This window comes from Fusarium mangiferae, assembly GCF_900044065.1.
Source record: "Fusarium mangiferae strain MRC7560 genome assembly, contig: FMAN_scaffold019, whole genome shotgun sequence".
NCBI classification, from domain to species: domain Eukaryota; kingdom Fungi; phylum Ascomycota; class Sordariomycetes; order Hypocreales; family Nectriaceae; genus Fusarium; species Fusarium mangiferae.
In genome coordinates, this window is record NW_024573939.1 from 556,852 (window position 1) to 694,415 (window position 137,564).

The following is a 137,564-nucleotide window of genomic DNA, read 5'->3' on the forward strand; positions in this document are numbered from 1 at the left end:
AATATATAAGCAGAACTTTAATAAATAATTTAGGATATTACTTTAATAGAAAAAGAATTTAATTAATAATATATAAATAATAGCAATAAATAGTCTATTAATAACACTAACTTAAAGGAATTAAAGGAAATATTAAAATAATTAGAAATATATAATAAAATACTAAAAGAATTAAAGGAGTTCTTTAATATACCTTATAATAATAGAAATAAATTTACCTAAAAACAGAAAGAAGCCTAAAGAGAATATAATAAATATAAAATAGAACTTATAAAGGAATGCATTAAACTTAATAAAGTAGAATACATTAAAGGATATATAAACCTAAAAGTATACTATAATATATACCTAAAGAGTATAAGTTATCTATATAAAAAACAGATAATAAAGTTATAATAATATAAGTTATAATTAAAGATAGTTAAAAAATAGTATAAGGAACTAAAAGACTGTTATTAATAATAGATATTTAACGATAAATTCCTTAATAACTATATTAATAGTAAGGGTTACTATAATAGTAATTATAAATAAACCTATTAAGATGCCTTAAAAAAAGAGATATGCCTTTTATAATAATAAAGCTATAAAAAAGTAAAAGCTAAAGATAAGAATAACTTAAACCTATAAGAGCTCTAGAAGCTATATAAGATAATAGACCTAACTGCCTAATACTATAAATTTAAATTAAGAGAAGATAGCTAAATGCTTAAATTAACAGTAAAGTAAAAAAGAACTTTATTAACTTAAAAATAGTTATAAAGCTAAAACTACTATAAAGAAAGAAAAAATAAACCTACTGCCTTATAAATATAAAAAGATAGTTCTTTAATTATAATAATAGTATTATTAACTAAAAAATTAATTACTTTAAGGTCTTTATTAAAAGAAAAAATTAAGAAATTAATTTTAATATTATACCTTTAGGAGAGGAAATAGATATTATTTTAAATATAAACTAGCTAAAATGATAAAACCTATATATTAACTAAAAGACTAGCTAAATTATATTCCTAAGTAACTCTAATAGCAATAATAGAATAATTATAAAGAGTAATAAGAGATCTTAAATATTAACTAAAAAAGAAAGCAGTAATAAAAGTAAAATTAATTAATTACTACCTCTAAAAGAAGTATAATATAAGTATAAAAAAGGTATAAAATATAAAATAGAAATCCTAGGTTTTCTATAAAAAAAGGATCCTTAAAAGGAAAAAGAAACTAAAAAAAAGTTAAAATAAAATTAACTTAAGAATATCTTAAAAAAATATTAAATATATAATAAATTATTTAGTAAAAAGTTAGAGATAGGAATCCCTAAATATAGCTAATAAGATTATAAAATTAACTTAATAAATAATAAGCTATTACTATAGAAGCTATATTTATTAAACTAAAAAGAACTATAAATCTAAAAGGAATATATTAATAAAATACTAAAGAAAGGCTATATTAGGATATTTAATTTATTATTAGCCTTAATAATATTCTTTATATTAAAAAAAAATAAAAAGGACTGGCCAGTAATTAACTACTAACTGCTAAATATATATACTATTAAGGACTAAACCTTACTTCTGCTTATTATAAAACTTAAGGATTAGTTATAAGGTAAATAGATCTTTATAGCTTTAGACCTAAAAGAAGTATATAACCTTATTTATATTAAAAAAGGAAATAAATAGAAAACGGCATTTAAAACTAAATTAAAACTCTATAAGTATATAATTATACCTTTTAGTCTTACTAATATACTTATAATATTTCAGCAGATAATTAATAATATACTTTAATAATACCTTAATATTTTTATTATATACTACCTAAATAATATCTTAATCTTCTTAAATAATAAAAAAAAGTATAAAAAATATATCTATAAAGTCTTAAAAGCATTATAGAATATTAAGTTATTAATTAAACTAAAAAAAAGCTTCTTTTATATTAAGAAAGTAGACTTTCTAGAATATATTATTATACTTAAAAAGATTTAAATAGAATAAAAGAAAATCTTAGTAGTAGTAAACTAAAAGATCCTAAAAAACATTAAGGAAATATAAGCCTTTTTAGGATTTACTAACTACTATTAAAAATTTATTAAGAATTTTAGTAAGATTGCTAACCTACTAATAGAATTAATAAAAAAGGACTAAATATTTATATAAAACGATAAAGTGCAGGAAGCCTTTAAATAGCTTAAGAAAGCTATTTTTAGTAAATCAGTCTTAATTATATTTAACCTAAAAAAAGAAATCAAACTAAAGATAGACTTATCTAACTATACTTTAGGAAGATAAATTAGTTAATAAAATAACATAAGAAAATTATATCTTATTACATTCTACTTATATAAGTTATATAATATAAAACTTTACTACCTAATTTATAATAAAGAGTTTTTAGTAATTATTAATTATTTTAAAGAATTTAGGTATTATCTTATAGAAAGCAAATATTAAGTTAAGGTATATATAGATTACTAAAATATCTTATATTTTATAACTACCTATAAACTTAATTAATAATAATTATACTATATAGAATATTTATATAAATTTAACTTTATAATTATCTATAGAAAGGGATTAAAAAATAGAAAAGTAAATACAATTAATTAATAATTAGATTATAATACTAGTACTATAAAAGCAAATAAATAAGTACTAGAAAAGAATAAGAAAAGAGAATATATCTTTACCTAATAAATATAAACCTTAAGGTAGATAAAAGCCAAAGCAACTAAAGAAATCCTAAAGGAACTAAAAGAGTTTATATAAAAATTCTATAAATATCCTATATATAGATATTAAAAAGTAATAAAAACGCTTAAGTAACTCTTATAATATAGATATAGAATATAATAAATAATAGTAAAAAAGGTTATTAAATAATATAACCTTTATATTAAAATAAAAGTATAATAATATAAGCCTTATAGAGAACTTTAATTACTGCTAGTAGTATAATAACTATAAGACTTAATTATAATAGACTTTATTATAAAGCTACTGCTATCTAAAGAACCCTTAATTAAAATCTTCTATAATAGTATTATAATTATTATAAACTGACTTACTAAATTTTTATATTACCTATCTTACAGAAAAGATATAAATGTAAAAGAACTTATATATATTATCTATAGATATATTATTAGTATCTATAAATTGCTAACTAAGATTCTCTCAGACAGAAAACTAACGCTTACATTAAGATTTTAAAATACACTTTTAGTGCTATTAGGCTTAAATTATAAGCTTATAATAGCATTTAAAGCCTAAATAGATAGATAAATAAAATAAATAAATTAAGTATTAAAATAGTACCTATAATATTATATTAACTATAAATAAGATAATTAAGTTAAAAAGCTACTATATATTTAGCTAGTATATAATACTGCCTATAATAAAAGTATAAAGCTTATACCAGTATATACCAATTTTAGATTTACACTAAAAGTCTATAAAGACCTATATAAGCCTAAAACAATTAACCTAATAGCAATAATTAAAAGTAATAATATAAAAAACCTATATAATAAACTTTAGATAGAACTTAAGTTTATTAGAAAATAAATATAAAAGTACTATAATCCTAAAAAGGTAAAGAGACCTACCTTTATAAAGAGAGATATAGTTTACCTATCTATAAAAAATATTACTACTAAATAACTAAATTACAAACTTAACTTTAAATATATTAAACTATATAAGATTATTAAAAAGGTCTTAAAAAATAACTATAAATTAGATCTATTACTAAAGGTTAGGATCTATCCTATCTTTTATATTTTACTACTTAAGTTAGCAGTAAATACAATTTATATTAAAATATATAATAAACCTATAGAAGTAGAAAGACTAAAAAGCTATAAAGTAAAAGTAATAAGAGAAATAAAGATAGTTAATAAAAAAATAGAATACCTTATTAAATAAAAGAACTACCTAGAAAGCAAAAATATATAAAAACCACTAAAATATCTTATTAATACCTAATAACTCCTAAAGAATTTTTATTAATAACACTAAAAGAAGCAAAAGGATTAAATAATAGAAAAGGATTAAAAATAGAAGACTAATCTACTATATTAACCGCACCACTAATATAAACATCTATAATAGCCTTAGCCTCCTAATACTTACTTTTATCTAATTTATTAATTAACTAAAAACTATACTTTAATATCTTTTAACTATAAATCTAAATCTCTTACTTTTAATAATAAAGTTATATTAAATGCAATAAACGCTTATTTAATTAACGCTATAAGTTAATTAACTTCTCCTTAATAGCCTCTTTAGCTATCTTAATTTTTTACTTAGCCTTTACTAAATAATTAGCTATAATAAACTATTAAGAAATAACACTTATATAAATATATAAGAAAACTTACCTTATAAAAGGGATACCTTATTACTATTATAGAAATACCTATAATAAATATACTTACTATAAATATTAAGATTAGACTTTATAAAGCACTAAAGTTTCTTTTAAGAATAATATATATAAAGTATAACTTTATAACCTTTAAAGTTAATTAGATTAGCCCTAGCAGTATAGTAATAGGCAGGCACTAAAGATATAATTAGATAATTACAGGACTAAATTATGTAAACTTATAAAAAAAGCTTAAATATTAAATTATATAGGTCTTAAGGATAAGACCTAATAGAAAAGGGAGATTATATTATAACCCTTACGGTTATATTATATATACCCTACTAATTTTATTTAATTATTAAAGTAATTACTAAAAACTAAAGATAAGGCATAATAATTAATTTATAATTACTCTATAATTATTTCTAATTACTAGTAATTACTAAAAGAACTAACCTAATTACTATAAGTATATATATATATTTACTTAACATTAAATAGAATTTAGCTTACTAGCTATTAATAAAGTATCTTTATATTAATAAGCCTAATATATATTACTTAATTATTAAGAGATATAATACTTTATAAGCTTAGCATTATGCCTTATATTATCTGCAAATATAAACCTAATATAGACTAATTTCCCTATTTAAAAACCCACCTATCACATATTAATACTACTTAAATAAGGCAGTAATTATATTATTAAGGTAAATAAACTTTATATAATTTTAACCTTTAAAATATAGGCCTATTATAAGGGCCTTATTATTTAAGCCTTTAAATAGAAAATTAAAAGCTTAATAACCTTATTTAACTAATAGTAAAAAAAAAAAAAAGAAACTATTAAATATATTTATAATATATAATATATTTTTAACCTTTTTCTTTAATTTTTAATAATATATTTCTATTAAGGCTTTTTTATTTTATTTAGTTTTAAATACTAATACCTAAAATATAAAAAAAAAAAAAATTTATAATTTCTATTACTTAAATATTAATAGTTTAATTACTGCTTATACTTTTTATTTATTAATTACTTTAAAGTTATTTTTAAGGATTTATTTAAATTTATTTAAATTTAAATTTACTTTTAAATATTTTATTTTTATAATTATTTATTATTATAAAAGATATATTTAAAATAGGTTTTTATTAATCTTTAATATATTTTTAAATTAAAGATAAACTATATAATACTCTTTTAATAGTAATATATAATTAATTTAAAAATAAGTAAAAGTATATTTTTATTTAAGTAAAAAATAAAAAAATATTTACTATTTTTTTAATAAAAGGTTTTAATAAAGTAGTTTTAATACTTTTTTAATATTTTATATTTAGGGTTCTTTATAATAATAATAATAAATATAATATTTTAATACTTAATAGCTTATAAAGAAAAAGAAAAAATTAATTAAATATTAAATAATATAAAATTTATAAAATTTATAAATATAATATAAAAATCTATTTAATAATAATTAAAATATTTAATAAAAAGTATAATAAGTAATTTTAATTAATTAAATAATTTTAAAACCTTAAAACCTTTAAAATAAAGTAAAATAGATTTCTTATAGTAAAATATAAATTAAATATAATTCTAACCTTAACGCCTTAATAAAAAGAATATAATTAAAATTATATTATAATAAAATAAAATACTAGTTTTATTTATATTTTAAAAACTAATTAAAAAAATAATAATAAAAGAATTATAAAAAAAAATAATAATAAAAAGAGGTAAAAAGACTAAAGTAATTAACTAATTAATATTATAATATATACAGTAAATATAATTATAATATAAAAGCTTATTAAGTAGTTTTTAAGTTATTTAAAGAGAACTTTAATAAGTAAAAAATAAGTTTTTATATATAAAATATCTAATTTTATTAATATAGTCTTTAATTAGAAATTAAAGTTATTTATATAAAATATACTATACTTTAATAAGTATTTTATTTTATTTTATATTATATCTTTCTTTTTATATTTTATTAGGAATTTAGTTATATAGTATTACTTAAAATTACTATTAATATATTCTTTATAAATAGTCTTTTTATAACTTATAGATCTCTTTTTTTCTTTAGTCTTTTATAATTACTTTAAAATATAACTTAAGCGTTTTATATTAAAGATAATATTAATAAAGTAATATTAAACATTACTAATAATAGCCTCTCTTAAAATCAAGCTGGCCAGAAGTATAGCACCTCTTAGCTAACTCTTTTAGGCTAACTAAAAGGTATACCGCTAAAGTCTAAGGTTACCTATCTTGCCCAACTGACATTTAAGTATTAGAGGTCTAAATTAGTTAAATAGATATTTTAGCAAGACGTTTTAGGCTATATACCTTCTTACAGTCAAGTTCGCGCTACTATTAATGCCCTTTTACAATAGTATAACAGGAAAACGCTTATAGTATATACTAGCTAGCCAGGATTGTAAAACAGTATCTATCTATTAAGATAAATATAGAAAGACGCCAGGAGGCATTAAGCTTTAATTATTATGCCCTAACTGCTATTAGTTAGTATTTTAATATTCAGGCTAGTAAGTATAGCTAGATTAAACCTGATAACCTAATTAGCGTTAATAAGGGCGGTATTATAGGAGGACTTGGTGACCCTCTGTTGTTTGGCTGGGCAGAAAACCATATTGTATTTAAGTGGCTTAAACAGGTCTATCTTCCTTAAATCTAACCAGAAGGTAAGTCTGACCCAAGACCCACTATATTAAATAGATATTAAAGCTATGTATTTATGCGTATCTGCCCGTTATGGTTCTTGCAAATTGAAAATATTGCTGACTCTAAATCCTGGATGAGTGAATGGATACGTGCTTCTTAAATAATGTATATTGTTATTACCTACTAGCTCATTATACTTATAACCTATAACCACTTAATAGCAGCGTATTTAATATGTCTAAAGTTTTATATTGTAAGGAACTCTAGAAATTAACAAGCTTAGCGGGTTCTATACTAGTAGATACGGTTAATATTATTTAGGTCTATATTAAAGCCAGGGAAGTGATAATAACAAAGATAAACATTTTCTTAGGCTGGAGAGTGAGCGGAAACTGCCTGGATTCTTGACGTAAAGCACTTACACATTTTGAGATCTAGCCAGACAAGATGGAAGTAACACACGCATCAGACGGACCCAGAGATGGGCAATCGACTCTGATAACATGTCAAAGACTAGCCGTCATAGCAGGGATGGCTGGTGGTACTATTCTCGAGCCAGACCAAGCAAGCGACTACAGAGACAGAAACTGTTGAGGATGCGATCGAGGTTGGAGGAGTGGAAGAGGATAATTAAGAGCACAAATTCGGAACCGGAAGAATTACTTATCGCACGCACTCGCGCAGGCTGCGCAGTTACAAGATCAAAATAATATCCAAGCACGCTCAACACTTACTGTTAATGTAGGAATTAATTCCTTTTTCGTATATTTAGTTACTCTTTGCAATATAGATAGAAGAAATGCAGTTTGTATGGGGAGTTTTATTCTTATTTCTTTTTTGCTTATCGGTAGAGGGATCTTGTGAGCAGAGGGGTATCGCATGGTATGCTCATCCTTGATGGATTTCCTTTGGTGGCAGCGCTAATGGCAACTGGCAGTCGTCCTGCATAGATTTCTCTGTGGGATTAAACGGATGAACGTTTGGTGGAGGATGAATTCATCAAGCCCAGGGCAGAGCACACAGTCAGCCAATAGCATGAAGCAATTTCTAGTTTACCAACTACTGTACTCTCATGGGGGCTCTAAATCCAACATTTGAGGTCTAGCATTTTACAACATCCCCGTGTTATTTATTTGAGGGGGACAAAACAAGCTATATAAACTGTCGTCATGTTAGACACGATTATTATGGCAAGAAGCTGGTTATACGATAATAATATTATCCTTGATTGCATAATTAACACGATACGCTATGAGATCCAGGTTTGCAAAAGGAACAAAGGAAAGGGACCCCAGCCTACACGTTCATACAAAGAAGACAACCCCAACATACCATCCTCGACTCTCCTAACTCCGCAGATAACAATCACTCAAAACTAGAAGTCTCGGCAATCCACAGAGATATCCGTTGCACCGTTGCTTCTCCCAGAAGACACCAGTAAATCGCCGCTACATCAGCCCTCTCTTTCTCGGTTAAGGTGCGCTTCAGCTGTGACATAAGCGAGGTCGGCACTCTCCCTGTTTCGTAGCTCTTGGAAGTCCTGAATCCTAGAGGGATACCAGACGTAAAAGATGGCCATAGTAATAGCCATGAGCAAAGAGTCGAAGATATACAAGGTCCACTCATTCTTTAATGGGTAAGCGTCGGAACCCAAGACGTACTCGATAATTCGGAAGAAGCATCGGATCAGGATGAGGGCTGAAGTGGCATACAACATCATCAACATCCTTTCCCATTCAAAGACATTTTCAGTGTTTGAGGTAACAACGGCCCTCCAACCTTTGCCATTCCTTCGATAACGGAGATGAAAAATGACTGCTGCAAAAACGAAGAGACCAAAGAAGAGGATTTGAATGACCAGACCACCGATAACAATATTTTCTCCCATCTTGGGGTCATCGCCAGCGGCCATCATTCCAGCTCCAGAACTTTGAACCAAGAAGGAGAAAACATCTCCCATAACAAATAGAGTCGTAAGCCACTTAACTCGGATGATAGAGTAGCTTTCCGCCTTGGGACCAAGACCGCGCATAATTCGTCCGAGCGTCATATAAATCGAGGCGGCAAAAAGAGAGGGGGGGATAAGTAGGAAGACAGACTGGATGATGTAAGGTCCGAGTTGATCAGTCGCCTTGTTAGCCATGGCTCTACCAATAAATCCAATAACTTCGACTATTGTAGAGTTTATTAGGATTTGCAGATTTAAAACGGTGTGTACTAGGAACTTACGGTAACCCCCAACCACAAAGGGAATGCAGAACCATAATCGGTTCTGAACCATCTTCCAGGTATGGACCATAGAGAGTACAAGGAACACGATGATGAAGATAACGGCAGCCGGTATCGAGGGTACATAGCTCCAAAGATAGAAGTCGCCTTTGTAAGGGAGAAGCTCTCTTCGTAGGATGAGGTTGTCGTTCATGGTGGATGATAGCGTGCCGAGTGAGTGGATTCAATTAAAGAGCCGAGACAAGGAGAAGGATTGGTTGTTTCTTAAAGAGTGGCTGATTTGACGTTGTAGTTACACAAGGGAATGTCGAGAAGATATAGATTGATTGAGTTGAAGTAAGTCGATGCAGCTACAATACCAGAATTGAGATAATATTTATAAATCTCTATGGGGGATAAGTGATTTACACCGCATTGGTGATAATCTAGACTTTTACCGTTTTGGTCAACGTTACGCGGGACCCCTAACTCAACAACAAGGTCATCATCTTAAGGCGAATGCCCCGCAGTGCACGGTTTCTTACAGTGGACACAGGAAGCCTGAGATCAGAACTCGCGTCCTGTTGAATTTTTTCTTGGGTGTACTCGTATTTGAAGAGGACCACCCATGGAAGCCAATCGTGCTCTGATCATTGACGCAATTTTATGGCGCATTGTTAGTGAAACACGGTTCGGAAACCGCGATTTGCATATTCGAGATTTGAATCTGAGCAGACAGAACTTTCTTACCGAGAATTTGCGTCACAACTTCTCTATAAACAATTGCTCTAATATCATGACGGGTGAAAGCTGTCTATTTGCAAAATATTGAATAGGAGCACTCAAAGATTGGTTGAAAATATCTGGCGACTTATGGAATTTGCCTGCACAACGGGATGCTAGTAAAGGATCTCACTATCGGGAATGAAACATGACGATCAGCACAGAATATTTCTAGATTAACCGCATGAAATTTTAATGAATAGCTGGCATTATTCTGGCCGAGAAAATCCCCACAGGGTGATTTCTAGGTCAAGACGAGCGGGTATCCAGTTTAGACCGGTCGCAAGCTTCAGTTCCAATTATTAACCCGTCGACTTCTTTAAGGCGAGGAAATTAATTGCCACTGTCGTGAAGACAAAGACCCAATTTTGATGACTTTAAGATTAGATGCAGCGGTCAACTTGACTTGCTAGCGAGGTCAAAACCAAGTGCTGCATTCAATCTAGCTGAACCTAGGGGATATGCTAGACACGAAAATGTGTCCCATTTAGATGATTGCTGAAAAGGTTTTCATCATTAGCGTATGCTTTGACGTCCAATAAGCAAAACCAGATTAATGTGGAAGGAAAGGAATGGTAAAAGGAAATAACGTACCCCGTGGTTTCGACCATCTGGTCTATGCATATCTTTCAGAGTTCAGGTGGAGAAATATTTAATTCGTCTTGTAATAGCGTCCACGGGAATATGACGAATGCGCGTGAATACTCGTAAGGTTTCTCAAAAAGGCTCTAGTGCTCATATTGTCTGACTCGTGCTGAACTACGCGTAAATACACCCAATTAGGAGCTACAAATGTGGATTTTGCCCCATGCTCCATACTTTCGTATCCCCCGTATTCTTGATTTTCTATACTCGCAATCTTTCTTTCCTTTTTCTCTTCTGTTAACTTACTTCCTCGTATTAACATTCTATTAAGACAATAATGCAGGTTAAAGGCATAAGAAAATCCAGGCAAGGCCATCGCAAGTCCCGTAATGGGTGCACAACATATAAGAAGCGCCACATCAAATGCGATAAAAAGGTCAGTATCCTCTTCATTATGAACTATCTTTGTATTTCTGACACTTTTACATATTAATGACCAGAATGCGCTAATTGCTCTATCTCTAAAAGAGAATGCCACTATATAGTGCCCAAAAAGCAAAAATTGGTATATCTCCATATAAAGCCGAACTTACACTTCTCTCCTCCTTTTAACTAGCTAGGATCTTTACAGATTTACTAACTTTATTAACCCCTAACTTATATAAAATTCAATCTAATAATCTCTTTACCTTTAGCTACTTAAACTTACTCTACTATATTTAAGAGTATCTAAAAGAGTAAATAATAGTAATAGATAAGCTTCTTCTGCTAGCTAATAGCTATTTAACTGCTTGATTCGTTGAACTCAAGAGGAACGAAACACACCACATCCCAGAAATACAAGATGTATAATAGTGTGATAGAGCTTACGAATGAAAATGTAGAGAGTGAGTGATGAGATTTCAGTGTTGATCTAGCTGAGATATAGCCAGCAATGAAGCTGCAAATGAATCTCCTTGTTACGAGGCAAGTGTCTATTGCAGGAGGCGAATGTATGTAGATTCCGCTGATTTCCACTTTTCGGCAATTAAGGCCGTCAACACAATGATCTTAGACGATCCCCACATCCTGAGGTGTTGGCATATTCCCAGGCATTTCAACTCTTCAGAAGTTTCAGGACCATTTGGCTCCGACGAAGTGTCCAACACCTCTCGATCAGAGAGCATCTCTTACCTCAAGACTATGTTCTCAAGCTGCGGCAGAAACGGCCTAGCGGGCATGACACAGTTCTTATATCTGATTTCTCCTTTGATTTCAACACGACTTTTGCGTAACCTCGGCTGCCAAAGTAACCTGTATGTGTGATATTGCTTTAAAATTCGATGAGAAGGTTATCGTGATATCTGGCGTCATGGTTGACGCCTCTTTTTGTTCGGGAAAGAAAAAAGAGAAAGTGAGAAATACTGTGTTATCCTCACCCTGCTTCGTTGGTCTTGGCTCATAGGGTATTTCACAACTAGCAGGTTTGTCCTGTAAGAATTGTGCTCCATTGGAATGACACAGTGGTTTCCCTCATTTCAGCACACGTACTATGCCCAATATCAGGCCTCCACTAGGGAAGACTCTAAGCATGATGTATAACCCCATTAAGCAGTTTAACGCCATTTATATACCTCGGCTAAGCTCGTCCGGAGTGGCAGAGAATTCATTTCTCTTCTTAGTGCATTCTAGTGGGATTATCGTCAATAAATTGGCTTATCGGAAAGGAAGGAAGTATGCAAACTCTATACATTTATATTTTTCGTTCTATTGCCATCCGCCCTTGGCTCGAATTGTGTTATAGTACTGCTGCTCTGTTGAACAAAATACTATCCTGTCATTGTGTGACATTCTATATCTGTATTTACTCTGCAATATGGCAAGCACTCAGCGAGCTGCTCCACGTCTTGAATGAGTCCTTGACAAACCGAATGCTGGAGAAATGAAAGAGAACATTAATAGAGTTTGATTTGCTAGGATATGTATTAGTAAGAATTGCATATAGAAAGATAACTTATAAACTGACTTATTTATTCTTAATAGCCTCACTTTACTAAAAGGATTAATATTAATAATAGCCTTTATATATTTATTATTAATATAAAATAATATATATAATAGATAAGTACTGTAAATTAATAAGTACTATACTTTTTTTATTTCTATATAACTTTTTATTTAATTAATTAACTCTTAACTATTAAAAATATTATAATATTTAAATAAGGTTAAAACTATTTTTATCTTTTAAACTCTTTAAAATAACTTAAAATTAAATACTTAATATATTACTAAAGTATATAATTTAATAAGTTTTATCTATAATATATATAATAAGTAAGTAAGATAAATAAATAAGTAAAATAAAAATCTTAACTTTTTTAAAATAAACTATAATAAAAATATAATAGACTATTTAATTAATTAGAATTAATAATTATATTTATTACTAAAAGCCTTAATTCCCTTTTAATAAGTTTTTATATTATATTTAGTTTTATTATATATATTATATTATTAAATATTTAGCCTTACTAACCTTTTTTAATTATTACTTCTTAATAATTAAGCTAATATCTATATACTTATATCTATTTAATTAATTAAATTTTAACCTTTTTATATAGTTAAGCTCTTTGTATTCTATAAGTATATCCTTTTTATTTTATATTATTAATTAATATAGTTAATAAGTAAGTAGGTTATTTAAGTAAGTAAGTTAAAAATTCCTTACCTTATAATATTTCTATTTAATTAAATAATTATTAATAACTTAATATATTACAGCCTTTAAATAAAGCTAAAATACTTCTTGGCCTTTAGGCCCTTTAAAATAACCTAAAATTAAGTTTATAATAGGCTATAACTAACTTTAAGGTGCCCTTTAGGACTTTATATTACTGCTATTATAGCATTTAGTTATAATATAATTCTATTCTAAAATTATAAAGACTATTTAATTTAAAGAAATAAATAATAGTTTAATTTATTCTTAATTTAAATTTATAAAGATTTTCTTTATAATTATATTTTATAAAAAAAATAGTTAATTCTTTACTTACTAACTATAATATATTACCTATTAATAAATACTAGGCTTATAAATTTATAAAGTAATAACTCAAGTTAATAATATACTTATTTTAAAGATATAACTATTAAAAAGCTAAATATAAAGATTTAAATATTATTTATAGTTAATTTTAATTTATATAAAATATAATTATAAAGTATAATATTTAATTAAATAATATTTAAATTTTTATAGTAATCTTTTTAATAGTTATATTTATAATAGTTATATTTATAAAAAGAATATATTTTAAGCTATAATTATTATTTAATAAAATTAATAATTTAGTACTTATTAATTAGTAATATATTATAATTAATAAGTAATTAATTTACTATCTCTTTAATATTATAATACTAAAAGGGAAATTCTTATAAATTTAAATTTAAAGTATATTTATTTATAAGCTATTTCTTTTAATTATATAATTTCTAACTATTAAAAATATAATTAATATAAGCCTAATAACCTTAAGATTAATGGTAAAGGGTCTAAAAGGAGATATTATTAAGAAATATAGCTTATTATATATCTAATTTTAAATCTACCTAATAGGCCTAAAGTATAAAAATAATATATACCTTATTAGTAGATTCTAATATATTATTTAACTAAGTATTAATTAGTTAAATAGTATTAATATAAGGTAAGGGATTTTTATCCTACTTACTTATCTGTCTTGCTTGCTTATTGTGTATATTATTATATTAAGAACCTTTATTATTATAGTTTAATCTACTTACTTATTAAGTATATTAGTTAAGCAGGTAATAATAAATAACGTTTCGTATAACTGCTATTAACGTAACCTGTATCTAACAAGAGGGAACTTGTTGGAATGAACCAAGAAGAGATATAACTATAATCTTATATTGTAGGAAGCATAAGTACTATTTTACTAACACTAAAAAGTAGCTGATTTACATCTAGGTTCAATGGAAAGTTCCTAGGGCCGACGCCATAGGATATACAAACTTTAAAACGATTAAGATCTATAATTAATTCTTGACCCAATCTCGCAGTACGCCCCGAGCATCTCGTATGCGACAGAACCGCACTACAAACTTCCTTCGCCCTCAGGGAACACACCGTCGTTGCCACCACTCTATCTAGATTAACTTCCCAAGTCCTCCAATATCCGAAAGCAGGACCGAGGAAGGCGAGCCTCTGCTCCGTATCATCTGGAACTCCCACGACGTCGATTAAGCAGCCTAGAGCGACGGATTAAATCGTTTGCGGAGCCGCTCGCCAAAGACGTAAAAGACGACGGGAATAGGAATCATAGCCACGCAGAGGAATCCCAGTAGGCTGTTTCCCCAACCCAGCCCCAGCGCGTTGTACATGTCCAATCCACCCAAGGGGAGGAGGGCCGCAGCAAGAGATCGAAGGACTGCGAGGGCCGCAGTGACAGATGCCGCATAGCGAGGGTACGTGTCTAGAAGGTAGTTTTGGACGCACATCTGGATTCATCGTTAGCACACTGCCAAGAATTGCCTAAAGAGGGGAACAGTTTCCTTACCATCACTCCCATCAGTCCGCAGCTGAAGATTGCGACGCCTAGCATAGGAACGATGAAGTGAATGGCATACTGCGTGGTCCACCCGTAGAGAAACAGGCCAATAGGTAAAACGACACCGCAGGGCAAAGCCAGCTTTGGGCTCAGTCTGACCTCGGGTTTATGCTCCAGCCCCTGTTTTGTGCGGTTCGTGACAAGCACATCCGACAGGGCACCGAAGACGACGACGCCAATCATCATGCCGATACCGGCCGGGAGAAAGGTGAGACCTGACTCGCCTTCATCGAAGCCATAGTTATCTTTGTAGACAAACGAGAATGTCGCGATCAGGAGATACAGAATGCCGTAGGCGACGGCCATGTACAGAGCCATGAGCCCGACAATGGGAGTAACAAATAGCAGCTTCAGGGGGCGCACAATGGCCAGCTTAAACTTGACACCAAGCCGCTCTCCTTTATCTTCTTTGGTTCGCAGCTTCGTGTTTCCGGTCTCTTTTCGAAGTCGGTCGGCTTTTCGTTCGAGGAGTACGGGGACGTAGGTCTCTTTGATGAAGAGGAACGAGCTAGGTATGAAGATGCCGCCCTGATTCGCTCAGTACTGGTAGGGTACGAAGAACGCTGAGTATGTACTCACCATGATGGTGACCAACCAGTAGACCCATCTCCACCCAGCGGCCTGGATAAGGTATCCTCCTGCCAAAGGGCCAATGCAGGGTCCAAGTAGAGGTCCTAGAGCCCACACTGACATAGCCTTACCTCGGCTCTCAATCGGCATAATGTCGGCGATGCTACCACTGCCAATTGTGATGGGAACTGAGCCAGCAAACCCCATCAGGAACCGAAACGCCATCATCATCGGCATGTTCTGGGACAGAGCTGTCCCAACAGTGAAGAGGACGAATAACACATTACCCCAGTTATAGAGTGGTGCGCGACCGTAGACCTCGCTAAGAGGTGCAACAATAAGTGGCCCAAAGGCGAAACCGAGAACGTAGACAGACACGACAAATGTTGCAACAAGAGGGGATGTTTCGTTGAACTCGACCATGATTCTAGGAATTCCGGGTGCAAACATTGATGAGCCCTAGAACGTCAGTATTGCGCCTGGGAGTACCCGGTACTGCCACGCTTACAAGAGGTCTGTGCCTTGTTCAGTACTTTGTCAGAAACATCACAGGCGTGGACTTACGTTACGAGTGTTAATATTGAGATCAGGATGATATTGAGCCACTTCTTGCTGTCCGGCCAGCCCATGGGGTTCTCTGGATCATCCGGGCCGTCCCAATCGACAATATCGCCATCTTGGGCAACGTTGCTGTTATCCTTCCGGGATAATTCGATGTCTTCAGTCGCTGGTGGCGTCGTCGCTTGAGGCATTGACGCTACAGTACCGTTTTCCAAATCCATACCTCGTAGCAGTGTATTTTGTGACGGACTTTGCGATGAAGCCCTCTCCATTGTTGAGATCCGGGGATGGTTCGGCCGTTAGAACAAAGACTGGGGAAGTTGAAACCGGCTTCCTGAGGGTGAGTTTTTGTTCTCAATGCGAACTGATCCCAAGAATACACCAGGAGTCGCACCGATTATCTAGTCCTCCCATTCCTTTCATCGTGACCTTCGTGGTCGGGTTGACGGCTAATATCCTGCCCGCCATACCACTGAATAGGTCAAGTTGTCATTACAAGAACCCTGGTCCGTGATGCGGCGTAGATCATAATGGATGCCCAGCGGGCTCTTTCTTAAGCCCGACTCCTAACTCCGGAAACGGCGAGCCAATCATTTTATCTAGCGGAGAGACACCTCGATCAGCACAAGCCACGTTTTCGGTTTCGTATTTGCACCTCGCATCATTGCCCAAAGGAGTTGGTGTTTTTTTGAGGGCATTGCTCTAGAGCTGCTGCACTTGGGACTATTTTCAGAAGCATACGATACCTACTCTGTACATTGAGAAATGAATCCAGATATCATTGACACAGACCCCCCTCCTGCTTTGCTTAGTTTTTGCCTGCTGCTTAGGGTTCTCTTCTCACTCCAGTCTCAGCCATAACCAGCTTCTAGAACTAGTGGATTGTGATTTTTAGACTCAAGCCAAAGTTTAAGCTTAACACATACGTAATCGCCGTACATCGAATCCTTAGCAAACGAACTCGAGTCAGGCATCGGCCACTAATAAAGGCCCGTTTTCGACGTGGGAGGCTTGTATTTAACTTGGTCTGCGCCCATCCCCACCCGTATTCTCATACGAACCCGAAGTCGCATTCTACTCAGGCGTCAGTCAGTCTCATCCCCTCCTCCCACCAAGAAAACAATGGTTGCCAAGCGAGTCGGCCATCGGAAGTCTCGAAAGGGATGTCTCCACTGCAAGGCCCGACGCGTCAAGGTAGCTGATCCCAAGCAGACAGCAACTGGTCAGATTGTGCTGATATCGTGAAATAGTGCGACGAGCTTAGCCCATGCAGTGCATGCGTTCGTCACAAGGTTCCCTGCAGCCTGACGCAAGGCAAGCTCGAGGCCGATACGGCGACAGGCCCAAGCAAGATTGAAGCTGTTCCCCCCAGGAGGAGCGTCAGGTCCGACTCACCAGCAACGCATTCCGGAATTCATCTCGCTATCCCCAAGAATTCAGCTCTCGTAAAGGGGAGCTACTACTCCCCAGAGTGGATGCAGAGCTTGAAGCTTCTTCACCACTATTCTACAACCGTGTATGCAACACTCGTCCGCGACCCATCCACTACCGAGCTATGGAAGTTGACGGTGCCACAAATTGCTTGTACCCATGTAAGCCACCAGATTAGAGTGCCGTGGTTGCCCCTGACATGATGGCAGGAGTTCTTCATGCATGGATTGCTTGCTGTTTCGGCATTACACTACGCTCATACTCACCCTGAACATCATCGAGAATTCGCCATTATATCTTCAGCCTACCAGAACCTTGCCCTACAGCATTTCTCATCTAACCTGGGAGATATCAACGAAGAAAACTGCGAGGCTTTCTTCCTTCTGGCCTCCTTCATCGTGATCGTGTCCATCTGCTCCGTTGCGAACCCGTACGATCCCGAGATAAATGTCACCTCACGCGACGTGGCTCAGGCCTTTTACCTGTCGCAGGGTGTCAGAAATATCCTAGCTTTCAAGCCGATTGAGAAGTGGAGGAAGGATGGTCCTCTGGCGCCTTTATTAGTACCACTGGAATCCTCTGCACCACGAAAGTCTCTCAACTTCCAACGGCGGATGGAGAAGATCGCAGAGCTCGCACGGACCCTGCCTCTCGGGATGGCGGTCATCAACGAACGCTCAGCAAGCCTTCTCGCCATAGAGGCTCTTCGAAGCGCTTACTTGGAAACTGCAGATGAGTGCTCGCCGTCGAGTGCGCGTCGAGTATGGCTGTGGGCGTTTTCTTTGCCGCCTCTATTTCTCGAGATGATTTGCAACGATCATCCCATTGCTTTGATTATTCTGGCGCATTTTGCTGCGCTGGCTAAGCCGTTTGAGCATCAGGACTGGATAACCCGGGGTTGGAGTTTGAGTGTTCTTGCATTAGTTGACCGTTTACTTGTCGATCCTTGGATAGAATGGATTCAGTGGGCACGACAATGTGTGGCTGGTGGAAAGAATGTGGATGACTTGGACCCTTAGAAGGAGAGGTTCTTTTACTTAGTAAAGAGTATAAATCAAGTCATTTGTTGTTCACCCTTCGGCTTCTCCACCCATCTAGAAGACGATTTCCCTTGAAGTAGCGAAAGCCGAGTGAGTATTCATGATTTACAATTCCAGCGCAGCCGCTTTAGCCGGACTGGCTACCGGAAATAGCTCTACTCGGATTGAGTCTAGAAAGCTTTGCAAGGCAAGCTAACCGTCGGACCCTGGGTACACGGCCGGCTCGAAGGCAATAGTCTCGTTTATCATGCTATGAGATGTTAGAGTGTTCGCCCGAATGAATTTTCTGTATTTGTCTAATGGTCTAGAACCTATGGCAACGTCGCCGCCTAGATGATCCCTTATACCGTGCTGCACTGATCTCCGGGATTGCCTATCAAGCATCAGTATGAAGCTCCTCCGGTCAATAGCATTCTCGTGAACCGACGAATTGAGGGCCTCCCACGCGAGCTCATAGCAACTTCACAAGGGTGCTTCTGACCTGCCCAAGTCTCTTATAGGCCGCCAGCGCCTCAGCAGCCTTGGGTTCCTTATAAGCATTCTCAACCTCCTTTACAAAACCGCTGGTTAGCATACTCCTTTTTGAAATGACTCACATCTGTCATAAATACCTCAAGGCTATCCCAACCTATAAGAGCGAGTCCATTGAATACATCATCCCGTAGAAGCACGCCACCGCGAGTTTCCTTGCCGAGGATAGTAACCAGCTCGGCCCATGCTTTGCGGGCCTCCTCCCTCTGGCTCTCGCTGGGCAGCGTGATGCTGGTCAGCTGCAGGAAAGGCTTAGGGGACGGATCGGCAGAGAATTCGGAGAACTTAAATCTCCCAAATGTTGGTTCGGGGGCGCCTGAGCTCTCAAGGCGAGCTTTGTGCGCCTGTGCCCAGGGGGACTTGGTGAACGTCTCTTCGTCCTCGACGTTGGCAAAAGCTAATGCGTTTGCGTTAGTACTCAAACATATCCAGGACACTCCTTGAGAAAAGCAGAAAGTACCGAGAAACTGGATGATTTTGAATTCGTCGACTCTTTGGCCATCCTCGGCGACAACCTGACCAGCGGTGGCATGAAGAAGACCGGACTGGGCTTGGAGTTCCCCGAGAAGCGTAGGCCAAGCAGCAAGGAAGTGGTCCTTGCGGTTGGCGGGAATCTCAGGCCGGATGGTGGAAAGAATAGGCATTTTGGAAATTTGAATTGGTGCAAACTTTGATGAGACGATCAAGTTGTAGTGAGTCGGTGCGGGCTGTGGTGATTTGAGTCTCCAATATTCCAACATTGATAGTCTTATATATGATGAGATCTTGGCGAGAAGCGGCCACCTTCAGGCCGGCTCCAGTGCTTCTGTATCATGTTCGGGCTCCCTGGAGAATCCGAGGCCGAATTAACCATACACGGGTATTGCAAGACCACGCGGTATCACGGCTAAGTTCCAATGAACCAGCTGCATGGTGGATATCCAACAGCCTCGCCAAGGCTTCTGCCCTGGATCTTGCATGAGGGGGCCCGATGCAGGGTAAGGCATGTGTGGTAGTATCACCGGTACAGAGTTAAGAGCATTTATATCACAGGTCATGAAGGCTTTTAGTTCTAGAGTTGGCAAAGTATAAATACTTTTTACATAATTTATATTGAGACAAGGGCTGGCTACAACGGAGTCAACGAGCCATCGTCATTTCAACTGACTATCAGTTACCAACAAAATGCGTGTCGTCGGAGGGCTAAAATCCCGACATGACCTTCATTAGTGCCCTTTGCACAGCAATACTGAGCCATCGTTTCATTGCGTCGATTGTTGGGCGGAAGACCAACTAACCAAACTTCGGTTTCGTATTTCGGCTTCGTATACCGAGAACCGGTTGTGGCTATGCTTAGCGGATTGAGACACCTAGCTTTCCGGCGAGGGACTAAACATCATCGAGTTTCTGTGTGTACTGGGTAGTGAACATGCTTCCTCAGCACATTACTAATGGCAACGGACTGCCGGGAGCTTTTATCGCTGGCTTCGATTGCTGTGCAATTAACGTCCCAATTGCTTCGTCATCTGAATCAAGACTCGCCGATCATGTTTCACAACGTGGCAGGTATGCGGGACATGACGTGGCAGATCAACCTTCTCATCAGTTGGGAATCGTTCTTCACACGTTAAGGGAATTCCGTCGCATTCAGCATTCCCTGCCACGTAATGATTGCGGCAGGTTACGATATATGGAAGTTTTGGACCGCCTCTGTGGACCCCATCGAAAGACTATTCAACACATCATTAGCAAAGAAAACCACCACAATGGCTGTCATGTCTCTAATTACCGATTTCCTGGACTCAAAAGCCTCACGTATTCCCGCCACAATTGCATTTCTCGTAAGTTCAGCTCAGTTTCCACAGAGGGAAAGCCGCTAGTTCCAAATGTCGCTCTAGCCAGGTCGGAAAACTAACCAATGGGTCAGTTGATTCTTTACAGAACATGGATCCTTGTCTACCGAATCCTCTTTCACCCCCTTCGCCAGTATCCCGGCCCATGGATTTATGCAACCTCTAGACTTTCGCACTTATTCCATGCTAATACAGGAAGTGTCCATCACATGCAAATGCGTCTTCGGGAGCGGTATGCCTTAAATAAGAGAGAGGTTCTTTAGCCTTTCTTGTATAGGCCAAGAAGTTGCCTAGACAGGAAGTACGTATCGTTATGCCGTCTAACCCTTATTATGAACGCTAAGTCATCTGTGCTAATTACCTATTAGCCTTATATACTATAAACTGCATCTTATTCTTTCCTCTTTTCTATTAATTAAGTTATTTAGGCTAGCTAAGAAATTAAAATCAAAAATACTCTTATTAAGGTAATGTAGTTAATAAGTGAGTGGGTTATTTAAGTAAGCGGTTCAGTTTAACCTATACCTTAGAATCTAGTTTTTAAAAGCTTATAAAAAGCTATACTTAAGCTTAAAATAGCTATAATCTTAATAGCTTATATATAAGTTTAAAAATAGGCTATATTAATTTTTTTAGATTTTTTAAAGAAATGTATATAGCTATAAGCTTTAAAACCTATTTATACTGTATTTTATACTATATAATTAAGCTTTACTATTTAAAGAAGGTTTTTTGAAAATCTAAAAGAATTATATTATATAGTTTATTTTATACTATTTTTAAGAAAAATATTATTAAATATTTAGCTATTTTATTTTAGGTAGTTAGGTCTTATAGGGTAGGCTATTTTTAGGTATACCGTGCGCTAACCTACTTACTTAAATAACCCACTTGCTTATTAACTATATTAAGTTATATTTAAGTAACTAAAAGCTTTAATAGCTAAGAGAATATAAGCTAATTAAGTTTATAAAATTAATATATAATAATTTTAAATATAATAATTATTTATATATAAATATAATCTCTTATAGAATATTTCTCCTTTTATCCTTTATTCTTACTTTAACTGCCTTATACTTATAATATTTAACAATAAGAGTTTTAAATAAGTATTTTAAAATTTAAGTTTAGGACTTTAATCCTTAACTTTAATCTTAAAATTAAAGGAGAATCCTTAATTCTTTTAATAAAAGGTCCTGGAGATATTTAGCCTTATTAGTTTTATTCTATATATAAGGGTTATTAAAGAAGTAACCCTTATAACCTTTACAATCATCCAAGACAGGAACCTTAAAGAAGTGGTCATTCTAGAGTTGCAGGTGAGATGATTACAGATGATCTTACTATCAACAGTAAGGTTCCAGTAGAAAGTACTAAAAGGGAATTTCCTCTAGTTATAGGCAGCTGTACTGGCGACCTTAGCGACAGCTTAAAACTCATTAATTAAGGAGATTCTGTATCTCTTTTGTGAGGTTAAGTAACAGGAGAAACAAGATTCTCCGATTCTCGTAAAAGCTCTTAACAAACGCAGTAGTCAATTCTGTTTGGCAGCTGGTGGCTAAAACCTAAGATACCATTGCCCTTCCTGGAGGAACAAGCACTCCTTGGACTGTAAAGAATGATTGGGCCTTCACTCTAGGCATCAGAACGACTAGATTTGATAGCTGTCAAACGTCGCCCAAGCCACTCTTCATATGTGGTGGCCTTTCTTCCCAACAACCACTCCAAAACGTTAGGCGACGAGTTTAAACCGTATCTATCGTACCATAGAACGAGTCTCTCGGCAACGTCCAGGTTCTTCCCGTTATAGTTCTTACCAAGCGCGGCTGTGATGAAGTTCTTGGTAGCCTCCGCGTGGGACAACTTTATGATATTGATGCGTTTCCCAAGGGCCATTTCGGTCGGTGGTATGAGGTCTTTATAGGGGATTGGGTATGTTGAGCTGAGAGGATACTCGGAGTGATAGTGTTTCTCGCGTTCCTGGAAAACCTTGAGTGTGGCTTCTGCCAGATCCTCGAGGAAGATATTCGAGTTGGGAATATTAATATTGTATGGAAGACTGAGAACAGGCTCGTCCTCATCTATCCACTTGCTGATAGGGAATAAGTTCTCCGCCAGAAAATTGCAAGGTTGTAAGACCGTATAGTTCAGCGGACTCTCAAATAAATACTCCTCGATGTATCGCTTATTATCATGATTTATAGCTTTGCGCAGCCCTGGCTTCAGAACTGACGATAATCTACAATTTCTCAGCGATTTTATACAGATGAATCTGGATCAATGAAGACTTACATAAAGTGTTTGAAATTACCTTCTTCTTGTTCGGCGATAGCGGCATCGATAGCAATATATCCATTTTGGATTTCTTGGTTATGCAGGCTAGGACCTACGTAGTAGACGGCAGTAACACCCCGAAAAGCCTCGCGCACGGCTTTAGGATCATTCTGATCTGCGCGAATGACATCCGTTTCTGGGAGTAGCGAGCGTAGTGTCTGCTGGGAAGCTTCGCTACGGACGATGAGGCGCAGATTCTTGTAGTGTTTCGCCAACAGAGGTAGGAGCGGACGAGTCTGCTTGCCGCCGGCAGCAAACACCAAAATGAGGTCCTCATTTATGGAGGGCATGATTTGTGCGTTCGATTGGAGCAAATCAAGGATGAGCCTCTGCTAGCATCGTTGTGGTCAGTCTTAGGGATGGAACAACAATCGCGTACAAGTCGTATTTATAGAAGATTTTGGACTTCGAGATGACAAATCGGCATATTGTGCTTATACACCTGGCTTTTGCGACATTTTTCAACTCACGCCAATCACGCCCATCAGGCCTCAAGGTCTTTCACCATTACCGTCAATATTGTCGTGCTCTCGGAAAACGATGGCACTATCGCAAAATTAAGCTTAGAACGGTAAGGTGGTGGGCCCACATTGGGTAGTCCATGTTCTGTTTTATATGGAATTATCCCTACTCAAATGTAAAAGTCGCAAACGGTTAGTAAACTTTAAGATAGTAATAATAAGACTGGTAATTATAAAGATATCAAAAAGGGCTAGATATATACTTATATTGCTATATATAATAGTAACTTGACTATTATATATATTTAATATTAGCCTAAGGACTAGCCTGCTAATAGTAATCTTATTAGTAATTATTACTACAATTAAAAGAATATTATTATCTTTATTAACGTTTACTAATCTATTAAGATTAGCCTCTATATTATTACTGCCTTAAGTTATAGTAACTATAAGAAGATAAAAAGCTTCTAATAAGATAGTAATAATATTATAAATAAATACTTTACTAGCTTTAGTAAGAACTATAAGCTGCAGTTTTAAACTAGGCCTAGCTGTATTTACTAGATCTACGACTAGGCTGCTATAGCTCTTGCTGCCTGCACTGGTCTAACTAATGGCCTTAATAGAAATCCCGCTAAGGAGTCTTAGGGCAGTGCTAACCTTCCCTTCATCGATGCCGACTTTGGCGACAGCCTCCATAAGGTCTGGTCCTAGAAAGGCGTCAGAATAAGAGTGGAAATCGCTCACATTGTTGTCTTCTTACTGGGTCCACTGTCTTCTGGTGCTGTATCAATTCCAAGATAGATTAGACGTCTTATTATTGCAACGTGTCTGAGCGGCTCGCTCATCATGCACGTCAACATAGTGTTAAGCTTGCTTATATGGACTATGTGACGTTTTATGGACAGCAAGATGATATCGTTCATATTCTTCTTTCCACTATCAATGCAGTCTTATTTTCATATTTCACAATGATGCCCACATCTTGCTTGCCATCAACTCCAGAATAAAAATGTTTCTCACAAGAACGGAAAAGAACAATGAAACATGGATTGGAAGTCGAAATATTCGAACTGCCAAATGATTCATTGTAGACCAACAACCTACGACACAGAGCATTACAGCTCGAACTCGAAAGCGTATGCCTGAGTGACCTCATCGGGAGTGATCCAAAAGTTAATCTTGATGAAAGACGTTAGTGAATTATTGAGAAGGAAGGGAATGATAACTAGAAAGAGCAAAGTCGCAAGATTCGAATCTCTAATGGTTAGGGCATGTTTTGTTTCGGTACTGACCTGATCATTTCTGATAGTATGCTTAAATGTACCCAAGTCAACCGGGCCCTGGATGCTGGTCTCTCTGTTAGGACCATCAAATCGCTTGGTCCTGACCCTCACTGTCTTGCCTGTAATCTTGACGCTATGAAGACCCTTAATGACTAGATTGTACGTCTTTTTGCCGGCGACAGGTCGAACAGAAGCGAGGACTCTGACTGTTCCAGCGGTACCGCCCCTGGTGGCGTAGACCTCGAAGAACTCGTCATCTGATGGGGACGTCGCAACGCGTTGTCCTCTCATCTCTTTGTAATAGTAAGAATAAACATGCCATTCGCCTGTCGGCGAGTAATCGTCATCGTTCTTGATGAGAAGGTTGGCCATGAGGTCCTGAAGCTTAGGACCGGAGCCCCAGTTGGCACGTAGTCCCTGGGCGTTATGACGCTCAAGCTGAGAGATGTAAAAGACAGCGCCCGCTGGGCTCTGCTCATCGTTGCCTACCCAGGCGTACTCGTTGATATTCAGAGGCTTCTCGGGAAGTCCATATCTCTTGCGGAGAACCTCAAACTGCTCCTTCGACTCACGGAGATTACGCTCAGGGTTGAGAAGGTGCCACGAGTAGACATCAGGAACTGTCTTGGTTCGTGCAATGTACTTGAGATAATTGTTCCACCAGGTGTTGTCGAGAGAAGGAGGAGTCGTCGTGGATGGTCCGGTAATTGGAACGTCGGGCAATTCCTTTCTTTATGTCACATGCGCTTAGCAACAGCCTCGAGACTTGCGTCATGATTGAAAGTATCTCACCTAATCGTTTCGTATGCGCGCTTCCACATGGCTAGATACTGCGGCTGTGGGGCTTTCCAGAAGAGGTCTAGATCCGGCTCGTTCCATATGTCAATATCTAGTCCCGGTGTCATACCATTGAGCTTGATATCGGCAATAACCTGGCCGAGGAACTTGTCGAAGTCCTTCCATTTCCCATCATCTCCGGGATACCTAAATCCATTTGATTGCAGGCTATCTGCGCCCCAAAGATCGTGGACCAAGAGCGTGAATCTGGCCTTGTAACGTCGGGTGGTTCGATAGTTGGATAAAGTGGATTTCCAACGACCCTTTTTAGATTGTTCATCAGCTTGCGTTGTAGTGATTCAACCAATCAGTGAAACAAACCTCGTACTGGTTGGCAACCCAGCCAAGAGAATTACTCATTTGAGCGCCGCCAGCACGGCAATAGTTAAATCCAATGTCTTTTATAAATCTTTGTGGAATGTCCGAGTTGGCAGATCCATCTGGGTTGGATGGGAAACCGTAGATGAAGCCCGAGGCCAAATTTTGAGGCTTTCCAGAGGGCTCGCTCAGGCTGACAGTGGCAGTACCAGCAGCATCCCGCTTATCGAGATCTACAGCGATGGCTCTGGTAGGAGGCACCAAAGCACCTAGGACAAATCCCAGGTTTATGTATTGAACAAACTTCATATCGGGTAGCTCTGGGCTGAAGTACTGCGGGTGAGTTGGAAAGATGAGTTGTTATTTGTTGTTGGCGGCTCATCCCCACGACTTATATGCTACTCGACGTGTCAATGAGCCCCTATTGCTTCCCCACACGAGGGAAGTTTTACCCCGGACTTAGAACCCCAGATTCCTGAATCGCTGAATCGAATGTTCGCGCGCTACCTGCAACTCTATTCCGTGAATCGAACCGTTCGGAGGGTGGGGTATACCGGTTTAGCCGGCTTGGCTAGCCCACCATTGACGAGGCTTGCTGAGGATAACCCCACCGGAGGGGCTGTCAGTTGATGTTCCCCCGGCGGGGTGACCCCCGGGCTGTTAGCTGATATTTCCCCGGTGGGGAGACAAGTGACCCCCGAGCCGCTGTCGGCTGACACCTCGACTGAGGAGAACATGGAGTCGTCTCTTGTTTGCACAGTTAGCACGACATATACGATGGTAGATTGGCATGGAAACAAACGTGACTAGACGCAATACTAATATCGATAGCCTAAACTTGAAGACAAACTTGGCTTACCTCGTTGAAGCCTGAGTCTGCTCTGTTTTCTTGGACTCCAATTGGGCATTGTCCTTACGAGAAGGTTAGTCGTACCCGAGCACTACCATTGTTGTTTTTTGTACGGAAAGGTTTGTTCACTGAGCCAGGGCGCCTGCTCGGTGGAAAATTCCCATCGGAGCACTAGATGTTTTTGGTGCTCGTATTAGTAAACTCTGGTTATTCGCACCTTGCATGATTTGGGTTAGCTGGATTTATTCCGCTCAAGGCGGAAGAACCAAGAATTGTCCCGAGACAGATATTCCGACCCTCTCCACTTCCTGATCCCATCTTTATTCCACCAATTCATCGTGAATTGAATATCGTTTCTGGTGACACTCAAAACAAATGTATTATGGTGACTGCTGCCGACCAACCGCAGCTTAACTGCCATTTTTGCCTTAGGACTGGGTTCTGGGGATGAATGTGAGACTTTGGGCGACCAAGCTCGCCGCCTTGTTGTGTTTCGGGAAGTAGCAGCGGGATATGGGCCGCCTGTGAAGGTGACGGCATAGGATGGTAGTCTCCGTGGTGATCTTGAACCTGTGGGGGGGCAGGTTGATGTTGTAGGGATGGGAGGCGGGCGGGTTGCGGAGGCGGCGGCATAATATGGTCCTTGCCTCTTTGTTCCTCCTGAGCTTCTGGCAGAAACAAGGCCGCAGGCTGGTGGTGTGGAGGCGGTAGATACAGTGACTTCTGCTACAGGCGTCTCTCAGGCTGGAAGTAACCAGCCATCCCTTCTTCAATCGAGGGTTCCCGTTTCGAATCAACACGAAAGATTTGCCCTTCGTAATTTTTAGGCAAATCACCATGATACTTCTTCATAGAGACGCGCCATTTCTCCCGAATATTAAGCATGCCTTGGTAGTCGCTGATCCAAATTGGATCTCTGTGATGCTCATGCAGCCGGGCTTCTGATAACGGGCAGAATTTGATCACGTAATACAGGTCCCCCGTGTTATAGCTCGAAGGGTTTGATCCGCCGTAGCGGACGTGTACGACAAATAATCGTCGGAGCTCACGGCCCCGCCGATGCAGCTTCTCCATTCGCTTAGCTCGTTCGGTTCTGTTGGTCATGATGAATGAATATGATGGAGAATCGACGTGTTCAATTGATGGATGAGTTGATTAAGTGCAAACTTCGTGGTAGGATGTCAATAATGAGTGGGAATTTTGATAAGTGAGAAGGGGATGGTGCGTGACGCGATGAAGATGTAGAAAGTTGTTCATTATAAGAGATAAGCTAAGGGAATGGTGAAATACCAACTCTGTAGTAAAACGCCAATACAGATGGGAGCTCTGGTGAGTGATGGAAGAAAAAAGGTAGGCGATACGATGAAGATGCAGAAAGCTATATTTAAGTGGTTGAAGCCTGGTGACTCACCCAGCAGCCTGGTTGTTTTGAATGCTCTTTGTTCTGATGGCGGCTTGACCAGGATACTACAGATCAGCCGCAACGTGAATGACATCTGATAAGTTAATTGAGGGAAATGACAATCGTTTCTCTTTTCAGTAGTGTCTGAGAATCTTAATTCCCACGGTTTTATCATGATGCAGCTTGTCACCTCGTCGGCGTTCTTGCTTTGAGAGCGTGAAATTGAATGGGGTTGAATTGCTGTATTTCTTTGAGGTCGTGTAAAGTCACCACATCTCTCCGACTGGTGATGTTGCTCTTGACGGGGACCTGCATATTGGATCAATCCAGCGGGAATTCACCGCCCGTAACCGATTGAAATGCGCGGCATATAAATTCTTCTTCATCAGATGCATTCTCTCTCTTCGCACTTTTCCCAACTCCCCTCTAGCAACGCAACAAGCGCATATTCCATAACAACACTCAACTCATATTCTACTGCGATTCATCTTATCTACGTGCAAACATGCTAGCACTTGTTTCGCTCGGTAAGATATTCCAGAACACTCGGTTAGCATCACTAATTCTTTTCAGTTGCTTGGCTTTGGCCCGAGCCAATCTTTCAGCTAGAGCCAGGAACCCCTCCTATCAACCCTTGCCTCTGGAATCTTGCTGCCATGCTTACCGGAGGCCACATCGGCCTCACGCACATGCTTCTTCTTGTCCCTGCTGTATTCTTCTATTCCGTCATAATGCCGACCCGTATCCTCAGCCTCCTTCCCTCTCCCGCAGGACAACCTAAAGTCGAGATTTGCTGGCCAGGTGTCCTTGCGGGCCTTGGCGCCAACCTCGCAGTGTCATGGGCCTACACAGACCAGGGCCTCGCCTTGCGAATTTGGTTTCCGGTCTACTGCTTCACTTTCGGCGTCGTCCCTTATGTCTTGCAGCTTGTCGCTGTCAAGTTTCCCTCTTGTGCCATGCGTATCGCTACCGTACTAGCATGAATCTTGGCCGTTGAAACCCGTTCGGCAATCGAACAATATGGATGGAGCGAGAGCCTTTTCCTGCGACACCGTTCAACTGTATGGCTCGTGCTCGCTGAGACTTTTGGATATGCTATGCAATGGGTTGAGTGGCCGCCTGAGGTTTCATCGGCCATTTAGGTTCTTCCTTGGAGAGCCCTGGGGATTTATCTCTAATCTGGATTCGATTTTTGGGTGAGTTAGGCGTTGATGATCTCATGTATGAGCGGAGACTCTGACGGAAAGACGAGCGGTCTGACTGAGACAAGGAAATGTTGATCAATTGATTCTTGATCCCTAGGAACACAAGAATGTACTCTAGTTAGGTGGTGGAAGTGGAATATGAGTTTGTATTCGCCTGCAAATGAGAGCAAAGTGTCTCGTGGTTGTGAGGCACATATTCTGCTGCCAAGCATTGAGGTTCATACTAGATTTACGTAGTTTTACACTGCATAAGTGTAGTCCAAACTCAGACTGCACATATACTAAAGCTGTAGAGGGCCTTGATCTTATGTGTCGTGAATAAACTGGACAAATGGCATCTGTTAAAAATTGTACTGCGCCACTCGGACATATGAAGAACTTTTTGTCTATCATTGGTTGGTGATTTACTGATATGGTTCATCTGTTGGCTTGTATAATTGCAAATGCTCACTTTAAACTACATACATGCAGTCTATACTAGAGCACCAGGAGTTTAGACTTCAATAAATGTCAGCAAAAGGAGAAGAGATGCGCAAAAGAGCCATATAGTACACTTATCGACAACTTCCACATTTAATTTCGTTAATACAGTATCAGCTGGTGTCATTAAGTGTTGCTGGGTTCGCAGACGCTAAACATGAAGTTGGTTCCACCTTGACACCGCCTGGCAGCATCTTCACCATCATGAGCGGAGGTCGTAACAGAGACTTTGCTTGAATGCAAGCAAAACTACATGGATATATGTTCTACTTGTCATTCACCTTTCGTGACTTGGAACAAAGGTCTATGCGACAAGCATTACATGTGCCAAATGCAGGCTTTCAAGACCTTTAAATTGCCTTCATCAATCATTGACCTCATGTTTCCTTGTCTTCTCATGGCCCGTAGGCATGCTTTGAAAATCTCAGAAAAAACAAAATTCAACGCAAGCCCATTCTTTATACTGCAGTGAGACAAACGATATCTACACAGATGTGCATTAAAAGCTCAAAGGAATTTGAATTCACCGCAATTTCAGTCTTTATCCTGCAGTGATGCAAATCCAGACTTGCAGCAAACAGAGCTCACTGCATGCAGCAAGTTCATCAAAGAGCTTTGTTGTCCGATATACTTAAAACGCTTCATCGCGCCGGCATTCCCAACTATGATCTTTCCAACTCAATCTCAGCTTCTGATCATTTTGCAGACCATAACAAATTCTGAACAGAGTCAACATGTCTGACCTGCTCAATGACCCCGTCTTCTTCAACCTGACTCCAGATGACTATCGTCGAGCAGGTAAGTAACCTCATTAATGCCATTCCATAATATTACAAACAATCTGAGCTTAGACTTGAGCACGCCTGAGTCCCCGATCTCTCCGCTTTCTGAGCAATCCCATGAATTCCCTACCTTCGATAGCTTTGGCTATCGGGCAAGGGCTGCGGTAAAGGCTTACTTGGAGGATCATGAGGGACATCATGACTCCGCCAAGCGTCGGCGGTCAGCTCTTGGTCCCGAAGGTTTATCTCTTGGCGCCAAACGCCCTCTATCTGCATACCTGGAATGTCGCCAACCCTCCGTTATCAACGGTTGGCCAATGCCTAGCGCCCCTGGCTATTGGCCGAGTTACGATGCACTTTGTGACGGCAAAGATCCACGAGATCCTTCGTTCATTCAAGAACAAGACAAGTTTCCAGGATCTCCCTCGTCAGACATAACCTTCGACAACTCAGTCATTCGACAAGTCCTTGGTACTCGAAAGATTTACCGCACTGGAAAATGCGAATATCTTGTCCATTGGGCAGGATATCCTAGAGGTCAACTCTCCTGGGTCTTGCAGGACATCATTCGCCCTGTTGCCGAGCACCAGTTCATGTTCTTTGAGTACGAGCGTCACCTGTCGTGCTACAAGGGACCGGGTGGTGGAATCTTTACCCGAAAAGATGCACCTCAGTGTGAGGAGGGTGATGAGATGGGTTGTGTCGGCTGTGCGCGATGCGGTCGAGGATGTAATTGAGGTGTTGTGTTGGTGCCGACGGATGTTGTCGCTTTTCATGTATTGATGAATTTTGGGGTTTTCTCTAGAGATAGACTTGGTGTTGTGCTTCGGGTAACATTTAGGTAATTGCATCGTCACTTTTTTTGGACTCTCATGATTTCCAGGTTCATCTCACATTCCGTGACCTGCAACTATCACGATTCATGTGAGCTTATCGATATGCACAGGCCACGCCCAGTTGGCTATGCTAGTGATCCGTGCCTTCAAGGTAGAGAGGCAACTTAAAGGCAACTAATCCTCGCTGATTTTGATCATCGGGCTTGAAAACAAGCTCGAATGCCTTTTCGACAGATGCAGAGAGAGGCTCAGTTAGATACATGATCTCGTTCTCTGATTCCTACTCGAGAGTAACATGGATCTCGACCTCCAGTTCCTATTCAAGAGTGACGGCCTCGACCTCAAGCTAGGAATCTGTGAAGATGACATATCTCCAAAAGGTAAAACTTCAGCACAGCTTAGGGTAGAAAATGTACTTGCCGGCTTAAAAGAATTCATTGTCGGAGACATCAGTCTTTGTTGACGTGGAGGATGTTCAGGCACCCAGTAAGTTGGCATACGCTGAACACCCAAACTCGAGCCAACGAAAGAGCCGAAAGCACGGAAAACATCCTGCCATATGGACAACAGGCGACTGACAAGCCCTGCTCCTCTCAGCAAATCGGCGAGGAAGCGAGGGAGTCTCTTCTGCACTGCCCGATCTTTCATCGATAGGAGGCGGACGCGCTCGTCCTGAGGATGAGTTTCGGAATTCTGTTCCGGTTGCAGTGTGGCCTATACCTTATCTTTCTGACGTTGTGTTGATGGGACGAAGAGAAGGACACGAGAAGATGGAAGATGTGTGCCTGGGCAAATACTGTGTTACCTGACTTTAGGTATTGTCATTGTCACTGTGAATGTGAGCGCGGACATCACTCATTGGTTCTCAATAGCTGCCGCCCCATACTGAAGTCTACTAGACTCGGGAGAAGCATTCACAGAATCGAAAAGAACCTCTCACTAGATATTTTATTTTCGCGCAACAAGACAGAAATGCTCCACAACCAGTATCAACACGGTTTTAATAAATGACTTGATATAAGGCGCTTACTGCAGGTGGAACGCAAAGAAATGAGTCCTAACTTGGCCTCGGTCTTCGGTGCAGGTAACAGCCTGTGGAGGAATGAGTCTTTATTTCTAGGTACTCAGTATAACCAAGACTCTCAAGCTAAGCCTTCTTGAGCTATCGTTCCCCAACGTCAACGAGGCAAAGCGTTCAAGACATTATTTGGCAAGGCTGCTCTTCCTGTAGAATCTCTCACTGGGAGCATCATCAACTAATCCTTCGATGGCCGGAGCCCGTTCCCAGGATTCTCAGCATAGCATACATACCTTTGTTATATCGAAACAGAAACGTGAGGTTATTTACAGCAACGATAAGAAGTATGGTTTGTCCTTGATTGAAGGGTTGGCTCCTTTTGACGCAAACCCTCTTGGCGTTGGAAATGGGTGTTATGCTTTCTTGTCAGTGGAATTAGGGGGTATTCATCGCAGGAGCCGTGTTTTTCGCTGGAAGAGCAATCAGATTATAGTGACGGGGTCGTGCTAGGGAATGCGTGGCAACACGTCGTGACCGCCAACCAGTTTCTGAGCACCAACCAATGAACCAAGCCTACACGATGAAATAGAACGTCATTCTTTCGCTTAGAACATAAAACACGGCGAAACTTGAATCAATTCAAAAGGTAGATGTTTTGTTGGCGCATTTCACGTATAGAGTCTGGCCGGCCAGTCTTGCTTTTATTGTGCGCATCACTCTCGGTAGGATGGGTAAGGTAGTGTGTAAGACAAACCTCCAATAGATGTAGATAGCTACAGCAGGTGAAATCAACGGCCGGCGTTATGACTCGAGCAGAGAAGACGCTATTGATAAATAGGGTATTTTAAGATTTCTATACCAGTTTCTTCGATCCTCATATAAACCACATTTCCGTCTTCCACTTCTCCTAATCGTTGGATGAGTCCGAACCTGGCTTCTTGCCCCCAAGACTTAGAAACCAAGCTTTATATCCTGTTGGCACATGTGTTGTTGAGACTTGTGTGATTGATCTTGACGATGACTTCTTCTGTTGATGAGACAATGTTGCCCTCTATGACGTCTGCTCTTTTTAACGGAGTCGTAGGATACATAAAAAGCTACCCAAGGACCTGACCAACATGCCCAACTATCCAGTTTCTCTTTCAAGATGTACCATCAATAGTCATCACCCGATATCCTTCTCCCGATAGCTTGTCTAAAGTCCTCTCCAAAATCTTTCAAATTCTCCCGAGTGACCATGTTGTCGTTGATACCTGAACACTTTTCATCGAGCTCTTTTACCTCCTCTTGTACCTCCAAAAGCTTTGCGTCATAGTCTTCGAGGTTGACTTTGTCGTTTTGTCGTTGGAGGGCTTCAATCTCCTGCTCTGCTGTTTTGATTCTCCTTCGTAGATCCTTTATCTCCTTTTGTGCTGTTTCAAATGCCTCCTCAACCGTCTTACCTTCGGATGTAGTCATGCCTACGCGTGGCCCTGGTCCTCGTTTTTGGTCATCGAGGGCTTTTTCCAGTCGTATCTTTTCCTTTTCTAAAGTAACTACCCTCTCTTTGAGCTTCTCCTCCTCTTAGGAAGTCTTCCATAACTCGAAGGTGGCCATCTTTTGGCTCAGGGATTCAAGAGTCTCAGCGCCCGCCGTGCTTGTCTCACTCTCTTGGTCATTTAGCTCTCGCCGTGGCCTCTTTCTCTTCTGTGTTGCTGTGTCCAAAGAAGATGATGGCACATCATCGTAGGCTGGTATTCTGTCCGACGGGGCAGGGAAACGAGCAATCCGGGCGCCTTGACCTTGATATAGGCTCTGCAGGTCAAGCTGTCTTTTGCGAGTGGATCGGTATCGGCCTCCATTTATTGCGTTGCGTATGGAACTTAGCCCAGCCTCATGTGAATCAGTATGATCGATATACACGTGGCAAGATTTTATTTGTGCTATCTGGCGAACACAATCGATAACAACACCAGATTGCGTCTTGCCTTGGGCCGGCTGTTCTTTCGCGTGCAGAGGAATAAGGACCGCAATATTCTCATTGAGCTTAAAATCGAGGCCAAGGACCTTAGAGCTCAGTTTTCCCCCCGCGGGTTGAGGGACTGTCGCGAGGATCTGAAAACAAAAGGTCTCGATGGTCGAGAGCGGTATACTCAAAATGAGGGACGAGAGTTTGGGTGCTTTCTTGTCGGTAAGCTTTAGATGGATAGGTACCCAGATTTCGAAGAGGGATGAAGTATTACCGATCCGTGTCTTGAATGTCAGGCTGCTCTGCTTTGGATCTGGCTCGGCCAGGTACTTGAGGCTATCACCACTTGGCCAGCCAACGACGGCGGCCGTAGAGATTTGAGTATTTATCTCTGACATGTTTGATTGAGTCGCGCAGGACACGAAGATGTTGTTCTGGGAGAAATGAGGTCGAATGAAAGGTTGTGTTCACCTGAAAACGAGTAAATCAGTGAATTGACTTCACCTGGTACCTAGGCAACAATAACACACATTGGCTCGGGCTGGAAGATTCGCCGTGTGGCTGTTCTATTAGCCACCGGCCTACCGTAGATGTGGCGCTATGGAATGGAATCTGCCACTGTCAGAACATATCACATGATCACGCGTTTTCTAGCTGCCCCGCAACGCGCAACGTGCATTTTGTTCTGCCCCTCACCTCTCCAACTTCATCTCCAACTCTCACTCACCACCAAATTTCCCTCTTTGCAGCACAACACAACACAACACAAAACACAGCACAAGTCCAAAGACCCGGTGAACCGCCACTACAGGCCGCTATAAAATTCCGACTTGTACCCCATCAAACGAGCGCGATGCCTCCTTTCTTGGAACAACCGGGGCACTGTAGACGGGGCCTGGTTCAGCGCCCGCCGGCTGTGATTCGGGGGCCTGGCGCTTGATCTTGCCGGCTGTGATTCGGGAGTCAACAGGTTGCCGGTTGGTGCAGTAACTGGTTTGATCTTTGGTCCCCTGGGCTGTGTGTGCTATGTTGACCAGGTGCGTCTACACTCTTACTATCTGGCTAACTCTATACAGGTTTGAGCGTCATCTTCTCTGGGTACTAGCGCAACTTCGAGTTCCGACTTCCCTTCTGCTTGCTGCGACAATCTCCTCATCGCCTCCGACCAACTCGCCATTCGACCCTAGAACACGATTGGGCTAGCCGATAGCCTAGGAACCAATACCGCCAAATTCGAAGCGCGCGACGCTTTGGAAGCAACAATGGATTGTAGGACAGCACCACTCCTTCGTATTTGCCGCTGTCCGATGCCAGCGGCTTTATGTCTCGTTCGTGTTGGCTTCTGCAGCGAGCCAGGGCAGCACCTTATTGGTGAGATGCCTGGGTGCCATCCATTCTCAGAGCTAATGTGTTCGGTAGTTGAGCCGTTCGACACCTTGTTCGCAGCGCCGCTCCTTGCCCAAGTCCCTTTCCTCCTCTCTATTCTCCTCTTTACACTGTCAGCATCGTCGCCACCCAATATTCTTTCATTACCGACACAAGTTCCTCGAGACTCCCACGGTAAAGTGCTGCCGACCGCCTCCCCAAACACAACGACCAACAGGCTCCACGACAAGTCGACTTGTTCAGCAACCAAGCGAAACCCACAAATATATACACAATACTAGTCACAATCTTTCGGTCGTCCGACTGCTCTAGTTATCTGCCCGTACGCCTCATGATCCTGTTTTCGAATCTGTCCTACCTCTGTGTAAAAGGGACGCTTCCTTCAACATGCTCTCAGAATGCCACTCGCTCGTCACATCGAGGGTCGCCACGCTTGTTCGATGCCACGATCGCTCAAGGTTAAAGTACAACAGCTGCATGTCAACAGCACAAGTTTCTTTCCCCGCCTCTCAACACGTCCAATATAACGAAGAGCCAAAGCTCGCTTCACTGCTCTCACTAGCGTGTTCGCCGTCTGTGAGATCTGCTACATCAGGCTCGCGATAAAGGTAATGATCAACAGCAACAAGTCAAGAGATCATGAAAGAAAGTCTGCTTGAATCGCACATCGATTCCACGCACACGGGTTCCTCGAGACCGACCAACCTCCCCAACATTACAAGTCATCGTTGGAAAGCTCTACAACATCTCGGCGTCGGCCAAACAAAGTCCACAAAGCGGCCCTTGGCTGCCGACCAGCACATCGCCGGCAAAACGACTCAGTGATTTACCTCAGTCTATAGACCTTGGTAATTGATATACAGGTAATCTTCCGCACAATAGTAACAGTCCCCTTGGCTCATGGCAACGGCATCGCCTGTGTGAAATAAAACGTCTCTTCTCCAAAGATTCAGAGATAGTATCATAAGATAACTATCAATCGAATGTCCATTTCGCCATCTCAAACTTGAGACCAATGCAGACCGATACCTCGTTCCCACGTGACAACTTGTCTTCCTCACGTAACAGTCGCTTCCATATAGAGCACTCAGTCATGCTGATAGATTGACTACTATAGCAAGCAGCATGCTAAAAGTTCTTCTTGCTATATAGTACTATAAGGCTAACCTCTATATAATTAGTAAGATTAGTAGCTCTTAGAAAATATATAATGTTATATTAATAAAATTATAATTCTTAATAAAATATAAAATAAAATAAGTTTTAGTTTTTTAATATTTAATTTAATAAAGATATTAAAGAATTTTTATTATATTTTTTTATTTTAAATTAATATTAGACTTTTTACTATTACTTTTTATTATAAAGCTTTAAATATATATATAAAGTATTTAAAAATATAAATAAACTATAAATTATTTCTAGTTAATATTATAAGAATATAATATATAAAGTTAAATAAATTATAATATATTTAATTTTCTATTTACTTAAGTAAATATAAAAATATAAAAAATAAATAATATCTTATTTGATTATAATAGATTTTAAATTCTTAATTAATTATTATTTTTATAAATTAAATAAAGCCTTTTTTACCTTTATAATAAAGTAAAACAGTTTTATTAATAGGTTTTGCCCTATAGCTGCCTTATTAACCTAAGTTAAGCTGCATAAAGGTCAGAAACTAGGCTATAGAGGTTTATAAGAAATGCCTAAAACAATTCGTAAGTACCTACACTCGTTACACCTCCCAGAAAGTGTCACTTTTACAATTAACTGAAGGAGTCTGGTGCTCAAGGGCTGTATGCTACAAGACGCTTTACTGTTTGTAAAGTAATCGACCTGCCAACAGTGGAACCCTGGAAAGACTGACCAAGCATTTCCATAAAGCCCGGGGTTTCAGCTCCAAGCGCCACTAATCATGTCGTCACAAGCCAGGGCGCTTATATCAGAACTCAAACACCCAATAACAATCCTGCTGCAAGCGCCAGGGGATTTTGTATGTATTACCCGCCGAGCCACTGACCAATCAAATGGATTAGCCAGGAACAAGGTCACTCACCGCTCAGTGCCAAGAATAACAATCACAATGTAGCCTAGAATATCCACCATACCTGAGCTTCGTATTGTAGTCGACCTATCGGGGACACCATACATGATTGTTCACAAAGACTGCATGTTACAGATGAGCTGAATATGGTCCTGCTTTGTTACATCGACAATATCAGAGATCACTTCATTAGTGTTATCAAATATCGTATTGCAGAGTCCGGAAAGATATCACATTGCAGTCCCGATGCCTTCGAAGCGGAGAGGCCGAAGCCATAGCGATGCCGACAGAAGCCCAACACCATCCGCAGAGCGTAAGAGGCAGAAGCACGAAAAAGATCGAGGCGACAGTTCCGAACTGTGCATGGCAGATCTGTCGCGACCAAAAGTCCAGCCAGAAAATTATTCTGTCGGTTGGATATGCGCTCTAGACATTGAACTAACTGCCGCGGAGTGTATGTTAGATGCGTCACACGGAAGTTGCGATCAAGATACCCATGACAGCAACACATACGTTCTTGGGAGAATTGGCGAACATAACATTGTTCTGGCCTGTCTCCCTGACGGCGGAGCCGGTAACAACAACGCCGCCATAGTTGCTACCCACTTGCGTCGAACTTTTCCTTCTATAACTCTGATGTTGATGGTTGGCATTGGAGGTGGTGTTCCTGGACCGCATAACCCACGTCTGGGGGACGTGGTGATAGGTAATGAGGTCATTCAATACGATCTCGTCAAAAGCTTCGACGATCATGTTCAGCTTAAAGGCATTGCTCGCCGTCCAGATTCGAATGTACGCACTGCTTTGACCACGTTCAAGGCTGGTCATGAAAAGCATCAGAAGAACATCTCGAATATTTTGCAACGTCTAAAAGAATACATTGCACCCGATCCGGCTTTAGACGTGTTATTTTGCGGTGACTGTGAGTACTCTCCCGCACAGAATTGCGAGTTTTGCGACCAGCAAAACCACAGACGACGGGCACCTCGATCAGCAGAACCTCACATCCATTACGGAAGGATTGCATCAGGAAACCGGGTTGTAAGAAACGCTATAGAAAGGGACAGAATTGCAGAAGAGCTTGATGTTCTCTGTATCGATATGGAAGCAGCAGGTGTTATGGACAGCTTCACTTGTTTATCGATACGGGGGCTGAGTGACTATGCGGACTCTCATAAGAACGATATATGGCAAACACACGCTGCAAATGCAGCAGCAGCGTGCACAAAGGAATTCCTTACTGTTGTGCCTTCGAGGACAATTCCAGGTACGTACTGGCTGCAGCACTGTGAATCACGACCTTTAAATGAAGGCTTTTGATTTGACTAGTCAAACACAGGTTCTATTTCAGCTAGCAAAAACACTTCAAGCTCGGCTCGTCAGCAGCAGCCTACAATAATCATTCGCAACATAGAAACGGGAAGTTGTAGCCATCAGTTATTTGAGACCCAGGAAGGATCGGTGATCTCAAAAGTTTCTGCAAAACACAATTCTGTTCAGGCGTTTGGATCGAAAGACATTATTCAAATAGCTTCTGGTATCTGTACGACCCAAAACATCGAGTCTCCAGACGCCGATGACTCAACGGAGGAGCTAATGGATGAATGTGCCTCAGCGTATGCTCGCCGCTGATTAACTGTTCAATAAATAATTTTCTTCCTTATTGCCGAATATCATTTATTACTCCAAGCTTCTTTCCCGTCCCGGTTTTGAAATTTGACGGTTCAGCGTTCTGGCGGGGGGCAGCTGCTTGACGACTGCCTAGCATTTGCGCGAGGTCCTTGACTGATGACTCTTCCCAAGCGCCAACGACCTGCCATGAATGGTTTCCCGCTTCAACATTCTCTGCATCATACAGATGGTCTCTGGTTGACAATAATAACTGTACGCCACACTCGCCAACCGTAATATTTTTGAGTTTGTGGGTGGGCCGGTCGATGCTCGAAGGCACGTCTTGCAGGTCGGGTTTGAAATCGTACTCCATATTGAATGTAGGAAGTGAAGAATGTAGGAAGTGGTAGTGGATGAATAGACTTTGGGTTGAAGTTTTGCAGTAAGAGATTAAGTGCTTGAGCGACGGTGCAGGGTCAAATGCAGGTCGGGGTTCAGATCTTGGCCTTATTTCACCTCGAATGGAAGAACAGTCAACCATGGCCGGCTACTGCGTTCATCCGACGGCCGAAATGGAAAAGAGGGGGCCGGCGCTTATTGCACCCTCTTGTGGCCAGACTCAGCGCTACCGGGAGAATATCGGAAACACCAACCAGCTCTCGAATTAGTCAGCCAGTGAGAGGGCAGATCAAAAATTAGTTCCTGCTAGCGGATTAAGGTAGGCAAAAGAGATCTATCAAATAAGAAACTACTATATCTTAATAACATCACAGGCCAACTTATTATATAGTATTCTTTTTAAAAGAAAACATCGGCCTCGTAGAGATCAATGTTGCTCGACTAGGGCCTGTACTGCCGGCATGTACAATGTGCCTTGAGCGATGCAAGGTGAGCTTTTACCAAAAGCAAATCAATTATTCCTTTCCACTATCCAATTATGGTAGCTCAGAGCTTTCTCCGGGTTGATCCGTTGCCTTTCCATTTGGCATGCGAAAGAGAGTTTTTGATACGATACTATCACTGCCAAAGGGGATAGTTCGGAATTGCTGTGTTCGAGATCTGTCTTCTACCTCGTGCTTCTTTAGGGCCCTGCCAAGCTTTGATGTAATGTTGTCGAATTTGACCTTGTTGAGGAATTCCTTTGCGGCTTACGGAAGACATTGTTGGAGAGCATAAAATACATCCCTCGATCCATGTTACATGTATCCAATAACCATTCGCCGCAATTCTCAATGCTCTTCATTCCGGTCCATCAGTTACGTATCTCAGAGGGCTCTTCAATGGGCTCCTCTGGACTCCCTACATTGTGATGAACCTTCACTGTTAAAGGGCCGGTACAGAACCATGCAAGTTTATCGGAAGAATCAAGGCCGATAACAAGGTCAACGTTTAGATTCGGATCAATCACAGATTTTCTATCTTCTAAGGAGACAGGGGAAGGTACTCTGGTATCCATTGAATGAATGGGATAATCCACGGGACGAAACATGTAGTATGAATGGTAATCCTCGAAACAGATGCTTTTCCGATTCTTAACAGCCGTCGGAAAGCTTCGATGAGTACATCTACTGCCTTTGCACTGGGAAAGACCGTATCCTCTCGTAAGATAGTGTTTGAGTTCTCGTCTAAGTTATTGTACTGGCATGAAAATCTGTGCCAACCTAGAACTAAATCAGTGAATCGAGACCGGAATAGCCTTACCTCCAAAGCAGACAATAAAGCGCTAGGTTACTTCGTCGTTTCAAGTAGCGTTTTGTTGGGGGCGACACTCTTTAGCATTACATAGAACGCTGATGCTGCTTCAAAGGGCCCTACAGTTGTCACCAGGGCTGCTGCTGAACCAAGGAATTTTATGCCAGATGCGCTCTTTCCAAGTTGAGTAGCGTTGTAGTTGTGAGAATGGCCAACAGAATTTCTTAAGAAAACCAATGGTGGCTGGTGGATTTGTTGGAAGAACATCGGTTTCGATTTTACGACAAATCTCATGGCACATGGGGATGGTAGAACTAAACTCATCGGAGGTTAGCAATGCTAGAGGTTGGATGTTATTTCTTGTATCTACATGAGAAATTCCTCGGGAGATCGAAAGAGCAACGCTCACAGTGGAATCTAGGCTCCATTGTGCTGCGACCGCCATGCTGAGAGAGTTTAATTTTGCAATAGACACACTGATGACACTGAGAAAGCGTCTTCTGAAGGCCCCCCCACACATGATTCCGGCCGTCGACATGTTGGTCTTCTTGCGAGAAATCCTCACATGTTTCTTGACATTCCGGCACCACACTACTCGGATTCAGCTCAGGACCGTCAGGCTACGTCTATTTAGCAACACTCGCACTCTTCCTCGTTCCCACTAAAACTCTAGCTTTGAGCTGGTGGGATCTCATGTTTGCCTTGGCTATCTACTTTGAACTTCATCCTTCTCTTCATTCTCACGTCACTAAAGTCGTGCTAAATATCGGCTATTCTCTGAAACCACGAGGGGGTCTGGACCGCCCCCGATCACCTCCGTCTTGAGTCTTTCCAACGCGTGCATGATATAGAGCAACCACGAAGCCCTTATCTCGCAAAGGGCGTTAGTAATGTAGTTTTGTCTTGACCAAGTGTGTGAACTGGGGAAAATAAGTTTATCTTGACCTCTTTGCAACGCTTTTTATGGCCAGGCGGCTGTATCGAAGCCTTCTCGTTTACCACCCCCGGGCTACCCTAGGCCAGATCAACGGCGGCGCCCACTTCCCCCCTGCATCATTATCATGACAGGAAATTGCAACGCGCCAAAACATGAACAACTAACCTTACGACCGGAGTCCACGAAGGAGACCAGATATTACTGAAGGTTTTCCATCCCCTGGGAAATATAAACATATCCATCAGTACGACAGCCAGGCTAAGAACGCGTTTGGGCTAAAGCACGAGACACGATGTCGAACTTTATAAGGCGGATTAACAAAACAGTATTGGGATGTCTCTTGACTTAAGCTTCAGCTTCGAAGTTCCTCTAGGTATCATAGGAGCATCCGTTTAGCGCGGCTGAGGGAATTAGTTCTTTGAGGCTAACCTTGGCACAGGTCAGTGCCGCCCTGCGCAGCTAAGTCTTCATGCCCTTAGGAAGCTTTATCGGTTTAGGGGCATATCAATATGTATATTGATATATTCCTTCGGTGTCCACTCCTACTTGTTTGGATAAGTCGACCGTTGCACAATTAGTAAGCACACCTTTGCGGCCAGGTGAAGCAAGTTAGTCTAGCTCAATGTTGAGTTGAGCTGAGAAATGGGACATACAGCCGTACTTGGTTGATAGCGGAAGAGAATTTCTGAAATCAGGCGGTCTTGATTGTGCATCTAGGTCACTAATGATCAGCCCGCAACCTTGATAAACTCCCACAAAGTGCCACCGTCATCGTCTCGAAACAAGCCACTTCCATCCTCCTTAGCAGAAACCTGTCTCTGCTTCCAAAAGTCCAAGGCCTGGATTTGGTACACGCCACCCTCCATATGGCGTAGAGTAAAATCCTCCCAGCCTTTGTGATGGTAAACCTTTGCGTAGAAATCCCACCAAAAGTCATGACCCAGAAAGGACCCCATGGCAATATTCTTAAAACCTCTAAATCCGTCTCTCTCATTGCATTGCCACTGTGCCTGCTCAGAAATGTATGTTTGGGGTTTCTCCAGATCCATCCACTCGAGGCGTAGATGGCCATTGTGGCACGTGAGGACGCGGCCACGGGCAACGTCGTAGATTAGATATTTGCCGTTGTGGTGAGGATTAGATTTGCGAGTGAGACCAAGAGAACCAGGCGAGGCTACACCAATATCCGTTGAAGCCGGTGTGAATATTGGTGTGTCTATTCCTCCACTTGAATCATCAGGCCAGTTCTCGCCAGGATCAGCTTCAGAAACGGTGCGAGGTGTCATCACCCCAACGCTCGATACAGTGCTTGACATTGATGCTGATGGACTTGTATTCTCAGCTCAGGATAACGATCGAGACGGTGCAGACAAGTGGCAGTTGACTCAGCAGCCGATATTTGACTTGAGGTGTTGTTGTTGCTGGAATGGAGATACACCATTACCCCGCTCTCTGTTTTGTGCCGTTGGTAGCGTGGTTGGCTGACTGATAGCAAGTAACTAATCACAGAGTTGAGTTTATCGACCCACTTTAAGCCTCGTAGGGGAAGATAATTGCCAGGGTGCAAAGTTGACTTGACTTGATCTCATAATGGAAGAAGAGTGATGATCAGAACAAGGCTTTGTCAGGCGTTTGCCGCAGAACACGACGCGACCTGCTCCACCTGTTTTAGCTCTAGCCTCAATATTCTACTACCTATTTAGGATCAAGATGTGCTCCCAATTGGGTCAGCGTTGCAAAGCTAATCGCTAGGCGAGTCACTAAGGTGGATCTTTGTGATTAGCGTTTCCTCCCTAGTCTGGAGATAAATCTGACTGAATCAGCCTTCGAGGCTGGTTTGCCCGGAATGCCATTCAAGCCAAGACTACTAATTGCTAATGCAGCCATGCTCACGGGAGCAGCCTGCCCTCTTGGAACCCTTTAATTGACGGTAGGGGGCTGATGTTGGGACATTTGCCTTTGACAACCCGAGAGGATGTCTTGAGCTTAGTGATTCGAAGATTGAAGTGAACTGAGTCAATTGATTAGCTAGGCATCTATTGATCAAAGTGTGCTTCAAGGCAAGGGTCCTGCCCAGCTGTTCCATCAGTAGTTTCCCTCATGACCTGAGGAGCATAGCTCTGTAGGACACTCTGGTAACAGCGCGCTCAACCTTTGGGGGGCACAAATGGATCATATTGACCATAGAATGGCGATAGGCAGAATTGAGGAAGAAAAGCTGTTGAGAGTATCTCAGAAATACGTAAATGTAATGCACAGGTACGAGGACCCTTGCCCGCCCCTCAAACTGGACTTGAGTAAATGGAGATTCCTAAGTAATGCTGAGGATCCCACTTGACAGCCAAATGACCCTCATTGTCTCTGCTTTCGAGTGCTATAATACTCTTCAGGATACATCAAGGTCCAATATGGTCAAGGCTGAGCAAATACATCAGACAACGACTTTCGAATGTGGTCCGTCGCTTTCACCAAGTCCTACCATCAGGCTGGCTATCAGATATCTATGAAAAATTGACTTTTAAATTTTGTGTCTCTTCTACGAGGCCAAGGTTGGAGGTTGCCCATATCTAGCGAGTCTAATTTATTAGCATCGATGCGAGTCATGGTATGTGTGAGGCGAGTGATGTATGCCATCAGCTATGGGGTCTATCAACTCAAAATAGCCTCAAATCAATTCGAGCAGTATAGAGTCGAGGTATGGTTAGTTTATCGCGTAGACCTGGTTGAATAGTCCTTTGATAAGAGACCCTAGAATATCGCTACAGCCCCTAGTATTGGCGAGACCGGTTGAGTATACTCGCAAATACACATGATTGCTCGGGAGTTCTGAGGTCGTGTCACCGGTGACGAAGATAAGGTGCCAGAGTACCTGTAGTTTAATCGTATTGCGTACCTGACGTTCTCCGCATAAGTCTGGGATCCTTCTGTCTTCTTTCTTAGAAGCGTGAGCCAGTTGATTGTATGAAAGAGATCTTTCATTGGCAGGCCGTCATGGTAGTGATGATGCAGCCGATGTTTCTCAAAGGTTCCCGACATCCAGCATAATAGGGCAGTTTCGTTTGCGCAGTTGGCTTCCCTCTTTATATTTCAGTACCGATCGTAAGATCTAAAGGAAAAGCTCTTACTCCATAGTGTAAAGCTTCCGTCTTGTCGGGCTCCCTATTATGGTAAATGCTGTATTTGGAGCTTAACAATCATTGGATAGAATGCCTTGCCCCCATGAGCAGTTTCGAAGAACGATCTGGCCCGCAGTCGGCAAAACATTAAAAAATGGATCTCTTGTTCTCTTGCTTCTGTAGCAGAAGACATCCATGACATGCCCAGAGAAGGTTTGTACGTGTCTGGCTTGTGAGGGTAAGAGCTGGCGCGGGCGACAGTGTGCCGTCGTCTTCTACGTCAGATTCATCAGCAATATTGACCGGAGCAAATAATCGAGATGGCTGGAATTTATACCAGAAACTAAGTCGGCAATGCAGGTGGCAAACGCAGCAGTATATGCCGTAAGCGATGTAAATAGTCGCTCCAATGAAGAGGGAGAAGGCCGCCCACATAATCCCGCAGGTACACGACAATGAGCTTAATAGTGACGGCGTGGGGGGATAACACAGGCTGTCCTCCAGGAGAAACGTCCGAATTGGCCAATACTGACCGCTACGATCGCAGCCCATCCGAGGTTATGGCTGGCTTTGTGACTGTCGGTATGCACACTTCTCTGTTATCTTCAATTTACGATGTTCTGCTCTGAAACTACTTGAACCAAACTTGAACATCTAGCAAGCTTACACGAGAGGCATTCTCGGTCGGGCGCCACAGACAGCTTTTATCCCGCCGGCACAGTATTCTTTACCTTCTCCTCTCATGGGTAATAGTTGGAATTACAAGAAGCATCTAAGCCTTACTAAGATAGCATATGCGGCTGTTACACCTGATGCGCTGGTGGTAGGCGTTGCTGTTTATGCAGCTGACAGATCGAGAAAACTAGAAGCAAGCTTCGACTTCTATGCTGAGCTCATTCTCAACATGCATCTTCTGTCCTGTAATGCTAGAATGGAAATTTCGGCTAATTTCTCTTATGAGATCGGAATCAGGCCCGTTGATAAGTGGCCTATGTACTTCCAGGCTGAGCTAAACATCAGTAGTCAACCTTTAGGAGGAGTTATCTACTTTGACTGGACAGTTATCGAGTTTCCAGTCCGCTTCGGTGACCAATGCAAGTCTTTGAAGAAGTGATGCCTTGGGGTATTTATCAAGGCTTGCTTCAAGAAGTATGGCAAATCGCCTATCACTGACCATATCCTCTCATTGAGGGGGGGGAAGCAGGACCTTTAAATACGGCGTCCAGAGACCCTCAGAGGCCTGATTCTCCGTGGACTATTAGCGGACATGCGCTCATAACTAGCGTAACTTCTCGCGCTCCTGCGACATATATCGATTTTATTGATGTTTCACATGATCTGTTAAGGAAAGTGCAGTCGAACCGCAGACTCTTGTCTCGGCCAATACAGCTCACAGCAGAAGCAAAAGAATCAGGGACGGAATACATAAGGGCCCGGCAGGGCCTTTTCCATGTTGCCCCGTCAATGATGAGCAGATACAGGTGATCTGATCAAGCCTTTTAGATGATCCCTGTTTTCGTTCTCACCAGGAGTTCCCCGATTGGCTGGCTGTGCTGAATACACCATTTCGCCGATGCTACTGCATGTTGGTCGCCAACACATGCAAGAATGTGGCACAGACTTAAGATAGGGGTAGCAGCAAATAGTCTAAGGGCATCCTAATGACAGTATTCAAAGCCTTGATGAGAAGGGGCAATCCACAGTTCACCTGTACTGGTAAACTTCTGGTGGTGATAATAAATAAAAACGACTACATTAAATCGGGGGCGGCTACTAACGAAAATGCTAGATATCCATTGGCGTTCGGTATCAGCTTCAAGGCCCCATTGTTTTGAAACATCATTATCTTATTCCACAAACAAGGATATCTCGGCGAAGTGTTTTTGGGTTTGAGAAATTAAATTAGAAATGACTGAATAGGGAAGGTGTGTTGGTTATTGCGTTTCAGCCTCCAGACAAAAGCAAGAAGGCAATTCGGCTAAATAGAAAGTGCTTGTTTAAATTTGATATAAGAGAGAGCTTGATTTGAGAGCTGAACACCTACTCATCTCATTACCACTCCGGCAAGTCCGATGCCACACTCTTTAGCATGGGTACTTCTTATCACAACAATATGGCATCTGAACGCAACAGCACCCTACCTATCGGGCGTAAGCCCGTAAACACAGCCAATGCTGTTGCTCAGCACACCAGCATTGAGTCTAAGTCAGTTGAACCTGCAAGTGAGCCGCTTCTATTGGACCAAGAAATCGACCCAAACACTCCTATAAAAGCTTTCGATCAAAAACAATCCGCCAGCGCTATTGGTGTAGTACCTATTAAAGACCATATTCACAGCGCGAGTTTGAACCAGGAAGATTTTGCCGTTGGGGTATTTAGCACAGAGAAAGTCAGTCCGTGCTCGGAAACCATTGTCCCAAGTAGGGTGAGCTGGGGAAACACCCTGCGGCGGGTTATCGAGGGTTGGTGGCAGGAGATTCTTTGCTGTTTAGTCAGCGTCGTCGCTCTCATAACCCTGACAATGACCTTGAGAAAATTCAATAATCAGCCACTGCCTGATTGGCCATCCGGTATCACTTTGAATACAGTTCTAGCTTGCATAGCCACCATATGCAGATCCGCACTACTTATTCCTGTAACAGAAGGTTTAGCACAAGCCAAATGGGTTTGGTTCAAGCAGCCACGACCGCTCAAGGACTTCGAAGCATTTGAAAAGGCGTCAAGAGGCCTAGGTGGTAGCTTGAGCTTGCTCTCTCACACCAAGGGATGGTAAGCTCTGCCTCCAAGATACCCAAGTTCGTACGGTTACTCACAAAAATAGGTTTGTTGGTATCATTGCTGCATTTCTTTTGAGTACCACGATTGCCACATCAACAATCACTCAATTTGCCGTCACATACCCGTCTAGATTTGGCCAAGATGGAAGCAAGGGAAGTGCAGAGGCATGGAGATTAGGGGAGAGCTGGGGGAAGGATGAGTCGAATTATGCTTTCAGTAAGTCACCCACTTCTGACTACTAACTTCTAAAGACGCACATGCTGCAACATTTGGTTGGTAAATGTCTGACAAATACGCATAGTGAACCAGCCAGCAATTGCAAGAGGTGTCAGGCGAGGAATCAATAATTTGGTGACCGAAACGATCCCCTTTAAAGAACCTAAGTGTGCCTCAGCCAACTGCAAATGGCCAGAATTCAGCACGCTTGCTATAGGATACGAGGTTACGAGTACGTTACATATCACCCCTCCGAGACGGTTGCCCGTCGTATCTAAGGTTTTCCCCAGATGTCACCCACCTGATCGAGGCGGATGTCAATTTCCACGATGGGAATCCTAACATCACTCTGCCGAATGGTGTTTGGACTGAACCGGGCAAAAGTCGTGCCAGATTCACTGGCGCCCCAACATTTTCCCTTGGCAGTGGGCCAACCCTAGTACATCAGCATTTGCAAAATGCATCAATTCTCGATTATTTTGCCATTTATTGGGATGCATCTAATCTCATACCTTGGGCAATTGAAGTATCCTACTATTGGTGTGTTGACACTTATCATCCTGAACTAGTCGACAATGTCGTTCGGATGAACAAGTCGGCATCTCAGATCCCAAAGTTACACGCATTGCAAGGGGATGAATACGGTGAATACGTGAATTTGGAACTACCAGGCAAAGACGACGTCACATGGACCATCGGTCGGCTAACTACGAGCACAATAGCAGCTCAGTTAAATGAATCGCTAAGTGGCTACACTGTCGTTCTGGCAGGAGAACCAATGCGCCGTACATCGGGCAGTGACATCTTAGCACAAGCCACCAAAGAGGTTTTACAAAAGCTTGCAAAGGGCAATTCCACGCTTGAAATCCAGGAGGCAGAGAGAGCTTGGTGGACTGCCCTGGAGGGCATGGCGGCGAACGTGGCTAACAGTCTCACAAACACGTAAGTTCATCTACTTCTTTATCGGCTGCGCTATATCCTAATACCGGCTCGAACAGACTCCTTCCTGATCAGTCCAACGTCGATGGTGTTTCATTAAATACGGAGGTATACGTCCAGGTTCGGTGGGAATGGTTGGCACTTCTAAGTGTGCAGGTTGCCCTCTCTATCTCTCTTCTGATTTACATTATTGTTGAGTCGGCGAAAGCAGAGGTCGAAATTATGAAAGGTTCGGCAGTGCCAGTATTGTTTGCCATCAGTGCGGTGGACAAGGCTAGGATGGAGAATGGGGACACCGATTTGGATTCACTGAGACAGATGAAGCATTATCAGCAGCTGTCTCACGTTAACCTACACAAGGTCGGTCAAAAATGGGTCTTGCAGCAAAGATAGCTCCAGTCAGACGGTTCTGGTTATTCAGTATCATGATTCATCTGGTGGTCATCAACATGTCCAAGTTCGAGTTGGCCGACACCACAGGTCGAGTCGATGTGTACACCTCTCAACTCAATCATCAGGGGGAGCCCCATGCTTGGAAGAGTTCCGTCTACAGTTCTCCATGTTCTGGTCTCTTCAGATTTATTGGTTTGAGCTCTAGAGCAAGCGGTCAGGGTGTAACCATACTTCGTAAGCAGCCATCATGCTTTCGCCTCGACACTGAGTTAGATACTTGCTTTTCTTGTGTTTTTAGCTAATACTAGATAAAGAATGGCTCTATAGAAATTGATTAATTAATTGCTTTATTTTCTATTAGTTTATATATATATATATATTGCTAGATATATCGTGGTAGTTCTATTTTAAAAAAGTAAAAAGCCTCTGTCAACTGCCCGCGCGAATTTCCAACAAGACCCCCAAGGACCCAAGCCTGGGGGGAGCCCGGTTTGCATGTCATATATTTATATGGTACTGTATAAGAATGGGCGGTCTAACTGGATGTGCTAGGGATGTCACGCAGCGTGCACGGGCCAAATTTGTTGTATTTCGTTGACATACCACCGCGACTGCGTACAGTAGTAGGCTAGATGCAATAGTAAGCTGACTGCGCCGATATCAGTAAAAATCCTTCAAATCCTGTCAGCTTACTTGTTCATAGAATACCATAAAGGCACCTGACTCTCAGCTCAAGTCTAATAAAAATCTTCCATTGCGATGCTAGTAGTTGCTGGCAATTGTTAGGATGTCATCTTTATCACAGCTTAATACTGAGCAGGCGCAAGTCTTGGATATTGTCCGTGGCTTTCACGAGTATTTCAGTTCCCCGCCCCCATTTAAAGAAGGAGGACGCTTCACTCTGCCGCATGGCCTAATCACTGTTCCTTTCCCACCAGAGATGGGTGGTCTCAAGACAGAAAGCTTTGATGACATGTATGAGCGCGTTAGTGGATTGCTCGCCAAACAACAAGAGTCCGGACCAACAGGCTTCAAACATCAATTGGCAGAGCCACAGGCGAATGTATGGGTCTCTCAAAACATAGCTGCTGTATTCGTGGGTTGGTCAGCCTCCATGGATGGTCGTGGCGAGTTCATCCACACCGTTCACCTCTGCACCTTATACCGTCAATCTGAAGACATCCTGAGCGACGGAAACCCATGGCGTATCTCAGCACTTGTTGATATGAAGCATCTATCACCTGAGAAGCCGGTGCCGTCAGTCGAGACGGGCCCGGTGTCAGATATCATCGCTCCATTCCAAGACTTTCTCAAGAGCATCAAAGCTCAAGACTGGGAGGCCATTCCCGCCCTGCTGTTGCCTGGTACAGGGGCTACGTTATCGAAAGATGGTCATGTACCGGAGACATTCATGTGGCCGGAACTCATTGAGCACCTACAGCAAGAAGCTCAGAATGAACCTACAATTGAGAAGCGGCTTCTTAACTGCGAGGCACGGCGTTGTAGCGATCTGGGCTTCGTTTGGGCGCCGTTCGTGGTTCGGGTTGATGGCGTTGAAATTTCCCATGGAGTATGTGTCTGCTCCTTTAGGTTGGAGGGAGGACGATGGCTTATTAGTAGTCTTTGCGAGACGCGCTATACTAAGTGAATATACATAGTTACAGCCACAACCTGCGGACTAGCCTTCAATGATGTATGAACTCATAAGTGAGATTTATTTATTGCATCAGTCCCTTCTCAGTACATCATTGCCCAGTGAAACGATGTGTTCGCTCCCAGGCCTCCACCACCTTTCATACCATAAAGAGTTATGAACTTTGACCGCATACAAGTTTTCAATTCAAGTTGTTCTGAAAAGAGGTTGAGAAACAACTACCGCTGTTTGGTATTAGATCTCTTCTCGCAATTGTTGATAGTATGAATGAAGCCGCGCAGAGGCGGTCAAGGTTCTTCAGTTATACAGTCTCTAGGATCCCATTTACGGCGCGCGAAAGCCTTCATCCCGTTTTTGTCGCTTGCTGGCGTTATCTTTATCTTCAGCGTGGCCCAGAAGTCTTAGGGCCTCTTTCGCCGTAAGTCTTGATTGTCGCTGTACTAATGTCTCAGCATACGGATGCCGCACCATGCCGATAACAGCGTCCCTCAAAGCTAGCAACAAAATCAGCACCACTCTGCCACAAGAGAAATAAGGTCGTACCCTTATCATGAAGCTTGTTCAAAGCATCAACAGCTTCTCCATACATGTCTTGAAACTCTTTCTGCAACTCACTAGCTTCCGGGCCTGGTCTCCAAGGATTCTTGCCCTGTCGCCAGGGATGTCGTCCCCAGATCATCTCAATGGCCATGACGCCGATGCTCCAGATATCAGCCAGCTCGTCGTATCCCGTCATCTCTCGTTCGGGAGCTAGCCATCCGATCGTTCCGCCTGTTCCGGGCCGAGCGGAGTGATGTCGACCTGGAAAAGGGCTCTCCTCAGCATCGTCGAGATCGAGCAACACTAGAGATATACACTCAGAGGTCCAAGTTCGGATACCAATGTTGACGGGTTTGAGATCTCCGTGTATCCAGCGATTTCTGTGGAGGAAGTTTGTGGCGCCGAGGATGTCTGCCAAAACGGTTGTGACGATGGATATTCTGGTTGATAAGCTCGTGTGGTGAAGTTGTACTATCAGCGATGATCTCACCTTTCCTGGCCTTGTTTAAAGAGTCCCCTGCTGAGGGCGGTGGAAAGTACCTCCTGGGCAGCGGGTTCTTGAACAAACCAAATGTCCGCTATCCTATTCGCTGATCTCACATCATCCGTGATAACTTCAATAAGTCGCAGCAAGCGGTTTTCGTTCTTCCTCTGACACAATGCAGCGAGCGTCTCCAGCTTCATCTGAACATTCCGTATGCGCTCCCTGTCTCTTCCAGCCTGTAATCTTTTTAAAGCAACACGTTGGCCATGGTCATTCGACGCGATGCTGACCATTCCGGAAGCTCCTTTGCCTACAGTACCTGCGCTGACGGTCCATTGTCCAATGATGATGGGGCTGGTTTCAGATGGTGTTGGTGTCAGTGATAGCTCCAGCAGACTGGTGTGTATCTTAAGGTGCTCATCCAAGTAGTCCTTGACTCTGCTGGGGTAGTCGTCGGCATAGGACCCTCGAGCGTACTGGATGCGGTAGCAAAGAGAGCCGAAAGCAAGCCGAGCAGATGATTGGTTGAAAACTCTCTTTCTAGAGATCTTATTCCCATTGACCATGGTGGTGGATCTGTCGGTCATTGGCTGCACATATACAAAACTTGTCTGGTCAATTTGGAGAATGGCTTGATTGCGTCGAACTTTGTACATCTTGTAGTTGCTAGACCGTAAACAAAGGACGATATCATTTAGGTGAGGGCCATCTCTCAAAGACCCAACCACCCACCCTCTTGACGGATTTCGAGGGGGTTGAACGAGGGATAAGAAATAGTGGCCCTTCCAGATTCTAAACTCCTCTTCACTCTCGTCTTGTGCGCGGGATGATGATCTTGGATTCCGTGGCGACGAAATGGGTGACGATGATGAAAGGTCTTCCGATGCTGCCCTAGATAACCGTCTGACTTCTTGATCATTCTGTTGCTTTGAGGAAATCCACATGCATTTTCTTGTGTGCTGTTGTGCCGCTTGGATCACAGGATCTTGGGTCTGTACTTGCAGGGACTCAGCGACTTCATGAAACGCCAATCGCGCCTCAGGGTTTTCTGGTGTTAGGATGAGAGTAGCCCCTTCAGCAGAGGAGCCTGGTAAAGTTGGATCTTCCACCGTCTCTTGACTACTTGGAATATCTGAGACATCCATAACTCTGAGCTGGCTACTTGAGTTTGGGTTAGGACCAGATGAACCGTTGCTGGTGGGGTAAATGACTCTTGATCTGGTGAGTGCAGGGTAGGTAGGCTGGTGGAATATCTCAAGATGAGAGATGTGACGGGACCAATGGCGTGCTACATCGGGCAAAGCGTCATCAGCGGGCTATTGTTCTTCCGTCCTCGACGCGTCAATTGGGCGTCATCCGATTTGCATCTCGACTCAACATCATCAATCAATCAGCGTCGCAAGGGTAATGTTCCCCGGACAGAGAAAACGCGGCTGGCGACAATGCTTGGCTGATAGCTACGAAAAGAAATACGGGGTAAGTGCATCAGCATTTCAAACGATGGCTCAAAACATGCTCATCATATCGCAAGCCTCTCGATGACCCAGTCCCGACCTTCGGCGCCAAATTGGTGACATTTCCATCGACGCCCACTCTACCCATGTGCTTCGCCACACCTGACCCCGACTTCCTCGAGCAACTTGATCGACTTCTCCACGCCATCGAACCCAACCCAGTACCCAAATGCCTGCAGCGCTCGCCCTTTTATGAGTCAGCGGTAGAGATGAGCTGTTCTGACAACGACACCGACGATGAACCCAGCGAAAGCATGCGGGAATTGATGCGCGAGGTGAGGGTGCGCATGTATGCCAAAATTGGTATAGACATTATCGCTGTTGAGGCTAGGCGACAAGAGCGACGAGAACGAAGAGCGCAAAGACGCCAGGCGAGGGAAGAAAAAGCCGAAGCCAGCGCGGCCAGATTGGACAACACCAAGCCGGCGCTGCACGATCATGCTATCAAGCCCTCCAGCAACACCACTGAAGCAGACGCAGATGTACACCAGGCCAAGAACCAGAAGCGAAAGCGCCAAACAGAGGACGAGGAAGATCAGCCCCAACGCAAGGTCGCCAAACCCAGCGAGACAACCGCCGCTCGACCAAGGCGACGAATTGGACCGTCGTTCAAGCCGCAAGCTTCATACAGTCCTCCACAAACACCTTCGCCTACTAAAAGAGAAGATACACAGGGACAAGCTGGGTCGCCGTCATCTCCCGAGTCTCTTGTCGCACAACAACCTACACCCGAGGTTGACAACTCTTCATGCTACTTGAAGCTCGGGAGGGGTCAGGAATTGCCAATTGCAGTAGCGGAATTATCACCAGGATGAGCGTTGTCGGGCACACGAGACCTGATTTTAAGAGTTGAGGATGATGCGGCGACGCACTCCGACTTCTCCCCATGGGTTCATCACTGAACCTGAAGCTATTATCGCCCTCGAGCCCGACCATCAACATGAGCGGAAAAAGCCATAAAGCTATATATAAAGCTTCGCTACCGCCTGATCACCTCGCTCGAGCTTGCGCGTGAAGAAATTGAGTCTTTTCGTCTCGGTTACTCGTGCGGTTGGCCATTCGGAGACCCTGCCCAGAACGTCACACCGGTCAATGGGGGCAATTGTCGCGTCCCAATGAGGACGCAAAGATCTCGTGGCTGCTTATTTAGTGTTGGAAACGCCATGCTGTCGCTAAGCAGAGATGCCATGCCGGTAAGAACGCTCTTGATGAGGAGTATTAGGAAGCTTCGTGTCAAGGAGGATCATGTTGTATGAGCCACAAAGGCTTCGAAGTGGCCTGCATGAAAATACAGAGTAATAAATTATTTATTCAACGCCCCAGCTCAATTGCGTGTTTCTGCTCCCTGTTCTATTTCCACGATGAATTAATTACACTTGTTATGCATCTCGAGGTGCTCGATCAATCTTGTGACCCACTTTCTACTCCCACTCGACTGACTCTCATTGACTACCAAAGATTGAGTGAATCTTGAGATACCGTGCTGTGACTGATTGATTGATTGATGGCTCAAAGATTATGACATCTCTATGAGATATCAAGCTAGCAAATTGATGTATCCCGGTTATTTTGGATTGCCTGTTACAACTCATCACCGCACATGATCGGCAGAGAAATTGACATCAGGAATGTGCTTATCGGCGTATTTCTACTCGCCAAGCTTCTTATCTTCCGCCAACCACTGCATTTGCATTTCAGCAGCTCATCCCTCCTATAGCCCACTGTAACCTCAGTCTCGCCTGCAGGCCTCAACCCTTTGTGAGTGACGCCCAAATGTTGGCACTTGACCCTACCTACGCCGGGACTGTTCCCCCTTATTCCGTGAAACATTTCCACGCTGGAAGTTCTAATTTCAGTTTGAGATAAAGGGCCTATATGGTACAGACATATGTTATAAACAACTTGTACCAGTTATTGCTTGTTCAATTTATCGTCCATGTTTTTCTTTCTCATCGTGGTATGTGCGACGCCTCACGAGAGCACCGCCACCTACAGTATACTTGCTGTCCAATGCCAGATACAGACATTCGATAAAGAAGAGTCACAGGAGCACGCTTGCACGCCATTTAATTCATCCTCTTGAGGACTTCATCGTAAGTTGCTTCTCAAGCTCTGCCTTCTTATATGTCACCTCCATTGGGTACCTGAGGTCGATCAGAAGCATGAGCCTTATAGCCTGTGGGTATCGGTCAAAAGACGGCTCAAGCCAGCCTCTGACTCTACCCTCCCCTGGTGTGAAGAACAGCTAGAGGTGTCGAAAGAGTGCAAAGTGCGCCTTTTGAGAGCACCGGAGACATGCTATGCCGCCTTAAAGCTGAAACAGTCAAAACACGAAAGTACGATAGCAGCCTATTAGTACTCGAACTAATTGGTGCCTGGAAATACAATCCCGATTACTCTGCGTAGAAAGGGTAGAGATTGTTAAAATGGACGAAAAAGAGGGCTAAGAAGGGCCGGGCATTTAGGGTCGGCACACTAGACAGCACCACAGAAGACAGCATATCGCACCCTAACATACTCAAGGGACAAGCTAAGTTCTATTTACTGCTAAGTAAATATGTTTATTTACTTAAGTGGCCTACCATCTGTCAAGCAAGGCTCACGGCAAGCCGTGAATCTATATCGTGAGCCGGTTCCCGGGCTTACGAAGTGAACCAGGGTAGAGCGTGAGTCTCTTGGTGATTGGTGAAAAGAAAGTGGGAGGCACGTAAGCGCCATTATTCATTTGGTCGTATTGCTGAGGCTGGTAGGGTATCCTGGCAGCTGCAGTACCGGCCTGCACTTCCGATTTGTCAGTATAGGGTCAAGAGGATTTTAGAGTTGCGTCTAGTTTCATAAGACGATCACGGCTCTTGAAACAGGGCATCCAGGGGTGATCTGCTATTCATTGTGCATCCATCTGGCGACTCATATTTGTCAGCAAAAGTCTAGCGTTTTGCCCGCCCTTTCTTTGTACAGGTGCGCTTCAGTTAAATTGGTGGCTGCAAATTGTTGGGTACCCAAACAAGCTTTAAGTCCAATTTAAATAAGGTTGATATTCAACACTAGTCTATGAGAACCAATCTTGTGGTGCCAGTCGCTGCGCTAAGCTTTTGTGGCCCTTCACTACCTAAGCACTACGCCTCCGTAGACGTCATTGCTATGTGCCTGAGATGGAGGATCAGTCCAACTAAGGGGGTTCGTTCAACTACCAACAGACCTTGATGTGTTCTTTAACTTGCTTTCTACATTAAAATGCTCAGTGCCGGACAAAGACGAAGACCGTCGTGTACCATTGCTGTTTATGTTGACAGACACCTAGCACATTCATTCCGGTGTATTATCGTGGCTGATCCACAGTCTCAAATATCTTTCCTGCTTCCCCTTTCCAGGTTGCATCCTTGATCAATAATATACGACTATAGATTGCTGTCAACAGCCATCAAAACAGTCATGGAATCCGAAATTGACGAGTCTAATTCCAGCAGATCCATGCAAATCGTGTGCTCGGCGGATTGTGAGCCTGCCGATAGCAGTATCCGTCAGCCTGAAGAAGCCGGATTTATTATGGAAAAGGTCCTGTCAAGAAAACGCGATCGGATGCTCCTATCGTCCCATGATCAATTCACTTCTAGAGAACGGTATGCTTCACTTCCAGGTCCACACTCTACGGCTGGCAGTTTGACTAACTAAGCCATATAGACAACAGCATAAGCCGTATGTTGGTAAAGAACGGCGCCGGGTTGACAGTTCTACGCGCCGCCCACGGTTGGCCGACAAGTCGAGTGCATGCAGAAGAATCACGCTCAAGGCGGCACAGAGAAAAGTCAGAGAGCTTCAGATGGCACTAGAGATGTCTTTGAACGAAAACTTGCGACTGGTTGAAGAATTGAGCTGGTGGCGGCTTAGTAACAACGGATCAATTCCGCCCAGTATGTTTTTTAATGCAGTTATTGAAAGTGGCGATGGCTTTTCCACTCGGAACACCGTCAAATTGTAGGACAAGAGTGACATAAAGGGATTTTCTTCGCAAATAATTATCTTGAACTGGTCCCAATATCAAGTTCGTGAAAGATTGTAGAGGGAGTCGAATGCCTCAGTCAACTGTAGATTAAAGGGAATATCCGTCAGAGTGTGTTGTTGAGGGCCTTGGAGTCCGAACATTCAAGAAGAAGTGCCAGCCACAAAGCGTACGGCGGCATCTGTTCCTGACACGCGGACTAAATTGACCCGACAGTTGCAAGGACGCGCGCGCGAATGGCGCCAGCTCCGCCTTTTTGGGTTTGAATAGTGCCGAATGATGTATAAAGACTAATCAAGGAGACTTATGTACCTTAGCCACCAGCTTTCCCCATCACCTGCTAGCTTTGGTTTGCATGCCAAGGAGCTATTGATACCCTGATTAACCTTGTTCTAAATAGTCAAGCAAATTCGGTAGTGATCGACTCCAGGGTGCCGAGATTCGTATTTGTTCCTTGTTTCGTCGTTTTCCAACAAGATCTAGTCCGAAAAACATATCCTGTATCTTCTAGAACGATTGGTTCATCACCACTGAATCTCTATTTGTGCTGTCCAAAAAAAAAAAAAAACAATCGGATTGGCTGCCTCTTATCAACGAACCGGGAACCGATTCGAAGCTTCAATGATCAAGAACGCGGTGCTCCGAGCATCCTCGGGACTCTCGGCAGGTGCCGTACGTGCATGTCTCCCCTCCCCAGACTTCCCCGCACTGGCCCCAAGGCACTAGCCGTCCAGCTAACGCTGGCCGCATCTTTGGGTTCTGCTTTAGCTTCTCCACCGTGTTCCCCGAATATTTCGGGGAGTTCTGTATGTATTTAATGACGTCGGTGCGTCCAAGCCTGGCATTTTCTCTTGGCGCATTTGCTTTATACTTGTCTGTTTAAAAATTTCGATCGTCCCCAAATCGTCATCTATCTCTCATTCTGCTTCCAATTTCCTCTTGTAGTTCCTGCCAGAAATTGTTGTAGTGTCATCCCCCCTCAACTCTGTAAGTCTGATCCTCGACAGCGTCCATTAGAACTTACCTATCTGATACTCTGTCATGCAATAATAGCTTTAAACGGTTTTTTGGGCTTACCAAATGCCCTTGGTCTTTTAAGAATTTGCGAATAGGGACTTTCAGAGGATACAATGTTGCTGTATACTCGGATTTCGTCCCCTAAGGTTCCCAAGAAGCGCTCCCGTATGGGTATGTCAATATTCCATTCTGAAGCCATGTTTATCCTGACTGCCCAACTTCCCATCTTTAGTGCAGGAGTTGGCTAACCTCGACATGTTTTATTCCGGTACAGGATGTTCTCAATGGTAAGCGAACCTATCATTATGCTGCAGAATTAACTCACTCATCTCTCGTTTTCCGTAGCAAAGCAAAAGTAATTAACAAACACACGTATTCCCTATTGTTGGTAAGGTGCTGATACAACTATTATAGAGGAAAAAATGCGACGAGATTCGACCTACTTGCAGACGATGTCAGGAACGTGGTCAAGAGTGCATTTACGAGCCTGTTCCACCTCGTCAGAAACCCGATCGCCAGTCCATTCATGCTGACTCTTCAATCTGTACTGATCTCATGTCGAGTCGAGATCGGGCAACTCAAGCTTCAGCTGATTATGCACCTACCTTGGGGTCGGATGAGGATACGCAAGGAAAATTAGCCGACAAAGACCAATCGGAAGAGCCTTTCAGAACGATGCAAGAACCGGCGCTCTGTCATCTTCAAGTCAACCAGTTTGTTACTGAGCCCACGCTTAGTCTCGAAGGTTTTAAAGCTGCACAGTCGTCTTTAGTGTCCCTCATAAACTCGACGGGTTTCGGGTTGGCAGCATTGGATGGCTCCGAGTACATTGTTCAAACGATTGAAGATAACGAAATCCAGAATATGGTCAATCAAGAGCTCGTCGGTATTCCAGCGACAGCTTGCGATAGCATATACGCAGGTGCACATACGATTTATCACCCCTTCCTTGGCCTGGTAGCGCCCGGCTCAACGTCCTCTTTTGGGTTCAATCATCACCCTACTATGCTTTGTAAGCTATCCAACCGCACAAACCGCCGTGTCTTGTTGCATCACTTCTACCACGTCGTATCCCATCTTACCGTCTTCCATGAGGACTACGACAACCCCTTTCAGCAACTTATTTTACCTCTATGTCAAGAAAGCCAAGCTGTTACCCATGCTGTCTACGCTCTAGCAAGCGCTCACCTAGAGTGTCGTGGGGTGTCTGGTCATGAAAGAAGCACGTATTTCCACAACCAGGCCATACAAGGTCTGGCACGCTTAATTCAAACAGGAGGAGGGATAAACAGCAATGAGCTACTGGCAGTGATCATGCTTCTTGTTTACTATGAAGTGGTAAGTCTGAGATGTAAATATATGATCTTAGATCAATGCACTAAGAACGCTGCAGCTGGTTCACAAGAATTGTTCCAATGTTGTAATCAGTCACCTCAAAGGGGCTATGACGATTATCAACAATGGCAAGACTATAACCGACCCTACCAGTGCCTTTCTAGATCGTGTAAGTTACCTTTGTGTAGCTCGAGCAGGCAAATCACTTACCATGCATAAGGCATTCCTTTTCTATGATGTCATCACGGCATTATCTTTTGGGACTGCTCCACTCTCAAGTGCCCCGAAAATGAGTTACCATCAACCATTATCTCACCTGAATTCAGGTGATGAGACTCCTCCCCGTAACACGATCGATAACGTTCTCGGTATGGCGACCTCTCTTTGGCCAATTATTCATCGCCTGTCGAGCCTTGTGACTTTGAAGGAAGAACTCAACGTTGCTATGGCAAACAACGAGATTTCCAAAGCCACTGTCTTGCGTACTGAGCTGGAAGTCTCGGCGTCAGCCGTCCAAAATGCCTTGGAAGAATGGCACACCATTCTTCCTGATGACTTTATTCCATGCCACTGCTCTGAAGAAATAAACTCTGAACAATCTCAGGAGAGAAGTCGACTTGAGAGTATTCTCAATAACGCGTTAGCTTATCGTCACTCTGCCCTGATCTACCTCTATCGCACCATCTACGGATATCCTCGTACGCACCCGCTGGTACAACATCACTTGCACATTAGCCTCACACATTGTGCTAGTGTTAGCGACATTGGTCCCACGAACGCCCTTCTTTGGCCACTTTTTGTTGCGGCATGTGAGGCTATTTCGTCTACTGATCGTGAGCTCGCTCAACGAGCATTCATCTCCATCAGCCGTCGTCAAGGCATGATTAATATTAATCATGCATGGATTATTGTGCAAGAGGTGTGGCGACGTATTGGCAAGGCGGAGATGTTACAGCAACAAGACGAGACAATGATGATGGGTTTCGGAAACGAAGAACTTTGGAGAACAGTGAGTGCAGATATGGGAATAGTTGTTGTCTTTGGATAATAAAGGCGACTCGAATGAACGCGTAGCAGAACGGTGGCGGCGATCCTAGAGCACGATTAATTATCCATACTATGTATATCACAAGTGCGTCCACTTGACAGTAGGCAATGCAATGTATTTAACATTGGAGTAGGATTAGATAGCTCGTCAGGAAGCAATTTGCGCTTAAACAGCTTTTTTAGGTTGACTCTCGCTTCTGTAACTAACTAACCACCAATCCACACTACGCATATCTGTTTACCAATACTTTCCACCTCAACCCGTACTAAAAATGGTCACCGATAGTGTTATACACTGCGACATATCGAATCTCGTACCTCCCTCCGGACACAGTGGTCTCGAGAGGGGTTTGGCCGCCGAAAACACCGTCCGGGAATCCGCCACCGATAGCCAGGTTAAGAAGGATGAAATGAGGCCGGTGTATGGTTTGCTCCCATACCTTCAAAGGTATTTCTGTCTCGTTGACTTGGTGGTACTGGACTCCATCGACGAACCATCGCACCGTCTCTGGATGCATCGACCTATCAATTTCGACGGTATGAGTGTGGAAATTACCTGCGCAGGATGAACCAGGGCACGCTATGCTACTTGCCAAGCCGTTGGGCTCGTTACATGGTCCACCGGGGTTTGTCCCGCAGTGTAAAACAGACCAAGTCCGATCAAGATTGTTGACGTTTTCCATAATGTCAATCTCTCCTACAGCAGGCCAGTTCCTGTAAATCGTTAATAAAGCTGATTGAATTGCGTAGACCAGTGTTCCCTTACCAGAAATTGCCGCGATACTCCGCACCTAGTGTCCAAAACGCCGCCCAGTAACCAATGCCATTGCCGCCTAACGAAGAAAGTCTCAGATCGGCCTGGATTCGCATCTTTCCTCCTGGTTGTGCCAGGAAATTCTCTCGTCGCGTTTCGATTCGGGCCGATGTCCAATTCTCCGAGTTTTTGAGAGCCGTGATCAGAAGATTACCTTTTCCATTAGTCCGGACATTCTCTGTGCGATCCGTGTATGTCTGAATTTCCCCAGTGCCCCAGGCCGGAGGACCACCGGGGTAGCTGGTGCCGGTATCAATCAGCCACTTTTTGGGGTTGGGTAGGGCGTTGTTAGGGCCATCAAAATCATCGGCCCAAGTTACTCGAAAGCCGGGGATTTTGGGGATAGCTGCCTGCACTCCAGCTACAACGAGTGCAAGGCCTAGAATGGAGATCTTAAGGAGCATTTTTCACTGACCATTTCATTAGCGATAGCTGAGCAGACGAGGCATAAGGTCACTGAAAGTGAAAACGAATTGAAAGCTTCATGCCAAAAATAGCAAATGTGAGTACGCACCTGGGAAGTAAATGGTCGACCACAAAGGACTGTTGGATCCTAACAATGCTCTACCCAAATAAGCAAGTAGACTGGAGTAAAGGTTCAGAATAAAAACAAGTGAGTGGAAATATTATACTCTAATAGGTGTCCATACAGAGACAGTATGGATTAATTCAGTAGTCAGTAGACACAGGGTGGCTTGTGTTTCTTATACTTTTATAGACTGACTTATCTACCGTCAGGACTCTTCTTTTACAGGGTGGACAAAGTGAAGGGATCAGTTTCTCTGCTGTTGACTTGCCTTTCTGCCAGCTCATGCGCGCTCAAAGTCTAGCTACATAATCAAAAGCTTGCATATATAATTTAACTTAAATCAAGAGTGCATAGCTAGCTCCTGTAGAAATAAACCTAAGAGCCAATGGAAATTTAACGACGAGCGTGCACAGGCAGTTGAAAAGTCTAAATACTCTAGTAGATAAATAATCTGGTACAGCAGCAATCCATTCCATACAAACCCTTGTAAACTTTGTCCTTATACAATTGCGTTCCCGCTGATACTCATAGAGCTGGGCTTCGTCTCGGGAGGCCCTTTCTCCACACACAGTTATTGTTCTAGGCTGACAAATCGCTCGCCCTATACTACCTCGCTTGGTTTTGAGAAGCGGGACGCTAGTCGAAAAAGCGAAAGCCTCATAGGTCCGGAGCACAATCCCCTACTAGGCAAAGATCATTTTTAGTGCCAACTCCAAGATTCCCTTGCTTCCGACTGCTAAGAGCCAATCGGAATGCTACTATGTCGGAACCTGATCGAAAGAGGCCACCCGTCATGACGATGAGCTAAAGTCGGAACATATCTCCTAATTTCTAATCTTTCGGTATGCAACTGCCGTATCTTAGAAATAAAAGAGGCTTCTCGGAATATCGGAAACGAACCAGTCCAAAAGTCGGTCTGTGTGTGAGAATCCCACGGGCTTGAGGAGGGGTGGATGAAGGCAATTAGCACAACTGGCGGTTGGTGGGTGTCGACTTTTAGGAATAAGATTGCCAGACTGTAAAAAGGCTACACGGCAACGTCTCCGCTTCCTCAGACTAAAGCAAATCCCTATAACTCCCTTGTAGCAGGATATATTAGATATTAAGGTCTAACTAATATTATTCAAGAGAGAAATAAGAAAAAAAGAAATAAAAGATTATCTTGCTATTAGATATACTAAAGTAAGACTTAATTGCTATAACTATAAAATATAACAGTAAAGGTAAGGTACTGTAATAGAGGTATACTAGGACAGACTTTGCTTTCAGAATGCTTATTTACTGGTTCTGGGGTGTAGTACTCCTTGTTTGTTGACCTCCTAATCCTTTGACTGAGCCATGAAATGACGCGGCAAATGGTGAAAGTTTGATCGGTCAGGCGCTTTTACGTCAAGAACCCTGTAAAGCTTAAAGAAGAAGCCTGTACTCCGTACAAACTACTTATTCATTTGTAAGCACCTAATCAAACGACACTAGGATCCCAAAGTAAGTCAAGAAGCACAGCCGACTCGTCGTACAATATTGCGTCGTCGCTATCACGGCAAGCGATGTCGTAAGCACGACAAAGGCTTACCTAGCTATAGATTCCAAAGCAACTCTATAGCATCTGACCGTTGATCGTTTTGTCAAAGACGTATGGATAAAGTTTACAGACCAAATTCTGCCACTAAGCTATAAAAATCCAGACTGCCACTCACAAAGTAATCTGTATTCACCTTTGCTAAATTGCATTCCAACCTCGCGCTTCTGTACAAACATCTACTTCTAGACTCTTCAGTTGACCTTGCCTTCAGTCCAGCACCTAGATACCTGTTACGCGCTGAATCTGTCGCCAAAATGCTATCCCTCAAGACCCTTACGTCCATTGCCATCAAACTCCTTTGTCTTACTGCGGTTAATGCTCAGGATGAATCCTCTGGCTCTACCACCGTCCCATCCTTCACTTGCAACCCAGGATATCCCGTCTCGTCAGCTGAACAATCGATCATCTTTACCAACTTCTTGCGCAAATTTTACATCGAAAAGGACGTCTATCGCGCTGGTAGGGAGCACATCCTCCTGAATGCCATCAACCATAATCCGAATGTATATGGCGACCGTGAGGCTAGCCTGGCCTGGGTCGCCCCTCGCATCGCGGAATGGAATGTCACTATCGCAAACTCCGGTTTCGCAGACAATGTGGGGTGGAGCCATGTTAAGGTCGAGGGGCCGGGTATGGGACGTTATACGGTTGCGGTTGATATTTGGCGGTTTGAAGGAAGCTGTATCGCTGAGCATTGGGACGCATTGCAAGGAGCACCACCTGCTAACAGGACTAACCCTCTAGAGCTCGTTTGAGTCCGGTCTTATCCAGTCAAGGCCTTATTTGTCACTGTTTCAAGGCTACCAAGTGTTACCAGACCAGAACCTGAACAATTCAACATTCCCTTCTCATCTCCCTTTTTAAACCGCGCCCTTTTATATCTAGACCTGAATATTTATATACATATATATATCTCGATATTATCCAGATAACACTAGTTTCCAAACCTCTTGAGTTATTCTTCATGACATACAGCGCCACCTTATAATGGCTGCTGAAAATAATAAGAATCTCTTTTCTTTCAGGCCATACTGACTACTGTAAACCAGTTAACCCTAGACTATTCGCGTGGTCTATCCTTGGTAAATTCACAATATCGGAACCTGCCTATACACTGACAGAGTACAAATATGAAAATCTGTAGCCCGTCGTGATGGTTCCGGGGGGTCATAGTGGCTCTGAGATTCGATACAGGACACGACGTATGACAGAAGTGCTCTGCGTCCTAGCGAACTGATTTGGGCCGTCCTGGCCGACAGCCGCACGGTTTCCCGTGTTGCAACCACCAGGAGCTCCACCACCAATATTCGGGTCTTTGTTTGGATCCTCTGGAACTGAGTACCTCTAGTTGTAGGCTGTAGAGCGACTAACAATCAGAGGAGATGCAGCTACAATATCGGAGAAGGATACCTCCTTTGTGATCGTGTATGACAATGGAGGTGTTGGGAGGCCTCATTTCTAAGACACAGGCACTAACAGGTACAGAAATTAGAGAGCGATAACGAGGTATGGTGCGTGATGCAAGCATCAGGTGCCGAATCGACTCAAGTAACAGTCAATTGGGAAACCATTAGGAAGTTGAGAAGTGCGATGCTAAGCTAGTTGCGCTGAGGTGAGCGCAAGAATGAATCTTCAATCGACGTCACATTGTTATTGTGCAATGTGTGGAGTAGCCACAACGAACATTCCAGTTTTGGTTGAAAGAGCCTCAATTAAGGCGACGGTCAAATGGACCCAGCCAATTGTGCAGTCGGTTTGATCTGACCAATCAAAGAGAACATCACAGACTAACGCCTTGACGGTTGAAGCTAGAATCATGTTAGTACTGCCGTATTTAGAACTTGGGTCCATTTTAGAAGGTAGATTGTATTAGAAGTAGACCATTGAATGATGGAGCTCCATGAAAAGGCCACAAAATCCAATTTTGAAGATTGATAGGCTGTTTACTTTGGCATGTGAGCTTCACCCATAGGACAACTTGCCAGCTCTTATTTTTAACTACGACCGCTCCGAGTGCGAAATGGCTGTCCGAGGCATCTTCTCTAAATTGACCGACGCCGAAAAGGCGTTCAAGGGAAGTGACACTACCTGGAAGAAGAAACTCCAGGACTTTGAACGGTGGCAACGGCAGAAAGGAAATAATCGAGAGATTCGATTCTCCAAACGCTCGGAAAGTGGGGAGCGGAATCCATCAAAACTTAAGATCGCCCGCGAGGAAGGGAGTGTTGAGACCAGCCCTTGGGAGAGTTTTGACCCCGAGGCCCCCTTAGACCACTTCAGCTTCGCAGACACCAGAAAGATGCAGCAGAAAGACCTCGACGATTTGGTGCTTCGACTTAATCCGAAGAAAGTCTAGCCGTGGCTGATCGATGCCCTTCGACGTGGATTGGGTGTTCATCACGCCGGTATGAACCTCCACTACCGTAGGATGTAAGTTCAATCTATTTGTCTATCTCACATTCAATCTTTGACCTGGGGCTGGGATGAGAGGAATTGTCTCTGACTTGAATGTAGTGTAGAGATACTCTTCCGGAAGGGCTACATCCGACTAGTCGTTGCAACTGGAACCCTTGCGCTTGGCATTAACATGCCGTGCAAGACAGTTGTCTTTAGCGGGGACTCTATGTTTCTGTCTCCTCAGAACTATCGCCAGGCGTCCGGTCGAGCTGGAAGATGTGGGTTCGATTTGCTTGGGAATGTCGTCTTTAACGGTATTAGCCGAGATCGGGTGCACGAGATCATGTCCTCTCGACTACCTGCTCTTAAAAGGCAATTCCCAATCTCAACCACACTTATCCTTCGTCTATTTGTGCTCTTGAGTGGAACGAACAACAATGAATTTGCTGTCAATGCAGTCAAATCTCTCTTATCACAAACTCGCTTATACCTAGGAGGACCAGATGCCGAAATGGCGGTCAAGCACCACCTGCGCTTCTCGATTGAGTACCTGAGACGCCAGAACCTTCTCTCGGTGAAAGGAGCGCCTATTCACTTCGCGGGACTTGTAGGTCATTTGTACTTTACGGAGAACGCCGTCTTTGCATTTCACTCATTGCTCCGCGGTGGATACTTTCATAAGTTATGCAAGGACATTGACTCCGATCGCGAGAGAGTGCTTCGCGAGATGATGTTGGTCCTCAGCCACCTGTTCAGCAGAATCCCTATTCAGCAGAAGGCAAAGGCCCTCGAAATTGTCGAAAGCTCTTCATCTGATATCTTCCTCAAACGACTTCCAGTTGCCGCGGAGCAACTACTCGTTCGGCATAACCGGGAAACTCTCTTGACTTTCAAGGACTATGTATCCTCTTACATCAATGCACACTTGCATGACCTACCAGACTGCACACTTCCACTGACCAAAATCCCGGTTGGACCAGAGAAAGGGCGCGGTTGCAGTCTAACAAGCGACCCTCCACCGGTCATCCGGTCTCCATTTGTGGCACTTTCTGGATTCACTGATGACTTTGACTCAATTAAAGAGTTGTGTTCTACAGTCAGAGACGGGGTATTTCTAGAAGAGTCTTCCATCCCTTACCTCCCATCTGGCCAATCGATACGACTGTTGAGCTAAACGCCTATCTCTATGACTTCTTCAAGCACGGTAGCTTAAAAGTGCTGGTGCGCGACAACCTCATCAAACGGGGCGATGTGTGGTTTCATCTCAAGGACATTTCGCTCGTACTTAAGACCATCGTGACCAGCCTCAAGGGCGTCATTGACTCCCGGGGCGGCTTCTCCATGGAGGATGTTGATGGTGATGACAACATGAGTGAGATGAGCGAAGGTGACCAAGAGTCTATTTCATATGTGTTTGAGGTACAGAAGCCAGAGAAAGCACCCGAGGAGACCGAGAAATCGTTAGCAACGGATAAGGCTAAGCCTGAGATTCCCGATAGCTGGGAGGATGAGAGTAACGCCTCTGCATCTGAGTCTGAAGGGTCCATGCCCGGTTCCGGTGTTGGTGGCTCATCTGCATCTAAAGATCCAGCTGCTATGCAGTCCGGGTTTAATAATGGATGTGGATTAATGCAGGTTTTTAGGGCGTTTGAGTTGCTGGAAGCAGAATTCGCGGACAAGTTCTACAAAATTGGTGCTTAACCAGCAATGGAGAGGAAGTAAACGAGAATTCTATCATGAATGACGAACGTACTGTCTCTAAGTTCTCGGAGTTACATATTATCTCGAGTATTCTCATTACAAGTAGTTATCGCAAGACAACATTTAGCTGTCTCTTAACCAACTAGGGTTCAGGAAAGTCATCTAACTTTAGCCCTTGAATCTTACTCTCTGCTACAAGCAACAGAGGATCGATGAAACTCTTCAGAGAACAGCTGTGTTTAACAAGCTTCTTGGGCAACTCTTCGTTCTTAGCAGGGTCTGAACTAAGCGGAGCGCTTGTTTGAGGCACGGTCCTTGCCCCAAAAAGTCCTCCAGAAGGAGCTGCGGGGGTAAACGTTGGCTGAGGTGTTGTGCTTGTACCAAAAAGTCCACCGGTTGTTCGGGGGGTATTTGAATTGCCGAACCCTGTGGGCACGGGGTCAACTCTAGGAGCACCAAAGAGTCCACCATGAGCTGTAGTGGAGGTAGTGGAGCCCGAGAAAGCAGACCCAAAAGGTCTTGAAGTTGATTGAGTAGTAGCAGTATTCGACTTGGAAGCTTGTTGAGATGTGGGCTGTTCATGCAGTAGCCATGTACCCGAATGCTTTTCTGCAGAGCCCCCTGTTACCGAACTGTAATAAATCGATGGCTGCATGTCGCGCAGAGAACTGATAATCGAGTTGAGTCTAAGCGAGTAAAAGGGAGATTCGGGTCGTGGGTACAGGCCGGCTGCTGTCATGACTTGGAGCAAAGATCCTAGGAGCAAAGCTCTACAACCTTCACTACATCCCAGCTTCCGCTGAAGAAGGTCATCGTGAACCTGATATAGTCCACCAACTAGGTATTGGAGAGCCTCTATCCTGCTTTCTTCAATGCGCCCTATTTTTGTAAGCATGAGCTATCACGCACAAGGCGACGTACTTGGAATATCTGCGCGGATTGGTAGATCAAAAGTAGGCATGCCCTCGCAGGTATACCGAGCAGCTTGTTTTGTACTATCTCGAAAGATATATTTGTGCGCAAACACAAAAGAAACGAGAATAAATTGTGCCAGTGACTTATCCATCTTTTCCGGCAGTGGACGAAAGAACCCACCGTATGTCGAAAGCCATTTCTCGGTACAGAAGGAAAGTGCATCATAGCACTCCAGATCATCAACAATACAAGCGATTTTTGATAGAAAATCTAAGTCAGCATCTTGAGGAACTCCGCGGGTTTTTCCGTGTATGATTTTCAAGACCACCTCAAAGGCTTCCATATCGAAAACATCGCCAAAGTTCCAATGATAAAGACCATCGTCTTGTTTTGAAGCTTCTTTGAAGGGACTTAAGAACAGCTTAGAAGCTCGACGCGATGCAAGTGTCAGGTGCTTCTGAGAGCAGAGAAAATGTTTCTCAATGAATGTCGGCGATTCAGTGGTGCCAGCAGGTTCGGTGGGTTCTTTGGAGGGAGGAGGGTCCTGCTTGGTTGCAAGGATGACTAGAGTGTCACCATTGGGGTCGATTGTAACGCGAGTATTTGACATGTTTGCGAGGATGAAGTAGGGATGGGTAAAATGGTAGTAATGGCAGGAAGCAAAGAAGAAAGTCGAGCTTCGTCCTGGGAAAAAAAGTCCTCCCCATTTAAGTGTAGCTAACCTGTCAGATATCAGAATCTATATTTATCCGCCAATCATGCCGTGCCTTGAGACGGTGATGGCGCGTCTTGAGCCAATAAAAACCTCAAATCACAGTTGACACAGCGGTTACAGAGATGACTACCGCTTTTATGCATAACTAAATGGTACATAACAATGTACAAGAAGACTGGCAGATAACAGATAGTGGAGAGAGGCGATTAAATGTTTAGGCAAACAAATTTATAAAAGTAAAGGTATACCTGTAGATTAAATCTCATAATTCACCTCATTAATGCACGGCCACATACGAGTCAGCCTCTGACTTGGGCACTAAATAACTCTAGACTATTGGTTGCAGCTGAATATGCCAGTAACGGTTCCCCACTAATGACTTTTGTGTCTTACTAAACCCAACCCTATACTCTCGTAATCCCATTTGATTTAAAATGCCTATCACAGTTAGCAATAGTGCCATTTATCTGACTCTGTAAAAGCAGTCCAGATAAAATGTTCTTAGAGCAGAGAAGTTGACATCAGAATTCAGTTTATCGGCGCATTTCTATTCGCCAAGCTTCTTATTTGCATCCTACCACGGCATTTACATTTCAGTGGCTCTCCTTACCTGTAGTCCGCTCTAACGCAAGCACCCAGACTTTGTCCTTTGAAGGGTTGGAGGATGTTGTGTGCTCTCCAATGGAAATTGCCGTGGCGCCACAAAGAGCGATTACGGCTTCGACGGTACGGCTTAGGAGACGACTCAGCAATCGAATAATGGATGATCTGGAGACCGCTCTTGATGCAGTAAATGAACCAGATGTCTGTTCTATCCATATTTGACATGAACCAACTGTGATATGCTTCCGAGATTAACACTACCCGTCCAATACCGAGGCAGTGAGGACTGATTGTAGCTGATGACATGACGTTACTGACGATTACTTGGGCGCTCACGGGCTTATCAAGGATAGAAATGCGAAATATAATAAAAATAGCATACTACTAACGGTTTTCTCCGTAGACTAGACGAAGGGCCAGTACTGCGGTTGCCCAAGTGGAATCTGGAAGCCAAGGTGCTCGCGGCCGCCCAAGGTCATGGGTCAAAAGGAGAAATGTCAGAAGATTTACACCTTAGATCACTCTGACTAAGCTTTTCTTGGCGCGATTTCAGCATCTCAAGATACTCACGCTCAGCCATTCTATTGTTAACATATCATAAGATCCCCTCTTGGCCTCGTCTTAGCCCAATCAGTTAACCATTACAGAAATCACAGCCTTTATCTTCATGGTGATAAAGCCGCGATCTCGCTTCGATCTCACAGACCACCAGGTACATTCGCCGGTACCGATTAGAATCTCATATAAAAGCTTCCGGAAGGGGATGGGGCCTAATTGGCTATAGAGCAGCCTCAATTAACAAACTCCGATAGCAGATTTCAAGGCCATAGTACATTCAGCACCTTGCTTCAACATTTCTCCGTTACAGAAACGACATGCGAGGCCAACTACCTCGTATCAGTCGATCCTCTGGGGACTTGTGACTTCTACAAGCTCTTATAATACCAGAGTCAAGCTGGATCATTATCACATATGGAGTCTACACGGCGGTCTTCTGGATGATGGTTGATCGAACTACATCAAAACCATCATTCACACTAGGCAGCAATAGAAGCAACCAACAGCAGAGAGGTATGGCGGCTACGTCCACCTTAGCATCAAGCTTATAATGTGTGAGCATCTTCTTCCAGTTTGAGTCGGATCCTACCCTGACCCTTGGTTAAAAGAAGCTCATCTTGTTCTGCCCAGTCACAAGCTAGTAGCGGTAAATGTGTCGGTTCATATTTCTTCGGACCTTGCACCCATCGTCTCGATGTCCGACTCCCTATAGTGACATCGGGCTGACTGTCACATTGCTGTATTATTTGCCGCTGAGACCTGTGGCTGAGAGCTTAATTCAGCCGAGAGAATATAGCTTGCGATAGAAACTGACAAGCCAGAATCAGAGCTTTCAGAGCTTGATACACTGCTGCCGAGTGTTGTCCTGCGTGACCGAACACCAATCCAAAATCGAACTCGACCATTATAGAATTCAAGTCACCCGAATGTTAGTCCGTTTGTCAATATTTAAGTCTCCCGCTTATATAAAGGAGAAACTGGAGATATGGAGATTCTCAAGGCTCAATCATGATGAAGATACAAGATCTGAAGGTTTTCTTATCACCGCTGCATGCAGGATGGTGACTACTTAGATACGCAGTGTGGGTGGACCAATGAACAACTGACAAGTGTTTGAGCCTAACTGAGGGGAACTCGCACTGAGTGAATGACTCCGAACTGAGAAGTTTCCCAATTTTCCTTGAAGACAATACAATCAGTCTGAAAATTGCGCAATTCTTGGGTATAGATTCCTGGTATAACTGTCATTCCAAGAATGGAGCGCATATCAAAGAAGGCGTAAGTATCCAACCTACAAATAGCAGAATCACCACCATGATGCTGATCAACATCGTTAGGGTCGCGACGTCAAAACCGTTCAGATTTCTGATCGGCCCTCTCCAAACAGAATACACTATTCACTCAGCCCTTGTCGCACATCAGTCACCAGCTCTCGATGCCATGGTGAATGGCAAGTTCCAAGAATCGCGAGAACGTTGTGTCAAATGGGAGGATGTAGACGAGATAGTCTTCAACAGTTTCTGGCAGTTTGTTTATAAAGGAGACTACGACACTCCAGAACCACTCCCACCCGATCAAAGGACTTCGGGTCTGGGGGACCATAAATCAGATACTGCTGATAAACCCGCTGAAGCAGAAGTATTAACAGAGCCCGAAGAACCGGAACGAGAAGAGCAAGAACCACAAGATCCAGAACCAGAAGAACCAGAAGAAGAGTTCGGTTCTGGGTCAGATTTGACCGAAATGTCTTGGCCATATATATCCTGGGTGCCTAGAGCTTTGAGTCCTATTTCAGCAATAGGGCAGGAGAAAAAGACAAGTGTTGAAAAGTCGTTACTATGGGGTAAATTTCTCCGTTCTTGGGAAATACAACCTGAGACTATTGATGCCGATATCTCACTCAAAGACCAGGCAAACCCCTTGGTGCACCATGCCAAAGTCTTTACGCTGGCCGACCGCTATGGAATTGAAAGACTTTCAGAAGTATCTCAGAGAAAACTTTATGATGAGTTAACAGATTTGCGTATAAAGGGTGTGGACCATAAAAGTACGGTAGAGCTAGTGCGATATACTTTCGAAGACCTTGTGCCGGAACAACTAAGATATATGGTTGTAGAGTTTAGTGCCTGTGAGGTTGAGAAACTTTGGAGGTTTGAGGAATTTGAGAAGCTTCTGGAAAAACATGGCATCTTATCGAAAGCGCTTATAGGGAGGTTATTGTACAGACTTGCAGAGCCCCCTTCACGGCTTTACGATCATTAAAGCTTAGAGAAAGAGATAGACCACTTAACTCAACAAGGAAAACAAGCCCCGGCCAAGTTGATCGGAGTATTGGCTGAGGCACGAGGCCATAACATCACCTCACATCACTTGGCCTGACTCGGCAGAGCAGGCATCCAGCATGTCTACGTCATTGGTGCTTTATTGTTCATTAGTAAACTTAACATATATCGCTAATTACCAGTCCTCTCGGCATATGGTATAGCGCTCGCTGACACAGCTCAGGTGATATAGCGACCAACATCTTGTACCTTGGCGGCCCTATAGTCCATAGACGCCATCATCAATAAATCCAAGCCGTGGGTGACCAAGAAGCTTCGGACCGGCGGTCTAGCAAAAGATTGGTTCGTCCCTGGAAATTGTCTGAGCATTGAGACCGAGAAACCGATAACAGCATAGTCACTCTAGTTCCTGCTGCTGGAGAGGTCACCCAGCAACATCCTAGGGATTACCCCTTCCTATTCCCTGGCAAGAAGGCCTCTCTCGGGGACCTATGGCTTGGATGCCATTCAATAGTCTCCATGCCAGGAACTACGTACTATTGAGACAACTCTGCGTTGTTCCCTCATAGATAGGCTTGTGGGGAATTCTCAACTACCATCGTAATTAGTAAGAAGAAAAGAGAGCATTTCACATATACGGCTCGAAGTCAGGATTATATTTGGATAGGTTGCGCGAAGTCTTGGATATATCGAGATTTCTACCAATAGTTATGGTGGAATAGCAGAGGGATTTCTGTTCAGCTGCAGTGGGGTTCGGTTCAAAAGATGCCCGTCTAAAAATTCACGGTCCGTGGGTCAATGGTTCATTATCGGTGGTCAGCAATAATCGTCCCTGTGTTATGATTCTCTTCTCTAAGGGGTTCATCTTCGAATATAGGTTAACCTCAAACTTTAGCAGCGGGCCGAGCCGACTCGTGACTTAATGCGGGGGCTTTCGTAACGCGAAGGGAACAACCCGAAGAACCTTTGTCTCAACTTCCAATTGATTAAACTTTCATATCTACTGCTACCACAATTCAACATCTTAGCCTCGCTATGGATTCACCTCGTCGCTCAAAGCGCCTCGCTGGGCAAGATTCTGTCAGTGAGACCGCATTATCTTCGGATATACCTGTTCCAGCCCCACGCCTTCAACAAATACCGCACCAACTATCAGGTCCATCCTCAGCACCGGGCAAGCATACGCAGCAGCTAGTGGAGCAGAGGTATCAGGAAAAAGATGGACTGGTCCCTTGTTCCTCAATCTCCCAAACCACTAAAAACATAGGGTGGAGCTTATTGCAGCGCGTCGCTGGCTTCCAGCACGTTGATCAAGTCGAGGCAACGGTTCTATCGCCAGTCTCAGTCCTCATAGCCGTCGCTATGCTAGCTGGGGCTGCAGACACCCATCGCCAATCACAATTACAGCAGAAGCTCGGCGTAGTTGAAGGTTTGGAGGCACATGTCTCAGCTCTATACGCAGACCTAGCACCTCTGGCTAAACAGGATATTATATCACTGGCCAACGCTGTCTTTGTCGACCAATCAGTCGATATTGCGACTAAATACAAGAAGTATCTAGAGGCATTCCAAGCTCAGTCGTGGCAATTTCCAACCCTTGCCGATTCGGTAAAGGATATTAATTCCTGGATATCCCAAAACACGCTAGGCCGAATCACGGATTTTCTTAGCTCGCGTGCCTTGCGTAAATGCCATGTCGTTCTCGCAAACGCTACAGCTTTCAGAGGTACATGGAAGACCAAGTTCAATCGGGAAAACACAGTATTAGAGCATCCCTTCCACCTGGAGAATGGGAGCATACGAGCAGCAGAGATGATGTTTCTTTATAAGGAGTATGTTGAAACAGCATCCAGCAGCAATTATACCGCTGTCCGAGTTCCATATGCCACGGAATCAGACTCTTCACCGGCGGCCTTGGTCGCATGGCTTCCCAATCCTGAAATTACAATAAGTTCACTCCTGGAGCAGTTATCCACGACCAAGTCAGAAGGTCCTTCGTTCCGGAGAAGGAAATTGACTAAATTTGGATTTCCTAAGTTCGAAACCAGAAGCAAGGCCTCGCTGATGGATGAGCTGGCAGGTCTTGGGTTCCCGATCAAAGGCAACTATCCTGAAATGGGGTCGGGACCCGCGGAGGTCACGGCCATCAGCCATGAGGCCTCCATCAAGGTTGACGAGGAAGGGGCTGAAGCGACAGCGGCAACTGTCGTCATGGTGGCGCGGAAACGCTCTATGATGGTCAACGAGGAGGTCATAGTATTCGACAGACCGTTCCTGTACATAATAGAGGCTGGAGAGAATCGGCATGTAATTATCTGCGGTGTGTTCTCTGTTCCAGGATGAGAAGAGGTCGGTTCCCACTGCCCAGAACAACACCGAGCCGACACCCCCTACTTGCAACTTGGACCTCACAAATTTCAGTACGTTTCGATATGGCTTTCCAAGCCGTGCAGTAAACACGACAACAGGCATGAGTTCTGATCTTATCAATCTACAAGCTGAACAACATAGTCAGGAAGACAACGTTGTGACATAAAGTTACAAAAGCAAGGCCTCCACGTTTACATGAGTTGGAGTAAAGTAACGGGAACTGAGACTCGGCGAGATTGCGAAAAGTCGGAACGGATTGGCCCTTTGATATGGTTTACTTTGATTCATGAATCCATTGAAGGATCTGACCTTTTATACGTTTAGCGATTTCGGGTTGGACAAGTCAATCGAATACAAGCTGACGCTCTTGGCAGCATATGGTTGAGCTTAAGTGCATGCCAGGAAACAAGAGTACATAAGTAAATGTTAGCATACCTAAAAGCGCCACCTTGGCATTTGCTAGTGTTTTTAAGCCACTCATGCTCTTGAGAAACAGGGAAACTCTACTGCTCAGTATTGATGTATATCAATAACCACCAGCGAACCACTGTCATAAGCCTTCAAGATGAAGGTATTGGCGTCCAAGTTGCAATATTATGTCGTCAGATCGACGTGTTTATGAGGGCGTTGTAATGAATATGCTCAAGCTGGCGGTTCATCTCAACTTGCTGTATAAAGATGTTGATGTATGTCTGGATTAGACTTGAAATCAAGGAATCATTACTATTACTGAAATTCAAAGAAGCCGGCAGTATGACTTGGTTGTTTGCACTTGGTTGGTGGTTAGCGTATGACAATTTTCCTTCCCTGTCGTCAAGAGGTTACCCTACGTGACCCTCTCATCATTCTTTAATGACCAAACTCTTCCCTTCCCTTACTTCTATGCATCCCGCATAAAATATATTTAGCAAAAATGAACCAGCGTAAATTAATATGCATTCATAAACTTACGGTTACATAAGAGAATGCCAGCCCTGGTTAGCTTTTGATTGAAGTGGTCTTAAAAGGAAGTTGGTGGTTAAATGGATCGAGCGAATTGCGCAATGGATTTAATCCGACTAATCGAAGAGGATCGCGAATCTTAAGATGGTGCTCCCTACAAGCGTGAGGTCAAGATAAGCAAATCGCGCTAAGATAAGCTTTATCTGAGTGATGCACGTGCGATAAGATACGAAGACATCTTAAGATATCAGATGAGATCTGAGCCTGGGCGCACAACGATGGTCAACAGGGCTTGTGGCCTGTGCTCAAATTAAAGTCAGCCAAATTCGTGTTTTGACGCACTTAATTGCATGATTGCATGACTGCATGATTGCTTTTGCTGATGTACCAGGCAATCCGATTCAAAAGACCTTATTCACAACTTATCTTCTAAGAAAGTTGTTGCGGATATCACGATGCCCCTGTCCCAATGCTTGGTGTGCAACATGGCATTGATATGTAAGCCACATTTGTAAGATCGCGGGTAAGGGGTTTTGGGATATCCTATGGGAGGTTCTGCCTGGCCTTATTCCTTAAAAAAAGCACTTACCAGTTATGCCTCGGCCATGCAACTCTTAACTTCAACTCGACCTTAACGACTATACATATATCTGTTTCGATCCGGGCTCAGTGTATACGCATTTATGGCCTCGAAGTATACTTCGAGATCATTCAATCAATATAATAGTCAAGTATTGATATATCTTTCGCTCAACCTTTTCAATAGTCACTGCTCCATGCATCGATTATGCCTGTTGAAGAGATGGTTAAATGCTAGGTGGGTTGAGATGTCGGCCCCATGTATCAGCTTAATTTAAAGAGCCTACCGTGTATCATGCCAAAGATCACGACAGCACATCAGTTAGAACTTCGGTTTCCTTGAGATGAACTCGAAGCCATGGGACCAGGCTTCCATGATACGGACTCGAGGAACTCAGATTTTGGTGGCAAGGACGCTAGGGACACGAATTTCACAGACATGGACTTCAAAGACCAGGCTACAGTTATCAGATACATTATTCTGACTTGAGAGGATGGGACGGCCTGTATCGCATAATTGGCGGGCTATGAGTGTCAGGTGCAGTCCGCCGTGCTATCTTGAAATGCGCTTCCGAGGTTCACGAAGAGATTCATGCAAGAATGGACCATGATCGTGGTGGTATTACCAAATCTCACATGTGGTTGCAATTACAAGTTGAGCTCAGCAAAGCGGTATTGTGAATCCGGAAGAGAGAGAAGCTGCATCGGAGGCAACATCGAATCATTAGAGATTACAATAGAAAAGTCCTGAATGGCCACTCTGGAGGTGAGCATTGAAAGGATATATATATTCGGTGACCATGTTACTGGTGCCCAGTGTGATGAAGCCGTTATCTAGACTGTAGTAGGCCTGTTGAACGTTAAGAAAGTGACCTATAGGTGTGATTCAGCGCAGCTCATAGGCTCGAAGTTCCGAGTTTCGCATTCCAGATCACGCAGCAGATAAACAACAGGAGGCACAAAGAGCGGGCCTTTCTACACTACATGACAATGGAAATTGCAGGCGAACCACTAAATATTACCCTCGAAGGAAGCGTCCGGCCGTGACAATCTGTTGACCCTGGCGAGTAAGAAGACTATTTCTGGGGTGGTATTTCAGTCGGTGATGTTGCACTTCAAATCTGCCCATTGAATTCCGTGATTCTGATCTCATGACAATTGGCTCACGATCTGGATCTCCTGTAAGTCTTTGCGTCGCCTCAATGAGTCAGCACCGACATTTCGCCGTTGCTCAAGAAGAACCTTAAAAGGGACACTAAACACTTTCGCCGCGGTTCAGCATTGGTACGATGGACAAATTGACATAATCATTCGTATAGCGCTGCTTCAAGACTGACTATACATAGTGCGGCGGCTGCAAGGTGAGCTTGAGTGTCTAGATTGTGTTCAAGGATATCTTTACACCTGCGGGAGAAGATCTAGAGTCGCTGCTGTTCAAAATTCCTTTATGCAAATGTGGCTCTGCTTGTCTGAATTCAGTCCCCTGGTGACTCAAAGTATGACACTCTGATAACTTGCTCGAAGGTTCGGGACTAGATGGAACTCAGATACATGAGTCACGGTACGTGGATTTCAAGTCTCGGGGGTCCGTACAGGTTGTATAGATTCCCGAAAAGCATAAGTCAACAATACAGATCTGCAGGTTCTAAGTCTTTCGGAGGTTTATTAACCTCATGAACTTACTTATCAAGGCCACCTCGTATAGTAACTTGCGAATTCGTCGACAACTACAAAGAAATGGTTTAGGGGGCTACGCAAGACCTGGAGCACCATCTCAAGAGATCACATCAAAGCCACAAGCCATTTACTCTTCCAGTCTCAGATCTACGTAGCAAAAACAGAACTACAGCCCCTAGGTGTTTCCAAAGCAGCGGAATACAGAATAATTGTATCCTGGACCAATGCCTTGAGGCCTAACCCACCCGGGATGGATTGGGTAAAACCTTTGATTTCATCATCATGAAGGGGAATAATCTTTGCTGAGTTGATCAATATTATTGCACTAAAAAAGTGTAGTGACGGCTAGACGATCCGGTTGCATAGACTCTAAACCATCGTCCCGATGATGCAGGCGCCTCAGTGCCACTTCGCTTTATGTACACGTAGGAGTATTATAATAAAATAACGAGGTTAATCCCAAACAGTATATTAGTATTGTAGATTGTTATTTCCTTTTGTATAATTTCGGCAGCTTCTGATATGGAGCGGCAGATAGTAACAAGACAAAAACAACTAAAGGAAGGCTTATACAAAAATATATCCAAAAGAATTCCTGCCCCGGTAAGAATCCTTCGCCCATACTAAAGAGGCTTGCCACCCATGAAAGTGGTATAAAAACCAAGGCGACATACGTTAGACGTTTAATATGCAGAGCCTCTACAATCGATCTCCTTGAATCAAGAATTTGAACCATTGAAGTTGCTACTGCAAGCATCTGTTCTAGAGACATGCTGTAGATTTCTATTTGTCGCTGCAAATAGCGGATATCTTGGAGAACCAGAGTCCAACGCTTCTGCTTGGGTTCTTCCTCAAGGTGGAAGTTGATGAAGTCTACAAGTGCTGTTAACTTGTGTTGACTTTGCTGGCTTCGTCGACGCCACCTCTGGAGGTCGATGATATCATCATTATGAAGCCTATAAGCGATGTCACTTATAGAATATTCATAATACTTAGAATACCGGCTGACTAAACTGGTATATACATTCCATTCATTAAGAATGATGCGGACGGGGTAGTATGCTAGGCCCAAGATTGTTACTGGCACATCGCGAAACATTGAATGGTTGCTTCCAAAATAATGGAATAAACAACTAAGCATTGAAGTGTTATTCCAATATTTATCAGCTGATTGATAGGAGAGAGCGCTGGAGGAGGCTGACTGTTCGAAGTCCTCGATTCCCCCATGAAGGCGCGTTGCTGGAAAGGTTTTCTGATATTCAGCTTGGACACGAGTGATCGGAATGTCAACCAAGAGCAGGCCTTCAGAAAAGTGTCAGAACCAAGAAAAATTAAAAAAGAAAATGAAAGGGAATAGCTCGGAATTGACTTACAGATTGACGTGCTCTTTAGCCGCTGGACGAGCATGGAGCAACAGACTCTACCAAGACCAAGCTGTCTTCCAAAAAGTGAAGGTAGACGCCTGACATTTCGAGGAGTATTAGAATCACTTTTTAAAGAATAAGCCACGTTTCCGAAGGTAGCTGAACTTCCCAGATCTAGCACCTGTTGGAAGTGGATGTTTAAATATCCTTTCTTAGCAGCAATAGATGGTAGAGTTGTTAGAGATGGCGGCAGGGGTGCTTTTTCGATGTCTTTAAAATCTGTAATGACATGACAAGCAAAAAATAACGGGTCGATATCAAGTGCCTCGCCGATTCGACTCATAAGACGAGAGTTGATATTCTCGACCAAGACTATTCGAGTGCAGACAAGGGGACTATGCTGACAGATACGAGAGATCTCTTCCTCTGGGATTTCAACTGCTTGGAACACCGAGGATGGGGAGGTGTGGATGTCGAGTATGTGCACCCTACTCCTAAAACGAGGCTCTTTGACAAGGTAGTCGACTAAAGGTTTCAGGCAAGGGTTTGTTTGTGTTCGTTTACGAACATGATCTATATAAGAGAGTTTTGTCGTCATCGGGATGGTATCTGTTGACGAAGGTGAGACTAAGTGCATTGTTGCTTCGACCATGCCATGGATATGATTGTAATTTAAGCGCAGAGCCTGTTTTGTGGCTTGCATTTCTGCCTGGAATATGCACGAGTGGTGGGGTAAGCTTGCAGCAGACCAGGCTGTGAGCCAACAAAGTTGACCGGCAACTGCATGCCAACACCAATAAAGATCTCTGCATGTGCCGTCTATGCTTGAAACCCAATGATAAGCCGACAAGTGTAAAAATGAATGCAGGCCAGATTCGTGCAGTGACCGACCCGATACATCGAGCTCGTATACTTTATTATACTGTATACTCTCTTAGCAGGCGAAATACTGGAGTATCACCATGTATTTCAGAGTAATAGTACTTTATTCTCGCCCGGCTGATCTGTCTCTGCTGCCACTCACGACTACAGGCAGCAGCGGTACTTTTGAGTACCCGGCCAATTGCTTATGCACATACCATAAAGCCTAATTCTCAGAAAATGTCGGCCTACGAAGTAGAGCTATGTATCCGAACATCCCCACTCTAGACTCCAGAAAGAGTGGTCATTACTGCAGCTAAAAAAATTGAACCGAGCCTTTGTCCAACTTTCCCAAATACATGCCCAGTCTCTTCATCGCCTCAAGTTCTTTCTCAGTCCTTTCTTTCTCAGTCCTGACCTTGTTTACGTATAGTCATTAGCTTTTGAAGCCTAGGCTTCGTTACGATTGCTACGGACACTCTCTGGTCTCTTACAGCCTATATGCCAAGAATGGACGGCCGAGTCGTGACCGATTCATCAAGCGGGCGGGACCCCTCAACGACGGGAGATCCAAACCAGTCCATGCCCTTGCGAGCACGAATTCTTCATCTTGTCGAAGAGAGCAGTAGTAGGAATGGATATACAGGTCAAAACGTCAAAGAAATCTTTCTGGAACAGATTTGGCCCAAACTGGAGAGTGATTACCAGAGGATGTCCGACAAGCTGGCAAAAGCCTGCAAAGTTGAGCTGAGCAATCGCCGCGTCCCAATCCCAGTTACAGTCGAACATCGAGTCAAATCGCGGACATCCATCTCAAAGTCATTGCAGCGACGCGAGATACACAGAGCCAAGGAGAACCTAGGGATGTACAAAAGTCTCCACGACATCCTTGGAGATCTGCACGATCTCGTTGGTATTCGTATCATTGTTGAATACCTTGATCATCTCAAGGATGTGTCTCAATTTGTCGCTGGCAGCTTTAACCAAGAGAAGGAACCAAACCGATTCGATGCAAACCGCAAAGTCGGTCACCTTTGGCAGCCGTGGTTTGGAGCCTATGAGTGCATGAACTATCATATCTCATCCAAATATGCAGCTGGTAACAGGCTTAGCCCATACAACGGTGTTATGTTCGAGATCCAAGTCACAAGCCTTCCTGCGCATATGTACAATAAGATCGCCCATCCGCTACTATACAAGGAAGAGGCTGGGACGTTGTCGCAGGGAGACGAAATGGTGATCGACATCACCAAGGGGCTTGCTTATTGCTACTCGCTTTGTTTGCACTTCAAGAGGTCGAAATTGAAGAAGCCAAAATTCGAGAGGTCGAAGTTCAAGAGGTCGAAGCTAAGTGGGGATGTAGAAGAGCAGGAGGACATGGAACTTTTGAGGAACATACCCTCAGCTTTCGAGGAATTGGACGAGTCCAGCCTCAATCGTCTAGCTGAGAGAATTCCCAAGCTGGACGTTGCAGCTAGTAAGACCATGGACATCCCGCGAGAGTCATTGAGGTTGGCCCTTGACAGTCTGCTCAATGATCAGATGCCGGACGACATAGGGCAAGCTCTTGCCGACAGATTCAGGTACCATTCTACCTTGCCATGTTTTTAACGCAGATAATTGACCATGATTGCAGTCGGGAAATTGAAAACATTGCTCAGCCTCCAATCAATTTGGTCACTTCGGGAAACGCACGTTTCGATAGCCAGGATGTTCATTCAAGTCCTGTGTGTCAAGCAGGGACCCAAACCCGCGCATTACAATACATACACGATTGGATCAATGACAGCGAGAAAGCGTTGCTATGGATCTATAGTCACGCTGGGACCGGGAAATCGACTTTGGCGCGAACAATTGCCAGGAAATTGACAGAAACTAGTCAAATCGCCGCTGGATACTTCTTCAAGCGTGGAGATTCCAACAGGAACGATGTGTCTCGTGTGTTTCCGACTATCGCGAGCCAGCTCATGTCCACCATTCCCCGTTATGAACCATTTTTGAGAAAGTCCGTTACAGCGTCCAAGAATCCAGATATAAAGACGATGCGTCTGGATGAGCAGTTCAAGGTGCTTATTAAAGTTCCACTGTCGGCAATAGGCATCATCCCCTCCACCAAAGTCATCATCGTCGATGCACTCGATGAATGCACCAATCTGATTGAGGCCAGTAAGATTATCAAACTACTCTGCAGTCTGAGGGACTCGAAAAACTTGCGATTTCGCCTTGTGGTTACTAGTCGTGACGAAAGTTTGGTTCGAAAAGCAATCGAAAATCAATTACATGAATCACTGCAACTGGCCACCACATTTCGCAATGACAATATCTCAGATATCAGGTCGATTCTGAGACTTGGCTTCGAAGAGATCAGAAAGGAGACAGAAATCAAGCATGCTTGGCCAACGGATGAACAATTCGAGGTGATATTGCAACGCTCAATCAACCCTTCTCCTCTTTTCATCTATGCTGCAACTTTCCTAAGGTTTCTCGACGAAGGAAAGGATATGTGTACTTCAGAGAAACGTCTGCAATGGTGGATCGACCAGAGCCCCAGTACAGCTGGTATGTCACAACTTGAAGGCCTGTACACAACGGTTTTTGAAAACTTAGACCGCAACAAGAAAGATGGAACCTCCGGGTTGCTTACCGATGAAGAAAAGAGCGATCTACGAACTGTTCTGGGCACAGTTGTTCTTGCTGTTGAACCACTGTCAATAGAGGCCATTGCTTCTATTTCAAGGGTTGATTTGGGTACAACTCGAGGCCTGCTCAAGTGCTGTCGTGCGGTGCTGGAGATCTCAGACGACAACCAAAAGCCTGTCAAGGCAGTGCATAAATCATTCGGCGATTTTCTACTGAGGAAACACCCACTGAAAAGATCATGGTTCCATGCCGATGAGATGGAATCACATGACCATGTAGCTGAGGGATGTATGTCACTCTTACAAACTCTGAGGAAGGATATTTGCGACTTCAATGATCCTGGAATATCAAGGGAGAGCATCGATGCTCATACAATTGATAGCCACATTCCCAAAAGCCTCCAGTATGCATCTTCGTATTGGTGGCATCACCTGCAAAGAGGAAACAAGCGAGACCACTCATATGAATGTCTGATACAGATCCTGAAAAGTCATTTTCTCCATTGGATCGAATGTCTGTCAATTCTCAATCGGCTCCCATTTGCATCTAGGGCTGTTGGAGAGCTTTGTGCCTCTCTAATAATGGTAATTATCAACTTATCAGCTATTATACCAGGACAAGTTACTGACAGATGTGCAGCGGGATCCATGCGAGTCCATGGGTTTCCTTATTCCATTCTTGAAAGATGCCAGTCGATTTATCCTCCGACATGGTAATACCATCCAAGAGAACCCACTGCAGACCTATGGCGCAGCCCTTCTATTCAGTCCTGCGGAAAGCCTTATTCGGCGGAGCTTCTGGGAGACCCGCCATCCTGGATTTAAAGTTATTCGCAACCTGGAACACCATTGGGGTGCTTGTTTAAAAGAAGTCGAAGACTTGTCACGCATTTCTTCTATTTCCTTATCACATGATGGGCAGGAACTAGCTATGGCTGGCGCCACTTGGGACACGGAGGTGCCTTCAATATGGATTCGCGATACAGGAGCCGGGACTCTTCTTGCACAATTCAACACACATACCCAGTTGCTAGCTCTGACATGGTCCAGTGATGGGAATTCTCTTCTCGCTGTCACAAGATTCGGTCAGGTCGTACGCATCGACCGAGCAATTGAGACAGAAAGTCCGTTTGGATTTTCACCATTCGCGACAACTGAAAGGTATGACTATGCTGCGATCTGTTCTTCTGGAATAGCCTCTGTGGTACGCGTGTCACACGATGATTTCAATCACGATTTTATCAAGTCCGAGGTCTTTACATGGGGATTCACTCAAAGAGATCAGACATTTCGAACTTGGGAATTTCCAGACTCAACAGTCCCTAGCATGGCCTTGTCGCCTGATGGTTCTCTTCTCGCCCTGTCTGTTGTAGCGTGGTTTCCAGGACACCATCAATACAGGGTTCGAGTCATCGAGGTAAACACTGGTACTTGCATCCAGGACTTGGCGGTCTATGCGAGAAGCCTTGCCTTCTCGTTAGATGGATGTCGACTTTTTATTTCAGACAGCAACCTTTCAACTTTGACTGTTCTCAAATTTCCATCTGGGACCTGCGAGCATCTCCGGCTTCCTAAGGCCTTCGTGGCTAACGCCATGGCAATCTTACCGGATTACACGACTATTTTGACGAAGACCGACTACAAACTCAGGTACTTGGACCTTGAAGCTCTGAATTATGTTATTCGAGTTCCGAAGCAACCAGATCCCCGACGTTTAGATGATGGTTACCCCATAAAGAGGGTTGCCATATCTCCTAGTGGTCGGTTCATGATAACGTCAAGTGTAGGCGAGCGAAGTCTAAAGGTTTGGCGTCTCCCGGATGCCATACTTGAGAGATGCTTGACAGTGGACAGCTTATGGGAAGATAACAGGTGGTCATTCACTCAACTACGTGATGCTTCCAATGACAAGGAAGCTTTTATCCTCCACCAGGATGAGGTTGCATATATTTGGTTCTTGGAAGGAATAGAGAACACACAAATCAAACATTCACGCGTCGTCAAGCTACCAATGGGAGACCTCTACTTCAGTTCCATAAGGGCGCATAGAACAGCAGTATTGAAATTTGGCCTTTGGAATCTATCTCACCGTCCACAGGGTGTTAATGTATCGATGACCGATGGAAGAATGGCTGCTGTTAGCTTCAAGGATACAGTTAAGGTCGTCGAGTTGGGTTCGACAGCCAGCTTATGCTTTGACTTCAAGGAGCCCGGAAACCACACAATCAGTGCAATTGCTCTCTCGCCAAGCTCGACGTATTTTGCTATATCCTATGGTACTACCATAAGTATCTGGACACTGGCAGACCCCTCTACAACGCGCGAGGTCCGAACTAATGACGAGGTCAAATCGCTAGTGTTTTCACCAGACGAATCTTTGTTGGTATACAATACTGGAAACAGCATTTGGAGCTGTACAATGAGCGACCAACCCAGATGTCTTCTTCAAAATAGTGGCATCGTGTTTCCCTCGGAACCTTGCTTTTCTTCAAGTGGGCAGATTCTTGCTTGGTTGGTAGATCAATTATATGGGTATAAAAAACAGGTTTATGTGTGGAATACATCGAGCGACCTTCAGCTTCCAACCTTCGAGGTATCCTACGAGGCTAATGCCATTTCATTCTCAAAAGATGACCAAATTCTCTATGTACTGGGGCGTATTGACACTTTAGAGACCTACCAATTCGAACAGCAGACTTCCCAACTAGGATCGATAGGCGGGTTAGGTTTGACCTGTGATAAGAGGATTGAGCTTACTTCTAGGTGGATCTCATGCAATGGACAAAAGCTACTAGTAATTCCTGAGGAGTATTATATTTATAGGATAGAGTATAGTAGTAATTTTCTTGCAATAAAAATTCATCACCAGGGAATTATTATATTAGACTTTAATTAATAAAAGTAAACTTCTTTTATTTTATTTATTTATTTCTTAAATATTATATATAAGTCTTTAAGTTTAATATATTTTATAATTATTAAAACTTTATAATTAAGAAAAATAACTACTTTATATTAATAAAATTACTGTATATAGCTATTTTCTTATAGCTCTTAAAGTAGCACTTTTTACTATTATAACTATATATAAATAAATTCTATTTATAGCACTAAAACTAATAATATTATAAGATATTAATATAAAACTATATATATAAACTAACTTAATAAAATAAGTATTTTAGTGCTTATTAAGATAGCTTGTTTAAAGGCTTTTAAGCAGTGTTTGCTAGGTGCCTACTAAGAAACCAATATCTAAAATTGGCCTCAGGGAGTCAATAGGTAGCTTTTCTATAATATCATTCCAGGTCGTATGCATACTGACATCCAGCTCTATTTATAGACCTGGTGGAATTATCATTTTACTTTATCTTTTACTTACCCTTATCTTACTATAAGATTTGAAATTCGAGAGAATATAAGGAGGATCTTCAGCGATCTGAAACCGTTTCGATCCCACCTCAACCTTCCCTTTCTAGGTATAAATCATCCAAAATCCAAGGAATTCTCAGAAGACAGCCCGGTGGTATTCCTGCACCAACCGGCATGCGTCTTCATGATTACTGGCAAAACGCGCGCTACTGGACTGCTGTAGTTCTGGAAGAAAATTTCGCCGATGATGCACTAAAGCTATCCATGAAAGAAGAGGAAAATGTTACGGCTGGTAGTATAGACCCCATCATGGTTGATGCGGAGTACAAATCCTCTAATAAAATTGTTTCTCCAAGGGTGTATGCTATCCCAGCCTTAGCAGCTACCCGCGAAGGGATCCCTGAGCATCATACGTACACCTAAGAAACAATTTGCAGCCAGTCTCTCTCGACATGTAAGCACGTGGCTTTCCGCTATTAATAGTCCCCAGAGACGTAGAAGTGCGTCGCAAACCTGACCAAGCCGGAACTGTAGAGCTTGGATGTCCGCCGAGAGGCACCTGAAAACCTCGCTTGCCAAGAAATTCAGGAATGGAGGAGTAAATTCCAAGATTATATCGGGCAAGTCAGATAAAATACCCTCCAACTACCCCGAAAGGTCAACTAGTTTCTTGATCAAGATGTTTGCATCAGACCTGAGGGACTGCCTTGTAGCTCAGCGTGGCTAAGTGTGGCGAACGAGCCTGATGCTAAGAAGTCTTTGTGGACGGTCATTGCGCCTCGTAATAAATTGTGCTAGATTAGTCACGAACTTGACTATCTGGTCGAAGAGGCCAAGCGTGAGGTATGCAATAATTCGTAGTTTTGCTTACGGCACTATAATACAGTTGTAGCTAATTTGGCGCTGCAGAGCAAGAACTCTAATGTAGACGAACAGCAAATACTTTCCCGCCAGCTACCGCAGTTTAAGCCAAAGTGGGTGTTTTGCAGCGTGCGAGTGAGAGTATCAGCCCCAGATGTGTTGGTAGGAGGTGCCACCCCAGCGCCGATGGTGGCCCAGCAGGTGTTTCTTTTGCTTTGACGTTGGTATCGATATTCCCACCTCGAGACTTTAATCTATATCTTAATTCATTGTTTCAGCATTACTATTCGTAAGCGAGGATGACCTATATAAGGAGAAGACGCGAAACCGGCTTATATTATCCCAAAATCTCTTACAGATGGTCCGAAACCATCGTTTAGTGTCCAACCAGCTCAACAGGCTCTCTACAGGGCACTGTGATAAGTTTGATGGTTCAAAAGAGGCTTCAGCCCCCAGGGCAAACAAGTAAGTATCTCCTATGCTCAGGCCCTCGGCAGTTCTGGCCAACCTTTCTCCCGGTGAATACCCTCGTCTTCCGGTTTATCCAACTCGCGGGAGCAAGATCGCGCTTTATTCTCGACATAAGTCTTGGCATCCTCCGCCATACGCGCTTGCATCATTCAAACGCTCCGCTTACCAGTAGCCAGCGATCACACATGCTTAGATTACCGGCCAGAAGCATGGTTACTCCATTAATCGCCTACGCTCGGCTGGCACTTAGCAACTCTGACTAGGAAACGAGTGAATAGTAGTAACGACACTATTTGTCTCGTAGTCCGGCCGGCGAAATGGCTATCATTCATGTTCGTGATGGCTCTTAAATGTCGCATAGTTTCTATTTCGACTTTGATCTCTCAGGCAGAGAGTTTGAGCTTTACTGTACTTTGAGAGGGATGCAAGTTGTTCTTCGCGAAGTTGATGAAGCCTACTGTAGGGGCAGAGAAGTCGCTATGCTTCATTCTGTATCAATGAGCTTGTTGGCTGGAAGTCTTGTATATACCTGTTCCCTCGCGGGCTTTGATGCAGGGAACAGCTGCTCGTCGCCTTAATGCTGGTCTCGACTACTAAATCACATGACAGGTGGACTAAATAATTGTCGTGAGATGCGCGACCGTTGTATTTGGCACTTGGCGCTGCGAAAGACCGACAGCCGTGGAGCTGGTCTGAGTAGTCGCTGATCTTATCGATGCTGATATAGCTGGAGTTGATGAAAGCGGCCTCGAGATATCCTCATATTATGTGTGAAGAGAATCGATCACGAAGTTGAACAGTTTCTGAACGCTATTGGAGTGAATTCCTTTGTGACTGGCACAAAGCCGTGGTGTCTAAATAATGGCTCCCGGAAATGGTTTCCCAACATGTCAAGTCTACCATCATCTGATGGGGTTTGAAAGCTTCATGAGCGAAGGTGGAGCTGGTACGTGACAGCCTTGAAACAATTGGACGACTGAACTCTATGATATAAGCCTCGGCATGTCTTTGGAGGGAATACACAGTACATCTGCTGCACTCACAAGAGGTTTGCGTGATGAAACAACATGGTTTCAGCCGCCCGGTTGCCAGTCCTATTGTTGGCGTCAACGGCGGTAAATAATAATTGTGTAAATTATAGATCACTTTAAGAAAGGAATGCATACAAGTTAAACTGAGTTCTATGATCAAGCCACTTCCCTTTTTGAGACAACCCCCCCCGCCGAAAGCAGAGGCTGGGTTCTTCAACGTCGAAGCAATCTCGGAATCCTTAGCCTCTGGTGGTCAGTTTACATCGTCTACGCAGTTACTGACTACCCGAAGAAACGATCGGGACAAGGTCATCCGCACTAAAGGTTACTCTGGTGTCTCTAGTAATACTACTGCTGAGAAAGATCGGAAGCTGGTGATTTGCTCAACAATTGCCTTGAAATCAATAATTCACACAGCCTTCTTGGCACTGACCTCACAGCTTCAGGTCACGCGGAGTCAGGGGTCTGAAGGACGAATGAGACTCCGAACAGAAACATGGGATGCTTTTCTACGTGGTGACGAAGGCTGACCCTGCAGCTGGGCTCTTCACAGGCAAACATTCTTTGCGTAACCCACATGTCACATATCATAAATCGACCCAACTCTCAACTTCACCGCCCTGGTCAGTGGGGTTACAGACAAAGAGCTGTTTAGTCACGATACTCTTCAATTTCAGAATAAGATGAGCTTGCTTCCCACCGGACTTTGTTCAGCTTTACGTCTGTCTTTCAACTCAACTCAGCTCACCACCCGTCGGAGTTGACTCAGAGAACTCACAGACAGACTCCACCAATGGATAACCTCGACAAAACACCCGAAGTTCGCCTTTCTGCATCCTTTGAAACCTTCTCCGTCATGGACAAGAAAGACCGGATCCGCCATCAGCTCAACTCGTGCGCAGAACAAATGCAAGAGCTTCTTGATCAACTGAACCCCGTCCAAAAGATCTCCCAATCCTTCCAGAACAGCATCACCCAAATCCAGCACTTGAACAAGTTCGACCAGCCTAACGTGGTCTCGCTATGGCAGGATCTTCTCCACGAGCTTCGCGCCTTTCCTTTCCGCTCTGAGGAATTTAGCCCTCGAGGAGAGTCGCAAAGCCTTCTTGACAGACGGGCTGAGCGCAACCTGAATATTCCGATACTTGTCGTTGATACCAACAATCATCGTGAACGAGGTCTGCACTCCAGAAAACGCAGGAATGACGACGAGGACGAGCTGATTCGACCTGACCACGGACATGAAGAAGGTTCGATTGGAGTAGAGAAGAAGTTTAACGCTCACGGCATCATCGACAAAATGAATGATCCAGCAACAAAGTGGAAGGTCTTAGGAAAGCGAAGGAATGGCGACTATGACGGCGATGATGAGCTGAATCAACCCCAGACAAAGCGCACTAAGTTTTCCAAGAAGCAGGGATGATTTCCTTTTCAGCAGCTCAGCAACCCGACATATCCAATGGCAAAATAACCAGGGCGGGTAGGATCTAAGCCGTAGGAGACTCAAGATTGCATGAACATGGGAGAGGAGGGTCGGGAGGGTCGGGAGGGTCATAGAAAAGCATATCGTCAGCGAAGCATTTTTAGATTTCGGAGCTCAGAATGTGGGAAATAGAAGGTTTATTTTCTGTTTAATGGATTATTTTACTTCAACCTGTTGAGGGGCCCAGAGTGTCGCAGTCGGTCATAGACCGTGAAAGGCTATTGGGTCTGAGCGAGACTCAGCCGCAAGAGGAAAGCGGAGAATACGAATTGCAGTCAAAAATATCGGCTACAGCGCCGCGATAGCTGCTGGATTAGGATAAAGTTTCGAGACCTCGTGCGCGGTAGTAGTAAGCGATAACCCAAAGGAATGCATAACAAGGTCGCTGTTCTTCTCCCAGATACTGGAGTCTTTCAACCTCAAGAGTAATACTCCCCACCTTGCCTCATAGTATCTGTTTTTCTTGGAGCTCAGCGCCTAGCATCTCCCTGTTCGGAATTCAGCTCAGTATGATTTCGATAACACTAGAGGATGGTGATTCCCGGAGATGGTTGCGTGGCTGATTGGGTATGCGTCCCTGCCGGCGCAAAAAAGCACGGCGTCAGTCATTGTAAGGGAAGCGGAGTGCGAGATATTCATTTTGCTGTACGACTTTATAGAAAATGGCAAGGGAAGAGGCGCTTGACTCTATCTTGTGGCTGCTTGACTGTCGTTAACTGTTTCAAGTCCCGGACTCCTTGCGGGCTAGGTATGTGAGTTCTGTCATCTCCAGAGCAACATACTTTATTATTTCAGGTATTAGGGCTGCTTTGTGACTTTAGCTTGTATTCTGTGAGCTTAACATAGTTAAACTGTCATGCTTTCATGCCGGTATGGGAGGTGAGCACCCAAAGTTAAGGCCTCGTGACTGCCAGTCTTTCTTGCTCTGTCTCCTTCTCTTCTTCCATTTCTTCTTTTGGTTTCCTTTCCTCTTTACCTTCTGCTTCTCCTTACAAATATCGAATCTTCTTGCCATATCGTTCTGCGTCATCTTGATCGCCGACAGGCTTGACTTCAAACATCCTATCATTCACTCTCACATCTCCAGTTCCGTTCACAAAGATCCCTCAAGACTTTGCACCAAAGGACATCGGCGGTGGTATTGGTAGTTTGTTTATTCCTTCTCTTGAGTGTTTTTCTGCGTATCCATATAATGAAGTCTGGACTAGGGCGCTTCGGATGCTTAGCTGTTGGATTCGAAATCCAGTGATAATGAGCTGCGGTCTCATGGGCCTCCGTAAGCAGGAGCTCCGATCGACAAAGGTGTTGGCGGGGGTCTTCAGGTTCCGCAGATTCACAAAGGTGATCCCGGGCTAGGGTTTCCGGGTCACGGTGCTCCTGATAGGAAGGTCGAAAAGCTGGGCATTCTTGAACGCGACCAAGAAGCTCAGTGGCCTGGATGTTATCAAGAAGAGACTAGATCCACGGAACGCCTTTCACGGAGTTACACAAATCGAGATTTCTCTGAAGTGAGCTCCGGATCAAGGAGCTCACTTCTCGAGGCTCAGTGGTCTGGGGGTCCTTGGAGTTGAACCCCGATCGTTGTGCTCAGTATTTGGAGGTCAGAAGTCTGGGAATGAGCTCCAAGAGCTATGAGACAGGGTGTTCCATGCTTGGAGCCCCTCGGTCTTGGCTTTTAAGCCCTTTTAACTGAGTATGAAAAGTGGCAGTAACGTCTCTATTATTCTCAAAGTTTGGCCTCTCTGCCTACCGCTAACCGTCCGTGGGATAAAAGAACATGAAACGTTTTCCGAGAGAACCTCACAAGTCGAACTATTGCGATATTGGAGCTTAATGCCTCTAAAATCCCTACATTCAAGTCCAGTACTATCGAGATCCCGATATGGAGCTACGAGGTCTGGTATTCTCAGAAACGTACTCCGAGCAACGAAACCCACATTTTGGAACTCAAGATATGGAACTGCTTTAAGCTCAAGTCCACGTATCAGAGCTCATTAATGTGGACTGTGTAGAATGTTTGCTCTCGGCCATGGATGCAGCACCAGCTTCTTTACTATCCTAAATATTTAGGATCGCTGCTTTCCATCTTTTTTCTAGGATGACTCGATCATATGTTGTAGGCTTACAATGGTGGGCGGAACTTCTATATATAGGCTTTAAAGAAAGTGCCAATTATCGGCTGATAATTCTGTAACTTTGTATAATTTTGATTCAGGCGCAGCCACGTATTTCCAATACGATTAGAAAATAAGTAAGTACACAGTCTCCCAGACCAAAGGCTAGTGTAATACAGTACCATATATGCTGCCCCAGTACGAACAGGAATATCTTACGAGCCCTGCACACGAGATGAGTAGATTGCGTGCTCGTCAAGTCTGGTAAAGGTTGCCAACGCGTCGTCTGGAAACTTGTTAATCTGATCTGTCCGAACCCTCTCCGAGTTCTGAGTTCAACAGCCGCTCTTTTCCAGGCTCTGTGAGCTCTGGAAAGCGACAGTCGCATCCAAGTCCGACTCTGGAGGGTCTAGTCTCTACAAGTCAGTTAGAGCAAATTTTCTTCACACGACTGAGGTAAAACCTCCTTCTCGGGAGCCCTACCGCTTGCATCGGATCGGAGGCCGGCCACGTCGGGCCGGTTTGATCCGTTGAAAAGCCAACATTTTTCTTATTCTGCTCATTTCCTCGTGGTCCAGGCTGGACCAACGAATGATTGACCCAAGACACGATAGACCCCCAGCACAGAAATAGTACGTATACGGCGGCAAAACACGCTTTTGGTTCCCTCGAGTTCCAGTCCGACGCCCCTGTTCCGCCCATCGGCCATAGGGGACTTGAAGTTCCGCTAGTTCGAGCCCTAATCTTATTTATAATCTAGCCTAGACCCGCAATTTGTCTTCTCAGTCCCATGCTGAACGGCCTGCAATTTGTCTACAGGCGTCTTGTAACTAGCCCAAGATGGTTGCATGATATATGATGTACCTGTTGATTACCTGAGGCGAGCCATATTAGTGTCTCCGCAATTTGTCGCATCACTTTATCATCCCTCCCCTCCCCTTTGACCCTGACCACTCGCGTTACCTAGCCAGTGCATCTTTATCGACAACACCTCAATCCTACCTAACTTATTGACAAAAATGGAGAACTCGCAACCGGCTCGCCGTGGCCGTCCTCCAATCCAAGACGGGCAAGATGTGGTGGACAGTCAGCAGGCCAGTGTCCGAGTAACAAGAAGACCTGAACCGCCTACTTTGCAAGCATCATGAAGCTAACGAGGGCCCTCTCGTTCCAGAAGAAGAGGCTCGGGATGCGTTTTGCACCGAGATCATACCGCGCCCGGAAACAAGAAGCTCAAGATCTCTAAAGGATCCGGGCTGAAGAGCTTCACCGCGCTCTGGACAACGCATTATCAACCTTTTCCACGCTCCAACAGCGACTTCTTGATACCTCGCAGGTTCAAAACTCGCCAGACGTTCTTTTCCACCTGGAAGATGCCGTGGGACAAATGGCTGCCATTGCATCTAGCACGAACAAGAAGTTACCCTTGACGCATGCTCCGGATGATTTAGGCACTACCTTTTGTCAACATGCTCCTGGAGTGCTGGCTCCACATAAGTCAGCCTCTGCAGCTTCCAGAGCTATGACTATGTCTCTACGTACCAGCACTTCCAAACAGATTCCAGTGCCAGCAAGGCTCGCAAGAGCCTGCTTCGAGCGCGTGGTGTCCGTCTTATCTAACAGTACGGTAGATGGAAGCCAATTCCCAGCCTTGGCTCTTCCTCTTCAGCTGCTAGGCATAGAGCTCCTAAGGTTTAATTCTCTGCGAGGCCTGTCGCTAGTTAATGTTTTTGTGGGTGATTTTAAGTATCCGATACACTCTACTTCCCGGCTCCCAAACATATACCGCATTGTTGAAGGCGAGCACAAAACCGTATTGAGGATGCCAGCTCCGTTCTTGCAGCAGATCGTGAGAGGCAAGACAAGGACAATACAAGACACAAACTCTCCGCACCTCCAGGGAGAATGGCTTGAGGCTATGGATGTAGAAGAGTACCTGGAGAGCGGGGGATCTGCATGTGCAATGCTGTTACGAGCGGCACAGAAACTACAGGCAACACCATGTATCAATCCTCTGTCCCAGGTGGCGCGCAGAGTATACCTATGGAGAAACGCGCCTCTGTATCTTCATCGGCTGGTTTTCCCGGCCATGAGCCAGCAGACTATTTAGCTTTCGGGCTTTCGAGTCCGAGACAATGGTTGCGTTCTGCCAACCGTCAAATCCATTCAAGCGCTATAGCCGGCGACCTACAGTCAGACTTCAATCAAAAGACTACTCAACGTATCGAAACAGCCTCCCGGGTCACTGTCGACCTCGACAAGCTCGTGTATCTACTCGCAGATAAAGCCATGTGCCTTGGTCCTGTGCCCGGAATCCGGAATGCTGACGCGGATGCCTCGATTCGGGGATCTTTCACTCTATGTTAGAATCTGTAGAAACCCATCACAATCTATTATTCATTCCCAAACGTAGTGCAAGTCTCCGGGCACATCAACACGATGTATTAGCCTTTCTAGTCTTTCCTTCGACACATCCTCTTATAAGCCACCACTTGGAAAGTAAGGATAAATCTCCCATAAGAAGCGCTGCCAGGTTCGCGATACGCTCAGCGATTTTCCAATCGTCTCGCCCGTCGGAATTTCCCTTGATAAGCCTATCTTGATACAATCTCCAACTAGTACACGTTTGCCTTCATCCTCGCCCATGCCGAATACCTCTAGGTTCTTTCGGCTGGATTAAGCTCTCAGCCATAAGTTTCAGCAGCAAATAACACTACCTCAGACGTACAATACGTAGTAGCACTCACAGTCTTTTTACCTATGGCTTCGATGAGCTGTGTGGTTAGAGCATAATGTATCTGGAAATTCTGGACCATGCCCTATACTGTCACCGTAATTGCTGTGACTCCTTTGATAACGCCGCCAGGTCTAGGGAAGTCGACCTTGCTATAGTCAGGGAAGGCGTTTGAAATGTGTTCCAGTCTTTGAGATCAACATCGATGGAGTATTTCTGGATGGTGGGTCTCCCTGCACCCTATTGCTCCCTTGAGTTTTCTCCACTCCGATATAGTAAGCAACCCTATAGACAAATTGCGGCACCCCCTCGCTAAGGTTATTTACAGTATGTATTCACATAATTAGTAATAGATACTTTAGGTTCCCGAACTCTTTCTCTTTGCCGGATCGAGCTCCGAAGATCTATAATTGGTTGGATTAGACCTACAGTTAAGGGAAGCTTCTAACCCTTACACAAGTGGTTGTTGTAACAGACGGCTGTATGCAAACTACGAATTACCGGGGTGGGTAACATGGAGTCACCGAGTTCGCCGTGATCACTTGGATTTGTCTGGCACGAGCGGAGATATACGCGTGATTTGTAAGTGCGCTTGAGCCCAAACCCGATTATCTAGGATGTTGCGATAGATTCAATCGTGACCGACAGACAGTTCTAGCTATATAAAGCGTATCTGTCGCCATACTAAACCTTTGCTCTCAAATGATCATAGCAGAATAAACAGCATAACCATCAACAATCATGAAGGAAGCATACATCAATAAAGACCTCAACGTCGAGATCCGCGACGTTCCTGTGCCTACAGCCGGGGCGAGCTCCTCATTCGCACAGTCGTGTCAGGCACAAACCCCAAAGACTGGAAAATGCCCAAGTTGATGGGTGGAGACCCAGCGAATCATGGTGACGATATCGCCGGCTACGTCGAGGCGGTCGGCGAAGGAGTCACGGGATTCCGTCCCGGTGACCGAGTCGCTGCTTTCCACCAGATGTTTACTCCTCATGGTAGCTACGCGGAGTACTCGGTGGCGGCCGCTAAGTCTGCATTCCATCTCCCCAATGCCACCACCTTTGAAGGTATGAGTTTCCTCTTGCATATATAATTCATGCCTCTTTTCTGACACATACACAGAGGGCGCCACGATCCCGCTTGCCAGCATGACCGCTGCTCTTGGGGTTTATCAGAGACTCCAACTGCCTCTACCATGGACGCCTGTCACTGTGCCAACGCCCCTGGTGGTTAATGGAGCCGCAACAGCGGTGGGGGCCTTCGCCATCAAGTTTGCAGCCCTTTCGAATGTCCATCCCATTATCGCCATCGCAGGCAATGGTATTCCATTCGTGGACACATTGCTTGATAAGAGCAAGGGCGACATCATCATCGACTACCGACAAGGAGCCGAGCATATGAATGAAGAGCTTCGTAAGGTCGCAGAAAAGCATGTTATCTCTTATGCCTATGATACTGTGTCTGATGAGGCAAGCCTGGAGATGCTTTCCAAAGTCGTTTATGCAGAGAACGGAAAGATCATGAGTGTTGTTCCTAGAGAGGACGAGGTAATTGGGGGAATCACGGTGCTGGGATCTAATGTTGGCCACATCCACGAGCCCGCCAAAGAGGGATTCAAGGTTGGAAATGCAGAATTTGGTGCTGCCATTTACAATCTGGTTAGTCTTGGCCTGGCCGACGGCTGGTTTTCGGGGCATCCTTACGAGGTTGCTCAGGGAGGTTTGGCTGGACTTGAAGGTGCTTTAAAGTCTCTGGAAGCAGGTAAGGTTTCTGCAAAGAAGTATGTATTGCGCTTGGCAGAAACACCTACAGTACTTAAGGAGTAGGGGAAGGTGTACTAGCTACGGTATAAATAACATTTTATTCATTTTCTCTGGGTGATATTGATTTACCAAGGTCGTACAACACTTCCAAGTCTATAGTGCGTGCTCTACTAGCCGCGGCCGCAGGGGATAGGAACCCTTGTTCAACAACTGGCGGTCGACTCTGCTACGTTCTACTTTACCGAAGTTCCCGACCAAAGCCACGTCGCCGCGGCAAAATATGGCATACATGCGCTCTCTGCATGTGCCTCGGAGAATGGCCCAAGAGGTCTGACGTCCAATATCATAGCCCTGGAGCCATGGAAGGAAATGAATGGAGTCCAAGACTTCCGAGCGAAGCTTCGCAACAGTCAGGACAAGCAGCCCGCAATATCCCGATGGGAAGACCCGGCCTTCTCTATGAGGTTTCCGATCTCACAGTGTTACTTTTCAGTGAAGCGGAAAATGACATCAATGGCCCTGTTTTGGCAGTAGATAGTGGCGCTTGGGAATTGCCAGGCCTAGCGGGCATGTCAGCAGGGCTGTCAGACCCCTATATTGTCCTTGGGCGATCAATCATTGCCGACCGACATAAATATCGGGTGCAGAGATGAATGGAAATAGTAATAAACTTTATTTTCGTATTTATTTGCGCTATCCTCTGCTCCTCGGGATCACTTGGACTGATATCGTAATATCATCGCTAACTCCATGGTTGTGTAATATCTGTTAGACCCATCGTCTGAAACGTCCCGAAATCCGGAAATATGCACTGGCTTAGGATAGCGTTTACATCTGAATCTTCATATTCGTCACTGATCACTGATTAGTTGGTGCCGTCTATCGAACACCCACGATATCGCTCTCGTATGGAGGAAACACGTACCTTGTCCCTGTCCCATGCCCATAGTTACCGGCAGCATTGAAGGCCCAGATCATCGGCGATGCTGCCTGGTTAGTTTCCCTCTCATGAATCCCTTGGACTTCTGGCATAATCACGCCACTTTCATCTGTACCGGTAGGCGGGGGAATTTCCTGAACACGACGCCTAACACTTATGACCTCTCGAGCTCTTGTAAATAACCGATCCAAGATCTCAGCGCCAAAGTATGTGGCCTTTATTTCCTGTACTACCATCATACACATATCCAGCTGATGGCAGCCTAAGCGATGGACCAACTTCCGCGGTGACACAGAATGCAGGAGATGCATTTGCAGCGTTGGTACGAGAGCGATGCAGCTATGTAACATGAGTAAAGGATGCGAAATAAACAGGTGTCAATGCTTGTCGAGATATTCTTACATCAATGATTGAGAGAGACAGACCATATCTGCCATTATCATGTCGCCGAGCGTGTTGGTAGAATTCAAGGCAGCGGCGGTTGCTTTCCTCTCTACACTTGACAACCAATCTTGTGATTCTTTGTTATGGGCGACGGCGCGCTGATTTCCAAGGCTCTGTAACACAAATGGGCGGAATAGAGTTAAAAGTGTAGACCTAGTTGCATTTGTTATCATGACGCTTTGATGATATGGCCAGCGTTCGTACTCAAAGAATAGTTCGAAATGATACATGTGAAGAGTGAGAACTGGATCGGTGGCTCCAGCTCTGAGGTAATCCAGGTGTTTGTGATGACCTCTTAGCTCGCGCTCCAGGTCATTCACCTCCGAGTGGGTCGAAAGCGTCCGCTTCGCAAGGTGTTGGACAGAAAGAATCCTTGACAAAATGCTGGTGACGGAGAGTAAGTCATCCCACAACAGAAACAAATTCTCAGGATCCTGTGGGATGTACCGCCGACGCTGAGAATCTGTCAGCTCAGAATACATGCTCTCGGAGGCCTTTGCATCTGGTTTGGGTGTATCGGCGTGGACTGAGTTAATACGCATGGGCCGTCCCATGCCAACAGACAACCACGTTTCTCGGAAGAAGCACCACCACCACAGATGTTTCCACAGATGCCGATCGATAGATGAACGATACTGAGAGTGGTCGAGACTTGCATCAGGTTCACGATGCAACCCTACAGTCTGGCAGAGGCTGATGGCAATGCCATTCCAGTGCCATGGCCCAAGCCTGTCTTCTGTATCTGAATACCAGAAGCCCATTAGTAGCACCGCTTGGATCAGGACAATCTTCGACCGTTCATAATTCGCGTCGTATAATGCCTTGAATGAGGAGGATGAGATATCATCTTGGATTGGACAAACCGAGGGCATACCTTTGCACGTAAGAACATTGCCCGTTTCATATCCTTTCGTGATTCATAACCAGATGATTGCACGGTCGTCACGTCGGCAAACTGAACGATCGATGATTAGTAAAACATGTCTGGGATGTGATGTACAGCATCGGACCCTTTCCTACATTTGCAGCTGCCAGAAACACGCTCCAGAGAAGATGGAGCGACACCCCATCCTGCCCTGGGCTTTCGAAGGTCTTGAGGAATGAAGAAACATGTATGACAGGCAAGAAGGGGTGGACGTAATGGAAGTACGCCTGCACGAGCGATTGTTGGATATCGGAAGCTGGCAAATCAAAGCACCTTCTTTTTTCCAAGTACTCGTGCGTATCGGAATCGATATTCGTTGAGCTTAGGGCTGCAGCGACGAAATGACCACTTTTATCAGGACGCTCGGGCTCGCAGAGATCGGCAACAAGCCCAACGCCTTGAGTGTCACCTTGTGTGAGTGTTAGCCTTTTACGGAAAATTACCGTCACGTTTAACGGCACTGACCATACACTGGTGACAGACCTGCTTGGGCTTGTGGGGTTGCCGTGTCAGGTTCTTGGGGTTGTGAGTGGTGACCAAAGTGATCAGTGAATGGACGGTAGACTGGCTCATTGTGGCTTGCCTGGTCCTGGGTAATGGACTCGGCATCACTCGGCGCGCTCGGCAAATTCTGACCTCTCCGTGTTCGCGCACCGTTCCGAGGTCGGTAAACAACGTCAGTCAGCGACCTTCAATTGTTAATCGAACGAGCCCGGGACTCACCTTTGAGGCTGCCTAGCACGTGCTTGGCAGCTGAGGTTGTCTAAGGAACAGTTCGTACAGGGGCTTCCAGTTTGTGAGATGCTGCAGCGAACTTTGCGTGCGTGACAAGCATGGCAAGCCGCGGCTGCCCTTTTCCTTGATCCAGAGATGGCATCAGCGGATCCCGATGAGGGCGGCATTTTGACTACAGATATCAATGAAAGCAGATCAGGATGGGTACCACGGAGGAAGGACTAGTTAGATAAAGTAATGTTTGCCTCGGCAAACTTGAAGATGCTTTGCGCCGAGGTAGCACACCTAGCCTAGATACATGTGATTGGATGGTGTTTGGGTACAGTGGAGCATCGAACAGGAACATGCTTGTTCAAAGTCGGTGTTTCTTAGTTCCCGACATAACTTTGCCCATTTCCTCCAGTGGAATGCCTGCGCAGAAACGCTCAAGGCCCTGGAACGTCTCCAAGGGAGCCATCTCGTACTGCTCACGCACAACCCGGCGACGCATCAGTGCCTTTGTTCCCAGCAAACTCGAGCCGACAAGGTGTGAACTAAAGATTTGGCGCATGTACTCCAACACCTGTATCCGGAAGTTGTTCTTGTCCTCGAAGACGTGGTTAACAAAACCAACCTGGACAAGCTCGCTGACCGGGATCTTTCGGCCCAAGATCAATGCTTCATTGGCCTTGCCGGGTCCCATCCTGTGGACGAATGCAACACTGGCACCGCCTTCAGCGACTAGACCTAGTGAAGAAAAGGGCGTCAAAAGGTAAGCATCAGGTACCGCGTAGATAAAGTCTGAATGGGAGATGAGCGCGGCTGAAAGTCCGATCACAGGTCCGTTCAGAGCAGTCACCAGGATTTTAGAGTGACTGTAGAATGCTCTCGCAACATCCAAGTTATTATTGACTAGCTTAGGAAGCCAATAAGGACGGGACACAATCTCTTCAATGGACGGAGGGCTGTCTTTGAGATCGGCACCACTGGCAGCGGGGTCAGGAGCCTGGTCTTTACTCGACGAGTTGAAGCCAGACTTACGCGGAAAAAAAGGGTCCCTCTCCAATCAGAAGAGTGACGTAGACATCATTGTTTGCATATATCTCCCTGAGTAGACTCGCTAGGCGAGAGAACAAGCTCTGTGTCAGGGAGTTGAACTTGTTCGGATTGTTCAGCGTAATGATAGCAAAGTTGCCTTCGTAGTCGATGCGGATGTGATTCTGGTCGGACATCGTGTGGGCTGTAAGAGGTTTGAGAACAGCTAAGAACAATGGCCTGTCTTGGGTGATAAATCAGATAGTCCCTGTGATGGCCCAGCGAGGGCGAGTTTAAGTAGTGCACCGCCGCTCACAATCGCCTCGGCATGATCAACATTCCGCGGCAATCTTGGACGATCTGTCAGTACCAAATAAACTGCCTCGTAATTTATTCAACGACCGTTCTTGAACCTTTTGATTGATCTTTACCGGGTTCTCATGCACTGGAACCAGAAATCAGGGTGTAGTCTTGAACCTTCCATGTCCCATTGTAGTAGAAGAGCTTCTCACATGAAGATGAGACATAACAACCTGGTCATTCCCGCACTTGGCATCTTTGCGAAGTCACTGCCCTTCGTATCGTATGTGAGTGTTACCGACAAGCTTAGTTTCAGAACGTTCACTCGATAATCCAAAGTAGTTCAGGTTCTTCTAAGCTTTGCTCAGATGGAAGTTATCCTGCTGCTTGGAAGCTCTATCAAGGTTCACTGGTTGACACTTGTTTTTATCATTCGTTTTCGATACTGGGCCAACTATATCTGAATGTGACTTTAGTCTTTAAGTATTAAACATGGTATATTTCGCCGACTTAGATGTTGCTAGATCGCACTTGAGTGACATTTTGTCCCGCTGGGGACCGCTTGACCCCAAGGTTTCATATCAGAGGCCTTTTAACGGGTAGATTATTCGCCGTGTCCTTCTCTAAAGGCAAAAGAAGAATCGAGAAATGAGGTGCTCGTGTGTGCCATTACTCGGATGGTGTTCAAAGCAGGTCAAACCATTCCACCAGCGGATGTACTCAAAGTATGTGGGTTCTGTCTAAGTTATGATTTTGGCCTTCAATCTCATTCGCTTGCTATGAGATAGGCAACGTAGCTGGATGAATCGATTCGCGTTAAATCACCTGGCCCTGTCCTCTGGCGCCGCTCTGTCAATCGATGGTGAATACATAAATGAATCATCTGTATCCTGTTGGTTCTCAACACAGGCTCGGGTAACTCAATTTTCTTATACAGCACTCACAACACCGAGGAGCAGATGAAAGTTGCAAGTTTGGTTGGCTGTCAACGTTCTTGCTATCATCAAAGTCCCCTAACTCTCCGATGGCACCAAAGCCTCTCATAAACGCTTGCTATTCATCCCGCACGATAAAGACCCTAAACGATGCAAAAAGTGCCAAAGAAATATACGGAAATTTTCTCGCCGTAGCGGTCAAGAAGCTACCAGGTGGCACAAAGCTCGGAAGCCGAGAACCGGAAATCCTCTGCTTGAAGACTTGAATCGCATCTTTAGTTTCCTGGCAATTGTTTAGGCTCTCCCAAACCTTTTGTCCTTCATTAGCTATGTTGTCATGTCGTTTGGTTCGCAAAGTGGTACCGGGGGTATCATGTCACAGGCCAGCTAGCGAGGGGCGATGAAAGCAAGAGCTTCGCGGAGCCTTTATAATTAAAGAACAGGCAGCAGTTCTCAAATTCGTCTATTTTAGCTAGTTTGACCATCTTTCTGATAGCAATCAATACCAACCAAAAGGTGACTATTACCAAACCGTCGCTTATTCTCTTCAATTTGAGGTGGCCGTCGGTTTGATCTTAACAAACAAGTTACAAGCAGGCGTGCAGCGAAACGCACTGTCAAACAGCTTCACCCTTCGGCCATGGGTCACATGTGAGTCATTATATCAGCCCCTACCTCCCTCAACGAAAAAACCTTTCCTCATTCCATGTGTTCATTTCTCCCTTCCTCCTCTATCTTCAATCACGCCCTTACCCGTCTCGAATTGGTCGCCTTTTGCCGCTGGTAGCTTCGCGCAGCAACACGATGGCCTCCGCTGCTGTATGTCGAGCCAGTCAGCTGTTGATCCAACCTCTACTGACTTTAGATAGCTGCAGGAAACTTGGTCGCGGAGGAACATACCATGCCTCGAGTGCATGCTATTCCTTGCGAGACTTGAACCTGATAGAATCCGACGGCACAGTCTCTGCTTAGAGAGCCGTAAGTGACCCAGAAGGAGAGAAGAGTAGATTTCAGACTAACTGACGCACATGACAGCCCCAGGTGCTGCGCGCTGCCGTCGATGCCAACATCCCGAAACCTACAGCCGTTGCATTGAGGTAAGTTCTGGAGCCCTGGCAATACCAACCTTGCAAACCACTGACCAGCCGGACCAGATCCTTCGCGGATCCGAGCTAGCCTGTATAGCTGTGAACCTGATCCATGCCGTCAAAGCGTTCCAAGCCTCTAAGGATGAGGACAAGAACGCACCTCAACTGGTAAGTCTGCCTATCCAGAAACCCACGACAGCTTCATGACTGATACTATACAGATCGCCAATATGCAAGCTCAGCAGACCCGTGCCCGTAAGGCCTGGGAGTCCATATGGGAGGTCAGAAAGCTCGAGGAGAATCTGGATGAGAAAGCACGAGAGGTTAGGCGGCTAGGGGAGAAGCTTGCTCAGAAGACAGGCGAGGTCAAACGCTTTGAGAAGAAGCTCAATGAAAAGAAGTTGGCAGTAGAGAAGCTTAAGAACGAGATCGGGCAGAGGAAGAACGAGTTGAGGGGACTCTTGAACAGTGTAGCAATGTAGCTCCTTCTCCTGTCTACAGTGAGGGGTGTGCTGAATCCGGCGACTGACTCCTGTTGGAGAATAGAAAAGATGACGGTTATAGAGTGTTAGTTTATCTATGCAAGAGCTGCCGTGCTATGTTAGGGAACAGTCTCAGTGTGCAGCTAGCCGAACGAGGTACTCTAATTGCAAGGAAACATATACTTGGTCAGACGTCTACTTATCGCCCTCCCATTTCTTACCACCAATCTCGACCGCCTTCCGAGAAAGTCTGGTTGCTTGTTTCGGGCACTCATGCACGCTCAAACTCGGTCTTACTGTCCTAAAATCGAAACTGCGTACTACTGCAGCGCGACCTGAGTCGTATCGTATGAATCCTGTAGAGGCCATGGAGAACATGGGTAACCCCATGCATGTAGATCCGGTAGTTTCCAGTATTGAGGTTTCCTGCCCCAAAATTAAAGTTTAGGTCCGGCAGCGCCGAATACTCCTTTTTGAAGCGATAAATCGCGTCTCGAATCTCATCGAGCGACTTGCAGTCTTCCAGGTCCAATTTGAGCTGTGGGAGGTCGAAGAAGAGAATGTTGACTTATGCGTCGATGAAGCTGGACACCACCATGCGCTTTTCGAGGTCAAGCACGTCGGTCACGGCGGCGTCTCGTTTAGCTAGTTGGACTGCATCGTCAGTCTGGGTGCCTACATGGACAATTTGGCTGCCTTTCACAACCATAGAGCCATGATGCTTGCTGGGATCACCAAGAGCCCCGCCAGTCAAGGAAACGCCATTCGCAAGACGTTGGTTTCCATTATCACGTGTGCGTCTTGTCTATCTAAGTAGGGAACATCAGATTTGCTGGATCTAGTGGTAAGCATGACGCACGGCGCCTTCATGCTTATCAAATGAAGCGGATGTTGCCCTCCATATTTACCTTGGTAACTACCATCCACACTTAGTTCCTTGGCGAAAGTAGGCAGTACATGATAAAAGGTCCTTGGTTGGGTCAACCTTGAGTCAACTCGTCTCATACAAAGGGCTATAGGTAGCTTCCTTACTTCTGTATCGAATTCATACCGTACATCAATATGGCCCTCTAACTGACTCATATCTCCCAACACATGGTTATAATTGCTGTTTTCGTTCATTTAACCAATATCCCCCTCGGGCCGTCGAAGCTGTGAGTAACACACCTTTCTTTTAAGTCATAATTCTAACAATATGCCACAATAACTGGCTTTCGCAAATCCATCCTTCAAGCCATCACGGACTTGATGGCATCATCTCTTCTCAGATGTGCTGCTCCAACAACCGCCCCATCATCATCTACAAACGCTTTATCACCAAATGCCAATGCAATCTCTTCAAGCGTATGGCCAGCTGTCTCAACATAATAAAAGTATGCAATTCCAACAGAGATCAGACAGAATCCCGCAATGATCACATAGTAGTATCCTCCAATGCCGTCGAATGCGTCCGGGGCCGACATACCAATGGCAAAGTTGAAGAGCCAGTTGGAGCATGTAGCAAGGGCCATGCCTTTGCTTCGAGCACGCAGGGGGAATACCTCGGCAGGTAGCAACCAAGGAATTGGGCCCCAGGTGAAGCCGTAGATAGCGTTGTAAATGACGACGAAAGCGTAGATGCCGTGCGCTCGTGTACTGGCGTTATGGATATGGGCTTCGGTAAAGGCACAAACGATGCAGAGGGCTATCGCCATAAGAATACCTATATCCGTATACCGTTAGCTTTGTTCTGGATATGTCAAGGATATGTACTGACCACAGAATCAAGAGCGGGCGTCGCCCCCATCTATCAGCCAACCACCAAGTGAGGATAGTAGCAGAAACATACGGGATGGAGTTGGCAGCTGTGTAGAGCAAAGACTTTTCCTGGCTCATACCAGCCTTAGCAAGGGTTGTCGGTAGATAGAACGAGATGACGTTGATGCCGTTGAGCTGAGCAAACATCTGTGCCGTGATGCCAACAATAGTACGTTTCCGGTAACGAGTAAACATCTCCCGCCAAGTTGACTGCTTCAAGCTCGCTTCGTAGCACACAGCATCTCTGATCTCCAACATAACCTGTTGAACATGCTCGGCCTGCGTATTCCCATCTGGAGTATGCAGATCCGCGACGGTTTGAAGACACTCTTTCGCAAAACCATTGCGTGCCAGCCAGCGGGGAGTTTCGGGAAGAATAAAGGATATGGAGAAGAGAATGAATGCAAGACCCATCTGTATAAATTAGGGCCCCTGCCACGACTCGCTTTTGGGAATGAGATAGTAGAAGCCGAAGTCGACCCAGGTCGAAAGTGCGTAGCCACCAATAAGGAATGTGTATTCAACACCAACCATGAGACCACGACGATGCGGCGCGGCGATCTCAGTCTGGATGACAGGAACAGCCATGGAAAGGAAGCCAACGCCCAAGCCCTGCAGAGTCCGACCGGCAACAAATGTGTTGAAACCAGGGGCAAAAGCTTGAATGAAGGCGGCAGCAAAGTAGATGAAACCGCCCAATCTCACACATCTCTTTCTTCCTATCATGTCGCCGAGGCTGCCAGCAATTAGGGAGCCGAGAACCGCCGAGACTTGAAGACATGCAACGAGGATGCCTGTGATTGAAGGATCGTCGATATTCTCGCTCGTTCCGTCCGCGCCGCCGTATTCGGAGAAGAATCTCGAGAGGAACACTGGGTTGACCAGAAGACCGGCCACGATACCTATTTGTCTTGTCAAGATACAGTAGATGCCGCGGTAAAAGGTTCAAGCTCACCCTGATCATAGCCAAACAAGGCATCTCCAAGACTTCAAAATGCGCAATCCAGAGAAGAGGCTTTCCTTTGAAAGGATAGGGAGCATGAGCGCTCTTTGGCTTCAGCTTGGACTCAAGCCACAAGATCTCGGCGATGGGAAGTTCCTCAAGGTTGGCGCGAATTGAGGCATTCTCCATCAGAGTCGGGGACAGTGGCTTCTCCATGATGCTTAGTTCAAAGGACAGAATTTTATCGTAATAAAGGACAAGAGTGAGATGTGTACTCCAGATTTCTTCTGCGTAAAATGGAAAGTCTAGGGCCCCGGGTTATATACTCAAGCGTGGTCTTCTCCCGCATCATAATTCCATGACTCTAGATCAAACAAAGTTTGCTAGGAACTTGAACCACGGGTTTAGTTGGCGCGTCGCAGGGAAACTACAGCAAGACTCGCCGTGATTCTTATTCAGACCCTGGTCTACCGCTAGATAATTGGACAGAGCCGTCGGAGAATGGACCCGGCCCGGTACACGAGCCAGTCAGTGGGCCCGTCCAAAGGAGATGACATATGCCGGAACCGTAAACGTAGGTAATGGCAAATCACTCTGCGGTCAACGTCGGAACCCTCAAGTTTTGGCTTTTGCAGGCACTAGACTAGTTATAGGATATGCATATGTTTTTCAGGTTATTTATTCATCATGTACGGAGTAGTGTTTCCCTCTCATATTCAACCAGTTCATGTAGATTCCCAAAGCCAGAACAGCCGGTTCACTCCACAGTCTACCCCATTTCCATGATGTTCCAGTGACTCGGTAGGTTCTTGCAAGCCACCAGGCGGAAGCAATATCTCCTGCTGTTAACGGCAGGCAGGTAGCTCTTGCCCAAAGACGGCAATAGTCTCCTTTCTCGGTATTGATCAGTGTTCCTCATCACCTGGAGACGGAAGGAGGCTATCTAGCATGGATTGGAGATATCCACGCAAGATGTACCTCTCCTCCCGACGTTGCTTTCTAAACTCCCTTGTCCTAGCTGTGCTAACAGCCCTTGGAAGCTTTGTAATCTGTGACTGCAAGGTTGGTAGTTTCCTTCGGATGTGGTTCATACGGACTTTCTCTATATGAAAATCCTCCAGGCTTCCTCTACCTTTGAGCAGTGAGAGACGATCTTTTGAGAACCTGGAAGCCCAGACAACGCATCCAGGACCACCTTTCTGTAATAGCTCTATGGCTTCATCGAGAATCTCCAGGCTGAATTGAGGACAAAGTCTGACAAATAGCCTTAAAGCCAGCAGCTCGGTTACGAAAACAAAAGCGTCCAGTATCAAGGCATTGGAGCGATCGTCACCGGTCTGGAGAATCCGCATTGCCCTCTTCCTCAGTTCCAGAGCGAAATCTTCCAAGCGAGTGGGATGCGATGGATATGGTAGCATAGCACAATATTGACTGAGGTTTCCTAACTCAAAGCTCTCTTTAGCTACCTGCATCTCTGTGAGGTTGAGGAAGCTAAGTATCGACTGTGGCCCAGTCTCGACATCAGAGTAATCAACGTAGGAGTTGATATGTTGGAGCACCTCGCCTATTCGATCAATGTCGAAGAATGCGTTTGGTCCCCAGGCTCTGCCATAGTTGGACCACATTCTCAAAACCATAGGATGGCCGCTTCCAGCGATGGCTTCGAATCTCTTGATAGTCATAAAATATCCACACTCTAATGCTAACTTGAACTTTTGGGGTGTATGTCTGAAGATTGTGAGGAGTGCGGCCATGATTTCGCAGGCAGGATCCTTTCTACCAAATTTGGCAGTTAGATGCACTTCCAACCGTTGTATAAGTGCTGGGACAAGGGGATTGATAGAAAGGATTGAATGACTTTCGCCTGTTTTGGGCTGAGGCAGAGGCAAGCGAGCTTTGAAGAGATTCAGACATACTCTCCATATGTAGATAAGCTGTGGTATGATCGCCTTGCGATTCTGAAAGCTTTGGAGCCTTTCAAGATTTTGGAATAGCTCTTCAATAGAGCCTCTAACTTCAGCATCAATGCCCATTCCTGTAAGGGCAACTATAGCTGAAGACTGGGAGTTGAGGTGCTCCCATTGTTGGAAACTATCCATGCCAATTGATGGAGCAATGAACGAGACATGGTTTGCTATCCATCCATCCTTCCCAGACGCAAATGAGCCGTTGATAATAGTATCAGTAGCATTCTTGAACCTCCAGAGTTCTCTCTCAATGTTATCGTGCCAGCGAAACTCGGGACACAGGTTATGAATATAGAATTTTAGGATGAAACTTTTTTGCATCAGCCTCGATGGCGGGGCTTTTGCTATCCGTTTGCGATCTTGGTGAGAAACATGGTCAACGGCTTGTTCAGTGCCATTCTTTTTGAATTCCCATTTTTCAAAATTACGCCGATACTCGCGCTCTCTACCAGATTTCAGTTAGGGGTCTTGGATTAATCATGATTCAGGTAAGACGTACGATGCAATGAAGCCATGTATAGCAGTCATTCCCTCCCCTAGGTGTTTGAGGCTTCGCTGCTCTGTCATGTAGATTCTCTCGATCGTTTGTTTCTGCCTCTCCCATTGGGCATCTGGAATCCTCGGGGTTCGTCCCATAGTGCTACGCATATAGTAAGAATTTCTCTAGGTGAATATGCGTTTTTGTGGTTGAATGATGTCTTGGATAAGATGACGGTGGCAACGAAAGCGGGCACGAGAACAGCCCCAGAACTTTTCAAAGCCTCTGAATTGTGATTGAGCAGGAGCAAGCCTCATAAAGCGCAACCAATAGAGACTGCGGCTTAGGATGGTGTGACTCCATTGTGATGCAGGCCTCAGGCTGTCCGACGATGATTGGATCGATGCTAAATGCCCTTTTCACCTCAACGAATAATATCGCAAGAAAAAACAACGTAATCAGGTTGATGCATCTGAGCAACCTAGTAGGTAATAGGGTTATTTATTATATTAACATAGAATTCTTCTAAGTTCACAGAATTTATTTCTATATTTTAAATCTTAAAAGACTATTAATAAACTTACTCTAGTTCTTATCTTACTTCAAACACAGTTCAGTCATGTCTAACAGTCTTGGTGTAAGTCCTTTATAGGTTCTGATAGATGTGTACACTAACATAAGAAGAAGGTAAAGATCCATACAGCTTTTGGGTCCCTTATCTTTTTGGTCGCCATCATGGCCTTCTTGCTGATTGACATTTACCACCGAGCGCGCCGCACTTACAGAGAGGTCGCTTACCAAAGAAACCTTCAAAGCTTTCGTTACTGTATTACCTCTGTGCTCCAGCCGTACAATCGGTTTGCCGATAGGGACGAAAGTGATCGGGGCTACTACTACCACTGGCGCGTTGGAACGATGTTGCGTATTCATTTAGAGGGCGCAGTAACGATTGGCTTGTATATTTTTCTCCTCCTCGGTTTCTTTCTGCTGTTTGGTATCTGGATAGTACAGTACTGGTTAGCAAGGTGGATTTTTGGATGAAATCTTTGACCTGCTACTCTAAATTGTCAAGGACAGCCCGTCCGCTTACGTAGTGGACTTAAGGGAGGGCATGATTCTATTCACTACAGAATCCCAATAGAGGTGGTGGTAAAGAGCACTTCTACAAGGACAGATTGAAATAAAAATATGATTGGAACTATGCAATAGCCTAACAGGCCAGGTGTTAAGACTTGTGGCTAAGAGCTTAAATTATCAGAGAACTCAGTTAGGTATCCGACATTTTGGCAGAAACTCTGGCATGGCTGCGAAAGCTTTGTCTTGTTAAAGGATCTGTGACACCGAGAAGCATTTGTTCATCGTTCTTAAAGAATGGACTGTTAGACTCACCCCACCCGGTTGAGTCAGAATTCTTTATGTATCCATACGGCTCCGAATATAGTGGATGGAGTCTTCCCTGTATGCTCTGCAATGTGCTCCAATTATGGCTCAATCGAGTGCGGTATTTTCCAGATGATCTTCAATATCCATACCTATAACAAGAGCAAGTGCCGTATTCCCCAGGTTTTCGACAACACGCCCCAATCAGCTGAGTTGCGCTAAGAACTAAATTTCCCGCCGGCTCAATACCAAGTGGCAAGCTGCCAAGTATTAATAAGATACGTTCGGTCATGCCCTCTGCAAGTTCTCATGACTGAATACACAGCTCATCTCACATCAGCTGCTAGATACAAACCTCACTTTATGACTGTTGACAAATATGACTTTCTGCAAAACTTCTTGTCTTCTTTCTAGCCTCGCGGCAGCTGGTACACTTGCCCTTTCTGGGCCGTGTGATATCTATGCTGACGGGGGAACTCCTTGTGTTGCGGCCTTCGGAACCACGAGGGCATTATACGGGTCGTACAGTGGCCCGCTCTATCAACTCAAGCGTGGTTCTGATGGCCATACCACCAATATTGTCCCAACAAGTCCTGGTGGCGTGTCAGACGTATCGGTGCAGGATACGTTCTGTGCCAACACCACCTGCGCCATTCCCATCATTTATGATCAGTCTGGCAAGGGGAACCATCTCACCAGGGCACCCCCTGGCGGCGGTTCCAAGGGCCCTGCGCCCGGACAGTATGATGATCTCGCGGCGGCTTACAGCGCTCCGGTGCTGGTAAACGGGAAAAAAGCACATGGTATCTTTGTGCATTCTACAGTTGGTTACAGAAATGATAAAACCACTGGTGTTGCTGTTAAGAACGAGGCTGAGGGCTTGTATGCCATCTTTGATGGAACTCATTACAATGATAAGTGCTGCTTCGATTTTGGCAACGCCGAAACTACAAATCGGGCTGATGACAATGGATCCATGGAGGCCATCTATTTCGGTGATGACACCGGATGGGGTTCTGGTGCTGGCTCTGGGCCATGGGTTATGGCCGATATGGAAAATGGCCTGTTCTCAGGCCAAGGTGCTGGCTACAACCCAGGAGACCCGACGATCGAGTCGCAATTTGTGGCTGCGTTTCTCAAAGGTAACTCGACAAACTTGTGGGCTCTTCGCGGCGGCAATGAAAAGGCAAAATCTCTATCTACCTACTATAGCGGACCTCGCCCCAATGGTTACTATCCCATGGACAAACAGGGCGCGATCGTTCTTGGTATTGGCGGAGATAACGGTAACCTGGACCAGGGAACTTGGTACGAAGGGGTTCTTACTTCAGGCTATCCATCTGATAAGACCGAGGATGCAGTTCAGGCCAATATTGAGCAAGCTGGATTCACTGCAACGTCTCTGGCAAATGGCCCACCACTCAAAGTTGGGTCAACTATCACGATCAAGGCCACGACTCCTGGTTTCACAAGCCGATACCTGGCCCATGATGGTTCCAATGTCGATACGCAAGTTATTACCTCCTCTAGTGATGGATCCAAGAAGCAAAAGGGTAGCTGGATTGTTCGACAAGGTCTTGTCACCTCCGCCCTGGGCTGTGTATCTCTCGAGTCCGTCGACACTCCAGGTTCTTTCATTCGCCATAGTGGTTTCAAACTCTACATCAATGTGAACGATGGAAGTAAGCAATCTTCGGAGGATGCCACTTGGTGCCCGCAGCAGAGTTTTGATAGCACAGGTTCCAACGCCTTGCGCTCATGGAGCTACCCTACTCGGTACTTCCGACACTATGATAACACTGGCTATGCAGCGATGGATGGTGGATGGAAGGTTTTTGATGCCAGTACCCACTTTAATAACGATGCTAGCTGGGTTATTAGTAGCTCATTCCAGAATTGATCACAGTGTCTTGAGTCGAAAGAGGATGCGATATTGATAGAAATCCAGGAGCCAGCTGCTGCTTTAAATGGAATGGTGCATTTACATACTATTTCTTATTGCAACATTTAGCTTTTTATTTTCTGTAGTTGCAAAACTACCAGTAGATCAATCAATCATTTCGCCCCTTATAGTTGTAGGCCATGCTCTTCTAAGACTCCGATCTCGGTACCTTTGGCAGCCAGGGTAAAGAGCTCTTTGATCACGTCCCATGGAGGAGTCTTCCGTGGAGAATCAGGTAACTCAAAAGCCGAAGTAACTGCGTAGCCGCCTCAACTAGAATCTCCAAAACGTGGACGTTCTACCTGCAAAGTTCGGATCAAAGTCTTCCATGTGTAGTGGCCAGATGCCTGAACTGTTGTTAAGTGCATCAACGAAGTTTATAACCTCGTGCCAGGCCTCCTGGTCACAACATACCTTGAGGACCTCGGCCCAGGACCACATCTGACCGTAGCCATGCCCCAAGCTCTTGCGGTGGAACGACGCTCCCTCGCTACTGTCTCCAGCATTCCACTTGATATCTCCCAGTTCATGAATGATACGACCAAGGAAGACCTTTCTAGACCAGCTGTCACCTAGAAAAGATTTGTCGGTGTCTGTGTCACCTTCACGCTTGGGCATTCCATCCACGACTTGCTCTAGCTTAGCAATCACCTCCAGGACGAATTCGTCGGCTTTTTGGACGAGAATCAGGCATGCGTGTAGGTTTTCAGGATCAAGTTACCAGGCAGTGAGGGCCCTAGTCGGGGTGCTTTCCATGCCGTTATCGTTCTCGGTTCATGTGTAAAAGTCTTCACATACCTCACTGGCATTATCAACGAGCCGATTTTATTATTGCCTTTCGTCAATTCCTTGGCCTCAACTGGTATCTTTTCTCTCCATTCCTTCCGCTTTATCTTCCTCTTGGCCTTCTCTATCTCTTTGTCCCCGCCCCCCTTCGCCATCTACCTCACCCACTTGCTTTTGTGCGTCAGGCTCCTGGTTATTTTCCTCTTTCGCAATGGACCTTTTGACTGTTTCTATCAACTGGGCGATGGTTTCACCCTCGTCCATCCTATTATCTTCACTCTTAGGATCCCCCTCGTCTTCCAGTTTGGCCACAGATGTATACGTTTTATTGAGCTCTTCACTCTTTTATACAGGTTTTCCCCACAACTGGCTCATCTCCTTTTCGGTTGCACGTTTCGCACTCGTCCCAGTTTCCCGGTAGCCTCCAAGCCAGGATTTACGGGCTCGGTTTGGGATTCCATTTGATCTGCCCAGGATATTGTCATAGCTACTTATGCGCTAGAGTCTAAATAGTTGTAGCACATAATTGTTGGCTTATTTTTGATGAATTTCCGGTGTTGTGATGACGAGAAGTTTGTTTTCGACATTTTTTTTATGGTTGTCGCTGATTTTAAGACATATTCGGAACCCCTCAGTCAGTCCACCTCACAAATAGCAAACCGAGCAGCTGACTGTTCAGCTCTTCAACATGGACAGGTATCATTGGGCAACTTTATTGCATCCGATTGTGGCAGGCAGTACTACCATAGAAACTCATGAGGTTCTGATCGCCCTGTGAATACTTGTTTCTCAATCTGGAGCCCTAATTGGTCTAGCAGAAAATAGAGATCTGATATTTTGCCGACTTACGATGATCTACGCCTCTGATCAATAGGATAGCGCCTGTTGAAAATAGTCGTTTATTAATGGCGGGCCGTTCCGTCCGAACGGTTGCTGGTTATTGATGACAAGCAAGGCAGTAGGGTCAATTAAGTTAGCGGCCCGTCAAGATAAGCTACAGTAATAGACTTTAACAGCGCCGTCTTTATTCGGTAGAGACCTAAACCCTAAGGAGGCCTGAACCCCTGTCTGATTTTCAGTTGAAGCTTTCCGACACGGTGAACAATAGCGCAAACTTTCGATCCGAAAATGACCTAAACAACTCCTATCAGTACGATACAGTTATCAAGCAACGAGGTCTTAAAACTGTCTGCTACACTGTTCGTGGTATTATCCACAGACAATACAGTAATAAGGAAGCTGAGACTACCTTGCTGGTTCTGATCTTTCGTTTCCACTCCGACGGCCGCGACCAGCGTATCAAACGGGCTAAGATTGACATCACTTTCGTTAGGTCTGACCAAAGTGGAAATGACCCCGAGGTGGCGCTGGTCTACCCCGACGGCAGTCTCGCTCTTTATCCAACCAAGCGAACCGAAACAGCCTGCAACAGGGATGCGCTAACAGCCACAACTGGTTTGGTGGCTGCATCTGAGGTCGGAGCTGAGCAGCCACGAGAAAAGACAAGTTGAAAGCATGGAATATGTGTTTGATGACGTGTATACGAACGCGGAACGCAATGTCTGGCATAAAGCAGTGAAGCATTCATGAGACTGATTGGCTGTTGAGATTTGGAGCACCATGCAAGATGAAGGTTTAAGAAATGACAAGAGATATGGTTATCTAGATTTATGCACATCTGACTTGTATTCTTGCCGTGCCAAGGCTTTCATGCTTGTGTATTCAATGTGCAATCCCTGTAATGGGCCTCAAAATGTGCGCCAATATTGGGAGGCCTCAATATTTAAGACATAATCTGACTAGAGCATGTACGCTAGAGCTCAGGTGAGCAAAACATGCATTCTACAGCCAGAACGCCTGAGCACGCATACCAAGTCTGGACAGCCTCGACAGCCTCAATATTGGTCCTACAGATAATTAAATATAAAGATATTTATAATAGGAAGAGGCATATTAAGAGCGTAATAATTGCTATATATATAAGAATATTAAATTAATAAACTAAGTTAAGTAATTAACAGTAGGTATGTCTTAATATATTTAATAAGGCTGTTGGCTAAAACGCTCTCTTATTAGATTATTTTATTTAATTATACCCTCCTTAACCACTAAGTATATAGCTATGTGAAAAATCGAGAATTTTTGCTCTTATCACTTTATAATAACAGAGAATGAAGCATCTAATAATCTATAAAGATGTATAAACAGCTCTCTAATTAGACGACTGATTGAACGCCCTTTAAGCTAAAGCAGGCACCGGCTTTTTAAATAGCGCAATCGGGCTACATTCCATTAGTGTTTTGTGATCGCTGCCGCTCGGACCCTTGCGGAACGAGCCGGGCCCCGCTCTCTCCTTCTCGCTTACGACTAAAAATTCCACCAAGCAAGACCTTTATAAGCTCCAGGGCGATATCGGGCACCCGGGAGGCAGTGAACTTGGCCTTCAGCTGATTACCATCTCATATTGTTATGAAACTCATTACTACCCTATTTATGCCTGTCAACTTCACATTTGCCTTCTCTCTGATGAATTCTTTTCTGTTCCTCGTATTACCAGCGTTTGTTCCTTGAGGAAACAACCTCCATATAATTGTTCACAATGGTGACAGTAAGACTCTCTTGACCACGCGGATAGATAAGCAACTGCTAACGGTGCAACCCAAGTGGAATCCTCCCTTCAATGAGACGGTATTCCGTGAGCTCAGTGACAGCAGCTGTTTCTCCTCAGATCGAGTAGAACAGGCGGCAGTAGCAGACACCACGCCAGCCATGCATAACGGAGCACTACCTCTGGCCCAGATTCCTTTGTCATTCGAACCACTCTTTCCAGCATCATATCGCAAGAAGAATGCCACAAGGAAACCTTTTATTGTCTCAGCCAGCTGTGCAAGTGCCAAGACCGACTTGAGCGTTGAAAAGCTGAATGAAATTTATGGCTGGCTCTGGCTTGCTGGACGGCCGATGCCTCCTCGGCCTCTAAACTACCAGCAAGCTTCATCCCGCGAGATTATTCTCAACGAGAATGTGGACATGCACCTTGTCTGGGACGTCTCTCGGCGAATATTCCTAAAACCATTGCCACGTTATCTTTTAAGTCACAAATTTTGGCAAAACAACCTTGCGACCGACCATGAGTTCTATAAGAGCGCGTTCGGCTTTATGCTGTCCTATGCTGCCTTGATTCAGTACGAAAGCGACTTCTTTATTGCTAAGGAAAAGCATTTAATACCAGAGAACCTGACATGGGAATCATGGATTAACTTGGTGGATCAATTACTCAACAGTGAAGTTGACAACAGAGTCAACAGTCGCTATAGATATGGAGAGCTTAGGCTGTCTCGCCTGAACAAAATACTTTGGATGCACGGTTACTTCAGAGGATATAGTTTCCGTTACCAAACATATGGGGAATTGCTCACCGCGAATCTAGCACCAATTGCAGCGGCGACTGTGTATATTGCCTTGGTGTTGACGGCCATGCAGGTTGGGTTGGCCACTCCTCAACTGGCGGACAACGACACATTTCAAAGAGTGTCCTATGGATTTGCGGTATTTTCAATTCTTGCTCCAGCAGGAGTTACCTTATTTATTGTGCTGATACTTATACTCTTCTTTTTTTATAATTCGGCAGCTACAATAATTTTTAGGCGAAAGGCTAGGGGGTAGTAAAATAGGTTATATATACTTCTAGTATGAAGTACTTCAGGAATCTGGAGAGAGACATTCATGGAGATGTGACCAAGTCCATAACCAAGGCAGAGGTGCAGCCCCCGCTGTCGACCTTTTCACTGCTGGTTCAGCGCTCGATTCTCTTTGCCCTAAGACCTGGGCTACTTATGCCCGATTAGATTAAAAATGATCTATCTTTAAATGCGTGCTGGCCCGTTCTTTCACATCACGACCTCAAGCTTAAAATGCTCGCTAGCACTATGCCCCTCTCCCCTTTCCCCGTTTCTCACGCATACACTGGCACTGCACTTTTGGCCCCCAACACACCACATAGCGACACCCTGTTATCGGGCAGTTATCCTAGAAAGTCATGCTAACCGCCATGGATTGTTCAGCAGCCAAGACCCCACACCGCCTGGTCTTTTCTACCCAGTGACTCGCCTCCTGCTTTGCATCAAGGCGCTTACACTCTAGCCCCTGTATTTTTGCTAGCAGGGTACTTTATTCTAGAGGCTCTAGATATATATATTAAGAAGGAACATTTAGAATACTTTATATATATATTTACAAAAATATATAGTACTATCTAGTATATTATCTATTTATTTATATATTTAAAAGTATATTAATAGCTATTTCTTAGAACTATATAGATACCCTATCTGCTTAAGTTAGGCTTGTATGTGCTAACAAAAATACAGGGGCTGTACCGTATGAGATTTGCACCCCCGCTCTTCCCTCCGCACCCATCACATGCGTGGTAATGTGGCTTTGCATAGCTGCCCATTTCAACACATGTCGCTGGCAAGGCAGCAATCTTTCAACACAAAATATCTCCGCCATTTCCGAATGGTAGTAGTGACTGAGTTGCTACCAATTCAATATCTTACTATTCGCCATTTCTGAATAGAATCTCTCACTCTTTTCTGCCCATCCTATAAAAACGCTCTTCAATTCTGTGTGTGTAGGCCTGTCCCTATCACTGAGATGCCTGTGACTACGACATTTCGAACGCAAGCCGTCAACCGACCGCGCGCCGTTGAATTCAACCTCGTTGACCCGCCTGATAAGATCACACCTGAAACAGACACGGGTATCGACATCATTGCCATTCATGGTCTTGATACAAAGTCGCCTGATACCTGGGCATACAAGACGCCAAATGGGCAACAGGTCAACTGGCTGGTCGATCGAAATATGCTTTCCAGAGAGGTTCCAGGTACTCGCATCTATACATGCAACTGGCCCGCTGCCATGTTTGAAGCGAACGACTCGGTTCCTTTTGGAATCGAAGAGCTTGCAACGTCCCTCCTTCATGGCCTTCTTGGTTTGATCTCAAATAGAGATCGAAAACTTTTCTTCGTCGCCTCATGTCTCGGAGGAGTCATCCTAATGCAGACTCTTGTTATGGCAAAGGACAATTACATGGCTATTCAAGAAGCCACACGTGGAATCATCTTCCTCGCAACGCCATTCCGAGGCACTTCATTTGAAGACATAGCAGTTTGGGCACAGCCAGGTCTAAGCGCTTTGGCATCCATCCGAAACCAACGATTAAGTGGGCTGCTTGATTGGGTCAAGGCACCGGAGTCTAAACTTGTGCATCTTGTATGCGAGTTCTCACGACTTTGCGTAAAGTACCGTGATGAGGACTTTAAAGTGGCTACTTTCTATGAAAAACGGTACACACTCCTCATTGCTAAGATTCCATTCCTTTCGTGGTTGTTGCCTTCTTGGTTGTTGCCTTGTGAAAAGAAACTGGTGAGAGAACACAAATAGCTGCCAACTATCCGTTGTATTAACCTATACGCTAGCTCGTCAACATGGATTCTGCAACACTGGACTGCGTACCAATCCGACTTCCTCTCGACCGGCCCCATGTACTGATGAATAAGTTTTGTGCTGAGGAGGCAGACTACCGACAGGTTCTAGAGACTATACGAGGATTTCTCCATGTGATACGGACTGGGACACTTCTTGAACAAGCCGACGCCTGGATACGTGAAAGATGCTACACCGAAGACAGGCTCAAAGTTGAGCGGCTATCGGGAGACCCTGTCGACAAGCATCAATCCTACATCAACCTCGCCATCGTGAAGCAGGCTGAGAGGGGTATTTCTGGTCGAGGCCGTTTCGATGACCAAGGCTCGTTGTCGCCCTTCACGCTTCTCGCGCGTCAAAAGCTCGAGGTGGCAACAAGCGATGACGATATCAGCTTGACAAAGATTTTCGACCAGCGTGAGAACTCTGACGGTACCCACGTCTTGCCTCGAAGGATTCTGATCCGTGGACGTGCAGGCATCGGTAAGACCACTTTGTGCAAGAAGATGATCCATGAATTCATAAGAAATGGTATGTGGAAAAGCTTGTTCGACCGTGCGCTCTGGATTCCTCTACGAAATTTGAAACAGCGGCCAAGTGCGGGATATAATCTTAGTAAGCTCTTTGACCATGAGTTTTTCCATTCTTCGAACGAGTATGGGATTGGTGGTATCAAGCTCTTCTCCCGAGAATTACACAAGGCACTGAAGCACAATCGAACACTTTTCATCCTCGACGGTTGGGATGAAGTCGTTAATCTGAGTGGGTCTGGTGATATGTCCGTTTTTCTCTTAGACCTACTCAAGCAGCCCAACGTTATTGTCATGTCGCGGCCATCTGCGAGTCTTCCGCCTGACGTCAAAGTCGACCTTGAGCTAGAGACTATCGGCTTCAAACCGGAGCAGATAGATGACTACATAGAGAAAGTTCATATGAAGAACGTGCATGAGCTCAAAGGATTTCTCCAGAGCCATAAGCTAGTTCAAGGCCTTGTTCGGATACCGATACAGCTGGATGCTTTCTGCTACTGCTGGAACGACATCAAGTTTGACAGAACAGAGAAACCAGACACAATGACGACACTCTACCAAGCTATCCAGACGAGCTTGTGGAAGAAGGATGCTGAGAGACTTGCAAAAGTCGAGACCCAATCTTTACGTACCGCTGGCCAAAGACAGATCGAAAAGGAGGTTAAAGAACAGTTGCAGTTCTTGGAGTACCTAGGCTTTTCTGGCCTGGCAACCGATCGGATAGAGTTCAGCCAAAGTGACAGAAACATCGCTAACGAGCATTCCGACCTCCTTCTGAACCTAGACGACATCCTGCCCTGCCTCTCGTTTCTGCGGACCTCGGACCCGCTAGCCCGGCCAAACTATCAACTCTACTACTTCATACACTTGACCTTTCAGGAGTACTTTGCAGCACGATATTTCATGAGACATTGGAAAGAGCAAATTGTTATGAAGTATACAGTGTTTGGTGAGAAGAAAATCAACACGATTCGCCCTCTTGATTTTCTGCAATCTCACAAGTACGATGGACGATACAACATTATGTGGCGCTTCGTGGCTGGCCTATTGCATGAACAAGGTCAGGGGTTTGAACTACTCGAGGAGATTGAAAAAAAGCCGTTGGATCTTTTGGGACCCTCTCATCAACGATTGATTATGCATTGCTTAAGCGAAATCCCACGTTCTGAAACCGAACCCCCGTCCTACCGAGCCCGTCTCGAGAAAACCTTATCGGATTGGCTTCTGTTCGAATGTGATCTCAGAAAACGTGCGAGCCTGGCCATTGAAGTGGAGTTTCCTGATAGTTCACTGCAAATTGCACTTCAACAAGGACAAACAAGAGCCAAATGCATTATCCTCCGATCGATCAGGAAACGGGCCTTGTCCCAGGAACTGTTGGAAATTATAATGTCGTTCATTGCACAAGACGATTCGGTATTGACTTTTAGCGTCATAGTAGCCTTGGAACAAGTCTCTACATTACGAGAAACAGATGTTCATATCCTTCTTGGACTTCTGCGCGACAAGGAAGACTACCATGACCAGATCATGAGGATATTGATGAATCAGTTCGTTTTGTCTGACAAGCATAACGATACTCTTTTTGAAAGCTTCGTGAAACGCATGATTTCAGTCCAGCGTGCACACTGGGACGGGCGAAACGAGAGTAGCTTCGATCGTCCGTCAGCAGTGCGCAGACCGTTTGCCAAGGCTTTCGTCAAGTGGCTGATGAGCACTAGGAAACATGGTCACTGGCTCTTATATTATTACTTCAGCGGAGTCGTACCTGAAGTTGTCGTCGAAGTTATTACTGAGCAGCTTCACAATCAAGATCCCAACACACAAATAGCTGCGCTAAAAGCTTTCCGATATTCTCATGATCAAATACCCGCAGCCACTATTGAGGCCATCACTAAGCTGATAGAAGAAGATCGAGAGTCTGGCATACAAGTGGCCGCGCTAGAAACCCTCAAGCGTCATTGGCGCGAATTGCCCGCAGCCACTATCGAGGCCATCACCAAGATGCTCGAAAAAGAGACAGATCCTGATGTACGAAAGGCTGCGCTGGAATCACTCATGGATCAGTCATCGTTACCTCCAACAAGCCTAAGGGTTATTTCGAAGCAGCTTCAAGATCCAAACTATGATATACAAGAAGTTACATTGCAGCTCTTGGTAAGGCAGTCATCATTATGTGAATCGGCCATTGATGCTATTATCAAGCACCTCAAGAGACCAGAGCCTGATGCTCAAGAGGCTATATTGGAATCGTTAAGATATCAATTAATACCTTGCACTGAGCTTATAAGGGCTATCACAGAATATCTTGGCTGTTCGGAGCCCAACATACAAGCTGCGGCACTGAACGTCCTTATGCTTCTATCAAACTTGCCTCAAGCCACGATGGAGGCTATAACAGTACGACTTGAGATCGCAGAACCTGAAGTTCAAAAGGCCGCGCTGGAGGCCCTGAAGTTTGAATCAAATTTGCCTCAAGTAACGATTGACGTTATAGCAGCGCGACTTGAGATCCCAGAACCTGAAGTGCAAAAGGCTGCGCTACAAGTCCTCGGATGGCAACGGGATTTACCTGAATCAACTACTGAGGTTATAAAAGCGCGACTCAAGGACCCCGATCGTGAGGTAAAAAAGGCTGCACTGCAAGCCCTGCCAGAACAATCAGAGTTGCCTCAGTCAACAGTTGATGTCGTTGTTGAGCTGCTATCTGAGAACGACTGGCAAGTGCAGACGGCCGCTCTAGAAGTCTTGCAGAATCATAAAGCGCTACCAAAAGCAACAGTTGATGAGATCACCAGGTATCTTCATGACCCAAATGGCAGTGTACGGGAAGAGGCCGTGAAGGCTTTGGGCGCTCACTCACCACTCCCTAAGTCAGTTCTTGATACAATTTCCGACCTACTCAAGGATGAAGAACCTTTTGTCAAAAATGCGGCTGGAGATGTCTTAGAGCAGCCAGTCTTGCCTAAGGTCCTCATTGATGCTATTATACGACGGATTGAAGATACAGCGGAGAGCAGCCATCAGGCTATCACGAGCGTTTTAGAGGGTAAAACAGATCTACCTCAAATGACAGTTCAGATTCTTAACCAACGGCTTAAAGACGCATCAACAGACTTCTCAGAGGCTTCTCTCATCACCCTCATGAGTCAGACGACATTACCTGAATCTGTAATCAACTCCATCGCTAGAGAGGTTAACAATCCAGATCCACGCATACGAAGGGGAATATTAAAGGCCATGAAAATCCAGCGACACCTATCCCAAGGCATTATTGAGGCTGTTATGATGCAGCTTAGAGCTACAGAATCTGATGTACGAAATGCCGCGCTAGACGTGCTGAAAGTGCAGTCTGAATTACTTCCCGCAGCTGTGGAGGCCATTAGTGAGCTGCTCAAGAACCCTGACACTGAGATGCAAAAGGCAGCGTTAGAGGTCTTCGATTATCGGCGGCCGTCAGCGCTGTCACCAGAAATGATCGAGACTCTTACTGAGCTGCTGGAGAATCCCGATGAGGGTATATGTGACTGTGCACTTGAGGTCTTGGCAGGTCAGTCAGTGTTGTCTCAAGAAGCCGTTGCTGCCATTATCAATCAGCTTGAGAAAACTGAAGGCGGTGATCAAGAGAAGCTATATAGGGTTTTGAAGCAACAGCCAGCGTTTGTGAAAGTAGCTACAGGCATGTTTGCTGACCTCACGTATACTGATGAGGGTACTACTACTGGTTTTGAGGCTACCGTGCATCCGACAGGTCGAACTCTGGAATGCATGTACGAGATCATGCTTCACCAAGGCTTTGAAGAATCACTGAGTCTTCATATTCGCGACAATACGGTCTGGGCCGATGACAGAAGCGGTCAGAAGAGTTTTAATCTCGGTGCGAATGTTGATCATTTCAGAAGCTCTATTGCAACCTCTCGGCCAGATAGTTATCCCTCATAGAGCTATTCAGTATCTACGATAGATTGCAATAGAATTAATGCTTAGTCTGTGATGTTGACCCTTTTCTGCGCTCTTAGAAGCCAGGAAAAGGTATCTGCGCGCCAACTCTCGCCTGGTACGAGAATTTATATTGCTCCAAAGCCAAGGACCAATTAGTCAAAGGAGCGATGCCAATCCTCGGTTGTACGGAGTACATATCATCCGACACGTAGTCAAAAACTGCCAAAACGTTACGGAGAAAGGGAACGCCCAATATTGAGTCAGCCAATGAAAGGCTCTGCGCATTGATAGAAGCTCGACACCTGAAGCAATGTTAGGCCTGGTCAGTCGTTATTATGTAGTGCATGCTCATATTTGTGTTCCATTTTGGATAAACCAGTCTCCTGGGGTGATCAAGTCGAGAGGATTGATATCAATCCATTGGCCATTTATCTTGATCTCCAAATGCTGTGGTGTTGAGCAATCGAATGAGGCAACCACCCCTGATGATTGCGATGGGCCAATGATATTGTCTGCGATCTGGTCGAACACTATGCCACCAACAGCCATAAATGACGTCCCACTGTCTAAAGCTGCAATATACGGCGATCCTGAAACAATACCTACTTGACATCAATTCTGGCTCTCAACAACTGGGAGATTGTAGGGGACGTACCACTTGCCGGTAGGGAAATGTTTTTGCCGTTAAACCTCATCCCATCAACGATAATAGACCAGAGCTGCGGTGCTGGAGGGGCCCCTGGGTAATTATAACTAATAATATTTAGCAAGTCATTTTCTTCAAGACATACAGAGAATACTTACTTGGGGCTGTCTACTATGTCGCTGTATGTTATCTTCCGTCCATTCGAGGCTTCCTTGTCGATGCCACCTATAGTCAAACGACCTTCTTTAGGACTGTTCGGATCCGCGTATCGCGGGAATACTGTTGAGAACTTGGGTGCAAGTACCCTTTCTTGTGCTACCAAGGTATCGAATGGTGGTAAGTTCTGATACTGGTAGAACTGTCGGGAAACATTTCGGAGACCCATGCCTAGTATTCCAGAAAAGCTTCCATTCTGAAACTCCATCTGCACAGCGTTGTAAGCAAGACCTATTTCATTACATATCAGATTTTGTCATTTTATCCTTTTTCTCAGTATAAAGAACAGGAAAATAGCTTACCGACACTCAAGTCTCTCGCAATAATGTCCTTTGTGCCAAATTGGACATTCAAGATAGACTGGTTGCCAAGTACTGGCCCAGCCCCAACAATTGTAAAGAAACTTTGATTCACTGGCATATTTGTCGTTGGCTATATATGCGTAAGCTTATTGATTACCAGCCACACAAACATCATTCCTTGTTCTCAGAGAGGAACCTTTACCTGGATATCGAAAGGCGTGCTGTTGTAACACCCACTAGTGGGAGTGTTTGGGCACTCGTTGGATACAAGAAACAGATCAGCGGAGCCAGTATCAAGCATAACAGGCATTCGTTGGCCATCGCACGTCAGCTCCACGGAATAATAAGTATCTCCAAGCTGCGTCACGCTGGGAAACTTGATTGGCAGTGTCTGTACCGATCCAGGCCCTGGACCAGCCAGAGCCTTTTCTTGATTGTAAGCATTGCTTCCGGCAACAACATCGCTGCCAATCTCTGTATCCGGGAGACTTAGTGGGTTGGACCATAGGGCACACTTGATGACCGCTGTCTTATCGTTTGACGAAGTTTTGGGGTGATCGGGCTTGAAGTAGATATTGAAAGCAACACATTCTTTGTTGTCGTCACACCGTTCCGCACACGCGTCAACGTCGTAGTCGACCAATGTGAAATCTTCTAGATAACCGTCTCCACTAGCCAATACATCAGTGTTAACAAAGGCTGCAGCATACCCGAGTGGTGTAAGAGCAGAACTGGCCGACTCAGAATAGGCAGAGTCATTGTCGGATGCACTCGCTCTCGATGCTAATTCAATTGTACCGGCTATTACTCGAGTCGTCAGAAAGAATAGGAGAAGTGTATGCATATTGAAACTCTGCTTTCAGAGACCTTGGCAGCGGTCACCTAGAACTTGTATGTCGAAGATACTGGATTGTATCATTCTCTGTTTATAGATTTGTTATATCTGTGTACAAACTGAGTCTACTCCGCATCATCCGTATCCCTTGCATATTTTGTTTCTCGTATTACAAGAAGTATCCGCAATCATTACAACGCTGCTGTGAGGAAGCGGGGTTCCGGATAATCGGATACATATTTAACGTGATTGAAGAGCAGTAGTTGGTAGGCTAACCAAAGGTTGATAGCCATTAATGCCGATCACAAGGGTCGCAATACGAACTTCGGGAACGGCATTCTATTTATAATTCTGAAGCGGGTATACGGCAATATCGTTCTCCTGGTGTGTGCTAGAGATGCTGCCATCGGGCCCCAGCGTCTCAACGACTCGCTCAAATCGAAGTGTTATTTGCCGCTGAGACCTGTGGCTGAGAGCCTAATCCGGCCGAGACATGTTAGACTCGACCAAACCCGTCGTAGGTGTAATTCGCGCTGCGGTCTAAGTAATCCTTTTGCTCGGGAATGCGATCCTAGCTATCATATTTGTAGTTGGTCGTTCCATGGGTTGCTACATCTGATCTGCGCACCAGGGTTTCAATGGGCACTTGGTCTCCACGATCCCCTTGCCCGGAATGCCGGTCTTCTGCGTCATGGATCTCAGATCTTTTACAGTGATATTTACAACGCCCGTAGTGTCAACACAACAACAAATTGTCCCCCAGTCTCGGGGTCTCTTGGTCGAGCTCTGATGACTCTAGCTAGATGTGCCAGCCCATCTCCTCAACTTGAACGGATTATCCGACTGCATTGTAGAAAATCTTTTGCATGACCCGGAGCATACTTACCGTAGTTCTGTTGGCATGTTGAGGAACATCTTGCTTCTCAATCCACACGACTCTTTCCAAAACCGTTGGTAATGAACTGATATGTGTGCCTTTTGTATCCGTCTTGGTAACTTCACATATGGTACTCTCTTTGTCTACAAGATACTTACTCTTCCGGCCTGCTTCCCATGCCGTAGAAAGCTCGGCTATCTCTTCAACGAGGTTGCCCAAGCTATCATACCGAAACAGTGTTTCGGTCTCGTACTGATCTTTGTTGTGAAGAACCCTACGAGTGTAAAGGTAGATAGACGTCTCAATATTAACAACGTGACCGTTAAATCTGGTACTTGTAGCAGTCTCCTTGCACCATCCAGATATTTACATATCTTGTCCTTTGTCGTTTCGTGCTGCCTATTGATTTAAGACACTTGCACCTGAATAGAATCATGAGCTCTAAACCCAGTAATCTTGACATATCTATATTCTATACGCGAAAGCAGGGATGCCTCCTGACAGACAATAATGAAGTAATTGTCTCCTCTTCTATCTTGTGGCGTATTCAAATGTGGGTAGCGAAATCGCTTGCTTTTTTTCAAAGCATCTACTACTGGCTTGCTTGGAACCGTTTCAGATAGAGCCTGGATCCGCTATCATCAGCTGGGCATAACTCGACCTCGCCGTCCTTAGGGTAGTACTCTCGAATCGTCTTAGCCCCATCTTTCTCCATGATCTCGGTCGGTTTACCCATACGTCAAACGAGTAGAGAGTCTGCTCTGTCCATCAAATGACTCCTCCTCTAGTGCGTGACGATCTGTTGTCTCCGCAACAGATTTTGTGCCTTGCTGTCGGGGTGAAGAACCCAAATGGAATTTGTTACATATGTGGTTAAGGTCTGCGCCGTCTTCAACCTCGAGCGTGGAGTTGTAATGATGTCCTGCGCGAGCGTCAAAGAGATTATCCCCATCAGGATCCTGATTGTTCACGCCGCCGTAGCCGAGCAAATTGAATTCAGAATATCTGTATACCGTAGTAATCTTGGGTTGTTGTTCTCCAGGATACCCAGTTCGGATTATCACGTATGGTATCCAGGTCCTGGGAGCTCCCTTGGGCAGTCGATGGCCATCATGCAGATGAAATAGCTCCTCCACAAGACGGGCTGGTTAGTTGCCGGATCGAAAGGACAGCACCAGTGTGCGTTTACTCAAACTTCCACGGTGAGATGCAGCAGAACCGCTGTCCAATGGTGATTTCAGCTCCTTCAATACATCTTCACCCTCTCTAAATAGTCTGGGGATGGCTTTTACTGAGGAATCGAGGGACGTAATTGCGTCAAGCTCAACATCCGAACAATCAAACTTGAGCAAACTCTCTGCACCATCTTTGACTTGAGACAATCGAGGTGATTTGCCTAGGCTGGTCCTTCAAGATCCAAGCACTGACCGTTGATTGCTGACTTTACAGGCGCTGTGGTGGTGTCGCTTTCGTTGCACAGAATCTGTATGTCTCCAGATACGTGCATAACTTGGTAGTCCCCGCTGCTCTTTTGGAACGGGAAGCTTTCCAATTTCTGATCTTTCACCGCCAGCCTCGACGTTGTCTTGATGATCTGCTGATGCTCACCTATGACCAGAGAGTGTGCCCTTGACTGACGGTGTCTATACTTTGGTAGATTCAGAGGCCAACCTCCTCCAAAGTCACTGTCCTCAAGGCTCATGGAGTCAAAAAATAAAAAGAGGTCGAACTCGCCAGTTCCGAATCTCCGCCGGGGTCTGGTTCAGGTAGATAGCACAATGATTTTGAACTGTAAGGGGATCGACGTTGTGCCGGCTGGGCTGACGAAATTGAAATTCTGAAAATATAGGTTTGACAGTTATATAGACATAATCCAAGTAAAAGGGATACTGCAATAGACGCTGGCCAAGCTTGTTATTCGTTTTTTCTTGCTTGTAAGGTAAGCTAATCATTGGCCTGTAAATTAGAAGCCTGCCATCACTTCTGGTGCGCAATTCAGCTCCGCGTTTGAATCGACAACACCACAGCGATAGCAATCATTGTCTTTCGATCAGGAGACCAATTTGTGTTCAAGAGCTCGTGCAACTCAGCCCGCTTGACCAGTCACTCTTCCAACTGGCAGTGGCTGACTGACATTCCTCTTCTTGGTACACTCTCTGACATCAGACTTGACGGATATCGGCGCAGCACAAGTTGAGGAAGAACGTAAAATCCCATAAAGTCATCTGTTCCAAACTGACGGTTGGCTTTGTAGATATCAGACCTGCAATAGGCGATTAGTGCAATACTTTCCAGGTGCAGCAGGGTATTTAGGGCTAAGCTTGAGAGCTACAAGTCAAGCTCAAGGAGTCTTCCACCCCTTTGCTATTACGCTGTATTGACGGTATCTTTTGGACCTGTCGGGATGCTGACCCAATAAGGGTCTCTCATTGTCTCTTTGAGAGAACGCGTTTTGATTGGCCCATTGCGAGTGAGATTGGGAGGTTAGAGGCGTCGGAGACACTCTGGATCTGATAGACGTTGGAAACAGTCGTTTAGGGGCGGGCCGTTCTATGGGAACGGTTGCTGTTGATCGATGACGAGCGAGGCCCCAGAGTCGATCGAGTTAGCGTCCTTTTGGGAGGAGCCACAGTAGTAAACTCCAACGGCGTCGTGTTTATTCGGTGGAGACCTGAACCCTAAGAAAGCCGCAATCTGTTCAGCGTGGTACTGTCGCCATGTACGTAAGACTCCAGATGCATGTGGTCTTTGGCTATTAAGCCACGTTCTGGTCTCATCCAAGAGGTGTTGCACCCATTCCTGGGCGCGGTCCGCTAGCAGTGGCTTACGGGGGCTATCACACCCAGTTACCTTTGCGTTCCAGTCACACCAAGCCTGACACTCGTACTGGTCGTCATTGTCGTTGCACGCTCGACCGGAGGTTACATGCTACATCAAGTCACGGACTTGATGATCTCCTGCTCCATGAGTTTGTGCCATGCTTTGAAACCTCGTGCTTGGGTTGTCGTATTACGTAAGGCTTATCTCGTGATGCAAGACAGAGTGTGTACCGACCCTTGGCGTCATCCTCAGCCTTGTTCGGAAAGATTTTACGCACTAGATCGAGCTGACGATTTGTGGTTGACGCCATTCCAAGCAAAGTTACAACGTCTCTGAAGGCTGCTACGTAATGACGTAATGGGTCTAAATTAATCGATACACATGGTGGGGGCATTTGAGGCTGCGACCTAACGCAGGTACCGGACTAATGCCGACGCGACATGGCCAATCGGAAGAGGTGGCAGCATTACGTAATCTCATCCACGTCGCGTCACCCCTGTAACGCGATCTGAGTCGCGTACGCGCTAAAGATGAGATGAATATCTCGACGATAGTATAAGGATACCTTGCCAACCATGGCCGACACAATCAACGCCGTACCAACTCCCCCGCAGTCAACAAAAAACAAAAACAAGACTCATACAGAACGAGTCCAACGGGCAAAGAACCGAATTCATCTAGCAGCCGGTGTTGACCCCTCGTCGCTCTTGGGCCAGCATTCTCCCGCAAGCTGGGCACAGAGCCTGATTGAGCAGCTCGCCACCATCATCGAGCTGGCCAGGAGTGGGAAAGCCGGTATTACAGTGGAACAGTTGGTAGCTCGTCTTAAGGATGAGGCGAGCCGGGACCAGACTGCCAAGGGTGTAGTCACCAACAGTATTGTCACCAGGATCAGATTGGAGATCACCGGCAAGTCGCAGGGATGTACACCGCCAAACGGAGAGGATGAAGTCGCAGACCCTGACGCCGATGCGCACATGACCTCATCGCCATCTAAGGGCCGACCTTGTAAAAGACGTCGCAAGAACTCTGAGACCGAACATGAGCCCCAGGCTGTACGCACAGAGGATGCAGAGGACGAAGAAGACGCAGAAGATTCCCGAGGCATCGTCTCTCCCAGCGCTGAAGCCCAAGGTCCCGTAAGTACTTCTACGACTAGCCCGCTCTGAGCAGCTCAATCTAACCCTCAATAGCTACCGATCGACGAGTACCACAAGCGAATCGCTGCACACCAAGAGCGCCTCCAACTCTTCGAAAACAAACGCGACGCGGCACAGGCCGTCATCAATCAAGCGGATACTCTGAATGAGGCTCTCCAAAAAGCTATCTCGACCCGCGATATCGCCAGTGCAAAATCCCAACAGTCCGCGAACGCACTTACCGAGCTCGAGACGCTGGTTGCCCAGCACGGACACATTCTCCCATCCTCAGTTCGAGACAGCATCCCCCAAGCCAAGCAGACATCAGACGAGGCGAACCGCGAAACCGAACAAGCAGAGATTGACTTGGCAGCGGCTCAAAAGAGTGTAGATGACCACGCGGAAAGGGAACCAGCTCTCCAGCATGAGGTTGGGCTGATGAACGATGCCATTGCGGGTTGCGTGGACGATATCGGTAATGTGGAGAAGGACTTGGGCGCAGCGATATGCTTGCAGCGTCTGCAGCGCGTGGACTGGGAGATGTTGCGGGCTAGGTCGGTTGAGCAGGTGAATGACTTACTGCGGGCAATTAATGACTTTCTGGAACCTGGTGAGGGAGCTGAATAGGTTATGGGGACTTTTTTACGATATGATGGCGTTGGCAGGGACTTGGGTTGTATGATCATGATACCCAGCATTTACTGAGACTTGGTTGAGTCTTGCGGAGTTCTAGGGGTTATTCAGCAGCAGTTGTTTCGAGACAATGAGATGGTGAGGAGCATAATGTTACAGAGAGCATATGGGTCTCTTTGAGCAGGCATTCATTTATCTCTTGATTGAACGCAACTGGACATGCAATGCGATGTTTTGCACTCGATTGAAGATGATATCCTGTGATCCATCAAGGACAGCGATTCTGGAGGATTCCTACGAAATGCAGCGGGGCCTTTTTTGAGGGCGGGCGGTGTGCTGATAATTGCCTAACTTGGAACTGGCCTCTCCTCTTGGCAGGAAAACATTACCCCGCGTTCTTAGGGTGGCTAACGTCAGGTGGTGCTGGCATCTTAAGATCCGCGCTCCATTTGAGGAGCTACCCTGAACCCACAGAGCGACAGCCAAACTTATCTTAGGATACCGCTTGTTAAAATGCATTGCTGCCAGTTTCTATCCCAACCAAGTGTTGAGATTGGCTCCCGCCTCAATCCCTGTTTCCTAAGTACGCAGCATTACATATTGCGTGCAATCGCTGCGCGTCATCATTGAACGGCTCATGAGCACCCAAATGTTAATCACACGATTCCGACGTTTTGTTCGTCATCGATCACATTTATCTAAGTATAGAGGGCAATATGCATCGGAAGAAGCTTACATAACTTGGATCATTATCTATTCGCCCCCAACGCAGTAAACGGAACAATAATTATGCTGACAGCTTATTACCCCGCCATTGCAAACACTCTGAATCCTCCAACATTAAAATACAAACCCACGCATAACCCAATATCATCATGGCCTCCTTGGCAAGATCTGCCCCAAAGCTTATCGACTTACTCAGTGATTCACAGAGCCCAAACTTGACCATAGTAGACACAATTCTTTTTCATCTAGGCATCGCAGATGTATACGCATTACACGCATCGAGCCGATCTCTGCGCTGGTTAGTGGATTACATGACGGAGTCGCCATGCTTGCTCAATATCACGAGGCAATTGCAACCTTTTGTCAACGACCCGATGCGCTTCCGAAAGGAGCTTGGGAAGCACGATGGGCTCATGGCAGGAGAATTTGTCCGCAACTTCTTCGAATTTAACCGTTGGGGAGTTAGCTCGCTGCTTCTATATATTGAACGTGGGCCTAAACGTCAGGGGTTTATCAAGTATCTACTTGACCATGAAGGATACAGAGCCTATTTGGAACAAACAATATTCCGTCGTGACAGTACCCCAGATATATCTATTGCCGTCATGGCTACGCCCGATTCTCCCATCGTCGAAATCATCAACAAGGCTCTTACGACAGCTGGTTTGAATGTTATATCCTGGAACAAAGCCTACTGCCTACTTCCGGTTCCCACCGTGGTATCCCACAAGTTCTACCCTATCAAGCCATTCGACAATGTCCTTGGCAAATCACTCCGCGAACGGGCCAAACGGGGTTGGACGACAAGGGACATGCTTTGGCCTGATTTGACAACTCAACTCATTCCTCGCAAGGAATGTCACCAAATTGGCGGACCAAGATCTCTAATTATTAAACTTGGCAATGAACCACTAGGGGACTACACTCCTGACTATGTCCTCGAGGGGAGCGTCTATTCTGTGCTATGGAAGTTTATGAATAGTGTTCGGTGCTTATCTGTTACTATGAAGCCCGCGCCGGTTTCCTATGCACTTCGTTATCCACACGCAAATGGCGAAGTCGGTCATGGCTGCAAAGAATGGGAAAGATTCTTGTGCGACCGATTAGACCGTTGGGTATATGTCGAGATAGCCAAGATGGATCGTGAAGAGCAGCCACAAGGGTTCTACCATATGGCACCAGGGAACTATCGCGTACATATTCCCGCCGGGTACCAACTGCCAGAAACGTGGGACTATGCAGACGACCAGATCATTCCGTGGTTTCAAGAATGGGAGGAAACTCACTCAACGAGTAACGAGTACTACGGAGGATAATTAATAACCTCTTGTTTTAATCTAACGGTATATTTTTATAAATTAAAGTATTATATAATCTTGACCTTTTAATCTAGAAGACCCCTTTTCAACAGGATATAAGCAGAAATATCTTTTATAATATTAATTCAGATAGTACAAAGTCCCTATAATTTCTTGAAGGCACTACAATCTATCGATACTTCCATCGAGCTGTGTGAATAGCGCATGCTCCTTAAGACTTCTAGACGCTGGTGTTGGACAAGACTTGATGGGCCGGCTTAGTAACGCTACTTCCAACTTTGGGCTCCGATGTACTTCAGCCACTGCATCCCATAGCTGGCTTTCAGTTCACCCAGCTTGCTTCGGCATGTGAGTGGAGGCCCAAATGCCATGCAGGTGAAGCTCGGCAAATGCGACTGACAGCAGATAAGCAGAATGAAAATAGGTCTCATGGTGGCGGCATTTTCCATCGTGCTTGCGGTTAGTCGTTATCAACTACTCGCTGCAGCCTGTCGATGCCTGGCCTCGAACATTTATTGCAGATCTAAGAGGTGGGTCGCTTCTAGAGCTTGAACGGAATTCCGGTGAGAAGTAGGTGATGCTGAACTCTTTCGCCTGTATCTGTTCAAGGTGAGAGAGGCTTCGGTCTTCTTCCCGCCGTGGAATGCAGTGGGAAGCAGCGGCTTCACATAGTCCGCATTCAACCGCTGCCTCTTATAAACTTAGTCCAGGCTGCTCAAGATGCTGTTAGCAAAAGGGGCCTTACCTCTTGGTCGTACATAGCTCAAAGCGGTGGAATATTTGGGCATGGCGGTTTAAATCAGTCATAGTCGAAGATGGATAGAAAACATGGATGGAGGTGAAAACAGTATGGGCTGGGAACAGGGCTTGTCTCAGGTCATGAGGGAATGGCCATACTGGGCTTAGAGATCAATGAATACAGAAATTAGTACAATGTCCTTTGCCAGCATGACCTTTGGGAGATTCAGATGGTGTGAAAGAATAGTGACAGCAACATTGCGGCAACATGCCAAATATTTCTGGTAGGCTGGTAAGCTGCGGGACGCAGCAAGCCGATCTACTAGGGGCCCAGTTCCAGCGGATAACCTCTCCAGCCCGATTTGCGATGATGAGAAACTCGGTTTGCACCTGAATCAATCCCTCCCACACACGGCAGAGCCATGTCAGGCAACTTTCAATTATCTGCCCAAGTCAGCTCAGCTTTGAGGACTCCGCAACGGCTGAAGAATCATATACCTTGGCAGACAGGGGCTGTGCCCAGTAGAAGGAACCCATTTCCGCCAAGGCATGCACCCCTCTCTGCCTAGAACTGCAGGCAGTGAGTGGTAGGCGCTAACCCGCTGGTCTCACAGTGTAAGGCCGCTACCAATTACAGAACTGGCTCGTCCCTGGACCACTTAAGTAGTGATCGCCAGCTGAAAAGAGATATTCTTAGGCTGGCGCTTATCAGAGGCATACAGAAATCGCCAGAATGTATCAGAAGTGAAGAATGTCGCACGGCATACGCGAATGGGTAGGTTGAGCGAAGTACGTTACCATGTGTCAGACGATGATGTGACCATGTTTTTCAGCTGCGAATTGTCCTCGGCCAAGAAGGCATATCAAACGCCACAGAGGCAATCTTTCAAGACTGGTTGGTCTGTCTTGCAATTCCGCGTCTCAGCCGCCTTGTCCTGGATATAGGTTAATTAAGGGGACATGCCCACTAGCCGCCTCCACGTCTCTTCGAATGTCTGCCTTATTTTACATATCTGAGTATATAAAACATAAATACCGCCGCTTCTGAAGTCTACAGAGGCTCAAATCAGACAAGTCTCAACACAGTCCCAATTCAATCTAATATCCACCATGGAAGCACCCTACCGATTTCGCGTCATCGACGCATACAACTACACTTACGACACCCCAGAACCGTGGCAGGCGTGGCATGAGGCATATTTTCGTCGGATTTCTAGCGTGCTTGGGGCCAATGGTGAGCCGGTCAGGCTTAAAGACGATGGTTGCACCATGCCCGAGTACACGACACCAAATTGTACCCGCACTTGCAGCAACGCCACTAGCATGTTCTACTCGGAGTCAAACGTTTGGAACTGCATAGCCCTGGCGACTGTATCCATACAAGTCCTCCAAGGCAACAAATCGTTTGATGAAGAAAATGTTGCTTTGATGGACCAGAGATTCAATCTAGGGGGCTCTGATCTACGAGCCATTGACCAGCTCGGTATCTTCGCACAGGTAAGAGGGTGCTTCTCGCAATCTTGTGAGGATTCAAAGTTCGGGAGCTGTACGCCAAAGTTTAAGCCATACCGGAGCCGCCCAATCAATGCTAGCAACATCCACGAGTTTGCCAATATTACCAACGGACCATACTGTCAGAGTACATCACTGGGCATCGATTCAGATATTGCAGGGCCGGGCATTCTTGTTTCGTACATGATGCTCTTATCCCTGGTTTTACTCTTATCTGTGCTCTTTTGCCTCTTCGGCCTGTACGGGATCAAAGCTAGGGAGGAGACAACAGAGCCTTCAGATTCGTCGCAAAAACCGCGAAAAAAAGTTCAATCTCTCATCATCAACCTCCAGGAGGCCCAGGGATCATTTGTGTTCACGGTCAGTCTCGTGTACCTGATCGCTTTCGATGGGAACACGGTCGGCTTATCTAACATTGGAACACTTCTCTCCTATGTTATTAACCGGAACATTGGCTATGGCTTGATGATCATTGGCACTTTCTCGGTGGCCTTTCTCCACTATTTCGCATGCAAGTCCGGTATGCACCAGGCTGAATCTCTTTTCTTAGTCCTAAGCAATATGACAATGCTCGCTCGTGCCCACTACACTTATACCAAAGGTTCATGGGCGAAGCCGGAAAGATTTTTGGGCAGCCTTAGGAAAAACGCTAAACTGGAGAAATGCGGAAACAATCCAGGTCCCATGTCTTTTTGCTTGGGGGCCCAGCTTCGAGGATTGACCAAGACCCAGCAGACCTTTGCTCTGACTAAGAAGATGGTTTATGCTGTCTATGTCCTTTGCACCTTGCTGCTGATAGACGACACTGTGCGCTTTCTCAGGAAAAGGCGGCCAGACTCTCAGATATACCGTTGGGTTTCATTCGCCTTTTATCCATTGCTATTTGCTGGATTGACTTCATTGATCATTGGGCTGATTGATTTGGTGGCTGCATTTCACCGGATCAAGGAGCTCAATGGTGGAGAGCACTCATGGAGTTTTGGCCAATTCGTTGCGGTGTCTGTCTGGGGTCCGATGGCCTTGAAGTTGATTGGGGCCCTCCTTTCCATGATCGGAGCCTGGGGGCCCTTTCAAAAAGCCAGCATAGGCGCCAATTCCCATACGCTCCAACGAGCCAAAGACTTTCTTAGCAACCATTCATCACAGGAAAGCATAAGTGATGGGATTAATGGACGCCGTTTTTCGCTTCTACATTCGCCAGGAATTTCTATGGCTGATTTGGGTGTAGGAAATGGCTCAAATAATAGCAATGAGGCATTGCAAGGATCTGGCTTACGCCCGACACAGCCATCTAGGAACATTTGAGAAAGGATATATTAGTGCATTGTGTACATAAATATGTTATGTATGGCTCTTATCCGTTGGAGCGGTATGGCAGTCTGAACATATTAAAGATGAGACTGATCTCTATAGCTTTATATACTGTATTCTTTGTTGTATTGTCTAGCCTGCAGCTATCTCACTTACAAAATAGAATAATTATAATACAAAGGGAAAAGGCATCTAGTACCCCTTGCGGCAGACTTGTAGTTCGTTGGAGCTACCGCATATAAGATTGACGAGTTGTGCACAGATAACCTTGAGTATGCGG

General features: G+C 44.7%; 40 protein-coding genes across 40 annotated transcripts; 24 read left to right on the top strand and 16 right to left on the bottom strand.

Moving 5' to 3' along the window:
• Window positions 1–8,543: 8,543 nt before the first annotated feature.
• On the bottom strand, window positions 8,544–9,512 carry FMAN_15350 (uncharacterized protein; the record flags this gene model as incomplete). The annotated part of the gene is made up of 2 exons (XM_041824946.1): window positions 8,544–9,262; window positions 9,320–9,512. The coding sequence occupies 2 exons, from the start codon at window positions 9,510–9,512 to the stop codon at window positions 8,544–8,546; spliced, it is 912 nt and encodes a 303-aa protein (XP_041690375.1).
• Window positions 9,513–14,929: 5,417 nt separating this feature from the next.
• Window positions 14,930–16,691, bottom strand: FMAN_15351 (uncharacterized protein; the record flags this gene model as incomplete). Its single annotated transcript, XM_041824947.1, has 5 exons — window positions 14,930–15,178; window positions 15,238–15,816; window positions 15,868–16,317; window positions 16,367–16,373; window positions 16,423–16,691. The coding sequence occupies 5 exons, from the start codon at window positions 16,689–16,691 to the stop codon at window positions 14,930–14,932; spliced, it is 1,554 nt and encodes a 517-aa protein (XP_041690376.1).
• Window positions 16,692–17,541: 850 nt separating this feature from the next.
• On the top strand, window positions 17,542–18,869 carry FMAN_15352 (uncharacterized protein; the record flags this gene model as incomplete). The annotated part of the gene is made up of 3 exons (XM_041824948.1): window positions 17,542–17,613; window positions 17,670–18,011; window positions 18,060–18,869. 3 exons carry the CDS (start codon window positions 17,542–17,544, stop codon window positions 18,867–18,869), a joined length of 1,224 nt encoding a protein of 407 aa, XP_041690377.1.
• Window positions 18,870–19,341: 472 nt separating this feature from the next.
• Window positions 19,342–20,065, bottom strand: FMAN_15353 (uncharacterized protein; the record flags this gene model as incomplete). The annotated part of the gene is made up of 3 exons (XM_041824949.1): window positions 19,342–19,440; window positions 19,502–19,818; window positions 19,882–20,065. The coding sequence occupies 3 exons, from the start codon at window positions 20,063–20,065 to the stop codon at window positions 19,342–19,344; spliced, it is 600 nt and encodes a 199-aa protein (XP_041690378.1).
• A 2,826-nt stretch (window positions 20,066–22,891) lies between these two features.
• FMAN_16241 (uncharacterized protein) lies at window positions 22,892–23,880 on the bottom strand (the record flags this gene model as incomplete). The annotated part of the gene is made up of 2 exons (XM_041824950.1): window positions 22,892–23,495; window positions 23,549–23,880. The coding sequence occupies 2 exons, from the start codon at window positions 23,878–23,880 to the stop codon at window positions 22,892–22,894; spliced, it is 936 nt and encodes a 311-aa protein (XP_041690379.1).
• A 1,292-nt stretch (window positions 23,881–25,172) lies between these two features.
• On the bottom strand, window positions 25,173–26,804 carry FMAN_15354 (uncharacterized protein; the record flags this gene model as incomplete). The annotated part of the gene is made up of 4 exons (XM_041824951.1): window positions 25,173–25,235; window positions 25,350–26,070; window positions 26,133–26,440; window positions 26,499–26,804. The coding sequence occupies 4 exons, from the start codon at window positions 26,802–26,804 to the stop codon at window positions 25,173–25,175; spliced, it is 1,398 nt and encodes a 465-aa protein (XP_041690380.1).
• A 2,448-nt stretch (window positions 26,805–29,252) lies between these two features.
• FMAN_16242 (uncharacterized protein) lies at window positions 29,253–29,730 on the top strand (the record flags this gene model as incomplete). The annotated part of the gene is made up of 2 exons (XM_041824952.1): window positions 29,253–29,274; window positions 29,321–29,730. 2 exons carry the CDS (start codon window positions 29,253–29,255, stop codon window positions 29,728–29,730), a joined length of 432 nt encoding a protein of 143 aa, XP_041690381.1.
• A 1,436-nt stretch (window positions 29,731–31,166) lies between these two features.
• On the top strand, window positions 31,167–31,951 carry FMAN_15355 (uncharacterized protein; the record flags this gene model as incomplete). The annotated part of the gene is made up of 2 exons (XM_041824953.1): window positions 31,167–31,230; window positions 31,284–31,951. 2 exons carry the CDS (start codon window positions 31,167–31,169, stop codon window positions 31,949–31,951), a joined length of 732 nt encoding a protein of 243 aa, XP_041690382.1.
• Window positions 31,952–34,223: 2,272 nt separating this feature from the next.
• Window positions 34,224–35,414, bottom strand: FMAN_16243 (uncharacterized protein; the record flags this gene model as incomplete). Its single annotated transcript, XM_041824954.1, has 2 exons — window positions 34,224–34,630; window positions 34,715–35,414. 2 exons carry the CDS (start codon window positions 35,412–35,414, stop codon window positions 34,224–34,226), a joined length of 1,107 nt encoding a protein of 368 aa, XP_041690383.1.
• A 909-nt stretch (window positions 35,415–36,323) lies between these two features.
• FMAN_15356 (uncharacterized protein) lies at window positions 36,324–36,683 on the top strand (the record flags this gene model as incomplete). The annotated part of the gene is made up of 2 exons (XM_041824955.1): window positions 36,324–36,387; window positions 36,436–36,683. The coding sequence occupies 2 exons, from the start codon at window positions 36,324–36,326 to the stop codon at window positions 36,681–36,683; spliced, it is 312 nt and encodes a 103-aa protein (XP_041690384.1).
• Window positions 36,684–38,701: 2,018 nt separating this feature from the next.
• FMAN_15357 (uncharacterized protein) lies at window positions 38,702–40,087 on the top strand (the record flags this gene model as incomplete). Its single annotated transcript, XM_041824957.1, has 2 exons — window positions 38,702–39,722; window positions 39,795–40,087. The coding sequence occupies 2 exons, from the start codon at window positions 38,702–38,704 to the stop codon at window positions 40,085–40,087; spliced, it is 1,314 nt and encodes a 437-aa protein (XP_041690385.1).
• A 3,336-nt stretch (window positions 40,088–43,423) lies between these two features.
• FMAN_15358 (uncharacterized protein) lies at window positions 43,424–44,011 on the bottom strand (the record flags this gene model as incomplete). The annotated part of the gene is made up of 1 exon (XM_041824958.1): window positions 43,424–44,011. One exon carries the CDS (start codon window positions 44,009–44,011, stop codon window positions 43,424–43,426), a length of 588 nt encoding a protein of 195 aa, XP_041690386.1.
• Window positions 44,012–47,924: 3,913 nt separating this feature from the next.
• On the top strand, window positions 47,925–50,137 carry FMAN_15359 (uncharacterized protein; the record flags this gene model as incomplete). Its single annotated transcript, XM_041824959.1, has 5 exons — window positions 47,925–48,580; window positions 48,633–48,805; window positions 48,891–49,037; window positions 49,096–49,747; window positions 49,804–50,137. 5 exons carry the CDS (start codon window positions 47,925–47,927, stop codon window positions 50,135–50,137), a joined length of 1,962 nt encoding a protein of 653 aa, XP_041690387.1.
• Window positions 50,138–50,924: 787 nt separating this feature from the next.
• On the top strand, window positions 50,925–51,785 carry FMAN_15360 (uncharacterized protein; the record flags this gene model as incomplete). Its single annotated transcript, XM_041824960.1, has 1 exon — window positions 50,925–51,785. One exon carries the CDS (start codon window positions 50,925–50,927, stop codon window positions 51,783–51,785), a length of 861 nt encoding a protein of 286 aa, XP_041690388.1.
• Window positions 51,786–52,115: 330 nt separating this feature from the next.
• FMAN_15361 (uncharacterized protein) lies at window positions 52,116–53,960 on the bottom strand (the record flags this gene model as incomplete). Its single annotated transcript, XM_041824961.1, has 3 exons — window positions 52,116–52,285; window positions 52,335–52,771; window positions 52,822–53,960. The coding sequence occupies 3 exons, from the start codon at window positions 53,958–53,960 to the stop codon at window positions 52,116–52,118; spliced, it is 1,746 nt and encodes a 581-aa protein (XP_041690389.1).
• Window positions 53,961–54,222: 262 nt separating this feature from the next.
• FMAN_15362 (uncharacterized protein) lies at window positions 54,223–55,144 on the top strand (the record flags this gene model as incomplete). Its single annotated transcript, XM_041824962.1, has 2 exons — window positions 54,223–54,291; window positions 54,347–55,144. 2 exons carry the CDS (start codon window positions 54,223–54,225, stop codon window positions 55,142–55,144), a joined length of 867 nt encoding a protein of 288 aa, XP_041690390.1.
• A 4,757-nt stretch (window positions 55,145–59,901) lies between these two features.
• FMAN_15363 (uncharacterized protein) lies at window positions 59,902–61,729 on the top strand (the record flags this gene model as incomplete). Its single annotated transcript, XM_041824963.1, has 3 exons — window positions 59,902–60,684; window positions 60,740–60,850; window positions 60,902–61,729. The coding sequence occupies 3 exons, from the start codon at window positions 59,902–59,904 to the stop codon at window positions 61,727–61,729; spliced, it is 1,722 nt and encodes a 573-aa protein (XP_041690391.1).
• Window positions 61,730–61,994: 265 nt separating this feature from the next.
• FMAN_15364 (uncharacterized protein) lies at window positions 61,995–62,946 on the bottom strand (the record flags this gene model as incomplete). Its single annotated transcript, XM_041824964.1, has 2 exons — window positions 61,995–62,442; window positions 62,495–62,946. The coding sequence occupies 2 exons, from the start codon at window positions 62,944–62,946 to the stop codon at window positions 61,995–61,997; spliced, it is 900 nt and encodes a 299-aa protein (XP_041690392.1).
• Window positions 62,947–64,907: 1,961 nt separating this feature from the next.
• On the top strand, window positions 64,908–65,408 carry FMAN_15365 (uncharacterized protein; the record flags this gene model as incomplete). Its single annotated transcript, XM_041824965.1, has 1 exon — window positions 64,908–65,408. The coding sequence occupies one exon, from the start codon at window positions 64,908–64,910 to the stop codon at window positions 65,406–65,408; it is 501 nt and encodes a 166-aa protein (XP_041690393.1).
• Window positions 65,409–66,673: 1,265 nt separating this feature from the next.
• On the top strand, window positions 66,674–68,751 carry FMAN_15366 (uncharacterized protein; the record flags this gene model as incomplete). The annotated part of the gene is made up of 4 exons (XM_041824966.1): window positions 66,674–66,979; window positions 67,010–67,083; window positions 67,168–68,158; window positions 68,221–68,751. 4 exons carry the CDS (start codon window positions 66,674–66,676, stop codon window positions 68,749–68,751), a joined length of 1,902 nt encoding a protein of 633 aa, XP_041690394.1.
• A 142-nt stretch (window positions 68,752–68,893) lies between these two features.
• On the bottom strand, window positions 68,894–70,276 carry FMAN_15367 (uncharacterized protein; the record flags this gene model as incomplete). The annotated part of the gene is made up of 2 exons (XM_041824968.1): window positions 68,894–69,630; window positions 69,673–70,276. The coding sequence occupies 2 exons, from the start codon at window positions 70,274–70,276 to the stop codon at window positions 68,894–68,896; spliced, it is 1,341 nt and encodes a 446-aa protein (XP_041690395.1).
• Window positions 70,277–72,797: 2,521 nt separating this feature from the next.
• On the top strand, window positions 72,798–73,804 carry FMAN_15368 (uncharacterized protein; the record flags this gene model as incomplete). Its single annotated transcript, XM_041824969.1, has 2 exons — window positions 72,798–72,820; window positions 72,880–73,804. 2 exons carry the CDS (start codon window positions 72,798–72,800, stop codon window positions 73,802–73,804), a joined length of 948 nt encoding a protein of 315 aa, XP_041690396.1.
• A 1,055-nt stretch (window positions 73,805–74,859) lies between these two features.
• Window positions 74,860–76,167, top strand: FMAN_15369 (uncharacterized protein; the record flags this gene model as incomplete). Its single annotated transcript, XM_041824970.1, has 1 exon — window positions 74,860–76,167. The coding sequence occupies one exon, from the start codon at window positions 74,860–74,862 to the stop codon at window positions 76,165–76,167; it is 1,308 nt and encodes a 435-aa protein (XP_041690397.1).
• A 3,712-nt stretch (window positions 76,168–79,879) lies between these two features.
• On the bottom strand, window positions 79,880–81,354 carry FMAN_15370 (uncharacterized protein; the record flags this gene model as incomplete). Its single annotated transcript, XM_041824971.1, has 2 exons — window positions 79,880–80,694; window positions 80,766–81,354. The coding sequence occupies 2 exons, from the start codon at window positions 81,352–81,354 to the stop codon at window positions 79,880–79,882; spliced, it is 1,404 nt and encodes a 467-aa protein (XP_041690398.1).
• Window positions 81,355–82,127: 773 nt separating this feature from the next.
• On the top strand, window positions 82,128–87,152 carry FMAN_15371 (uncharacterized protein; the record flags this gene model as incomplete). Its single annotated transcript, XM_041824972.1, is given in 3 exon segments — window positions 82,128–83,200; window positions 83,254–84,841; window positions 84,861–87,152. 3 exon segments carry the CDS (start codon window positions 82,128–82,130, stop codon window positions 87,150–87,152), a joined length of 4,953 nt encoding a protein of 1,650 aa, XP_041690399.1.
• Window positions 87,153–90,784: 3,632 nt separating this feature from the next.
• FMAN_15372 (uncharacterized protein) lies at window positions 90,785–91,414 on the top strand (the record flags this gene model as incomplete). The annotated part of the gene is made up of 1 exon (XM_041824973.1): window positions 90,785–91,414. One exon carries the CDS (start codon window positions 90,785–90,787, stop codon window positions 91,412–91,414), a length of 630 nt encoding a protein of 209 aa, XP_041690400.1.
• A 4,175-nt stretch (window positions 91,415–95,589) lies between these two features.
• Window positions 95,590–95,955, top strand: FMAN_15373 (uncharacterized protein; the record flags this gene model as incomplete). Its single annotated transcript, XM_041824974.1, has 1 exon — window positions 95,590–95,955. The coding sequence occupies one exon, from the start codon at window positions 95,590–95,592 to the stop codon at window positions 95,953–95,955; it is 366 nt and encodes a 121-aa protein (XP_041690401.1).
• A 1,230-nt stretch (window positions 95,956–97,185) lies between these two features.
• Window positions 97,186–98,155, top strand: FMAN_15374 (related to NADPH:quinone reductase and related Zn-dependent oxidoreductases; the record flags this gene model as incomplete). Its single annotated transcript, XM_041824975.1, has 2 exons — window positions 97,186–97,396; window positions 97,452–98,155. The coding sequence occupies 2 exons, from the start codon at window positions 97,186–97,188 to the stop codon at window positions 98,153–98,155; spliced, it is 915 nt and encodes a 304-aa protein (XP_041690402.1).
• Window positions 98,156–98,834: 679 nt separating this feature from the next.
• Window positions 98,835–101,303, bottom strand: FMAN_15375 (putative cutinase transcription factor 1 beta; the record flags this gene model as incomplete). The annotated part of the gene is made up of 7 exons (XM_041824976.1): window positions 98,835–98,946; window positions 99,018–99,371; window positions 99,435–100,297; window positions 100,351–100,431; window positions 100,497–100,810; window positions 100,867–101,090; window positions 101,125–101,303. The coding sequence occupies 7 exons, from the start codon at window positions 101,301–101,303 to the stop codon at window positions 98,835–98,837; spliced, it is 2,127 nt and encodes a 708-aa protein (XP_041690403.1).
• A 185-nt stretch (window positions 101,304–101,488) lies between these two features.
• FMAN_15376 (uncharacterized protein) lies at window positions 101,489–102,347 on the bottom strand (the record flags this gene model as incomplete). The annotated part of the gene is made up of 2 exons (XM_041824977.1): window positions 101,489–102,101; window positions 102,157–102,347. The coding sequence occupies 2 exons, from the start codon at window positions 102,345–102,347 to the stop codon at window positions 101,489–101,491; spliced, it is 804 nt and encodes a 267-aa protein (XP_041690404.1).
• A 1,842-nt stretch (window positions 102,348–104,189) lies between these two features.
• On the top strand, window positions 104,190–104,955 carry FMAN_15377 (uncharacterized protein; the record flags this gene model as incomplete). Its single annotated transcript, XM_041824979.1, has 5 exons — window positions 104,190–104,204; window positions 104,255–104,363; window positions 104,421–104,482; window positions 104,540–104,641; window positions 104,695–104,955. The coding sequence occupies 5 exons, from the start codon at window positions 104,190–104,192 to the stop codon at window positions 104,953–104,955; spliced, it is 549 nt and encodes a 182-aa protein (XP_041690405.1).
• Window positions 104,956–106,184: 1,229 nt separating this feature from the next.
• Window positions 106,185–107,911, bottom strand: FMAN_15378 (uncharacterized protein; the record flags this gene model as incomplete). The annotated part of the gene is made up of 4 exons (XM_041824980.1): window positions 106,185–106,657; window positions 106,833–107,166; window positions 107,233–107,654; window positions 107,725–107,911. The coding sequence occupies 4 exons, from the start codon at window positions 107,909–107,911 to the stop codon at window positions 106,185–106,187; spliced, it is 1,416 nt and encodes a 471-aa protein (XP_041690406.1).
• A 689-nt stretch (window positions 107,912–108,600) lies between these two features.
• FMAN_16244 (uncharacterized protein) lies at window positions 108,601–110,298 on the bottom strand (the record flags this gene model as incomplete). Its single annotated transcript, XM_041824981.1, has 2 exons — window positions 108,601–110,107; window positions 110,162–110,298. The coding sequence occupies 2 exons, from the start codon at window positions 110,296–110,298 to the stop codon at window positions 108,601–108,603; spliced, it is 1,644 nt and encodes a 547-aa protein (XP_041690407.1).
• A 1,601-nt stretch (window positions 110,299–111,899) lies between these two features.
• On the top strand, window positions 111,900–113,420 carry FMAN_15379 (putative alpha-L-arabinofuranosidase; the record flags this gene model as incomplete). Its single annotated transcript, XM_041824982.1, has 1 exon — window positions 111,900–113,420. One exon carries the CDS (start codon window positions 111,900–111,902, stop codon window positions 113,418–113,420), a length of 1,521 nt encoding a protein of 506 aa, XP_041690408.1.
• Window positions 113,421–116,847: 3,427 nt separating this feature from the next.
• On the top strand, window positions 116,848–117,914 carry FMAN_15380 (uncharacterized protein; the record flags this gene model as incomplete). The annotated part of the gene is made up of 2 exons (XM_041824983.1): window positions 116,848–116,856; window positions 116,913–117,914. The coding sequence occupies 2 exons, from the start codon at window positions 116,848–116,850 to the stop codon at window positions 117,912–117,914; spliced, it is 1,011 nt and encodes a 336-aa protein (XP_041690409.1).
• Window positions 117,915–118,904: 990 nt separating this feature from the next.
• FMAN_15381 (uncharacterized protein) lies at window positions 118,905–124,210 on the top strand (the record flags this gene model as incomplete). The annotated part of the gene is made up of 7 exons (XM_041824984.1): window positions 118,905–119,678; window positions 119,732–121,517; window positions 121,743–122,425; window positions 122,474–123,317; window positions 123,372–123,818; window positions 123,882–124,145; window positions 124,194–124,210. 7 exons carry the CDS (start codon window positions 118,905–118,907, stop codon window positions 124,208–124,210), a joined length of 4,815 nt encoding a protein of 1,604 aa, XP_041690410.1.
• Window positions 124,211–124,283: 73 nt separating this feature from the next.
• Window positions 124,284–126,218, bottom strand: FMAN_15382 (uncharacterized protein; the record flags this gene model as incomplete). Its single annotated transcript, XM_041824985.1, has 6 exons — window positions 124,284–124,512; window positions 124,587–124,812; window positions 124,866–124,963; window positions 125,015–125,303; window positions 125,375–125,504; window positions 125,577–126,218. The coding sequence occupies 6 exons, from the start codon at window positions 126,216–126,218 to the stop codon at window positions 124,284–124,286; spliced, it is 1,614 nt and encodes a 537-aa protein (XP_041690411.1).
• Window positions 126,219–130,481: 4,263 nt separating this feature from the next.
• FMAN_15383 (uncharacterized protein) lies at window positions 130,482–131,672 on the top strand (the record flags this gene model as incomplete). Its single annotated transcript, XM_041824986.1, has 2 exons — window positions 130,482–131,045; window positions 131,100–131,672. The coding sequence occupies 2 exons, from the start codon at window positions 130,482–130,484 to the stop codon at window positions 131,670–131,672; spliced, it is 1,137 nt and encodes a 378-aa protein (XP_041690412.1).
• Window positions 131,673–132,553: 881 nt separating this feature from the next.
• On the top strand, window positions 132,554–133,720 carry FMAN_15384 (uncharacterized protein; the record flags this gene model as incomplete). Its single annotated transcript, XM_041824987.1, has 1 exon — window positions 132,554–133,720. One exon carries the CDS (start codon window positions 132,554–132,556, stop codon window positions 133,718–133,720), a length of 1,167 nt encoding a protein of 388 aa, XP_041690413.1.
• Window positions 133,721–135,571: 1,851 nt separating this feature from the next.
• FMAN_15385 (uncharacterized protein) lies at window positions 135,572–137,278 on the top strand (the record flags this gene model as incomplete). The annotated part of the gene is made up of 1 exon (XM_041824988.1): window positions 135,572–137,278. The coding sequence occupies one exon, from the start codon at window positions 135,572–135,574 to the stop codon at window positions 137,276–137,278; it is 1,707 nt and encodes a 568-aa protein (XP_041690414.1).
• Between the last annotated feature and the right edge of the window lie 286 nt (window positions 137,279–137,564).